This window comes from Porites lutea, chromosome 13, assembly GCF_958299795.1.
Source record: "Porites lutea chromosome 13, jaPorLute2.1, whole genome shotgun sequence".
Lineage (NCBI taxonomy): Eukaryota > Metazoa > Cnidaria > Anthozoa > Scleractinia > Poritidae > Porites > Porites lutea.
Genome location: NC_133213.1, coordinates 7846942 through 7991120, shown reverse-complemented (window position 1 = coordinate 7991120; position 144179 = coordinate 7846942). Strand labels below are relative to the sequence as shown.

The 144179-nt window shown below is 38.6% G+C and overlaps 1 protein-coding gene and 1 long non-coding RNA gene across 2 annotated transcripts in view; one reads left to right on the top strand and one right to left on the bottom strand.

Moving 5' to 3' along the window:
• Positions 1–24076: 24076 nt before the first annotated feature.
• Positions 24077–121526, top strand: LOC140923147 (uncharacterized). Its single transcript, XM_073373221.1, has 42 exons — positions 24077–24484; positions 33500–34162; positions 35697–36190; positions 37407–37650; positions 39119–42067; positions 44296–46965; positions 47086–47238; positions 52127–52459; positions 52920–53768; positions 55526–55620; positions 57204–57341; positions 59344–59452; positions 60163–60341; positions 62925–63128; positions 63381–63482; positions 65117–65405; positions 68224–68421; positions 69210–69444; positions 75254–75410; positions 76349–76540; positions 77509–77684; positions 81444–81573; positions 81705–81800; positions 83062–83215; positions 86881–87121; positions 87924–87954; positions 94416–94741; positions 97565–97665; positions 100677–100814; positions 101006–101201; positions 101571–101719; positions 102689–102883; positions 103690–103847; positions 106028–106145; positions 106284–106373; positions 107078–107173; positions 108153–108242; positions 110952–111104; positions 111900–112152; positions 112819–112988; positions 118305–119366; positions 120246–121526. The coding sequence occupies exons 2-42, from the start codon at positions 33559–33561 to the stop codon at positions 120497–120499; spliced, it is 14571 nt and encodes a 4856-aa protein (XP_073229322.1). The 5' UTR covers positions 24077–24484; positions 33500–33558; the 3' UTR covers positions 120500–121526.
• A 20743-nt stretch (positions 121527–142269) lies between these two features.
• LOC140923698 (uncharacterized) overlaps positions 142270–144179 on the bottom strand; it is a 5313-nt gene continuing 3403 nt past the window's right edge. The window contains exon 3 of the long non-coding RNA XR_012164174.1: positions 142270–143238. This is a non-coding gene — a long non-coding RNA (uncharacterized lncRNA). The remainder of the gene's footprint in view (positions 143239–144179) is intronic.

The following is a 144179-nucleotide window of genomic DNA, read 5'->3' as shown; positions in this document are numbered from 1 at the left end:
GATCATTTTTAAATAATTCAGGCAGGAAATATGAGAATGAAATGGTAACTAAGATAATAAATAATTGATTTGTATAATTATGATTTTTATCCTATCCGATGGTTTGAACGGTTATTTATTATTACGCCTAACCAAGCTTGAGATAGATGTGAAATTTTTAGGTTTAGAAGAGAACTCCATTACCAGTTGCCCCCCATTAGAGAGATTTTTATGACTATCAGCTCAATTTGATGTCATTTGTAAAAATCCACCCACGCCACACCAGTGAGATTCAGTGTCCAGTCCTCTGTCCTCGAATCCTCCATCGACTCACTTACTTCGTTAGTCTGCACAATGTTAGCACTCCCGTTTTTCATCCTACCGCAGTGGAACATTCCCAGACATATTGTTTGCAGGCAAGCACCTTACTGTTTTTTTGGAAAAAGGTGTGGGTAGTATTATGACAAAATGAATGAAGCCCCAAGAACATAAGAAGCAAACTCTCACCTTCCTCCACACTGTCCTCTCCACTTGGTAACAAACGGCCAAATCTTCCAAGTGCCCAACTGCCCCCAGCATGAATTACAGGATCAGATAAAGTTTCCCAGGATTTCTCAGTTGGAATATCTCAGAGGACGTCAGAATTCACACCTTCTCAGAGGCAGAGCTTCCACAGTCCAGCAGGGACGAGGTTGGCTAGATTTAAACATGACCTTGCCCAAGTGATGGGCTCCTAATCTTGTGCGTGTGCCACTTGGGGTCTGAAATTAAATAAGAACTTAAAAAAAAATAATGAAAAGTTAATGGCCTAAGAAAAGAACCGATAATTCTTGACGACACCACTGGTTTCCCCGAGAAATAACGCAGAAAAAAGAATAAGTGAAGGAATTCTATACTAATGATGTGTCACTACCCAGATTTGGATAGTGCTTCTGACTCGTAATGCCACAAGGAATATGTGCTTCAACCAATCAGAAGCCCTACCCAGGTCTAGGTAGTGACATGTCATCAGTATGGAACTTCTTTACTCATTCCTCATTTCAGGTCATTTTGCGGGGAAACCAGTGGTAGCGTCATGAAATCTCAGCTACTTTCAAAGCCTTAGCTAATGCAAGCCTAACAACAAATATCATTAATTAACATTAAGGCAACTAATGCAAGCTCATTAGCGTATTAAACAAAACTAGATATTTCTTGGTACTACAAACGTCTCCGTAATGTACCTATGTCGTCAGTCAACTAATGCTCTGTTTATATGAGTAACAAATGGCAATAAAAAGAATGCCGCGCAGTCAATTCCTAAAACTAACTATGGAAAATAATTAAAAAAAAGAATACAGAGAGCGAAAGCAGCACCAAGAAAATTAATTATTAAAAAAGAATATAAATCCGGCAATCAAAAGTTCCAAGTCTGCTTTGTTCTCAAAATTGCCTAGAAAAAAAAATAAAGCACAAGCAGACTAGAGATTGCCTTATAGACATTGTGTAAATGTAAACTAATGAAAAATCTAATTTTTGTTGTAATACTTAAGATCCTACCATTGGGCCTAATTTTTATACCAGCCTCACTGTTTCTTAACCCTTTAAACCCTAAGATGAAAATTTGAATTCTCATTTGTTGCCCTTATCATTTCCTACAGAAGTAGTGGGGAGAAGTTGATAAAATATCAAGCAAATTCATCTTGTGTGATCATGTCTGTAATTCTCATGACCACTCTGTCTTACAAAGCATTGATATTACAAGGAGAAATTTGATACTGATCACTGTTAGGGCTTAAAGGTTCAAGAGAATTTCCTGTTGCTTTGGAGTTTTTTTTTTAATTAATCCAAATGGACAAAATAATTTGTGCACCGATGGGACCTAACTTTGAAGTCCCAACAGAGACTAACATCAATCATCAACTAATTACTAATCAAACAAAAATGAAACCGTCCCTTCTTGATACTTGTATGCATATTCCTTACTAGAGGATCAGTAAGGAGAATTTAACAATCGGTATTGGAACTTCAATGATCAAGGTCATTGTGGTCATAAAATAATGCTTTCCTATTCCTATCCCGAAAGTGTGCTTTGTAGATTCAGCCTGCAAAATTTAGATGCCACTCCAGCTGTAGCTTTGTGGCCACTGAAAGTTAGAGATGCCTTTGGCTAAAAAGAGACTTATATTTTCCTTCAACGGAAAATCATCAAAAGTTTTATGGTATATGGTCTATTGATCTTACCCTTATAAATTTTAGCTCAAAAGAAATCTGTACTGTTACTTTTATGTCGGGAATTTAACGATGTATGCCTATGCAATACTTATTTCTCTTAGCCTTAATAGACCCTGAGTTTAGACATTGATGTTAATTAGGAGATTTAAAGGTAATATTTTGCTAATGAGCTTGCTTAATTGTAGAATGTTAATCATAGAAATAAGTTATGCCTTATACTGTATCAGTGAAATTCTGATTCTCCAAACCTCTTGATAATTCGAACCAAAACTTGTTTTCCTATCCCTGAAGTCACTGTAATTTTTTACATTTCTCCTCGGGCTTTTTCAACAAGAAAATGGCAAGAAAGCCCATAGCCCAAAACGAAGCTTAGTGTGTCTGTAACTTTTTAAACTCCAATTTTCTAAAATCTTCGATTTTACAAGAGGTTCAAAAAATCATTAGTTCCACTCTGTTAATATAGCCCAGGAAGCGCAACAATTCCTATGAAAAAGTAGAGTTCCGAGAGAAGGTGGATCTGTGGAAAGAACTATGGTGTGTGGCTTCTACTTTGACAAAAGGAATAACATTTAATTAAAGCTAAATATTCCTGCCTGTATGATTTATTTTTGCTGTGTTCTGGTTGTGACGCTTCCTATGCCTTAAAGATACAAGCAACATTGTGCTGTCAAGTGATCTAAGAAAATGAAAGTCAGTGAATGGCGAATGAAACGATAGTCTCAAACAATAAATTATTACGAGAACACTTAGTCCACCCCCACCTTTACTGGCAGCACAATGTTAACAACTGTATAAGGTGTAAAACCTCTATTAAGCCCCACCCACCCCACCCCAAACCATTTCTTCAAGACTAATTTTGTAACCTGATCCTCTTACCTGACATCCTCCACAACTTACCTGAAATGCCATTCCTCTTGCAGAAAATGCAGGAAATGATTTCCATCAAACCAATGCAAGATTGCAGGTGGGATTAAAAATAACCCTTTTTCCCTAATTTTTCTCCTTAATATTGAGATAACAAGAATCCTTTCTTCATCCCCCCTTATCCCCCCCCCCCAACCCCCCACCACCACACCACCACCACCTCAAAATCCTTTAAACCTCTTTGTAAGGTAGATGGGGGCTTAATTGAGCTTTTACAGTTTTATGTACAAAGTAATATATAAAATTAATATCCACACCCACCCGACTACTGGAACTATATCATAATATCATGATGCCTATTATTAATATTTAGCAAGATTTCCTTTCAGCAGTGAGGTACTAGGCCCAAGGGTAGTTTACGTTAAAAAAATTGGAATAGGGGCGTGCCAGCAGGTGCACCCTGAAACCCCTGGCCCATACCAGACTTAAGCATTCACCTCAATTTTGCTTTTAAAACCCTACCTTATATTAGACCAAATTGGTCTAAAAACTAATTTTTGAAAGCATTCTTCTCAGATGATTGAATGACATACTGTGTAGCAGATTTCAATAAAATTGCTAATTCTTGAGGAAAATGTCTTTTGTAGCCACTTACTACTGTTATACTACTACATGAGAAATTTCTGCAATTTAATTGGCTTAGAGCAGTGGTATTTCAGCTTAATTTGAAATACCTACATGTGAAAATTACAATTACTTTTATGGGTAGTAGTATAAACAAATAATAGCATGATTCGTATGTGATATTTGACATAAATACCATTTGCGATATTTCAAAATTGTCTCAAATTTCACTCGCCTAACGGCTCGTGAAATTATGGTTAACAATTTTGAAATATCACTCGTGTTATTTATGCCAAATATCACTACAAATCATGCTATTACCTATACAAATAAAGTTCTGTGAATCCCTTTTCTTCCCTAAAGTATAATTAAATATAATAAACCTTTGTATACTACCCAAACTACATACTACTCAAAGGAATCTTGCATTTGAATTTAATAATTATTAACATGTAAGTACATGTACATGTAGTAAAAATAAGCATCTACATTCATTTTCAAATTAATTTGTCGCCATGAATTTTTTTGGAACAAAATACTCCAATTTGAAAAAAAATAAAGACCACAAACTTACTTATTTTAGGAAAACTTTGATAAGTTGATCACGGTCCAGTTAAAAATAAAACTGGATGAAGACTTATTAATTTACATAAATAAATTATGTCATAAAATTTCAATCTCAGACTTCAAAGCAAAGTTGAGAAAATTTTGTAAGTGATGCTTATTTTGTACAAATTATGGTGGCACACACACTGTATAAATATATCATTACTATTGTAATACTGCAGATATCTTAGTATTCCCTCCAATAGTGAATTAAAGAATTCTGCTTAATAAAAAAATACCCTTATTGATTTCACTACATATTCAGCAGAAATGTGCTGAAGATACTAGCCGGTTTTTGATCAGACCAAATTAGGTTTTCTTTGTATGTGCAAAGTTCAATCGTTTGAAAACTACTGAGCCAGTATAGTTAAAAGGCAAAATATTGCAAGTGAATCTATTCACTCTTGTTAGGAATACCATGGACCTGTAAATATGCATGAGGCTCCTGTTAATTTGTTGAAATGGTCAATCTTCTTCAGTTTTTGTTTTTGTTTTTCACTGCCAAATGAAATGAATTTGTCTAATTGCTGCTGAATGGGGGTTGTGGAACAACAGCTGGGTGAAAAACCTCCCCGTACGTCCACTTGCTCCTAGGAGGAAAACCCCGGGCCAGCTGTACCCCGCATTCAATGACCTCCCGGGCTGGGTCAGAAGTATTCTTAAACCAAGTACCTGCTTTGAGGTATGGTACTGGCTGTAACTGTTAGCTATAAATAATTATGATTTTATAAATACTAAACCAAGTATTCATTGTAAGTTGAATTTGATGGTACCATCGTCTAGTTATACCAGCCTCTTCACTCTTGGCTTTTGAACTCCTGCATTGAGCTACGGATGAGTTGTGGACCGTGCAGTAATGTCACATCGGCTGTTCTTCGGCACCTAGGGAAAAATAATTCATTTTCACTCAATTGGAAACTTATTTGCGACTCAAATGATGACTTTTGGCTTGTAGGTGTTTATAGGGACAGAGACAAGCAAGGGATGTACCAATAGTATAATGTCTAAGATCTGGTCATGAGTTTAACCGATCTCACAAAATAAATGCAAATGACAACCTTATAGCATCACACGTACATCCCTAAATAAGACTACAAGACTGACTGCAATGACAAGGATGACTACGATAACAAGGGTGACTAGAATAACTGGGGTGTCTAGGATGACCAAGATAACTGGAATGACCAGGGTAACTGGCATGACTAAGATGACTAGGGTGACTAGGGTGACTTGGATGACTAGGGTTATTAAGATAAGTAGGCTAACTGGGTTGACTAGGATGACTGCCAAGATGATAAGGATGACAACAGTGAACTAGGGTTGACTGTGATTATAACGATGACTAGAATGGCTGGAATGAATGGGATGCAGGTTTGAATGACTGGATTGACTGGGATGACTAGGATTACTGTGATGACTAAGATGAAAAGGTTGACTGGGATGACTGGGGTGACTGGGATGATTAGGATGACAACAGTGAATGGGTTAACTGTGATGATAAGGATGACTAGGATGGCTGTGATGACTAGAATGGCTGGAATGACTGGGACGCAGGTTTGGATGACTGGTTTGACTAGGATGTCTAGGATTACTGGGATGACTAAGACACAAAGGTTTCCTGGGATGACTGAGATGATTAGGATGACAACAGTGAATGGGTTGACTGTGATCACAAGGATGACTACAATGGCTGGCATGACTGGAATGTAGGTTTGGATGACTGAAATGACTGGGATTACTAGGATTACGGGGATGACTAACATGACAAGGTCTTCTGAGATGACTGGAGTGACTGGGATGATTAGGATGACAACAGTGAATAGGTTAACTGCGATGATTAGGATGACTAAAATGGCTGACATGACTGGGATGCAGGTTTGGTTGACTGGAATTACTGGGATGACTAGGATTACTGGGATGATTAAGACTACAAAATTGAGTGGGATGAATAGAATGGCAACAGTGAATGGGTTGACTGTGATGATGAGGACAACTAGAATGGCTGGGATGACTGGGATAACTGGGATTACTAGGATGAAAAGGGATAAGAGTCCTTGTTGTTTGGGGTGACAGGAATGCCTGGGATGGTTTGAATAACTGGAATGACTGGGATGACTAGCATGACTAGGATGACAAAGAAGACGAGGTTGACTGGGATGACTGGGGTGACAGGAATGACTGGAGTGACTGGAATAACAGTACTATTATTAATGGGATGGCTAGCATGACTGTGATGACTGGGATGACTAGAACACTAGGGTGACTGTGATGAATGGGATGAATAGGATGACTAGGGTGGTTGGCATGACTAGGATGGTTTTGATGACTGTCATGACTGGGATGACTAGAATGGCTACGATGATTATATGGTAACCAGAATGACTAGGATTACTGGGTTGACTGGGATCACTAGCATGACTGTGATGACTGGGGTGACTAATATGACTAGGGTAACTGGGATGAGTGGGATGACTAGGGTGAATTAGGTGACTAGGGTGACTAGGATGACTAGGGTGATTAGGGTGACTAGGATGGCTAGGGTGACTAGGGTGACTAGTATGACTAGGGTGACTAGGGTGACTGGGATCGGTGGGATGACTAGGGTGACTAGGGTGACTGGGGTGACTGGGATAAGTGGGATGACTAGGGTGACTAGGATGACTAGGGTGACTGGGATGACTGGGATGACTAGGGTGACTAGGATGACTATGGTGACTGCTGGGATGAGTGGGATGACTAGGGTGACTAGGATGACTAGGATGACTAGGGAGACTAGGGTAACTGGGATGAGTGGGATGAATAGGGTAACAAGGATGGCTAGGGTGAGTAGGATGACTAGGATGCATGACTACGGTGACTGGGATGACTGGGGTGGCTAGTATGACTAGGGTGACTGGGATTAGTGGGATGACTAGGGTGAATTAGGTGACTAGGGTGACTAGGATGACTAGGGTGATTAGGGTGACTAGGATGGCTAGGGTGACTAGGGTGACTAGTATGACTAGGGTGACTGGGGTGACTGGGATAAGTGGGATGACTAGGGTGACTAGGATGACTAGGGTGACTGGGATGACTGGGATGACTAGGGTGACTAGGATGACTATGGTGACTGCTGGGATGAGTGGGATGACTAGGGTGACTAGGATGACTAGGATGACTAGGGAGACTAGGGTAACTGGGATGAGTGGGATGAATAGGGTAACAAGGATGGCTAGGGTGAGTAGGATGACTAGGATGCATGACTACGGTGACTGGGATGACTGGGGTGGCTAGTATGACTAGGGTGACTGGGATTAGTGGGATGACTAGGGTGACTAGGATGGCTAGGGTGACTAGCATGACTAGGGTGACTAGGGTGACTGGGATGAATGTGATGACTAGGGTGACAACAATACTCGTCACAAATCATTGAAACAGACACCGCTTCTCTTGAATTTTCTAGAAAATTCTTGAGATTTACTCCTCACACTTTTGTTGTCATTGTAATGTACCCTCTCCCTCCCCAATGTTGAGCTACACACATTTCGAAGCACTGAGACCACTGTAATACCCAAATCAACATTGGGTAAGGGGAAACGCACACAAGTGTTTCAAGATTTTTGACAAGGATTGTAGCTAGGGTGACTGAGAAGCCCATGATGACTAGGGTGATTTGGATAACTAGGATGCCTGGAATTACTGGGATGTAAAACTGTCCAAGGTGTGAGCCCAGGAGTCATTTAATAAGCAGGTTGAGCATGATCGTCCAGGTAGTCGTAGTCCTGGATAGGACTGTTGTTGTTGACATTGATTGACCTTTCGACAAACTGTGTGGCAGTCATCTTCAGAGTCAAAGTTTGTTGTATTGCATCAGTTGATAATATTAAAATCTGGTTATTGACCTGATTGGTAAATTAAGTCACGATGATATCGGTCATCTGTTAGTTAAGCAGAACTAATGTTATTTGGATGAATAAACTGAACAGCAGGGGTGACTGGGATGACTGTGATGAAAAGATTATTATTAGAATAACTGGGATGGTTAGGTTGAGTAGGGAAACTTGAGTGACTAAGGCAATTGGGGTGACTAGGATAACTAGGATGATGAGATAACTGAGATGGCTGGCGTGACTAGGATGACTGGGGTAATGAGATAATTGGGTGACTAGGATGACTAGGAAAGAAGGAAGGAGTCATGGAGGAGAGGACAACAGATGCGTGCGCCCTCTTTACAAGATATATATTAACATGTGTGCCCACCCAACCCATGATGTGAATGATGTGTTGTGTTGTGTGAAGGTTGACCACACCACCGGGCTCTACACCCCCTACTCTTTTCGAACAGTAGCGTGGGTTCTTTTACGTCCCACAACTACCAGATATGTTGAGTGCTGTTAGAGGGGACCTACGATTTTTCATCCTATAGAAAGTATAACCATTTGCAGATGTCATTACAAAGGCAGCACCTTCTTCTAAGTTACTTTAAAGACCCAGAGTGTTGGTCCAGCCAGGGTTCAAACCCGTGATCTCCCGCTCAGCAGACCTGCGCTCTCCCACCCTGGCTAACCAGGCAGGTAGGGTGATGAGATAACTGAGATGACTGGGGTGACTAGGATAACTTGGGTGACTAGGATGACTAGGGTGATGAGATAGTAACTGAGCTGATTGGGGTGACCAGGATGACTGGAGTGATGATATAACTGATACAACTGGGGTGACTAGGATAACTAAAGGGTTAGACCATGGTTTTTCATAAAAAAAAAATTGAAAATTTTCCGTCCTTTTATTTTTGGCAAAATCAGCAAGCAAAATGTGTTTGATGTTATTCTAGAAAGTAAAAAAGCGTTTTTAGACTATAAAAAAAAAGGTTAAAAAAGTTGAAAAATCAGGATTTTTTCACAGGACTTGGTCCATGGTTTTGGTAAAAAAAGTTGAAATTTGTCCATCGTTTATTTTAGGCTAACTATGGCAGGAAAATGCTTTTGTCGATATTCTAGAGAGGAAAAAGGATAAAATCACAAAGTTAAAAATAGTCAAAAATTTGGTATTTTTCCAAAGGGGTTAGTCCATGGTTTTGGTCAAAAATTGGAATTTTTTCCATCTTTTTATTTTAGGCTAAATAGGCCAGGAAACTATGTTTGATGATATTCTAGAAAGGAAAGAAGTGTTTTAACACTATAAAAATAAAAATATAAAAAAAATGGAAAAACTGAGATTTTTCCAAAGGGGTTAGACCATGGTTTTCGTCAAAAATTTGAAATTTTTCCATGTTTTTATTGTTGGCAAAATCAGCCAGCAAAATGTGTTTGACGATAATTGTTCTACAAAGGAAAAGAGCGTTTTTAGACTCTAAAATCAAAAAGTAAAAAAGCTTTTTTTTTAAATCACATACATGTAGTGACTATTTAGCTATACTATCATTTCATGGCATACACCGAGTTGAATTTTTATCGATGTTGTTGATACTTCAATTTCATGAGTAAAATTTGCCATGACTACACGTGAAAGATATCGTAACTACACACTTCTCATTAGCTAACAGTTGGAAGTATATTTGTTTCTTCTCATGTTGGTTTACAGGTTCATTTTATTTTACAAAATCAAAGAAACTACAAGCTATTTTAATGTTTGCCAAAATTAATGTCAATCACTAACAAATAAACTCCAATCAATCAGCATACAAGTGTACAAATGACAAGCTCAAAGAAAATTTCCTGAAAGAAACTTAAAATTACAAAGTCTAATGCCTGTTTTCTTCAGTCTTCAAGGTAATGCTACACAAAATAGTTTCTTGCTGGATGTGTCATCAATACTTTTATGCCAACAATTACTGCTTCAATGATTCTCGCTATGTGATTCTCATAGTCAGGAAACAATATGCAACTGGTAACTTACTTTTGAGTGTTAAGTAGGATGAACAGGGTGACTGGGATGACTAAAATGACTGGGATAACTAGGGTGACTATGGTGACTGGAATGACTGGGATTACAACGATGACTGGATGGCTTGGATGACTGGGATAATTTGGACAACTAAGGACGACTAGGGTTCATGACTAATATTAATGAGAATCACAAGGGTGACTGTGATTACTAGGGTGACTGAGATGACTGGGGTGGCTGGGATGACCAGGATCACAGGCATTGCAATGGTGACTTTGGTGACTAGGATGACTAGGGTGGGTGGGATAAGGTGAATGACTCCATGACTGGGATACCTGACAACTAGGATGGCAAGGGTGACTATGATGAACCTGCGATAAATAGGATAACTGGGTTAACCGGGATCCCCAGTCACAGAACAAAGTGTCTTATACCAGTTTAGAAGGTTAAAAAAACTTTTTATACCTGGAATGCCTGAAACCACCAATGGGACACTGCCATCCTCAGATGTCACTTTTGATGTTGTCCCTTTAATCATACAAATGTTTTTATATCCAACTTGTGATGGGCATGGAAATTTCCAAAACATTCCCAGATACGAGGGGTTCTATGAAATGGGCAGAAATGTAAGAGATAAATTCAAAAAAAAATTCAAAATGCCAAGTAGAAAGGAAAAATATATAATACTTTCGATACCTTTATATGGATGCGCTTTTTTGCAAAAATTAATGTTTCCTAGCATATTAAACAAATAAAGCCTTGCTTTGATCTATTACTGACAAACCACAAACCCAAACAAACACCAGAAATATTTCTAGAACAGTTTTTCTGAGACAAAAAAGACAATCAAGCATGAGAAAAACTAAACCGCAAGCAAAGATGATCAATAAGTTTGTGGTTTTCTGGCAAACTCACGTCTTGATGTGATTGATCATAAGACAACAAACATTCCCAAAACATCTCAAGCATTCATGGTTTTGTGTGCATTAGATCATAAATTAAATGTTATTTTGTGCCTTATAAATAATAAATATTATAATTTATCATTTTTATTATATTATATTTGTCAGAGTTTCATCAGCAAAATTCATTGAAGATGTTTACAAAAAGACTACAAAAGCCTGCCTGCAAAATTAGATTTCTAAAATCTGGGTCCAGTTATTATTAATAATAATAATAATAATAATAATAATAATAATAATAATTAAAATTTGAAGGCAGGTTAGCACTAACTTGGGGTTGAATTAATTTTTGAAGCTGGTTTTCTTTTTGGCATTTTCTCTGATAATTTTCTCAGTCTATTTTCCGCAGCATCCAGTCATCAAATTAGAGAATTAAGGCTTTCATAACTGAATTCAAATTTTGCACTAACCCTGGGTTATCTCAACCCAGCTTAGAACAACCCAGCCATGTTAATTATAATGTAACAGGTAACTGGTACGTGTACCAATTTTATTATTATTGACAGGATACATACCAAACCAGTTGATATGCCTAGACTGTGATTCTGTTATCCTCCTATTTATCCAGTCTCTCAAAAGAATGCAGACCATTTCTCTGACCATTTTGCCATATTTGTTGTCTTTTTTCTGCTTGAAAAATAAATATTTAACCATTTTTATTAGCACACAAACTGGTGATATGATAGTAACTTCTTGTTAAAAATCTCATCCCTCCTGGCAATTCATAATAACACCTTATGAACACAAATAAAAGCATAATAACTTTTCCTAGATGGAAAACATCGACCATTTAGAGTTAACTTGGAAAACATCCTGAACAAGACTTTAAAATAATAATATTAAATAAGGCTGAATAATAATGTGATAATGCTCCATTCAATTGCACAATAGTTTTAAACTCCCCTGATACTCATCTCTAAAACCCACTTATGGATATTCCATTATAAAATTATATCTGCTTTGAGTCTTATGACCCAATCAAATGAATGCATGTTCTTAAACCATTCCAGTCAACAAAATCTTCCCAGGAAACCCAGTAAGTCATCCTAGTCATCCCACTTATCCTAGTCACCCTAGTCACCATTAATCCAGCCATCACAGTCATCCCAGTTACCCTACAGGTAGCTATCCTAGTCTTAACCATTCTAGTTATCCAAGGTCCAAAAGTAATCCTCATCATCCTATTCACCCCACTGGTACTAGTCATACTTCCAGTCACCATCGTCACCTAGACCTGCCTTGTCATCCTAATCATCCTAGTCACCCTTTTCATCCAAGTTATCCTAGTCACCATAGTCACCTTAGACATCCTAGTATAAACCCTGGTCATCTTTGTCATCCTAGTCACCCTAGTCATCATAGTCATACTACTCATCCAAGTCATCCTCATCACCCTAGTCATCCTAATTATCTCAATCATTCTAGTCATCATAGTTATTCCAGCCATCCAAGTCACCCAGCCATACTAGTTATCCTAGTCAACCCAGTCATCCTCGTCATCTAAGTCATCTTAGTTACCCCAATCATTCAAGTGATCACACTCATTACAGACATCAGAGTCACCCCCTAATCATCATTATTATACATTGTAGTCACCATCTGTCTTCTCATTGGCTAAAAGGCCTACAGTTAATTCTGGGAAACAGCGCAACCTACAGATTATTCACTAATCTGTACCTACAGATTAGTGAATAATCTGTAGGTTGCGCGCGCAATGCATGATTTCCAAGAGCAAAAATTTGAAAATTTGTTTACCACTCAGTTGTACATTTTTAAGTGTTTGAAAAGAACTGTGATCCCTGTGATAATGCGTTTGTCGTTATTTTCTTCAAAACAATGTATAATAAAACAATTATTAGATTCGGTTTTTGTGATATCCGCAATAATCAAGGTCTCGGTTAGTGTTATCAGCCTCGGCCTTCGGCTTCGGCTGATAACACTTACCTCGACCTTGATTATTCCAGATATCACAAAAAACTCATCCAATAATTGTTTATAATCACCCTAATAATCCTAGTCTTCCTAGTAATCCCAATAATTCATTACAAGACAGTCATTCCAGCTATCACAGTCACCACAGTCATCCTAGTAATCCTAGTCACCCCAGCCATTCTAGTCACTCCAGTCCTCCTAGTCACCCTAGACATCCTAGTCACCCAACTCACCATAGTCACCCTCAAGTCACCCAAGAAACTAAAGTCACTCTAGTCAATTAAGTCACCCTATTCAACCTTGTCACCACAGTCACTTAGTCATTCTAGTCCTCATAATAAACCTAGTCAACCCAGTCATCCTAATCATCTTAGTCACCCCAGTTATCTTAGTCATCTTAGTCACTCCAGCTACCCTAGTCATACTAGTCACCCAAGCCACATTAGTCATCCTAGTCATCCTAGTCATCTTAGTCACCTCCAGTCATCCTAGTCACACTAGTCACCCAAGCCTGCCTTTAGCCACACTAGTTATCCTAGTCTCCCCAGCCATCCCAGTCACCCTAGTCACACTAGTCATCCTAGTCTTCCAAGCCATCCTGGTCAGGCCATCTGATATTACACGACGGTGTGATTTCACACAATTGACCTCAAATCGCATCGGATTGCACAATTTGAGGAAAATCACATAATCCGTAAAAAAAATGCTAAATTCAAGTAAAGTAAACAATGAATTCCAACTTAAATTAAACATTTTCCCAATCTTGATGTTATTTAAGGTGATTTACAACTAAAGAAAGCCTTGCAAGACATCCGAAACCTTCCATCGTGGTATCTGGGCAGCCATTTTGATTTCAGAGATAAGCAGTGTGGTCAGCGGTGTAACGGCATCATGTAATTAATTTTATTAAACAAGTAATTTATTAAACAAGTGTCCTTTTTCTTTTCTGGGTGAAGATAGTCAGACAAATTTGACTATTTGTTTTAAAATAGATGTTTTATTATTCCTTTACATTCAAATTGCCTGTTAAAGAACATTAAAGTGGTTTTTCTCCTTTGAAACCTGGTAAAACAATGTAAATTAGCCCTGAAAAAATCACATATTTATTGCATAATAGTCCTATCTTATCGCACAATCTACCCTGAAAATATTGCACAATCTCTGATTTTTTATCGCACCCTATCAGATGGCCTGCCTAGTAATCCTACTCATCATCAAGCCAGCCACCCTAATCATCCTGGTCATAATACTCATCCATGTCTTTCCTCATCACCCTAGTCATACTAGCCATCTTGGTCATCTTAGTCATCCTAGTCATTCTAGTCATCTTAGTCATCTTACTTATCCCAATCATTCCAGTCATCAAAGTCATTACAGCCATCACAATCATCATAGTCAACACAGTCATCCTAGTCATTTTTAACAACCTAGCCAACTAAGTGGTTCTAGTCATCCAAGTCAACCCAGTCATTATAGTCATCCTAGTCACCCAAGGTATCCTAGAAATCTAAGTCAGCCCAGTTATCCTAGTCACCCCAGTTGTCATGGTAGCTACCCTAGTTATCTAAGCCATTCTAGTTATCTTAGTTATCCAAGGCATACCAATCACAGTCATCATTCAAGTAACCCTATTGGTACTGGTCACCCATCCCATTCCAATAACCATGGTCATCTCAGTCCCTTTAACGGCATAGTCATCCTAGTCATCCTAGACACCCTAATCTTCATAGTCATCCTAGTTATCCCAATTATTTTAGTCACCACGGTCATTCTAGCCATCACATTCTTCACAGTCAACCCAGTCATCCTAAACATCCTAGCCATCCTAGTCAATCCAGTCATCCTGTCATCCTAGTCCTAGTCACCCTTATCATCCTACTCATCCTGTCATCCTTGTCACCCCAGTCATCCTCCACATCCTAGTCACCCCAGTCCTCCTACTCATCCTAGTCACCTTTGTCACCCTAGTCATCTTAGTTAACCCAGTCATCCTGTAATCCTAGTCACCCCAGTTATCCTCTCATCCGAGTCACTTTCTCATCCTAGTCATCCTGTCCTCCTAGTCATCCTATTCATAATACTCATCCTAGTCATCCTTGTCACTCCAGTCATCCTCCTCATCCTAGTCACCCTTGGAACCATAGTCATGATAGTCACCCTAGTCACCCTACTCATCCTCAACCCAGTCATCCAGTCATTCTAGTCACTCTAGTCATCCTAGTCACCCTAGTCATCCTAGTCACCCCAGTCATCCTAATCACCATGGTCATTCTAGTCATCCTAGTCACCCAAGTCATCCTGTCATCCTAGTCACCCTACTCAGACTAGTCATCCTGGTCATCCTAGCCACCCTAGTGCTCATAGTTACCCCAGTCATCAAAAGCATCGTAGTCACCACAATCATCCTAGACACCCCAGTCATCCTAGTCACCCTAGTCACCCTAGTCATTCTAGTCACCCCGGTCATCCTAGTCACCCTAGTCATCCTGTAATCCTAGTCACCCTAGTCATTCTGTCATCCTAGTCACCCTAGTCATCCTAGTCACCCTAGTAACCCTAGTCACAGTCCCCAGTCATCCTAGTCACCCAGGTCACCCTAGTCACCCCAGTCATCCTAGTCATCCTTGTCACCCTATTAAATGATCCTAGTCACACCAGTCATCCTACTCACCCTAGTCATCCTACTCACCCCAGTGATATTAGTCAACCCAGTTATTCTACTGATCCTAGTCTCCCCAGTCATCCTTGTCACCCTAGCTAGAAACCCTAGTCACCCCAGTCATCCTACTCACCCTAGTCACCCTAGTCATCCCAGTCACCCTAACCATCATAGTTATTCTAGTCTCCCCAGTCATCCTACAGTTGTTATCCTAGTCTTCCCAGTCATCCTAGTCATCCTACTCACCTCAGTCAACCCAGTCATAATATAAGATGACATCTTAGTCATAGTAGCAATAAAAATATTGTGGTCACCCCAATCATCCTAGTCATCCTGCGAGACCCATGTAATCCCTATAGTCATCTTTAGTTATCCTAGTCATTCTAGTGTTCCCAGTCATCTTAGTTCTCTTGCATTTGTTGCAGGTCAAATTATTTTGATCTTAGGTTAATTCTAATTTAACCTAGGTTGATTCTCAATTTCCTTTGTCCTCAATCCATAGTAGAGAAAGGAAATCAAGAATCAACCTAGGTTAAAAATTTTTAACCGGAGAACAAATTTGACCTGTAACAGAAATATTAATCTGCTCTTCTTTATCAGTATAGATTTTTTATTGTCAGTACTATAACTATAGTTGTTCAAAAGCTGGATTAAGCACTATCCATTGGATAAACCACTATCCAGTGGAAAAATATTAGGGAAACCAATTGCATTATTCAGTGGATAGAGATTAATTTTATCAAGTAGATAGTGCTAAACAAAATATAGAGAAACATGCCCATTGATAATTGTTGCCTGTGACAAATCGACATGTATTTGATAAGACTTCTGGCAAATTTCGCAGTATTTTAAGTGTGTCTGTGAATTTTGCAGGATTTTGCAGATTTACCTGAATTTTAGCGGCTCCACAATGGTGCAAAATATCAGAAGCCCTGTCTTTTGAACTTAATAGCAATAATCTCACAATTCCACAAATAATTTAGAAACAACAAGTCTAGGTTACCATTGCTTCAAGTTTTGGAATAGGCTACTACAAAAATACCTTAATATTGTTAAAATTGTTTTTTAATAGGTAGTACTTACTCTTCAAAGTAACAAATGTCAGCGACTTAAAAGCATCTAATCTGTTGATCCATTACACTTCAGACACACGACTGCAACAAAACAAACAAAAAAACATTACAAGAGATGTAAATTAAGAAGTCACAGCCATGTGTAAACTACAAAGAGACAAAAAAAGAAGGGGGTAGTTGAAGAAGGGAATAAGGAAACTGACTGGTCAGCTAAAGTCAATGCTTGGAGTTGAGGATTGGAGAAATTTAAAAGTCAGACTTGAATGTAGCAAGGTTTTGTCAAACATTGTCTAAAATCTGTTCTAATAACTGGGCCTTAGAAGAAACTGAGGAAACTTTCGTTTTTTTCTAACATCCGCAAATGGTTAGACGTTCTAGTCTTCTCAGATGAAGATAAAAACTGTATGCCCCAGGTAGTAACAAGCACTCCAAACAATCTGACTCTTGTTGGGCAAAAAAAAAAAGCAATTCACTGACAGACTAGATACCTCAGCCTCCAGTAGTGACCAGCCCTGATCCCAGTTGTTGAAAAGGTGGATAGTGCTATCCACTGAATAACTTTCTATCCACTGGATAGCGTAATTGGTTTCCCTAACACCTACCCACTGGATAAAAGTTTCTCCAGTGGGTGATGTTAGTGCTATCCAATGTTTGACAACCAGGGCATGGTGTTTATCATAATTTTCCAACTAAGGAATGGGTACAAAGGGGGGGGCACCTCACCTGAGACCTTAGAGTCTCTACCCCCGTTTTCATTTCTATTTGGCAGGTCTGTGCCCAGAAAAACTAGAAAATAAAGCAGAGGAGGATCGAATAGTATCCCATGATGCATTTTTCCGGAAGCATCACGCAACATCGCAGTCATAGCAGATTCCATCTTGACATAAGGTCGTTTTCTCGTCGGCTTTTTTCTCACTCGATTTCCAGTAAAAGTAAAAAAATTACATTATTTCGTTATTTGACATGATTTCTCCGATTTGCAATGGCTTAAGAGCGAAGTTTCCACTTAGAAACATTTATTTTCACGGTTTCAATTAGTCTTCCCATCACAAAGTGTTCAGTGACCCACAACCAGGTCATGAATATTCAAGATTTTTTGGAATATATGTTGAAATCTTACAAATGTGGACCTCACGCCAGCAAAATGAAGTCCTGAATATTGTACAGGCCAAGAAGTACCCAGAAGTACCCACATTTTGAAGACTTTTTTGTCGACCAAAGATGGCTGAAATTTCGAATCTTTTATCACATTTCAACGCCATGTGTCATGATATATGTGTAAAGCCTGATGAAGGCTACAATCTGTTGAACGCTTTTGAGAGCGCTTTATGCCGAAGCAATCACTTTGTATTTTCAAAGCGGTTATTGTTAAAAGGAATTTGACTATAAATATTTTAATTCGAAGAAGGAGCGGTGTATAACGGTGTGTTTCAGTGTGGAAAGAACCCAAAGAAAGGTACCACGCAGCATGCAAGCCGGCACAACGTAAACTTAAGCCTGCTCAGAATTTGAAAAAGAAACATCATGCAGAAACTTTATTTATTCAAAAGAACAGATCAGTATTCTGGCCAGGAAATTTCCTTGAAGATTGCTTGAGTCAGTACCGGGTAGACTGTGCTTCAGAGAATTGTTTGTCGCATCGATAGGTTAAATTTTATTTGTAACTGCCATTGTAAACTTCAGCTCCTTTGAGCGCGATGCTGTAATAAATTCTCCTTTGGTAATTAGCTTCACAGCGTAGCGGATGTTTTGTTGGAACCACTTTATAGATCAGTCATAGTTTTGGTTCTCCTCTGGCCTGGGTTCTCCTAGTGAACCTAGCGAAGCTTATCAATTGCGAGTCTTATAATTTGTGTTTACAGTGCGACCGAGCGCGGCACAAGTAGTTCTCGACAGATCAGTGAAATACATGTAAAACCCTTCTCAGTTAACGCAACGCTGAAATTCTCCTTTAAAGCACAGTGAATATAAGCCAACTCGATAATCTCAAAAGCAGAAGCTGCTGAACCGAAACATGTTTGGAAACCATCCACATCGAGCACTGCGATCGACGTTCCCTTCGCGCGTGCTGAAGATTACTGATCATGATGTGTCACGTACGCAGTGATAATATAACATGAATCGAGGTGCATCATGGGATACTATTCGATCGTCGTCTGAAAATAAAGGAAGGAGAGAGGAAGGAGAGCCATTAGAAGGGAACAAAAAAAACATGTGGTTCCAAAAATGATCCACACCTCCACCACAGAAGGGATTTTTCCTTAGACCCCCCACCTCTCTGGAAATTCCAGTCAAGCTTCATACATTTACTTAACCTTTTTGGACCTTTGAGAGCCCCCCACCCCCAGGGAATTCCCAGTGCCTTCTGTGGGGGGAGTATGGATATTTTCTGGAGCTACACATTGTGGTCACAGAATCCATCAGGAAATTGAGTAATTTTAATTTTCAGTGGACAAAACCTTGTACCAGAATAATTTAAACAATGTCACATTTTTTGAAACATTTTTCAAGGGCTTATAGATGTAATTAGTTACCTGTAATGACATCAAAGAAAATTTCTCATGAGAGCCTGAGAAAATAAATGTCAAATTTCACAAAATGACATCTTACACATAAAATTTGCAGAATTTTACCTGTGTTTTCACAATATTATTCTTGTGATATTTGAAATTTATTTTCTCAGGCTCCTATGAGAATTATAACATACACAACCAATGTAGCTAGAAAATTCCCCTAATCAAATTCAATAGTGTGAGCGTGCTTCATATTCCTATTGAGGACCCCGATGACATCAATAAATTATTCATAATTCCTCAAGTTGTTGTGAGCTTAGCAATCCTGAGTCTCCTGAGTGCATCCATAACTCAGCAGTACACGATAAAGCATTTACCATGTGTTTTATAGGGATTTAAGAGGAAACGTTTGAATTTGTTAACCGATAGTAAGGAAAAGCGGTGAGTGTTGATGTTGTTGTTGTTGTCATCTCTGCGAGCTGTGCAGGCTATGGCGTGAGATTATTCTTTGCAAAGTTGTTTTCTCTCAATTACAATTTTTTGGTGAATTAATAGTTTTCCGGCACCTAAATATGGATTTTACAACCATTTTAGAGAACACTTTCTCTCAGTTTCAGGATAAAAACATAAACTTAACTGTGAGGAAAAGAAATATAATCACGTAAACATTGATGCGTACTCCTTTGAGCATGCCCTACAATGATAAAATTTTAAGCTAACTGATGCATTGATCGCTTTGATAATGTTACAAAACAATTAGTTCATGCTGCAGCTGTGCGTATGTCGAGATATTGAGCACTTGGGAAGTTTGGAGAGCATTCAAGAGGCTAGAGTTGCACTCGGCTGTGCCTCGTGCAACTCTCACACCTCTTTCGTGCTCCCCAAACTTCCCGCATGCTCAATATCTCGACATAATTATGGATGCTCACACATGAACTAATTGTTAAATAGTCTTTGGGGTTATTACAGATAGCCAATTATATCTACACAACAGCAAAGAAAAGCCCAAAGATATCTGTGATAATAATAAAGACCTTATAGAATACCACAAAAATGATCTGGAAATGCAGGAACTGCCACATAAGAGAAACTAAATTTGCAAAATTTCATGGTTTCATGGGGTACCATACCCCCAGACCTCGCTAGAGGCTTGCACCTTAGGAACTTGTGTGAGTAGGTGCCTTTGGCGCTAAAAAATACTCCCTGTTTTCCTTCAAAAGGGGGCAAAAGGGGTTCCAATCTCTGTACATGTAATTGGGCACGTGACCTTAAAAAATTTAAATTATAACAAAAAACATTTTGTTTGTCCACCCCTCCCTGGCTGACCCCTCTTCATCCAAGCCATTCTGACAGTAGCCAAGTTAACATTCTTATCTAAGCTACTACTACGTAGTTTCCTTAGCTCTAAAATTGCACTTTATGCTTAAACCGTCATATCTTACCTGTACTTTGATCAAAACTCTCCATGAACGTGTGAAACATCAGTGCTTTGTCACTAAGGACTTAAGCCTTCTTGTTACAAATAAAGTACCTTCTTTTTATCACATTTAAATGATACAGAAAACAATCAGTCACTGAACTGAAAGACTAAGCTCCGTTCTGACAGAATCCGTGCTTTCATTTGAAGTTGGTTGGACAAGGGCGCCATTATCATAAGGCGCCATCTTGGTTTCCCCTTCTCCCCAAGCTCCACTCGGTAAAATTTGGGGAGGGGTGAGATGAGGCGGTGAGGAGTTGCCATTTAAGAAAAAAGCGAACAGTTTTACCAGGGGCGGATCTAGGGGGAGGGTGCAGGGGGTGCGCACCCCCCCCCCTGAGATGACTTGCGGTTTTCTAATACAACTGGTATTCTGCAAAAAAAAACTATGTGATTTATTGGTGTTGAAGTAGAGCAAGAGACGAGTGCACCCCCTCTTTACAGACATGTAAAAGCCTCCTCTTCTGTCGATTTACTGAATTTCAAGTTTCTACTTTTTTTTCTCATCCCATATATCGATGTTGCTAAATGTGCCGAACCTACTGGATAAGTTCGACTTTGGATCGACACTGGCGCAACATCTGATTAAGACCACGCACCGTGTGTCGTGCAACGTTAGACTCTTTCGAACTTGACGCAATTGCCGCACCAAACTAAAACTGCCGAACTAAATTGATTGAGACGCCGCTCTTTTACCGTACTCAATCCATCAGTTAGGTTTTGCACGTGAGTGGAACGGCGTCTGAACCGGGCCTAAGGATTTTAGAAAAAACAAGGGTTTCGTTATAATATTCTTGATAATAATGAATATTATAATATATAGATTTATCCAGGGATAAAATCGAAGCTCTCGATAATATTTCAGTATAGTTTGCTAAACAAAATATATAATCGTGTAATGCTAAGCTGCGAAGGAAACGAGAACGGTGAAAAAACAACATTAGGTCTAATTAGCAAAAAAGGAACTTTGCACGTGCAGCACACTTTTTTGTACATTTGTTTGCCGTTGTTTTGCACGACTACAACGTGAAACTTGTATTTTATTTGTATTTGTATTTTATTATTACTCCATCCTATAGAAAAAACATTAGTTGTACAATATCAGTTAGTACAAGGTTGATTAAACTACGTGTACATAATAAAAAACAGAAAATTAGAATGGAGTAGGGCACAGTATAGAAAACTAATTGTGGCCCTTGAACAAGATTGCCTTTAATCTTATATAGCTTTCTTATTCATTAAAACACAAACACGCACGCACGCACACACACACGCACACAAGTCAATATTGAACAAGATAATATTTTTAAGTGCCTTTTTGAACAGGATTTTCGATGACTTATTGCGAATAGAAAGGGGGAGATCGTTCCAATAGTATTTTCCAATGACGGTAGGCCGGGGCAGTACTTTCGAATATTAATTCTTGAGTGGGGAATGTGTAAATTGCTGAGCAGATGCACTTCGTGTAAAATAATTGAAATAATTATGTTGCTCAGATACAAGAAATAATGGAAAATTACACGGCTTATTATCAGAGACATAATCATATAAAAACAAACAATTGTAAATTTTAACAATATCACGAAATTTTAATAAACCTAGATGAACATAATAAGGAGTGATATTATAAAAATAAAGAAATAAAGTAAATGAAAATGGGAACTGCGAACTAAAATATCTTCATCTACAGGGGCAATTACAGCAAGTTTTAACCGAGGAGGTGATTGCATACCATCGGTTCATAACGCCGCTAGGGTAAACGCTTCGAAACGTTGTTTATTATCGTGTTGAGAGATTTCTTTGTTTTGTTTTGTTTGCGCCAAATTATTTGTTTAGAGTAGTTCTTGTTAACATTGTTTTATTTCCATTGTTTTTTGACTTTATAAATATTTTTAGCACTTTTTTACATTTTTACATATTTTATCACATTTTAGCGTTCACCACATTTTTATCTATTATAACTTGTTTTTAACTTATTTATGCTAATTTAGAGAACTTTTATACACTTGAAAATGACCTCGGAGAGGTCGAAACGTCGTGATTTTTTATCGCTAATATTTATCTCAAAATCGATTTCTAAGAAACTACTTATTAAGATAAATATATATTTTTTTATTTTAACCTGATGTCGTAATCCAGTTACATTTACCATTGTTTACGCGACACAGTGGTTGCCTAGCACGTGATGAGTTTACTGCACTAGCTGTATGAAATGGGCTATTTCCAGTCGTGAATTGATCAGAATAAACTTCCGCATAACTTTCGAGAATCATCTCCGCTCGTAGAACAGTGTATGGCAGATAGCATCATCAGCAATGGGCCTAAAAACGAATAAGTGGCTGACTAATTCTCGTTTGAATTACAATTTTTTGGAAAAAAAAAAATCTATGGAGCGGTTTAAAAATTATTCACTTATCTGTTGAAAGTAGACTAAAAGGCTAACAAAACCGTTAACAAGAGTGCTTTGATACATACTAATTAAATCCTTCTTTCTAGCAATCGGCCGGTCCTATCTCCATGATCTTTCACACACGTTTTTAAAAAGATTGAAGCTACTAAGAGGTGAAATTGCATGTCAAAAGCGCTTCGTTTTCTACAGATAACTCCCAAACATCAAGGTTTTCCTTTTCTTTACCGTATTTTAACGATAAAAACTTCATCCCAAAATATCGAGAACGCTCTTACAGATTCCGTTTTAACTTCACGATCATCGAAGCGACTATTAGGGGAAAAAGCTCCCGTGAACGATTTTGTAAGAACAGTTCCCAGTGAGAAATGTTGCTGTAAGGAAAATAGGTAATGGCTTCATTTTGTTGCTATGACATCTCTGATGTCACTTCTACCCCGATCATGACAAATTTTCTTAATTTAATACAACTGTGGTGGCAATTTTTCCAAATGTTTGGGTTTATGGAGTCGTAGTTGGGAGGTATGACCCTGAAAAACTGTATCGAGCCACCTTCATATGCCAGTAGGGCCTATATTGTTGCATCGTATGGCCCTCGTTTCTTTTCGACTGTTTCGCAAAAATTTGGGCAAGTTGCAAGAATTTTTCGGGCAAATGGTTAACCCCCCCCCCCCCGGCAAAAAATTGCCCGTACGCCTATGAGTCAATTTAGCGTTACTGAGCCTGCTGAACCCAACTGTTCTTCCGACTAACCTGCGGAACTGCAGAGGCCCGGAAATTCTTAGTTAATACCGTTAATCGGATGACGCTATTATTGAAAAATGTCAGTTTAGATTTCCGGGAGAAGATGTTACTAAGAGAAGGAACGGCAAAGGGGAATTAGGTGAAGAGGGAACGTGAAAAATTAATTCCGGCCGTGTCGCAGATCGTTCGTGTCCTCGATCTAAAGCTTCCTAATGGGGATTGTTGTTTTGATTTGCTTTGTCAGTCCCACGTGGGACACCCATATAAGAAAGGCTATAATTGGAGGAGTCACCATCGTACCGTGAACTTTGCGCACATCACGGAAGCAGACATCGGATTGGCTAAATATAAGGAAATGAATGTGGTTCGGTTCTCAGTCGCCGCTTGTGGCAAGGAGCATTGCGTGACGACACAAAAAACGTCTGTGTAGGAGACCAACGCAAAATGCCTCGTGGAGATTATTTGGTCCTATGGTATTGCTAGAGTTCTGCAGTGAAAGGAATTGTTACAATTTGCGTATTTGTTGTAGAGGAGTTTTTGGCCCCTGTTAAGAGCACGATTTGCTACGGTAAGTACATTTACTTGTTCAAACAAAATCCTTGACTTATTTTAACTTTTTACGAATTAAGCGAAAAACATGGGCAGCCTAATAAGCTCAAATGTGGCAAACTAAAAACATTAAAGGGTATGCATACTAGTTTTTGGTACTCGAGCGAAAAAACAAAATAGGCATCATTCTATCAGGGCGGTGACGCTGGTCGTATTTGAGTTTGCAGGAATTTTTGCCGACTGGACGGAAGCGCGTTAGTATATGTAAAAAGATTCTTATTAGAAACGTGAAGTCGGTTGTTGATCGACTCCAGCGAAAACAGATCGAATAAACGATTATGAACAGTTATGGCTTTAAGTTGTACCTTTCTGAAGCTTACCGCTGAAATCCGCCTAGCTTAATTGAAGAATCTATGCTTTACGGAAATGTTTATGCGGGAGACTGAACGTCTCAGCAGTAACATAATAAATCGAGTGTGTTCTTGGTAGAACTACTTAGAAGTCAACTGAATTTCTTAAAGTTGATTATAACCGCTGTGTTGGCGTTTTGTTCGAAACACATATGGTCTTACTACGTAAAACGAAAATTTGGGTTCTTGGAAGACATTTCTATGCTAGTGGAATATATATTCATCACTCGCCATCGCTAAGCTGGTATTTACGCGAACACATAGTAGCATCTTGTACACCAGTATGCACAGTACGTCTGGATTGATAATCTTTGGTTCGTTTAAAGACGAGGGTAACTAAAAACAAAGTATATTATTCTAGCCTTACCAAGCGCGGCAAATCTAGCAATACTGAATAAAATTGAAGAATCATTCGTAGGTCGCGGGACCCTAGAAAGTCAATTGAACTTATGGACTTCACACAAGTAAAATAAAAGTGTGTGTATACTCGTACATATGCTATTCTCAAGCCACGGCTTTCTCTCAAATGCTCTAAACTCTTGTTCCAAGCTATTTTCAGAACTGGTAAAACTCGACAAATGCATTTTGAGCAGCGTCATGGAATTTTAAAGTGATATGTTTGGTTATCCTACCGAGTAACTTCAGCCATTTCGAATAATATATTCTATGGGGGCTTTTTGATCATATTCCCAAACATCTTACATGCTGTATAAAGGTGTACGAAAACGTGAGATTTTCTGCTACTTTTTTCCGTTACCATACAATTCGAAACCGAACATTTTAGGGGTCGTTTCTTGAGAATAACAGCCAGTCCTGGGGAGTGAACTGTGGAAAACCCAAATTCCAGAAATCGCAACGAAGTTCATGTAAAAAATAGAGAAAATCCCAGATGAGTGAGTCATCATCTACAAATTTTAAGTCTTTGTCGAGCCGTATAGAAATTTCTGCCCCTGAAATAAACCAAAGTGCAGTGCTTAAACGATCTTGTCCTGAAAACCTACATTGCTCACATAGAAATGGAAAAAATGGAAATAAACGATAAACGGTAGTGTATTCATAACTCAGCTGTCACTAAAAATGACAGTTTGAGTCAGTCAAATTTCTATACAGAGACAACTTCACCCTCACCCCCACCCCCAACCCCTTCTGATCGTAAATGTACCTCTTCAGCTATTTCGAGAAAGGTTGTCGGAAAAAATGTGCCGCGACAATCCAGAAAGGTAATATGGGATATGCTCAATACACTGTTCCTGACACTGTAGCTGTCGAACCAACTATTGTTTCTTTCCTTTAGCACTCGCGAACATACGTCCATGGCCTCTCCTGCCATTCTTTCAAATTTCTTTGAAAAGCAGTGAACTCAAAACCACCCAAAATGCCTTCCGGGGTTGTCGCGTGCACTTTATCCGACAACCTTTCTTGAAATAAAATACCTGTAAATCAACCGCAAAGACGCCACCGCAAGTGCATGATTAAACAGTGGCAGTTGTAATTTAGGGACGCACTCTTCGCAAAGCTTGTACGGATAATTTAATTGGGTTATCTTCCAGTTCTGCAGCGGTATGCAGTGATATTTGGTGTATAAAGCGACTGAGGAATAGTTACGGTGAGTACTCCGGGTTTAAACAAACACTTTGCATCAAACAAGCGGCGTTCATCTAAGCATTGTAAGAAGAAACCGCTTAACATTAGGGACATTATCCTCAGTTACGGGTAAAATTTCTTGGAATCTTCTATGTGTGTATGTGATTATACCGCCTTGTACTTATCTGCAAAGGTCGTGTAAAGTTAAATAGGTAATAGCATGATTTGTAGCGATATTTTGCATAAATACCAAGAGAAATTTCGAAATTGTTATACGTAATTTCACGAGCCGTTAGGCGAGTGAAATTTGAGACAATTTTGAAATATCAGTGGTGGTATTCATGCCAAACATCACGTACAAATCATGCTATTATTTGTTTATACTACTACCCACGAAAGGTGTGTAATTTTCACATGTAGGTATTTCAAATTAAGCTAAAATACCACTGCTCTAAGCCAATCAAATTGCAGAAATTTCTCATGTAGTAGTATTACAACATTTATCATTTCCTCTTGAAATCAGGTTGTATTGTGTCAAAATTGCCATTTAACATTCAGTGTTTCATTTAGAGTCCAAGTGACTTGGAAAAGAAAAGGTATTACCCTAGCGTTATCGAGTACTGAGCTAGCTAGATTCAACTCTCTGTCCCCCTTCCAAAAATTCTCGGAAGTGGCAACTGGCTATCTATTCATTGAGTAATGTCACTTTGACATTTCGGAGAAACCGTATCGCTGGAATATTTTACCTCTTCAACACAGAGGTCACAACTGTCTCTAAAAACCTTATGTGTTACTTTTATCCGTAACTGTTTACGAGGAGAATTTCTCTTACAATAGTTTCTGGCGAAACGACTTGTCTACCTCTGACAGAACGATATAATGCTAATACTGCATTCAGGAAAACATGGTCGCACTTAATATAAACACTGCACAAGGCAAAGATGTCCCCCCTACCTGTAGCGACATCATAAAGGGTAAATCAAAAGGCCCCACATCTAAATACGGTGGGACGACGGAAGACAGAAAAACGGTTCCCGAGCTTTCATAAACTGAGTCTTTTCAGGATGGGAGCTCGTGTTAACGTCGTTGAAAGAGCTGAGAAACACAAGAATGGCTGAGCCAGACCTGATAATTAGCATAATACTATAGTGTCTGACCTTTATTTCGTCTGAAACTAATTTACGGCGTTGTAGTGCAAACTATGTACCTCCCGGGGGGATACTCCTGGGAATTCTTGGTGGGGCTGTACCGCCCGGTTCTTCAAATCCTGACCCGATTTCAGGCCAAGAAATGTAATTTTCCACACCCGTTTTCAGACTAGACCTTTAAAATCCATACACGTTTTCAGACCTTGCCTTTAGGCAGAAATTATGTTATCATTACTTAGGTTAGAGCGTAAACAAAAAAATTATTCAAATGTATTTCGAATTCGCATATTTCTCTTTCTTTCTTACTCATTTGGAATTGAAACGTTAAATGCGTTCATATACTCCGTAGTTTCCTCGATAACCATACCCGTTTTCAGACCAAAACGGCGAAAAAACCCTACCCTATGGGGCGGCACAAACCTATATGGCTTCTATAAGAGAGTACCCCCCCCCCCCGGGTATGTAGCATTAACATTGGACGAAATGCAGTCAAGAAAACGAAGTATTTACTAACATCAGTACGACCAGCCTATTATGAAATTTCGAAATTTTAATCGCTGTCTTTGAATTTTATGGATAACTTGAATAACTGAAAAGACCAAAGAGTGACAGTAACCAAATTTAATGAAGAATTATTAGCACGAAAGACGAATACCTAGAAAATCCCAGTAAGTGAAAAATGGATTTGTGTATTAACTGCAGGAGACAAGAGAAGCCCGCAAACATAACATCCAGGTTGCCACTAAGAATAAATGCAATGCATAAAACGCAATCTGATCACGCGCGTTTCATTCACGTTTGTACCTTTCTATCACTTGAATCTGCTGATAACACACGTTTTGACTTTCCATCACGTGAAACTGCGCAAAGTAACAGTGTTGGAACAAGAGCCGTTTTGACTTTCGATCGGAAGACATGAAACTATAACCTTTTGTTAAGGCTCGTTAATAAGTGACATTCTGTGAAGCAACATTAAGAAGAAAGTAAGCCCAAGTTAGAGTCTACATATTGGTTACTGCGCTTTTCAAAAACACTCGAATTCTGAATTTGACGGGCAGAAGCCAACTGCGGTTTGCGTTTATCGCTGCAGTCAATCATCTTAGCGGACCTCTTAGGAAACAGTGGTAGTCTTTACACTAGAGCCTAAGTAAGCTAAGAAATGTTTCAAGACAAGTAAATTTTAATCACTTCAAGTAAAATAAACCTTTACGGACAACCGATTATTTTTTACTTCAGGGTTGCGTTCGATTGGGAAATCCGGATTTCGGAATTGCAATCGAACGCGAAATCCGATAAGGGATTTCACCTCCGAGAAATCCGTCCTCAGGGTGAGTTCCAATTAAGAAATCCAAATCCGGATTTCATGGATTTACTTTTTACCGTTCGATTGGGAAATCCGAAAAAGGATTTGCAAAATTGTTCTTGTGTACAGCGGTCTTCTTTTTGCTAATTATGCGTGCGCTTGCAAGACCGCTGTTCTTAAGGACAGTTTTTCAAATCCTTTTGCGGCTTTCCCAATCGAACGGTAAAAATGAAAATCCAAAAACAGATATCTCAGCGTTGAAATCCGCTTTTGGATTTCGCGTTCGATTGCAGATCCGAAATCCGGATTTTAAAATCTAAATCCAGATTTTCCAATCGAACGCACCCCAGGTTAACTTAAAGCTATTTTCCAACGAGATATAACTAAGATTGATTGACATGTTTCGCCTTTCTCAAAGCTCAAGAAACAGCAAGTAAGCTAAGTCGGTCATAAGGACGGTTTTCAAGTCACTTGAAACTTTCTTAAATAGTTTCAACGTTCCGACTTTAATGAGATGGAAAGTAAAGTTACTTGAGATTTTACTTAGGCCGTCACACACGAATTTCAGCTCCTAAGTCTTACTTAACAGCCTAGTGTAAAGACAACCGATATATACTGTACATTTCTTTATGTGTTACCAACAAAATTGGTACAGTACTTAGCCTAACCCAGTTAAATTGCTACACTGGGTTGGTTTCGCTTACCCCCTGCTCACTCCCTAACTGATCAAACATGTATGATGTATGTCCAATTAACCGCAATGACGCCATTTATTCAGACAGTGAGAGCTCAAGTTACCTTTGCAAAATACGTTACACGCAATTGCAGTTCGCCGTTTAATAGAAATAATAACTCGCGTCTTTAAGATTAAGGATTTTTGGGTAAGTTCTGGTAAGTCGCAGAACTCATTGAAAACAATTTTTTGAAAATTCTCTGTACCATTTTTTTTTCTCACTCAAGCAACATAATGCGAAGGTCAGGTTTCAGTGTTGTCATGCTATACTAAAAATGAGTCCCATAAGACTTAATATAACGATCTGCAGCAGTAATTTCGATAGATTTTCTAATGGTCTCGGTGAAAACAACATGCGCAACCTACACCACTGTGCGGGGATACCATTGCGTATGTCTGATAGAATGCTTACACAAACTCCCAAATTTTTCTAAATGTTTTCACTGCGTGTCTTTAAATGGTTGTTGACAGTTTCTTTCGTTATCTTTTAAGTAATTCTGAGTGTAATTTATCACCGTAGGGCAAGAAACGAAAGAAATGAGAAAGAAATGAGTTCTTTAATTGAGGTCTTGGTAAAGGAGCACTTCTGAAATGATTGGATTCCGGCTTTGAAAACTTTCCCAGTAGATTAAATATGTGTGGCAAAGGTCCTTTTGTCATCTTGTTTACATCAACAGTTATCAACGAGATCAGTTTATTTTACATTTACATTTCCTTTTTGTTCGGTTAAAGACGAAGCGAGCTTTGAAAAAAAAAATAAAAAAGCTAATGTTATAGCGTCACTGAGTCTGCTAGACCCAGCTTGTATCTTGTTGTTGATGGAAATTTTATACCATTGCTGGGTTGTGATACTTGTTTAGACTTGGAAGTGCTTGAGTTTATGAACCTTGAACTGATAACTACTCCAGAGTCAAAACAACCAGAGCAAGAAATGCCAAGTTTCTTCCAAACCAATCCTACGTTGCAGGATTATAAAGATTGTTTTAGTGATAAATCTGGCAAGCTACCTAACAAAGTACATTTGGAAGTTGATCCTTCAGTTCCTCTAGTGGCACATCCTCCCAGAAAAATTCCAATTGCACTTCTTGAACCACCACGAGAGAAGCTCACAGAGATGGAACGTACTCCTTGGGTTTCATCTATGCTAGTGATTGACAAACGAAAAGTGAAAGAAAAGATTACTCCACTCTCGAAGAATGATGTTCGAATTTGTATTGACCCAAAGCACCTAAACAAAGCTCTTAAGAGACCACACTATCCAATGGTTACTGTAGAGGAGGTTGCCAACCGATTATCGGGTGCAAAGAGTTTCATGTCCCTTGATGCTTGCAGTGGATACTGGCAGCTCCCAGTGAATGATGAAAGCTCAAAGCTCTTAACATTTAATACCCCCTAGGGTCGATATCGATTTACAAGGCTCCCTTTTAGCATCTCTTCTGCCCCTGTAATCTACCAAATAGAGATGGACAAACTCTTTGAAGGAGTTCCTGTGGAGATTATAGTTTATGATTTCCTGATACATGGTAAAGATCAAACCGATGCTGATCAGAAATTGAGAAGAGTACTGGATAGAAGCAGAGAAGTAGGATTGAAGTTCAATTCAAAGAAAGTGGGAGTTCCTGAAGTGAGCTATGTCGAACATGTGTTCTCGGCCGAAGGATTGAAACCTGACTCTGATAAAATCCGCGCGCTCAGGGAGATTCCTCCTCCTTCTGACAAAGAAGGTGTACTTCGAATACTAGGAACTGTCAATTACCTTGACAAGTTCATTGAACACAAAGCCAATCTACAAGAGCAGATTTCACAGCTTACCCAGAAAGATGTAGCATTCGTGTGGGAGAAACCACATCAAGAGGCTTTTAATAAGCTGAAGTCTGTCATCACTAGTGCACCGGTGTTAGCATACTTTGATAACAGCAAAGAAACGGTGATAAGTGTTGATGCCAGTAGCACAGGCCTTGGTGCAAAGGAAAGGCTTTTGCTCTCTCCCATGTGAGCTCCATGAATTTTATCTAACACTTTATCTCTCAATGGTCTTGGCACTACAGTTCTGTCTGATTTAAAACACTTGCCATCCTCAACACTCAGCTCTTTTCTGAAATTCCAATATTCCCGGGCAGGTTCATCAACTTTTTCTTTCTTAGAGGGCCATCCTTTCAAAACGTACTCCATAACCACTCTTGATGTCTCATCAGCACCTGAGCTGTCCTTGAATCTCTTCAGGGTGCTGCTTTCTAATCCAAGTTCCCTAACAAGGTTAACTCCAATCACATCTTCGGGTTCACTGAATGGTTCAGTTTCACTGAGAGGTGCTCTGCTAAAACAGTCTGAAATGACCCGCTGTTTTCCGGGGACATAACACGTACATAACGCACCACAAGGTCATACTTAGTGACTTTCGGCAACATCCTCTGTAGCCTGGGAGGGGCCTAATTCAGTGGTTTCCGAAAGATTGACTCCAGCGGTTTTTGTTCTGTCTCAACAATACCTCTGCGCCCGTACACATATGTGTGAAACTTTTGCGCTCCCCATACAATCGCTAACAGCCCTCTTTCAATATTTGCATACATCTTCTCTGAGGGAGTCAATGCCTTTGAACTGAAGGCAGGGGATTATGTTTTCTGGCCTTCCATGACTGCCCAAATCAAAGACAAAGTCAGTTCCTGTGCCGTGTGTAATGTGTTCCGCAACTGACAACAAAGAGAATCATTACATCCTCATGACATTCCAGGATTACCTTGGCAAGTAGTTTGGACTGACCTGTTTGAATATGGTGGCCAAACGTACCTGTTAGTTAGTGACTTCTGTTCGAAGTACTTTGAAATGGAACTGCTTCGCCAGAACAAAGACTCACTGAATCGTGTTAGGAGGGAGATGTTGTAACATTGAAACCTGTAGGGAGCCCCCTTAGAAGCCCCTGACTGACTTACATGCGTACCCCGGAAACGGGGAACCGCGTGCGTTGTGTTTTTGACTTGCCTGGGACACGAACATGTTAGAATTGTCTTTACTAGTTGATTTTAGCTTCATTGAAAGATCTTATAACACTTCGCAAGTCGATTCGATTTTCAGGTGACTAGGAAATTGTTGACCTCTAGAAGTCTATTAGGAAACTATTACTGAATGACTGAAGACTAGATTGTGACCTGAAAAAAACGTCTATTAAAATTATTATTATTATTAATTGTAATAATAATTATTTTAATTGAAATGAAATGTTTTTAATTCGAATATTTTTTAATTAAATGAATTTTTTCTGATCAAAACTAAGTGTTTTTTTTAAACGAAAGGAATTGTAAATAGTGTTTTGACGGAATAGTTTTTTTTACGTGAATTAATTGTAAATAGGATTTTAATAGTTAGCATTATTATTATTATCATTGGTATTATTAGCATCATCATTATCATTATCATTATCATTAAAATTCTCCTTGCCACTATGGCCTCATTAAAACACAAAGAACAACCACGCTCCTTTGCTTGGCACACTGAGAGGTCTATTCAGTAAAATCACTAGCCGGTAAAATATGTGACTACCTACACTTTCACTCGACAAACCCTTCGACTCGAAAGTGGGTGGGTAGGGAGGGTCTAATAAAATTACAATACAAGCTCTATTAACCTTTTTCTTCAATAGTTTATTCAAACTTTAAATGAATGGCCTCTGACACGTGTTAGGCGGTATTAATATAGCCCTACGTTAATTGCAAACTGAAATATGATATGGCCGACTAATAACCATAGGTCTACGTCAAATAAAGCATTTTAAGCGAAGCTCAAAATCAGTCCATTGTTATTATCATTACTATTATTGTTGTTGTTTTCATTGTTGTTATTATTATTTCATTGTTCATAGGTCTGTTCAAACAGCAACTCTCTTATCTACTGGGATGTGAACAGCACAGATAAGTCAGTATGCAAGTTTCGTTGGCTGCTTTCGTGTTTGTCTGCCTCACGCTCGTAAACTGCGGCAAGGCGAACTTCCACGAAATCAACGGCAGTATCAGTAAGAACCAGACCTTGACCTATGCAGACGGACCATACCTGGTTACAAGTGACTTGGTTATTTCTCAGAATGCCTCTGTTTTCATAGAGGCCGGTACCGAATTTCTGGTAGTTCCAAATATCGGAGTTCACGTTCAAGGAACATTACTCGCCAAGGGGACAAGGTCTCAAAGAATCACTTTCCGAGCAATTTCTTGTAACGAAACCAAGTTCTGTAATAGCACTAAATTATACAACCCTGGAATAAGGCTGGTGGATGGTTCATCGTACAAAAAGGGACGTTTGGAGCTGGAGTGGAATGGACAGTGGGGAGGAGTTTGCTATGAATACTACGGCAGTAGTTGGAATTTCAAAAATACTCAGGTGGCATGCAGGCAACTTGGCTTCTTGAGAGCCAAGAGATACTATTTGCAGGCTGCTAGCAGTGGCCCCGTGTGGATAAGAAATGTAAACTGTAATGGGAATGAGCAGAGCCTTTTCCAATGTAGACACCGTGGAGCTGGAAATCATTGTAGTAAGTTATTAAGATATAGAGGGGACAAAAGGCTCGCGACGCATCGATATTTGATCTGCAGAAGAAAACGGAAAAGAGTGTATTGCCGTATATATTATATATTACCAAGAGACGAGTATATTACGCTCCTAAGCGGCAGTTCAGGGACGACTAGATATAGCCATATGATTATAGTCAAAAAGGGCCCGGGTCACGTGATGTCTCATTCAGGATACTTACCAGATTTTCATTCTGATATCTAAGCTGGGTTTGGCGCATCGAGAGAAATGGTCGGACATTTACATGTACGCATATGAATAAGCTATTGTGGCGTATCCTTGGTGGGGTAACCTGCAAGTCCATATAATCTCTCATTTAGTTAATTTGATCACGTTTATATCATTTCTCCTCGCCCTTTCCCTTCGTTTCTGAGATTTTGGAGCCCGGATAGGGGAAGGGGGAGGGGAGTGGTGGCTGGGTGGGTGGTTGGGGAGGCGTTACTGTGGATTTGAAGTGACAGGGATGATCGAAGGAGTTTTTTGGGTTGTTCCGGAAATAAAGTATAAAACCAAACTTGTTTTGCGACTGTTTCTGCTTCCAGGAAATTTTTTATGGCTCCGAAATTTGGCATGGTTTCTTTGGGGGGTTAAATTCTGGTCCAGGGATTTTTTTGTTTTGTTTTTTTGTTTGAAGCTCTAAGGGTTTTTTTGGGTTTTGATCCAGTGCCCCCATTCGATCATCCCTGTCACTTGAAGTCCGGATTACACCCCTGGGTTTTGGAACTTTCCAGGCTTAAGAAACGTGCCTTTTGACTCCTTTTCATTGAAATGACTGCAAATTTCGTTTGGTTGGATTTCAAAAACTGGATAAGATATATGCACCCGTTTTCAAAAAAGGTTTTTATATGGGGAGATCCATAGATAGATATTTACGTTTGTTTTCTTGCACGTGCGCCAGTGTGCATTTTCACTCGTTGGTGTCCATGGGCCCCCCTAATTCTCTCTAAGTTTGTTTTTGTTGCGGATGGTGAAATCACCAAATGACCTAATACAAAAATATTCAAAGGACACTCAACAATTTCGACCCTCAACACTAGACCTAACCAGCCGTGGTCTAAGCAACATCTAGAAATACCCTGAAGAATACACAATACATGAAGTTAAAGGTGTCTTTTCAAGGATTAAAGATTTAAACTGGTATGATAAAATATACCAGCCACCTGAGTTTATTTTTAATTAATCCAGATTTACTGAGTGTTTGTGGCAGATGGACATAGCAATTCTATGTCGCTCCTGTATTTAAAAATGGAATGCAGCTAGTTAAGTAGAGTACTAGACAATTTCCCTCTCACAACTTTGCTAACTTTTGCGAGAAATTTCATTAACATTTACAACCAATACCCTGGCTCATCTTCCAATCTCTAGGAAATAGCAAAATTGACAGTTTGCTTTTGTCTAGAGTGACCCATCCAATGTACAGATCAGAAATTGCATCAAGACAAAACGGATACTAGACAACGTGATGGACTTGACTGCGATTTTTTTCTCCTCTCTAGATCGTTACAAAGACATTGTAATTGAGTGTGACACGTTAATACCTTACCTAAAAGAGAGGGTTTATTGGAAAGGCATTTATTTTTCAATGTCAAACTCCACAAGAGAACAAAAGCAAAGAAGTTCATTCCTGGAAAACGTCGACATAATCAACGCCTTCGATGGCGTTAAGGCACTAAACGAGGCTCCGGTTTTGTTAAATGTCACTGTTAGAGACGGTATAACTGGAATTTTGGCAAAAGAATTGAGTCACCCGCTGAAAGTAGTGGATTCAAAGTTTTTGAGATGTGAGTCTGTGGGTATAAGTGTCACAAGCAGAGGAGCACCCGTTGTGGTCCAAAATGTAACTGTTCAAAATACAAGTTATGGGAACGGATTTGTGTACGAGTGGATACCAACAGATGCTGTGGATCTATGTCGCGTCGATCCAGAAACCGTCTCATTCCCCTTGGTTTTAAACGCATCTGGTGATACTTTACCAAATAACTGCAGCAAGGTAAGAGTAGGATATAAGGGATACGTTTCTATGGAAACCGTGATGTTACTCAGGTGGAATGAGAATGAGAATGTTGACAATTGTTGGAAGCTAGAAGCTTCTCGGGTCAAACAATAACAACATTCCACGAAGGTACCTAATTAAGAGCCACTTTCTGCGGGGACCGAGTGAGAGGTAGCACATGATGGAAAAAATGCCTATCCTCATGTTTCTTCAGAGATAGCTTATGGTGAGTCAATATATGTGTTGTAATTCTTTTTGTTGAAATATTTTTTTCTTTTCCAGAAATTTCTCAAAAACTGTAACGAGTGGCCACCGCCATAAAACATTTTGGGCTTTTATTCACTGCTAAGAAAAAGTCCGCTAAACTTTGAGGAAATCACGCCTAAAATTGTCAACAAACGAAAGTAATCATCAATTTACGCTCTTTGTTATCAAAGCCAAAATTTCACACAAATCTAAGCTTTTAGCACTATTTTAGATCTAAAAGACAGTACAGTAGACTTACCTTGTAGAGCCAGCAGTCAAAAATTGTTTTTCTGCCTATTTTCGTTTCAAATTGCCTTCTCCATAGCGTAACTTGATTACTTTCGTTTGTTGACACATGAACGCGTGATTTCCTCAAAGTTTATCATTTTTTTCCATCATGTGCCGCGATTTTTCGATTTCACGCGGTCTCCAGAAAAATTCGCTCTTAAGAGGAGAGGGCCTAAAATCTGCATTCAAGCCAAGTGGCTCATTAGGCCTGAGCTTAACCTGGTGTCTGTAGCATGAGGCGACTAGTAACATTTTTATCACCTTTTTTAAGGAACACCAGTCCATAGCAGGGCTGCCGTCACATAAAATTCGCCGGTGTCAATTTATTCACCTGGTTGAAGTAAGGCACTGTGGGGGGTAATGTGCTTTGCCCTGGGACACAACACAATCACACTAGCTCTAACTACTGCGCTAATAGGTAACAGAGAAAAAAAATACAAACTATGCTTCGCCGACACAAGTTGAGTAAAGTTGAAAAAGAGGGAGAACGAACTAGTATATAAAAAAATGTAGATGAATGTCGATGCGATGTTGGGACACCGTTTTAACAAGTTGACACAACATGTGGTGCGAAGGGCAGTCAGATGTTTGTATCATCGAATTTTATAATTTACCAAATTTTTTCAAAAGATAAATCCTTAACAGATTCTATTCAAGCGTTTTTTTTCTGTCGTTATAGACCTTTCGAGCAACAGCTGGCAAAGCCCTCTGCATACATTTTCGTGTAATTGCGGGAAGTGCTTTCGAACTCAATGTTACCGACGGAAGTACCTGGAGTAAAGACCTACTCAGCAGGATCACCAGTGATTACAATGGTAAAACGATAAAAACTGGCTCCTCGTCTGTTTTGGAACTGCATTACTCATCTAAAGGGAGTGTTGACAATCCTGCTTCCTTGGAGATCATTATCATGGATGATTATGGTAGGGTTTTGTATCTGTTAACTACGGGGGTGAAGATGTAATAGCGGTACGTAATCTTACTGGACTGACTTACAGGGGCATCCAACGGGAAATTTTGAGAAAAAGACCTAACAACAAGAAGAAAGCATAAATAAAGCTTTGTGATGCCATTTAAGCATTTTGGGAGATTGCTGGGATGAATTTATCTGTTCCCCTTTCCCAGCAAGACTGATGGAAGAGTTCCAAGCCAGCAAGGGTCATCTACAAGACCTACAACCGGCTGCAATCTTACTTACTGGAAAGTTTTCCAGCAGGCGTATGTCCAGACATTACTGCCCAGTCTGGGTGTGGTCATAGGGCAAACTTCATCCCTTACATAAAATCAAATTCCCTCAGAGACCATGAATTGTCTATTTCCCAGTAACACTTTACATATTACTCGTTCCAAATCTCCCAGCCAGCAAATTAAAATTTACCTGAAGAACAGATATTTTGAGGAGCATATCCACTGGGTGCCTCTGGACGTACAAAGGAAAAAAATCTTCGTTTCACCTTTTTTGATTTATTTTTCTTAGCTTTTTCGGTGTTGTTGATTATATTATATGGTCTGCAATGCTTCACAAGCTTCATGTTGTTGAAGGGTAGGGACGCCAAAAAGCTGTAAACACTCACATTTAGTTTTTAGAGCTAAGAATTTTACTTTAGCGAAAGTTTATTTTTAGATTAGTGAATTGTAAAATGAAAGAATTCGCAGTCACCTGACACCACTTGCTCCGTTAGCTCAATATGAAGCGTCGGTTTTCTGAGCGGAAGGTCATGAACTCTAACCCTGACCGGACAAACGCTCAGGGTCTTAAAAATCTAAAGACAATGTGATTCCTTTGTACTGGCAGCTTTAAATGAATAGAGGTTCTAGTCTTCTCAAATAAGGAGTGAAAAAACAGTTTTAATTTTTAAAAAGGAAAACAATCAGCCACTTCGAATTTCGAAGCAGCCATCTTGATCTCTGAGCCCTCATTTAGCCAGTTAAACCTTTTTTTTTTGTATTTTTTTGCTCTCTGCGACCAGGAGTGGTTGGGGAAGCCCATCTCTATAACTTTACAGCCACCAAAATTACACAGGGTAAAGGACTCATTATTTCCAACATTTAGGCATAACTTGACTGAGAGAATAACACATCTCGTTCTGGCAGTGTATATGGTGCGCAGTACTTTTTTGAACCAATTATAAAATAATTCGGGTTTGATCCTACTTTTTGTAGACACTAATAGATTTTATTTTGCCCCGTTGATGACCTAAAAAGACGGAAACAACTTTAAATTTACTAGTGGTCAACTCGCTTAGAGATCGTAAGCCCCTTTTTGTCCCTACCGCGTTTCGGCTACTGCGTTTTGACGGCGTTATCTGTGATACACAACTATAACACGGCAAAACTAAATATTGTTTTGATACGTTCTTTGTGTTAAAGAATCTTCTATTTCCATTTTAGCTCTACCTGTATCATTGTTAATATCAGGGAGCAGCTTTGTGAAAAACTCCAACGACGGAATTTTAATTAAGAAAATGATCGGCCACTCCAAAATTTCCAACACCATGGTGACGCAGAATAACCACTATGGACTTCACATAATAGAGGCACGAGGCAGAGTAAATGTCCTATCGTCTTTATTCCGGGGAAACAATAAACATGGTATATACGTGGAAACTATTTCAGGATTGATTGCACTTGAAAAAGTAAACTCCTCTAAAAACCACCAATCGGGTATGTCAATTGGCGTTGGAAGCATATTGCTATCAGTATCAGACAGCAACTTTGATAACAACGATCATAGTGGGATACGCATCACAAACCAGCTTCACTCTACCATTAATATATCTGACGGTCAATTTAAAGGGAATGCCGGTAATCATCGTAATTACGGACTTTATCTGGTGGACTTCAAGGAAGATTGCAATGTTCAATTATCAAACCTAAACATAGTTGGGAACACGGGATCAAACGGAGCTTTTTTCGAACGGTTAAGTCTTGCCAATTTAATAATAACTTCCTCTAAGTTTGATGAGAACGGTTGGCATGGACTATCAATTGCTGGTGTTTCGTGTCATAAAGGTACCTTTCGAAACATTTCTACGTCTCGGAATGCTAAGAGTGGCATCTATGTGTCTGGCGGAAATTTTAACGTATCATTAATATCTTGGACTTCAGTTTCAAACAGCCGTAACGGATTTTACTTAGAAAAACAAGCAGGAAAGGTTAACGTAAGTGGCTGTCTTGTCAATGATAACACACTAGATGGTTTAGTATTTTTCGACGGTGGGTATGTTCGGCTTTACGCTGTACTCATTCAAAAGTGTACGCTTTCAAATAACCGATACGGTGTACTTTTTAGGCTTCGCCGTTATACAGGCCTCGTGAACTACCGGGTTATTGTGGTGGACTCTACAATTGCCAACAACACTCAGGGGGGATGTGAATTTTTCTCTGGAAGTTGCAGTAACCCTCATCGCAACAGGTACCTTAAACTTTCGTTTGCAAGAAATAAAGTAATGGGAAATAAAAAATACGGCCTGCTCTTTTACGGTCCCGAACAATCCGAGGTGGAAGCAACTGTACAAAATAACACAATGAAGGAAAATACGGGATATGCCTTAAGCCTGGAGTACACAAAGTACTGTAGTGCCTCTCCACTCTTTCCAGTGCTAGTGAATGTTCAAGGAAACATTTTTACCAAGAATAAAGGAGAATATATTGTCTTCGTCAATTTCAAATCCATGACATCGAAACACCAAATGATCATCTCACAAAACAGCTTTTTTGAAAACCAGAATGTCCGCAAGTTTTCAACAAACTATGCCCGTGTCAAGACCCAGACTGTCCTAGCTATTAATAAAGGGAACGTAACAGTGAAGCGCAATGCATTTGATAATCCTATGTTTCCCCATGAGATAGCAACCCTATATATTGAACACAAGATAATGTATCAAGCTATAGAAAACTGGTGGGGCTCAAACGATGAATGCAAAGTAAAGGAAAGGATTTTTGACTACGAAGATCGAGTCGAGCTGGCCCGAATTCAATACTATCCATTTTTAATCTATCACAATTCCAGTAGTGTCATTATCCATAATACTACAAGGGCATTGTGCTTTCTACAGGGAACGAAAGTGGGTGGCATATTGAACGAGTCAATTACGATACCTAGAAACAGTGGTGCTTATCAAGTGACTGGCGATGTCACAGTTTTTTCCGATGGCACTCTAACAATCGAAGAGAATGTCACTTTGGAATTTGACTTGAAGGCAGTGTTTCTAATTTATGGAGAGATCATTATCAAAGGTACCAGCACGAATAGGGTAAGGTTTATCCCAAAGAAACCCTCTGAAAAGGCAGTAAGGCTGGCGGATGGTCCAGGTCCATGGAAAGGAAGACTTGAAATATGGTTTAATAATACGTGGATGCCGATATGCCTGAGGTGGTACCGGCACGAATATAGCATTGTATGTAGACAATTGGGATACGAGGAAGATGAATACTCAAAACGCTATCCGAGTGGCAAAGAAACTGTCTTTCTGCATAATTTCCGATGTGATACAAACGAAAATGACAATGTTGCAAACTGTGGTCGGGAAAACTGGATTTCTCGACCTCATTGCTCCGATTATGTGGCATATATTGCTTGCAAAACTCCCTACTGGACTGGAGTTCACCTAGCAATCGCCTCAAAGAAAAGCGTCATCACCAACCTCGATATTAGCTACGCAGGCTTCGATTACAGAAATGACTTAAGGATTCCTGGCATCGCCTTAAGGATTGATCTTAGTCACAACATAAGCGGCGTTGTTGTAGATAATTCCGCCTTTATCGGCGTCCAAATAATGTACCCAAATCCCTTTAAAACCTCTTACGACTTGCACAATGTCACCATATTAAACACCGAATCGGATGGAATACGCTTAGAGTCCCCACTGGTCAAGATCATGAACACTGATGTTATGAACACGAAGGGTCGTGGATTTTTGTCTGATTTTAATTGGAAGCCCCTTAACATTCACGTGTTGAATATGGCCGAAGCCAAAGTAAAAAGGTATTTACAACTGTGCACCGATAGACATATCTTTCTAGACAGTGCCAGCCCAGTATACTACTTAAGCGTAAAAATTGATTATAGCAAAGGCTGCGAGACCATTATCACAGTTCCACAGAAATACTACATCGGAATGCAACTCATCTACCAAAACCTACCCTATTACGTGTTATTCCACGTTTACAGCGGCAAGAACAAGACATCAGAAACTGTATGGGATATCCATTCGTTAACATGGCCAAGCCGTCCAGTGTGGAGGTCAAACACTAGCACAGTTCTTCTCGAAAGTTACTCCCTGTATTACCCTGACCATCGTAGTTACACGGTGCATTTAATGGTATATCTCATTAAAGGTAAGCCTCATTAAAATTAATGGGGTAAATGTTAAAAAGCATTTTAACACAAACTAAGCTTCCCCTCCACTCAATATATATTAAGTGCCACTTATTAACCGATAGTGAGGCCATAACACCGAAATCTCAGACCCGGAGGCCTTGATGTCAAGGTCAAGATCTGAGATCTCCTTGGGGTGAATTCACTCCTAGTGGTATATAACGAGTTTCAATTTCATAAATTATAAGATATATATATCTCTGAAATGCCAACCTCAATGAACATGAGTGTTTAATTTGTACTACAGCAGACAGTACTGTTTCGGCCTTCTGGGATTCATCAGTGCAGTGCTGATGCCAGGATGGAGGTTATGAAGCTAAAAAGCCACTCCAAATGATACCACAATTGTGTTATCATCTAAGCCATGTCAGAGTGCTCTAACTAGTAAACTAGTGAGCATGCGCAATGCTATGGCCCTAACTCATCCTAAGAGTGCTCCATTTCAAAATGAAAGCAAAGCTTTATATGCGAAAGAGCAATATCTAACTGCAGACAACACTGTTTCGGCCCTCTGACCCTATATATATTTATTATATATCTTGTAGATAATTTTTTATCTCAGTTGATTTTTATTTTTCCATTGTTTTGGGTATGGTAATGTATGCTAATGAATTTAAAACAAAGGAAAAATAAAAATTGACTGAAATTAAAAAAATAACTGCAACATATACATACTGAGATGTACCAACTGAAAAGGCGCGAAATGAATTTGGTTCTGGTCTAATAAGAACCCGAGAGCCAATCAAATGGCGCGTATCGCTTTTTCCACGCGTGAGGAAAAATGATACGTCCAATCAGGTGCCACGTATCATGTATTTTGACGTGTGAGCCGTAACAAGGTGATTTTTATTCAGCTAGCAGCATTTCTCATATTTAAAGTAAACTTTCGCAAGTGTTGATACTTCAAAACATGAGCGAGAGGAGGTTTGTTCATCAAGATACTTGGAGTTTCCTCTGCCGAATCATTGTTGAATACTGTTTGGCTGAAAAACACCATTCATTTTGAAATGCGTGGTTGTCAAGAGCATTGGAATTTGTGCTGGGAAGATGTAAAGCTTTGTAAGGACGCACAAGGTAACGAATATCTAGTGTACAATAAAAGAAAGACAAAAACAACGTCTGGAGTAGACGCTTCAAACTTTCGTCTAAAAGTTTCTGAAAAAAGGTTAAAGAGAGGAGTCCAACTCAGATTAAAATTCAGAAATAATATTTCGACATTCTTTGCTTGTTGTAATGTTAAATTTATGTCAAAAATTTAAGCTTATGTTTTAATCCTTGCACGAGTTTCTCACTTGGAGTCGTGTAACAGAGTTTTGTCTTGGTTTGTCATGTCAGACGATAGGCAAGAATTTAAATCTCAGTATGTATATAATAAACGCAATACCACATGGAAACTGCTTTGTACGGCATTTACGCTCTCGTTGTTTTTGTATCAGAAATATCACTCGCTCGGCGCTGCGCTCACTCTTGATTTCTGATACGTCAGCAACTCGTGCTTAAATTCCGTACGTCCTCACTTTTCATGAAGTATTCAATATATATTACATTTTTTGCTTTAATATAATATAAATACTATTTTGCCAAATTATGAACCACAGGTACCCCAAGCTCACGAGCAAGAACCTTTCTTGCATAACAGAAATATTATAAGGGTATGGAGATTCCAGCGATTGTTATTTAGGGGTTAAAAACAGCATTAAAGATACATCAAAATTCCTTGCCTTGTCGTCTTGACTGAATTTATGGTGTTTTCGTAGCCGTTCTTGGCCGTTTCATGGCGATTCCAGCGAGGTTTAGTTCTGCCGTTGTTGGTTGGTTGGAATCTCCATACAAATCCTTGTAATATTCATGATATGCAACAACGATTCTCACTCACTTTACACCATGTACTGGTTTGCCCCATGCAAGGGAATCCGGATTCCGGAATCCGGGAAATTTTGCTTGTGGAATCCGGAATCAGAGAAAATTTTGCCTTTGAATTTCGTTTTTGGAATCCGGATTACAGCTCAAGGAATTCGCAATCCCACTAATGATTAGAATCCAGAAACCATGTTCTACTCACAAATACAGGAATCAAGTACCTGGAATCCGGAATCCACAGCGTGGAATCCAGAATCCAAGACTGTCCTGGATTCCCTTACATGGGGCGATACTGGTCTTAGTGTGGCTTTGGTTTTGTTTCATTAAGGAAACAACAGAGAAGCATTGCCAGCACCAAACCTAGACATTTTAAACAGTACAAACCTGAACATTTTAAACTGTAACTTTTTAAACAACGCTCTTGGGGGAATTTTCTTGAGCAATGGACGTGACATCTTAGGAAACGTCAATATCCAAGACTCTGTGATTCGTAATTCGCAAAGGAGTGGACTTCAGACTACATTTGCAAGTGTCAAAAGACTGAGTCTCATAAACTGCTCGTTTATAAGAAATATCAATGGAATCCAACTTTCTACATTTTCTGGTATGGTGAACATTGAAAACACCACTGTGTCAAATTCGTCTAACAATGCACTGTATGCCCCATCTCGAGGAAAGAAGACGGTTTATTTAAGGAACAGTCGCATTACCTACAACAAAGGATATTCAGTTTATGTTTATGGAAACAGGCCGCAGCTTAGCTTTTATGCGATTAACAGCTTTTTTGAACAGAACCAAGACACGACCATTTATTTTGAAACCTGGTCGGCTGACGTTGAAGATGTTTACTTTAGAAACTGTACATTTCTATTAAACCAAGGACCCGCGATAAACATTAAGCATTCATCTGATATAAGTCATTGGGAATTTGTTGAAAACAAGTTCATGGAGAACGGTCAACCTTCAGTTATCAAGAAAACTCAATATAATCATCCAGATGATACACCTGAAATATACTTTAGTAGAAATGCATTTTTATACAACCACTGTGAAGACAAAGGCGTTATTGATGTTACGGGAGGAACAAAAGTATTAATAGTTGATGGAAATGTTTTCGAGGGAAACTACGGGAGATCAATTTTTCTTGAAGAGACATCATACTCGCCTTTGACGGCAAAAAATAACATCTTTTACAGCAATAAATGCTCCGAAAAAGGCGTTTTGGAAGTACGAGCGATGCATAGAGAAATCACGATAGATAACAACGTATTTGAATCAAACGAAGGCTTATTCATGGTTCTTCTTAACAGTGCCTTTCCGATAGAGTTGCAAATGGCGAACAAACACGCGAATTTTGGGAACAATACCTTTGTTAATAACACGAACGTGCCATCGAATAGCCTTGCATGTGAACTTAGTATCTCAGGACTAATTGATCACATAAACTTTTCTATACACCATAATAAATTCAACAGCTTAAGGTTTACGAAGGAGCTGTGTGTGTTCACCTTTGCTTCATCTTACTCAAGCAGGCTGGACATTTCTCTAAATTTCTGGGGCCACAATGACAGAAGTGGAATTCGGAAAAGAATCTTTGACGCAGAAAGCGATTACGAGTATGCCTGGGGTATGATCTCCCCATTCCTGAGCGATTCAGGAAACATTCTGCACGAAAAAAAACAAAGTGGTAACTTTGGTAAGGATAATAGCCTTTTAGGTGGACGACTGACATCCACCTTGCGGCTTGGTATTAGTCATAGCCCTTACAAGATTCTCTCTGATCTTACTGTCTTGCCACAGATTTCTCTAGTAATAGATCCGGGTGTAGAGATGCAGTTTCATTCTGGCGTCGGCATGCTGGTTCTTGGTTCTCTTCTCGTGAATGGGAATGAAAGTCACCCTGTTTCATTTTCTCTTTTGGAAAAAGATCAAAGTAAAATGTCAATACCCGTTCGCCTTTTTGGAGGTACTTTCCCTTGGCATGGAAAGGTGGAATTATTACATGACGGTAATTGGATTCCACTGTGCTCAAACGTATCAGCTTTGCGGGAAGAAATGAATAACGCCAAGGTTATATGCAAACAGCTGGGCTATAAGAAGCCCTTGAACATCAGTCGAAGACTTCAAGGATCTATGGATGTAATGCCGTTTAGCATAATGTCTAGTTGCCATGAAAATGAATCCGACATCAGCCAATGTTCCCTGACATTTCAAAATCGCAGCTACGATAATTGTACACATGCAATGGTTCTCACCTGTTCTGGGGGTTTACCGTGGGGAAATATTCGATTTGTGCGCGACGAAACAAGCCCATTCGACGCAGCTATATCGCAGTTACAGCACATGAAGATCAAGCATTGTGGTATGAAACATGGGAAAGACGTCGCCGCGTTGGAAATCTTTCAGTACGTTCCAAAAGTCCATTCCGTACAAGTGTTAAACTGCTCAGCGGGTGGTTCCAAGTTGTGGTTTCCCGAAAAAGAAATGTTATTCGCAAACACCTCTTTCATTAATACAGGGGGAGTGGGAGCTGCAATCCTGACAACGAAAAAGAACGTTACTTTGCAGAGAGTCAGGATTATAAACAACAAGAATGGAGTGTTCTTTGGTAACCCGAATGGACAGTGGATGGACGGACTACTGAACGGACAAGTCATGCTGTGCGCTTCAGAACAAGTTGTAGATCTTCGAGATGGCGATGTCTTTCTGTACTTTAGACAACCCTTCATTACCATTTATAACCCCACTGTCACGTGCAAGAAATTAATTCGAACAGGAAACAATTATGGATTCGCTCTTAGGCTGATAGTAGTGAAGAACGTAGATTACATCACAATACAAGACCCTCATAGAAATACGATCATAAAGTATTCCTCAAGAAGTCAAATTTCATTGTCAAAACGAAGGCTTATTCCCTGGAGCAGTATCACAATCTTTTTCAAAGGATGGTTCAGCACCAGCGAAGTCCTTTTACATCTCGAGCGGGCAGAGGACAACGGTTTGTATTATTCCGATTGTCTATCGTCAGGATTTTGCCATTTTCTTGAGCAACTTTAGAAATATTTATCACAAAATAGTAAATACTTGAATCCTTAACTCTCGTCTTGCTGTCTCACAGATTTCCCTTGTACATTTGAAGTAAGTGATTGTGGCTGGAAAAACTATCCTGGAGGTTATTTCAATGGCGTTGCTCTGGCAAGGAAGTGGTATTGGAATGACATCTATGGCATGCATGGCGCCGTTTCTGATCATACATATGGCTACAGAGGGGGTGAGAGTTACTCTACTTTTTTGTATAATTAATAACAGTTTAACTAAAGACTTCACTAAAAAAACGAGATCTGACGTAAATTATTGTTCCTTCCTTTGCATCTGTTTTTTTTTTTTAAATGAGATTGATATTCTTCGCGTCATTGCCTGCAAAGAGATAAAAGTTTGATCAATATCGATGTCGAATAGACTCTTAAGACTCTAGTAATATCAACAGTTGTCCCTTTGTTTGCTAATAAGCTTGTTATCGTTCGAGGTCAGCGGTCTTGTCAGTTAGAATAAGTCTTGGATAAAAAAGCACATGGTTTTGTTCTTTGCTTAGTTTTCTCTTCGACCGCCATTGTTCTATTCGTTCATTGTTCAATGTAGATCTCTTCGGTTCTAAGCGATACAGTTGATTCAAGTTATCCCTGCCTACTCTCTTTGATTACGACTCGTGTCTTTGCGACATTATTTACGTTGCCCGTTGCATTAACGTGAAGTTTCGCTTTCATGGCATATTACGCAATTATAACTAAAATCAACTTACATGTACTTACCTACTTACCTACTTACTCACTTAGTTACCTAGTTACTTGCTTACTTACTTACTTACTTACTTACTTACTTACGTGCTTACTTACTTACCTACTTACTTACTTACTTACTTACCTACCTACTTACTTACTTACTTACTTACTTACGTACCTACCTACCTACTTGCTTACTTACTTACTATCTTACCTACCTACTTTTTTACTTACTTAGTCACTTACGTACTTACTTACCTACCTACTTACTAATAACCATAGTAAAGAAACAGCACTAATAACCATAGTACAGAAACAGCACTTTTGAAAGTTACCAACGACATTATGATGGAAATTAATTCTCAGCATGCTGTTCTACTTGTGTTACTTGACTTAAGCGCTGCCTTTGACACTGTTGATCGTAGTGTTTTGTTGCGTAGACTTCAAACTTCATTTGGAATTTCTGGAGCACCATTAGATTGGTTTAAGTCGTACTTGTCAGCAAGAAGTCAACGTGTTTCCATTCCCGGCGCCCTCTCTGACAGTCTTCCTCTTGACTGGGGCGTTCCACAAGGGTCCTGTCTTGGTCCCTTGTTGTATGTCATTTACTCTTCAAAGCTATTTAACATCATTGAACGCCCACTCCAAATTCTCACTGTTATGCGGATGATTCACAAATATATTTCTCCTTCAAGCCCGATGACTTGTCAAGTCAACAAGATGCTATAACTGCCATGCAAAATTGCATTGACGACATTCGCTCATGGATAGAACACGACAAACTCCTTCTCAATGATGAAAAGACGCAATTTCTCGTCATCGACACCCGGCAACAGTTATCTAAAGTTAATATTTCTTCGATCACTGTGGGAAACCCTGCTATAATGAAATCGTTAGTTGTTAGGAACCTTGGCTCGTACATTGATGACAAGCTGACAATGAACTCCCACATCAACAAAGTCTGTAATGCATCATTTTACTATCTGCACAACATTAGGCGGATAAGAATACACCTATTGCGTGACTCCTAAGAGACTTTGATTCACGTGTTTGTCTCCAGCTGATTAGATTACTGTAACAGTTTACTCTATAGATTGCCACAGGTACAAATCGATAAGATACAAAGAGTTCAAAATGCCGCTGCAAGGCCTATTTTTAAGCAACCTAAGTTTTGCCATATAACACCAGTCTTATCTCAGCCTCACTGGCTTCCCATCAAGTATCGCATTGAGTTTAAGATTTTACTTATGACTTTTAAAGCTATTCACGGCATGGCGCCAGATTATATTTGCAAATTGATCAGCCGAAGGAAATCAACAGGATATTCCCTCAGATCCAGCAAAAACGTTATGCTTGAGTTTCCAAGCGGCAAGATACTCCCAACACTTGGTGGTAGAGCATTCTGTTATGCGGCCCCAAAGCTCTGGAACAACCTACCTAATGAAATATCCAGCCTTGACTCTCTGTCAAATTTTAAATGCCATGTGAAAACATATCTTTTTAAACAAGCTTTTAATTTGTAGTAGAGTATTTGTTTCGTTTATTTTATTATTTATTATCATTTTATTTCATTTTTAAATGTTTCTACCTGCTTTTAAATTTTATTCATCTTTAGTCTTTCTTTTTAATTTATTGTAAAGCGCATTTGATCATGTGATCAGTTGCGCTATATAAGTTTAAATTATTATTATTATTATTATTATTATTATTATTATTATTATTATTATTATTATTATTATTATTATCATTATTGTTCATTAAAAAGCGGCAAACTGCATTCATCCGTGACTGGAGAGACTCTGCTTCCTATAGGCTTTTGAGGAACAAAGCCCAGTGGGAAATAAGGTCGGCAAAATACGATTATTACCATCGTAAAGTAAGTGACCTTGAGCATAAGGATTCGAAAAAATGGTGGAAACAAATTAAGTTATTAACTGGCCAGGATATAAAACGGGAATGGTACCATCAATTCCTATGCGAAAACTGTCCTGATATTAAGTCTCTAGCTAATATGGTAAATGACCACTTTATTAGTTTGACATCGGACTTTGTTCCCTTTACCCCCTCTGGAGTAACCAATCAACAGGTCCCCCCCCCCCCCTGCGACCTCCTAGTGACTGTCAGGGAGGTGCATGACTCTTTATCAAGCCTAAATGTCGGGAAAGCAATTGGCCCTAATATGATACCGAACAGGGTCTTAAAGGATTTCGCACCTGAACTCGTCCCGCTTATTATGGATATTTATAACTGCTCACTCAGGGAGGGCTATGTTCCTGATCTGCTGAAGTGATCCATAATCAACCCCCTTCCCCTTTTTTCCGCCTCAAGAAATTCAATCTGACTTGAGACCTATCTCTCTGACATGTACACTTGCCAAAGTCATAGAAGGGTTTGCGCGCAGCAGGCTCGTGGCGCAAATTGCGGAAAAACTTGATCCACGCCAGTACGCAAGGGAGGGGCACTCCACCACGCCGCCTTGATTTATATCCTACAGGCGATTCACGAGGCAACTGTTCTTGCCGATTACTCGAAGGGTTTTGACCTGATTGACCATTCAATTCTTCCGAAGGGAGTTGGCGTTTTTCGATATAGACCACTGTCTTAATTAACTAGATTAGGGCCATCCTGACTGGGAGATCGCAAGCTGTAAGGATTGGAAACTCCCTGTCTGATTGGAAGTCACCCAGGGGAGGTATCCCGCAAGGGACGAAACTGGGTGTGATTTTGTTTGCTGTAATGACCAACAATCTTTTGCTTGACTGGCATTTGAGGATTAAATTCGTAGATGATACCACGGCATTAGAAATCCTGCCAAGGAACGGTATTAGCTTACTAAATATAGCTGTCAATGATATTCACAGGTTTTCTATCGAACATAATATGAAACTAAATCCGAAAAAGTGTAAGGAAATGTAAATTAACTTCATGCCAAATGATAATTTTACTACAAGACCAATTGTCCTAGGTAACAACACAGTTGAATGTGTAACAACTTATAAATTACTCGGTATTATTATCAGTAATGATTTAAAGTGGAACGAGCATATTAATTGCACATCGAAAAAAGCTTCGAAACGCCTGTATTCCCTGAGGATTCTTAAAAAAGTGCGTGTTAATAAAGAGGGAATTCTCAAAGTTTACTTAACAACAATAAGACCTATACTAGAATATGGCGTACAAATCAGGCAAGATATTCCTGAATTTCTTTCAAATAAGCTGGAGTCAACTCAAAAAAGGGCACTACATATTATCTATCCATGCCATAGTTACTTAGATGCCCTTAATACTACCAACCTTAGCAGCTTGAAAGAAAGACGAACTCAGCTCTGCTGTAAATATATTCAGAAGATGTCTCAAAAGGACCACCCCATCAACTTCCTCAAGCCGAGAACAGCAATTAGTGGTCATAGTTACAACTTGCGGGCAAGCGACAACAATAAAAATATTGTTTACGCTGATAGGAGTTATTGCCGGACCCACCTTTCAGGTTCCTTTATTTCATTCGCTAGTAAATATGTGATTTTGTAAATAGTTATTTAAGATATATTTTATTGACTTAGCAGTGTGAATTATTTGTTAATTCTTAATTTATATTCCTTTAATTCAGTAAATTCTGCAATGCGGCAAATAAACGGTATATTTATTTATTTTATTTTTACTTACCAACTTACTTACTTACTTACTTACCTACTTCCTTACTTACTTACCTACTAACCTACCTACCTACCTACCTACTTCCTTGCTTACCTACCTACTTACATACTTACTTACCTACTTACCTACATACCAGCTAGTGAGTAGTGTTTTTTGTTTGCTCCGATTAGCTAGCTCTGATCGAGGTGAATATCATGTGATAGGGAGACTTGAATGAAACTTTGCCTCCCAAAAGAGAAAAAGTCCTTGAAAACGAAATTCTAACCCTACTTGTTTAATGTCGGTTCTCGTGGGAGACTGAAGGTATTCAGTTGCTGTACCGATAATGTGGCTTTCTGAGCTTCTACTGCGTCATGTCCAGTAAGCGTTAAACTAACATTTCAGAATTTTAATGTTCTTTTTGAATTCCCGATTGACCAAGCATCGTGTTCAAAATTCAATTTCTAGCAGTAAGTTGATGCATCCGAAATATTTCATTAAAACTTAACCGTTTAGTCGTATTCTTTAAATGTCTAATTGCTTTTTTTGTGCTAGGGAATTTCGGTGTTGAATAATAATTTTTCCCTTACACTATTCTCGGTCGTATGCATAGTATTGCTTTTGGAGTTTAGAAAGCCTTTTTCGACATTTCGTCCAAAGATAAATATAAAACTATAATTTAAACTAAAGCTCAATTCTCTGTGCTCTAATGATTTTTTTTCTGTTCCCTGATCTGCCTTTTTTTAGCTAACTTTATGTCGCTTGGCTTTTACCGTTACCGTAGAGGATATGGCGCCTTTAAAAGCCCTCCGGTGTTGCAAGATCATGGCTACTGTTACTTAACTTTTTACTATATGCTGGATCATATTGGCCATGCATCGCTCACAGTTTTTACTGAGGATAACATTGGAAAAAAATTAAGTACATTATGGAACGCAGAAGCCTCAACGAACAATTGGAAAAAAAAAGTGCTGGAACTTCCAACATTGTCCAACTATTCCGTGGTTTTTCTGGGGTTCTTTGAATATTGGGGTCACTACGTGGCCATAGACGACATCACTTTCAGGCGTTGCAACCCTTGTAAGTTCCATTGTTTTTTGTTTTTTTAATTTAATTTTCTTATACACTATTCTAAACTAAAATAAATATAACTGTTAGTGTTTCTAGTTTTCCTTAAATGCATTTTGGCAAAGTTAAGAGTCTGAAACGATCGCTAATCGATTACGATATGTGACACTTCAATATGCAAGAAGTCAAGGTATTTAAGGGAGTGGTCATTAATTATTGTAGGAGGGGGAGGGCCAGTAAATTTGGCAGGAGGGCTAAGATTTTATGGCGTTCGATTTGAGGAGGGCCAAAACTATTTTGAACCATACGTAGTGGAGCATCACAAATTTTCTGACGCCTGTTTCAACAGTGAAACTTGAAAGGAAGTTCAACACAGCACAACAATCAGGCCAAAGAATTACCTTCACTTGCTTTGCAAAATAACACTAACTTTAATTAGAAAGATTGAGTATCGTTTAATTTTTCTTTACAGCAAACTCTACCATACACACAATTACCGAAAGCACTATCAGTGGAAGTTTTGATCGCGGAATCGTTTATAATGCTACTCAAACCGAAAGCCACATATTCAGACTGGAACGTTCAAGAATTACAAACAATGGCCTGAAATCCTTCATTGACGGGAGTTCTCCAGGAGCTGTTTATTTGAATGCTGCGAATCAAGTGTTTCAAATATTTAACAATTACTTTGCTGGGAACAAAAATGAAACTGTCCATTCTAGATTGGAGAATGACGTACTTGTACCCCTTCTGCCAAAGAGTCAATTTCATGCCAACACAGTTGAATTTAACAGAGGCAGATCTCTGTTCTTGGAAGGAATGTCTGGACCATTTTTGAACGTTAAAGTTACAAACAACTACTTTTCTGTGAACGTGGCAACCAACCAGGACACGATCGAGCACAGCATTTTCAAGATCTCAAATGTGACAGCACATGTTGAAGGAAACTTCTTTTACAATAACAGCGGGAAGTATGTATTGGAATACGACTACTCTCCTGCGAATGTTACTGGTCTTACTTTCGCAAACAACACTCTGTACAGGAATGTTGGCTTAGGAGTAAATTTTGGCGTGACTATTCTTTGCAACGCGGCAGCAAATATGCATAACAACATTTTAGAGAATCCCAGAAACCGCTATCAAATAAGTACATCACTAAAAGGTATACCGACTGTGGTAAATGCAACATCCAACTGGTGGGGAGCTGGCATTCTTAAACTCATTGTACCCCTCATTTTTGACAAGACTAAAGATTATAGGCTGTCGGTAAAAGTCACATATGAACCATTTGTTGAACTGCAGCCTCAGGTCGTAACTTCTGGTAAGTTGTTTTAAGGAGTGCCTCAGAAATCAGTCAAAGAAGTAATGCTAAGCAAAAAAAGGCAGAACCGCAAAAAGCCATTTGGTAATTTGTGGCAGCTTTGCAAACGTCCAATTACATGCACTATTGTTGGTGTCGCTTACAAAAATGATTTTCAGAAAAAGCACAGGTAAAAACATTCTTTGCCTTAACGAGCAAGCCAGGAAGTTCGGTCTAGGGTCATTTGACCTATTAAACGCCTCGCCAAAAACAACGGCAAAACAGAAAATTATTCTTTATCAACCCAGCAGCAGCTAGATCTACAACTACCCCTGTTGCTTGACTGAGATGGGGAAATCGAGCTGAATGGTATAAGATTTAAGCACTCTTAAAGTAATGAATTTTATACTAAGATACGGTGTGACACGAAATTTTTGTTGTAGTTTTGTCTTGCTGATCGAAAATAACGCTCTCGTAGAAACTTATGTTTGCGGGAACTAATATTTTCCATCGTGAAAATCTGGTAGTTAACATTCCTGTGCGTAAAATAATATGGAAGTAGGATACTTTAAAAGTATGATCTATCAAATATTAAAATTTTTCAAGAGAATAACTTATTTCATCCGGAGATGACGCAAGGACCTTCATGTTCCTTGAAAGATACAAAAAATACAAGTTTATTAACATTTAACTCTTTGAAACAAAAGAAATTAAGGTGTTTCGATACCGTTTTTCAAAGGCCATACCGATATTTTTCAATCGCCTTAAAAGTGGTTTCTTCCTTGTCCGATCGCTATAAAATTTTCACCAGTAATTGGCTATGGATTGAAATTTGTGAAAATGTAGTTTTAAGTAAAATCGATATTACTATGACAACAATAAACAAAAAACTTTGAAATTGATCAAAGCCGAATTTTGTGTGATCTAGACCAGCTACTGAAAATCGAACACTAGGAACTTGAAGTTTGGTGTTTGGCAAACAATCTCCGTACGAGGTAAAAAATTCTGTATGTTTGAATTCGACTAAAACGAAATATATTTCAAACTTTAAATTTTCAATAGCCGTGATAGATGATTTAATAAAAACGTTATAAATGACTCAAATTATTCTTAAGTAGCGTCAGAATGCTGCTTATTATCATATTTTGATGCTAGGAAATTTTAATTAATTTCTTTTGTTTCAAAGAGTTAAATGTTAAATATCTTAGCCTTAGGTGAGGGTCTAAAAGGGGTTGTGGCTTTTACGATTATCGGCTAAAGTCTTGGCCCTTTCACGACTATTGGTTAATTTTCTTTCAGTTATGGTTAACAAAAAAGTTGATAATTAAGGTGTTTCGATATAGTTTTTCAGGGACCATACCGATATTTTTCAATCTTTCAAAAGTGATTTTATCCTTGTCTGATCGCTGTAAAATTTTCACCAGTAATTGGCTATGGATTGAAATTTGTAAAAATGTAGTTTTAAGTAAAATCGATAATACTATGACAACAATAAACAAAAAACTTTAAAAATGGTTAAACGCCTACTTTTGCGCGATCTAGACCTGTTACTGAAAATCCTTCGCTAGGAACTTAAAGTTTGGTGTTTAGCAAATAACCTCCGTAAGAAGTAAAAAATTCGGTATGTTTGAATTCGACTAAAACGAAAATATATTTCAAACTTTAAATTTTCAATAGCCGTGGTAGATTAGAAAAACGTTATAAATGACTCAAATTATTCTTAAGTAGCGTCAGAATGCTGGTTAATATCATATTTCGATGCTTCCCTTAAATTTCAGCGTCATGCCCGCCTGGCTGGATTAAAAAAGATGAGCTGTGCTTCTTGTACAGTGGAGGTTCCTTCAGTTTCCAAGAAGCTGTAGCGCACTGTGAGGTGGGTGAATCGATTCGGTGGACAAACGGGTATATTTATTTTTACTGTTAGCAACCGATACAAAGTGCACTTTAAAACAGTCTCTGTTATCTGAAAGTGGCTTGTAAACAATACTTTGACGCTGTGTCGAAACTTGACACTGGAAAATGGGCAAATAACGTTAAACAGCAAATCCCATTCAGACCTAGACCTTTTTACACATGATACGAGTCAACATATTTCAAATTTATTTACAAGAACGTGTCCGATGTTTAATTATTACAACTGGTTTTCTGGACATTCTAGCATAAGTACATACAACTTACGTAGATCGTAAATTGTTTAAGCGTAAGAGCCAAGTCATAAGCAGACGTAGGTAATCCATAAGCCGATAATCGATAATAATCGATAGTAATCGATATCAATCATTCCGATATCAGTCGATAGAAATCGATAAAGAAAAGAAGTTGTGACTTCGATTTTAAAAACATCGATTTCCGATAGAACTCGATAATGATTTTTTATCGATTCTTATCGATTACTATCGATTCCAAGCAACGGTTATCAATTATTTTGTTAATCGGTAAATTATTTTTTCTGTGACTTCGATATCTACCGATTTCCGATATTGGTGGATTAAATCGATTAATATCGATGATATTGATTGATTTCCGACACCGATTTTTATGCATTAACTGAATCTGGTATAAGTAGGTGGAATTTGATCTCCCGGGTGAACAAGAGTATTGTTGATAGGGACTGACGTTTTGACAACCTGTGCGATAGCCATCGTCAGAGCCAAAAACTGTGATGAAGACTCTGATTGTGACTGCCGTACTGGTAAGCAAAATCGTTACGGCGACCTCTACTAATTAAGGCGACTGAAAGTAAAAAAGGTCAAAAGATGAAGCAGTGCGCATGCTTGGAAAGCACCTTTCGCTGCCGCGCCAAATTTTACACGTACAACGTAAAGACCTTTCTTGTGGCGTAGTCACTACTACGTGAGTATAAAAGTCGACTTTTTTCCTACTTTTTTTTTTTTTTTTTTTCAATGAATGGTTTTAAAACCTATCATAGATTGTTTTCAACTTTATCAAGATTCTGCTTTTCCATTAATTAAGTCCTCCTGCGTTTTCTCAGCTTAATTTTTTTTATTATTGACCGAGGTCAAATGCTGTGTTCAAGACGTATGGCAAATTTAGAATTTGAGGCTTGCACGGATCATGCAGCAGCAAAAACTCCTCAAAAACTCCCTTGATTATTCCTTGATCATAAGAGAGGAAAATAACATCTCTTGCTCACTGAAATAAAGGAGTTCGTTACGACTTCATAACAGCGACAGCTAGTGAGCGAAAAACGAAGCAGCCACTGTTTGGACGCCACTTGCTTAAAGTTGAAATTTGGCGGGCTACGGTGATGTGCTTTCCTGAAGATTCGTCATCCACGACCCTCGTAGTAGAGGTCACCTAAAATCAGTAATAACAACAAATTAACAGTCCTATTTGGACCATCATTCCACCTGGTTATGACGAACCATCAATCTTGCCCATGATTATATACCATGCTTTTGATGTTATTATAAAATGTCACCCAACTTTCTACAGAGATCAGGTGGAAGTATTATATCTATGTATATTGATGAGGACGTAAGACTAGTCAAGGAATTGAGGCGGAAAGAATCCTTAGTAATACCAACGGTTGTCCCTTCCTTGTGGACTATGAAAAGAAGGATTTTAAGAAAGGTAGGAGATACAACTTTCTTACCAAAGCAACAGTAGGCTGGTTTCCACGTCATTTAATGTTTTTGTTTTTCAGGCATTTTTAGCCTTCAACTTGATCGCCAATGTGGTAAATAAGACATAGCCTGTTATTTTTATTTTTTTTATTATTATTTTTTTAACCAGTTAATAACAGTTAAACCTTGAAAAAGAATTACAAAGTAAAACGCTCCCATGGCCACAGGTGCAACTGTCAAGGCTGTTGACATGTCCTTCGCTCTAGGCAAATTTTCAGGGGAAATATCAAAAAAGGCATAAATATTCACGGTTAACCGATTCAATTCGTTGCGTTTTAAGTCAACAACATCGATACCGTAGGACTTAACCTTCGAACGTACAGCACCTGAGGTTTTCTGTGGCTGTTTGTTTATCTCTCGCGCGCATTTTGAGACAAGTTTAGTAATGGTCAGTTACTATGGTTACGAGATATGACGTCATAAGTAGCAGTTTATTAAGCCCTTTGTTATTGAAAAAGCACGTTTTTTCAACTTCTTTCAGGAATAAAAGTAAAGCTTGTGTATAAAATGATGCAAATTAGTTATTTATGTGTTATTTTACACGTTAAGCGCAAAAATATATTAATTCTCACTCTTTTGACCTGATTTCCAATTCTTGATAAAATCCTAGTTGGTGGCCAAGATGGCGACCATGTTTGGTGACATCACAGGCCTTCAGCAGCGCCACCACCCATAAAATATACCCTTATCTTGTAGAGAAGATCAAAGGCTTATTTCACTGAAGGCAAAATCGTTTCGAAATATTGCAATATATCAAAAACTCAGGGGGGTCCATCAAATCCCCCCCCCGTACCACGGTGGGGGTATGACTTTGTGTACGTCCGAGGGTTAAGTAGAGGCTGAGCTCTCTTAGAACGCGCACGTCTTCCCTGGCAAGGAAAACTTGTATGATGGAAGCACCCACCACCGTTTTTCCTTTTTTTCTTCTTCTTTTTTCTTGAATTCTGACATCCTATATATCCTTTTTCACTCGATCTTCCACCCTACCTTCAACTAACTAACATCGCCAGGTATTGGAAACGTAAATAGCTAAAAGTAGATACGTTCGGGCTTGCTATCCATTGGAGTTCTTAATACACTTTCTATTGCCCTCCAAAGTGGCTGTAAACAAACTTACTAAAAGGTTGAACATATTAAGCGCAAGAAAAACAAATGAAAGGTTGACAATTGAAAGTCAACGATAGAACGTAGGTTGAACCTACGGTCAGCTTCAATCCCAAACATGCTTTCTTCAAGGGATGACATTCTATTTTGATATAAAATTAACGACACTTGCGTTAACAAACCCATTAAAAAGATAATAACTGCACGAAAGCCTGTCCAACACCAATGTGATGGAAGGCAGATGAACACTGGACTACAAACCTAATCTTAGCAGTGAGACTCTAGGCACGATTGAAACCTCAAACGCAAACAAACAATCAACGAAATTCCGAAAGACATGAATTTTCAGAACAGTTTTATGGTGGTAAAGGTGTCGTCAAGGTAACGTTTCCGGATCTTAGGTGCGATCGGCGTAGATGATTGACAAAATCCATATAGAGGGTTCGTATGACTGCGAAGACTGGGTTTTCTATAGCTGAGCCATCCTGTTATTCATAAATTGCTCTATTATAGTTAAGGTACAGTGTAAGTGGACATAACTTAAGGAGTCTACAATCAGTGTAGTTTCAGGAGGTTTTGACGCGTGAATTTTGCACCCTTTTAGTATTTCCTGTCTCACTTGTTAAGAAAGAAAAACGGATAGCTTTTTACACCATTAGGGAAAATTTTCAATGCATTGCTTATCTGAAAGGAGCGTAATCGACATCATGCAGGAAGCGCACCATTTACACACATGACAAATGTGGCTTAATTAAATGTGATATTAAATGTAAATTAGGAGATTACGAGCCAACAATAAGCCATATTTATTGTAGTTTGACCGTACTTGCAATTTCCTATCTTAGGGTGTATCTCAACGAGGGAATGAGGTTTGCTCTATTGTGGACAGTTTTGGAAATATAACAGATTCCGAATGTGATCGACCCCTTCCATTTGTCTGTGTTAGGCGTCCAGGTATGGTAGGCATATGATAACAGAAAGGGGTGAGGTCAGGTAGAAACCCTGACTTTTAGAAACCGGCATGTAACACTAGAGATATTTGGAATCACGTTTACGGCAAACGGCAAACATTAGATTCAAGTTGAAAAATTCTTGAATAGAAATGGGCAGATAAAAGCTGTTCAAAATAATTCTTATGGATGAAGCTGACGTAAATGTGCTAATAAAAACTGGAAGTTAGTAAGTTTAATTTCTTTCGTATTATAAGAATACTTGGTTCCTTAAGTCGCTCTAAGTTTTTTCATTTAATCTCTCTTTGAACTCCAATTGTACAGCCTCGACTTTTTTAGTTAGGAAAGACAGGTATCAACAGGCAAAGAGATCTATGTCTTTCTTTTTAGTGCGTACAATGGCATGAAATATCTTGACTCCCGTTTAATTATTATCATTATTATTATTATTATTATCATTATTATTATAAATCAAAACTTTTATTGATAACAAAGCTAACTATAAAATCCTATTTACAATTAATTTCAGTTTAAAAAAATATTTAGTGAAAGCACTATTTACATTATTCCTTTCGATTAAAAAAAAGACACTTAATTTCGATTGAAAAAAATTATTCCATTAAAAATATAACACATATTCGAAAAAAAAATTCAATTAAAAATTATTATTATTATTATTATTATTATTATTATTGTTGTTGTTATTATTATCAGTTGTCCATTGTCCAAATGGCTGTTTTCATCATGGAGAATGCGTGGGTGCGATATGTTTCTGTTATCCGGGATGGACTGGAGAAGACTGCTCTAAATTCCACTGCCATGATCTGCAGAACTGTTCCGGTAACGGCGAATGTATGGGTCCTAATGTGTGCAAGTGTTATCCGGGATATCTGGTAGGTCTGCTTCTTTTTGCAATTCGAAGGGGACTGACGGCAAATTGTTAATGCTGGAAATATCTATAAGTCGTAATGTAGATTTAAGCAAGTCTAAAAGCCGCGTTTATGTAGAGTACGAACTCCAGTTAAATGACCTTCGAAATAAGCACCTCTGACACAGAAAATTCAAACTTGAGCCAGTGATCAAATAAACGTAGATCAACTGGTCAGTGTATAACTCAAACAAGGCGTGACCTCGATGGCTATGGTACTTGAGCTAGCGATACGGCCATCAGGGAATACCCTATTTTTACAGCTGCGTACTAACTTTGATACGACGACAGCTTCGCAATATGGGCGCCATGTTTGAGTAAGTGTAGAATTTTGGTATTGCTTAGACGGACAGACCGACGTACGTACACCGTACGGGCACATGATGACAAAAAAAATATTGGAAAGAAAGATACCATCTTCTCTAATCCGTGGTGCTCTGCTAACGGCGTCTACCCGCAGAGCTCAGCTAAAAATTACTATCTCTATTCGGTACCTCTGTGGATCGGAGTGAGTCTCTTCCAAGTACAGATAAATAAAGCTATTGTAACGTTGTATTCGTTTTAGTACATTTTTTGAGGACCTCCTTTATTTGACTGTTGGAGAAAACTGTGAATCCCGGTTCTTTTGTTGTTTCAATAATGGCGAGATCAGAAAGAATGGCACATTTTCACCATAAGCCTTTATATTGTATGATGGCCTGAGATTCATATCGAAAAGAATAGAGATAAACGATTAATCAAATACATAGGAATCTAAGTGTGCGTAATTGAATTAGGCTGCTAGGAAAAAATGTTGAAAGTTGTGTAAAAACGAAACGCAACACCATAGTCTTTAGAAGAGAGACGAGCAAAGTCACAGAATGCTGCGTCCAAGTTGCATCGCATAAAGTAATAAAACTCGATTTGTTGCTAAATAAGTGTGTTGTTTTAAAATGTGCATGTTCTTTTCTGTTGAAGGCTAGTTCTCGAAATTCTGCAAACTTCTTTTAATCTTTGCATATTTCTTGCTACTTCTAACGCTGCCTCAAGTTAAAGTAAGCTATTATTACTAACCACAAGAAAAGACATCGATCAATTCAACAACCTTAACTTGTTCCCAGGGTCTCTCGTATTCACGTCTCTTTCAGGGGATGAAACGAACGGTGGGGCCAAACCACCCCCCAAAGGCCTTATTAAGGCTTAATTTACGTATCTTTTACATTTTGTTTCATTTCTCGACCAAACTTGCCAGATAGACTACGATTGTTGACCAAATGATATTAAGTTTTTGTTTGACGCAAAATGTCAAATTGTGAGGTCACAAAGGCTGACGTCACTAATATGGGTTAAATGCAGTTTATAATTTCAAAGTCAAGCTTATATCATTTGAAAGAGCTTTGGAAGGGGAATAAAACAGCGAAAACCGTTTCTGGCTACGACACGTAAAACTCGAGTTATGGGACTTCAAAGAAATTTCATTTCACCCCTCGGAACAATACTTTTCATTAAGAAACGATCCTTCTGATATTTTTTTTCACAGTTTTTTCCCAAAACAAGCTGATTTTCAGGTGACACAAACCTTTTATAGTTGGCTAAAATTCATATCACTTAAGATTTTTATTTTTTGACTCAAAAACACTTATTTAAGCAAACCAAAAAATTGATCACGTGACATTTTATGACGTCACAAAACTGTTTTCTAGGTTTTTGCGCAGTTAGCAATTTATTTTCTATTTTTTTCTTTTCCTTTTGGCTTTCGAAAGCAAAGATGTGTTATGTGTAACTTACATAGCAAGAGCGACACGACAATAAAACTCTTTAATTTAGACTTATTTTACAAGGGAGTGCCCCGTTTTTGTGCTCCGACTTATCCAAATTCAAAATGTCATATCTCAGCTTATATTTGAGATATTGAAAATTTTTTTTCAGCTTTCAACTTCCCTTGAATAGTTCTTCACAAAATAATATAAAAAATTGGGAGACTCAAAAGTTTAAAGTTTACGTATGAATGACGTCAGCAAATGTTACGTCATAATTTGACATTTGTTGTCATCCTATGAAACATTTTAATTTGCCTGATGTGTAGTATTTTCAGGCCAAGTTTGGTCGGGAAAGAGTCAATGCAAGCGAGGTTATTTTAAATTAATCGAAACTGTCACGTTTGGATAAGCCCTTTGGGGGGTGGTTTGGCCCCACCGTGTATATAGCTAGCTAGAGATGGGGGTAGAATCGAGACTGCTTATTCAAGAAAGTGTTCAATATTTCGAGACTGGTTTGTTTAATTTGGTGATATTAAGCCTGTTATATTTAGAATATGCTCTGCAATTACAGTCCCCCTTCAGAATATATACTTAGAGGACTAGTGTATCTGCAGAAACCATGTATCGCGAATTACATGTAGGTTGTAATGAGTCAAAACTGCTTACCAGAAGTGAAGATGTGTTTCTATGTTTCGTTAACACAAAAACAGCAACCTTTGAACCAATGCAAAAATAAAGAAATAAATAGACATAGAAATAGGGAAGCTGCTAAACTTTAAGTTTTTATTACTTCTGTTACATTATTACAGGGTTTTGGTTGTACGTATTCCTACTGCGGAAAGTACGAAAGCTGTACTGATTGCGTGACAGATCCATTTTGTGGGTGGTGTGACAGCCTACGTTCCTGCGTTGGGGGCTTTGCAGAAGGACCTCCAAAATTAAACTGTCCTGACTGGTTTTACTATCACTGCTACACTGTGGGAAACGAGAATCCATGTTCCAGCAACATATTTGTGAGTTCATTAACTATGTCAGGAAATATTGCTAAATCCGAGTTCATATTTTGTAAATACCAAAAGTACTAACTACTTCGTATATCTCAGTGGGTCATCACCTGTACAGGGGAAAAGGTGTTAAATAATAACTTTAAATGAAATTAAAGGACAAATAAGTCGTTTTTAACAGAAAAATAGAGTATAAGAACAGTCTACTTGACGTGCACTCTAACTGTTTTGGTCATTTTTTTTATACTTTAATTTTTACAGAGCGTGGACTGTACAAGAAAACAATGCAACTACCCAGATGGAAGAGCAACCAAAGAATCTTGTCAAAAGTGTAAAGATCTGGAAAAATGCTACAAAACTACTGTAAGAATTTGTTACGAATTGGTCAGGTTTTGAGTTTACCTGGTGTACAATATACTCCCTTCGTCCTATTCGAATTCAGCGTGGCAGGCAAAGATGGCAAAACGTAAAATGGCGTAGCGTCGGTGTTCATCATTTTCTTTGTAATTGCAGGCTGTAGATCTGACGTTTTCATGTCAAGGGTTCGTAGCCTTTAAGGCGTTAACTGTCTTTAGGTTGCGTCTACCACAGACATAATCATATTGCCAGCTTGACGCATTGTTTTTGAAGCTGTAGCTTCATATCTTATTCACTATCCTTAAGGCAATGTATGAGGAATCAGTGTATGAGTTTACGTGATTTCAATGTGCAGGGTAAAATAATGAGTCAAACCTGTGACACTTTTTTTTGGTCGAAACTTCCCGAAGCAAATATCCTCGGAGACCCAGGGGCAGTTAGAAGGCACGATGATATCTTTTTGGGCGACATACTTTTGGATTAACCCATTCTCACCCAGGAATTTTGCCGAAAAGTCGCGCCGTTTTCTGGCCACTGCTTGGATATAAAGGGCTAAATCTCACCAAAAAGCGGTTGACAGTTCGTGTACTTCGCGGCCTTCTGCATAATATCTGCTTCTTTAAGATCGATCATGTGCTGAAATCAAAATTTTGGGACTTGACTTTTACTTTTCTCTTTTCCCTCCATCCCCCTTTTTTTCGCCTTTTTTCCCTCGGCTTGATCTTTTTCTTTTGTTGGGCATTTACTAGGCTTCATTTAAGTGGGAAAGGTTTTTGGAAAAGCTTTTAGGATCGTAGGATAAGATGCAAGGAGGTGCGGGTAGGTAGTGGAACAAGAAATTTCATTGGAATTTTCGGACAACTTTACATGTTTTTTTGCTCTTTACTCCGGCCTCCTTGACTGAATCGTGCTCATTCTGGTATGGTTCGAAAGATCATTCCTCCCTTCAAAAGTTAGATGACCCTTAAAACTGACGAGGTCAAAAGCGATACAAGGGACGTGTATTCGCCCGAGCGTTTAAGGGGCGGTCAGGGGCGAATGGGTTAACTCATTGGTTAGAATAGCTGCCCAGGGACTTTTCCGTTCTCGTTGTGAACTTTCGCCCACGAAAATGCCGTCGTCCCAAGTACCTGCTCCCGTGCTTCCGAGGGTGGAAGCAAAGATGCTCGCTGGCAAACTGAAAGAAAAGTCCGTTACTTTGTGAAACACCTCCTCGCAGAAGTTGCACTAATACCCTCTCCATCTGCTTTCTTGCCTGTACCGATCGCACTGAACACTAGACGTTTTACGATCACAACTAATTACAGGTATTTCGTCTTGTGATTCACATATATCTGCCAAGCCAACTAGACATTAATACCTAGGAAAGTACTGTACTGCTGAGGTCGTCATTAAAAATTCCAAAATGATTGCTTTTCCTAAGTCATGACTGGACCTGGATCCGCTGTTTAATAACGTTTGGCGAAAACCAATAATAGGCCCTCTTCTGTGATAGGTCTTCTATCGTATAACAAGCGTACAATGGCATACCCAGTAATGGCCTGAATAACGGAGAGAATAGTCTAAACAACACCAACACTTACCGTCAACAGCGGTGAAGTCGTTGTAGCTCTGAATAAAAGTTTTCATTAAATTTACAGGGCGAAGGTCGATGCAGGGCATGGGATGAGACTCGCTGTCCAGGTGGAAAAGTTCAAGTGGACTACACAGATCCCCAGAGAGTTAACAATGTGCAGCTTGCTAAGAATGTTAAGATTGTGGAACCAAACTCAACCATTATTTATGCCTGCCCAGTGATCTTGAAAGGAGCAAAGAGGATCTCGCCCGTGTTTGTCACCCCAAAAGTCTTGAATGTTGGGGAGGGGGACATATTGTGCAGTCCTCAAGCGGGTGGGATCATGCACAAAATAGTCACAGGATACACGGATGGTATGCATTAACTTGCATTGCATTATTATCAGTCATTACTGAAGTGAGGCAGGTCATTATCTTGACCTGCCGCCAATAACATAAACCTAACATAAATCTGTTAGAATATGAAACCTGTAGCTACAGTAAAACGGTGCAAAGGTTTCCAATGTTCCCGGTTATGGATAAGCCAACTAGAGTTTATGGTAACTCAGCAACTTTAGTTGACAAGACATTTATAAATAATGCTGATAATAATGTAGCTAGTAGCAATATCTTCTACGACACAAAAGATCATTTTTCCCAAAAATGCATAATGACATCGCACTGTAAATCATTCTTCCCAAAATAGGAAATTTAAGGCCGAGACCAGAAGTCGAACTTTTCATAAGGCGAACCCAATTCTAATTTGAGCAGAAGATCATCTGTTAAGTTAGACGTCGAACTTAGGGCGCGTCCAACCAATCAAATGAATCAAACCAAAAACGCAATTTTAATAAGTATTCTCCTGAACGAGGCTGAATATACATTATCTTACAAGTTTTTAATTTATTAGTTAAGATCGTGGCATGTGAAGATCGACGTTTGTCCCGGAACCAACCTCCAGACCTTCTATCCGTCTGAAGCAAAAGGATAGAACGTGTTGGAAGATCCAAACTCATTCAGACGAACTTAACTGAGCCACGAGACGTCGAACTTTTTTTAGCTTAACTCACTAAGTTCGTCTTATGAAATGTTCGACGTTTGGCCTAGGCTTAAGATCCGTGACTACTCTGGTTTAAACGCATACGATTTCATTGACGATTTGCAGACTATTAAGTGGAATGATATTTGCAACCAGAATGATGTCAATCGATCTTTTCCTAGATCTTACAAATGCGTCTTAAGAAGTATATCTGATCGTATCAAAAATTCCTTGCTAAACAATGGCTGACCGCTGGTTTAAGAAAATCAATTAGAGTGGGTAATAACTGCTTCTATACCTCAGACTGGGACTGCTCTCAACCTAAAATAGAACATTATCTGGAAAAACTTATATATGCCAGACTTACTAAATTTGTGAGAAAAAAAGCATCATGAAATATCCTCTACGATCTGCAATATGGTTTTCGCAGTAAGCACATTACTCAGCATGCTATACTTGACATTGTAAACACTTACTCCAAAATATGGACGATGGAAAATTTTCGGGCGGTGCTTTCATCGATCTATCTAAAGAAGGCTTCTGACACTGTTAACCATGATATTTCATTAACTAAACTTAAAAATAACGGTATGAAGGGAGTAATCAACTCCTGGTTCAGATCATGCCTAAGCAACCGGAAACAAACTACGCAAGTCAGTAACGGCATGTCTAAGGCTGAGACGAACTTTTGTGGCGTGTCGCAAGGCTCATTGCTCGGACCTCTCTTATTCACACATGACCGCAATAATATCTACTAGACTCCTCTTCGCTAATTGCTTGTTATCTATTTGCTGGCAATAGAGCTACAATATCTGCAAATAATAATCTGTGAGACTCCAATCACTTGCTAATCTTGAGCTTGCCAACGTCAACGAATGGCAAAGGGCCATTTAACTCTGAACATTAAAAAAAACAACAACAAAAAGAAAAGAAAATGCCCGACATACCTAGGATTAGAATGCTTGATTCTGCGACTTACGCCTACGCAAACCTTGAAATGAAAGATTATGTTAAATATCTTGGTGTAATGTAATGATTAATTTAAATCTTTCATACGCCACTTGTACATCTCCCATAATGCGTCTTATTTGCCCCCCCCCCCCCCCCGCCCCCTTAAAAAAAAAAAATTGCGTAACCTTTGTTTTTCATTTCTCCTAGGTATTAAGCCGTCGCAAGAGAATTCGGAAACAATGCTTATGCAAAATTTTTGAAGGCAAAAAGGGGTATTATGGGAGATGTGCAAGTGGCGTATTTAAATATCACACGGAATCTATTAGTCATAAAATCAGCAAGTCAATAGGAACTATCGCTAAGATTCGACACTGTGCCCCGCGTCGTGTTTTACTTTCAGTATAAATTTCATAACTCGTTCCTTTTTTACCTTACGGCATCTGCGATTGGGGAAATTGTGCCAAGACGTTTCGAAGAAAGATTCATCTTAATTCCACTAAAAAGGGGCCTTAAGTCTAATGATTACCTTTGTTTGTTGAATCGACTTGGCTTTCCTTGCCCAGCCAATTTTTTCAGAGATTGTTCCTATCTATTGTATGATATCAGTAGAGAGACAGTACCCGTTAGCATACTCAATCAATTTACTAAAACAAAACAAGTCTGATCCATAACTACAGAAAAAGATCTATATATCTCTAACTAATCTCTTTATGTAACGTTCTCAAGGACCCATAAAATGTCTGCCTCTTTCAATAGAATCAGTCCTCACATTTGAAACTCAGTATTCCTTATTCAATTAAAACGGTCACAGGCAAGCGATCGCTCTTTTTGGAAACAGACAGAGATTTTACTGCTGAGTCTCTTGCCATCAGAAGACAATTACTTTGAAGTCCCCTTCTTATAAAGTTGTTTTATACATTACGTTAGTCTCTCTTCTTACTTTGTTTAATGTTGTGTTATTCAAATTGTATTGTAGCGTACTCGTTGTCGTTTAGTCCATGTACTAGAACCTTGTAATGTAAATAATTATGTCTTTCCTTCCCCCGCCTCGATTAGTTCCTAGGATAGTTGCGGGTGGGAAAATAATGTTACTTACTTTTTTATAATTGAGTTTCAATAAATTGAATTATTTTTTGTGAAGCTAATAAAAACAATTAAGGTTTATATTCTTTGTCAATTGATGTTTTTCATATCTTAAAAAAGGCCCTTTCAAGATAATGCTGGGCGCCCCTGCAGGATTAGATGACGTAATTAATTATGCAGACTTCAAGAAAGAGACATTGGTGGAGCCTCTAGATGACCCAGCAACCCTGGAAGACTCGCCAGACGAACAGGAAATAGAGGGTCTTCTTTCCGGCAACATTACAGTTAATGGCAGCCGCATTGCAATCCTGCAAGATGGTAAGAAAATAAGCTATTGCCTGTCTCTTTTCTCTGTTGAGCTTTGTTTTTTCCTTTCCGCAGGCTCACTGTTAGCTACTGTCATTTTGGTGAAGACTTAATTATTACTCTATAGGATTAAAGTTTTTCCTTGAAAAACCAGTAGTGTCATATATTGGTCTCAAAGCGACCGATGAAAATCCACATTGTATGTCTCACAGTGCAACTCAATATATCCCACTACATAATTCGGAAGTTGACTGAACCCCAAATAATCCTGACATACGAATGCCATTAATAGTCATAAATCGCTATATGAGTATCAGACCGGCTCCTTTAGTGACTGATTCATGCGTTGTTTGAATGGTCAATTTGATCATACACGTTCAGTTTTATTGTATATATCAGCCTTTTCCGTTTTTTACTACTTACTACTTTTTTAATCATGAAAAATTTTATTACTGCACATAGGTTTATACCAGCTGTTTTTCTGTTTGTTTTTTTTTTTAACTCAGCTGATCTATGTTTCGGAGTATAAATAAAGTATTTCTTCTTCTTCTTCTTCTTCTTCTTCTTCTTCTTCTTCTTCTTCTTCTTCTTCTTCTTCTTCTTCTTCTTCTTCTTCTTCTTCTTCTTCTTCTTCTTCTTCTTTTTCTTCTTCTTCTTCTTCCTATTATTATTATTATTATTATTATTATTATTATTATTTTCCATTCATAAACTACTTCTTTGCTTTGTTGGTTAGTAATTTAACCGATTTGTGAACCGATCTTTAATTTCTTTTTCGTTTTTAATTCGGTTGCTTGTAGTAGTATACAAATGTCTTGGACACACCTACGACGTTGGTGGAGTTTCTGTATACTCCTACTACTTGGTGATTGAAAATAACCAAACGATACCCAGGGCGGGCGATATCGTGGTATCAAATTCAAGTGATGGATTTATTGAGACTGTTGTTGCCGCTCATAACACCAGTGCTGACGCACTTTATTTAGAGACAAAACTGCAGCGGTGCCACGAAAATTCACAATGGAATAGTACAGGGTATGTATTAGTTTGCTTTATTTCTTTTTAATTTAAGTACTTAAGATAAGTGTAAGACAGCCATTTATACTTTTTATACATCACATCCTGATGTAAACAGCGCTATGAGGCGGTGTTTTTATAGTAAGCTTACATACCGCGGACAGAATGCGCTTTTTCACAATTTTGCAGGACAAATTGTGCTCATTCAATAATCAGGACGATCGAAGCACACGCTTCCTTTGAAAAACAGATTGCAGAATTGACCACATCAGTATAAAACGTTTCCATGATAAGAATTCCATAATGTCGAGACTGTTCAGTCAAAATAATCTGCTTCTATGTGGTATGCAGGGCAATAATGTGCTTTCATTGGAAATTTTGTAAAATTTCCGAAATCACCTATACATTTATTCGGTTCTTACTTTAGACAAGCGCCAAATTTGCAGTGCAAGTTGGCGTTGTTTGAATAACATAATAAAGAATTTATTGAGTGTCTTTAAAAGCGTTTGATATAGGCGGCATTTTGAGTACTCCTGCAAGCGATGTTCATGTTCGACTGAAAACAACCTACAAAGCGATTTTAAAAAAATTGCAAGGGACACTACTTACAATCAATAAAAGAAATAAGATTCCGTGCAACAATTGCAGGGACAACAATTTTCATTCATAAAGACAAGTATTGAGATTAAAGTGCCCCTGAAAAATCCTGAATCATGTAAGCTTCAGCATGTAAACAACGCAGATTTTTGTTATAAGCCGGCTTTCCAGTGTTTGCTATTTTTCGCGATGAAGTCGAGGCAAGAAAATAGCTCAAAGCTTTCTTTTTAAGGCCAAAGTTATAACTAGATATTAATCGGAACGCTTTCTTTCTATTTTCGGTCAGAAATTGTCTGAAGGCTTTTTAAAGTTCAATGAGCTCGTCAAACCTGATACTAGGTCAGATCCGTTGTCTCAAATCTTACAAACGTGCTTAGCCGCGTAAACTGCGCTCGACTTCATGAAACCAGAAAAAAACTAAACAAAACAACAACAAAACATCAAAAAAATAACTACTCAGGCTTACCAGTCGAGATGCAGCTCAAGAAAGCTATCAAGTAAGGCCAGAATCGCTTGAGACTTTTCAACCCTCTTACGCATCAAGCGAGGTGAACACGGTGCCATCCGAAATCGGATTTCCAATGACTTTCACAAGCAGCGCATTTCTCAACCGATAACCCAATAAACAAACCAGCCTTGAAAAACAGAAGAATCTTGAAAGCATCCAGTGAAAAAAGACAGTTAAAAACATCACAAGATGACACTAAACTCTGTCAGCTTCAGCTATCAGTAAACAAGTTTCTAGATGCTGCATAAATGTTCCGCATGAACTTGCCTGTCTAATTTTGACCATTCAGAGCATAAAAATTACACGTAGAGCGTGACCAACGCGTGACCATGGTGAGTCAAAAGTAACTGCCTTCCATACCTATAAAAACTGGCTCAATTTGCGCGTCCGAGGTCAGTTTGAAATCAAAATGTTGTAAGTACAGCTCATAAGCACAACTTGTTTCCTGTCATCTCAAAAAGAAATGAACTTGAGCCAGTGATCATTTGAAAACTAGTAGCTTGTCAGCAGATAACCTCAAAAAATACTCGACCTCGATGGGCCGATACATGAGCCCGAGGTACGGCCAGGTTGTTACTGGTCAGCGGATACCCTGTTTTGACAGCTGTTTATTGATCACAACATGGATGTGCATTATCAGGTTGCACCTGGGCTCCCGAAATACTATCTATAGCTAGAAAGTGTGTGATTAAACGTTGGTTTCCTCGTGGTGCGGACGGACAGAGGTGGTCGGTGTACAGTCACGTGATTACCAAATTTTCTAGGATGGATAGATTTTCTTAGCTATAGGGCTCCGCCCACACGCGCGCGCGAAGCGCGGGCGTGGAGCTCCGCCATTAAAAGGTGGGTGGTTTTGTGTAAGTTACTTTCAAAATATCAAAATTACGTTAAAGGCTAAACTTGCCAAAAATGCTGAAGTTAACAAATCGACAACAAATTTCCATGGTCTATACTCTTATCGATCATAAAAATGACGTAAAAATGTTCAAAACTCAAGTGAAACCACGAGGCGCAGGCGAGTGGTTTCACTGCCAAGTTTTAATATTTTGACGTCATGTCTATGGTCGATAAGAGCATAGACCATGGAAAATTGTTGTTGATTTTTTTTTCCAATAACAGTGAGAGTTTTTACGTCCATATTCGTTGAAGTCCCGGGAAATCACGCGTACTAGAAAGAGAAGAATTAATTGCGCCATCATCACGTCATTTCCACACGATCGGTATTCTTATCGACCACAGCGCTCTACCAATCAGCGCACCAGAAATCTCCGTGTTATGGTAAAATATCATTTTCAAGATTTTTCTCATTAAGATCACATTAGCGGGCAGGCTCTTTTTTTGAGGACAGCGCACCACTTTTCACTCAAAAGTCGTACTTGTTAGAGACGAATAATTAGAACCTGGCCTTATTCAACCCATAAATATATATATTTAGCCACAGCTAAAAGCGAAGCTCCCATTGATAAATTTATAACTTAAATCAAACAATAATTTTGTATTCCACAAATCAGTTAACTTAAGGGCACATTCATGTGACTTTTGAGGGAAAAGCTAAGTGATTTTGGAGTGAAACAAATTTTGTATCGAGTTGATATAGCCTTATATGTAGACCCAAAAAATAGTCTTCGGTCACATTTAAGAGCAATGATGGCTCTTGATCACAGTAGATAAGGCGTGGAAAACAAATCCGACCGAATTTTTTGCATTCGACAAGTTACAAATTCTTGCCAATATATCTGGGTCCGTGCAAACCAATCTTTTTAATTTTTTTGTACACCACATCTGAGGAGAAAGAGTACTATGAGGCGCTGTTTTTACCATACAGACCTCGTACAAAATGCAGTATTTCACAATATTGGAAGACAAATTGCATTCATTCAACATTCAGGACCATCGAAGCACGCGTGGACTTTTAATTAACGAAACCGTTCAAAAAATTTCCAAAATCACCTATACGGCCAGCCGATTCTAACTTTTGACAAGCGCCAAATCTGCGAAGAAATTTCAAAAGAGTTACGCTTCAACGTGGTAAAGAATTCATTGAGTTTATTTTTTATTAACGGTTTTATAACGATATGTAATCTTAAAAAGCGTTTGATACGCTTGGCATTTTGAGTACTCCTGCAAGAGATGTTTATGAACGGCTGAAAACAAACGGCAAAGCGATGAAAGTTACACTTTTGAGACTACCAAATATCAATAAAGAAAAATAATTCGATAGAACACTTACAGAGACAACAATTTTCATTCACGAAAACAAATGGGTATTTAAGTGTGTCTAAGAATCCTCAAGTCTTTACTAGTAAGCTAAAAGTTTATGTTTTAAGCCGCCGGTTTCCCGGTGTTGGCTGTTTTCAAAAATGAACTCACGACAAGAAAATCGTTCAAAGCTTTCTTTCTACAGCCAAAATTATAACTAAATATTCTTCGGAAAGTTTTTTCTTTCTATTTACGGTGAATTAATATCGACTAAAGGCTTTTTAAAGTTCTGAAAGCTTAAGCTTATATCAAACCTCATACGAGGTCAGATCAGTGTCTCAGTCAAATCTTAATACAAACGTGCATAAACTAGCTTCATAAACTGCGCCGCTGGTCTTCATGAAATTAGATTTAAATACAATAATTACTTAGGCTTACCATGTTTCGAGATGCAGTTCCTGAAAGCTATCAAATAAGGCAAGGATCGCTTGAGCCTTTATAATTCTCGTACGCATCCAGCAAGGTGAAAAACAAAAACGATGCCATCCGAAATCGGATTATCGGCTTTGACAAGCGACGCATTTCTCAACCAAAAACCCAATAAATAACCCAGCCATGAATAAGAGAACACTCTTGATAGCAGCTGTATTTCATTTTGTACATCCAGTGGAAAAAGATAGTTAAAAACATCACAAGTTGACTCAAAACTCTGTCAGCTTCAACTGTCAAAGTAAACAACTTTCAAGATGCTGCATAAATTTTACGCATGAAGACACCTGTCAAATTTTAACCAATCAGAGCATAAAAATTGGACGTGGAGCGTGACCAACACGTGATCATGGTAAGAAAAGGTCTTCCCCGCCTGTATTTTAAAAAACTGGCTGAATTTTTGCGTCTGAGGTCAGTTTGAAATCAAAATCGTAATAGTGCGGGGCGATACTGACATAAACACAACATATTTGTTGTGAATTTAAAACAAAAATAAACGTGAGCCTGCAATCATTTAAATGGGTCGACACCTGAGCCCGCGATACGGTCAGGTGAAAGTGGTCAGCGGATACCCTGTTTTGACAACTGTCAATTGATGACAACATTGATCTGCAATCAGCTTTCTCCTGGGCTCCCAGAGTAGCTAGAAAGTGTGAGAGTAAACATTGGTATGCCTGTGGTGCGGACGGACGGTCGGTCGGTCGGTCGGTCACGTGATTACCAAATTTTTGTGGGATGGGTAGATTTCCTTAGCTATGGGGCTCCGCCCACGCGCGCGTGGAGCTCCGCTATTATTTCCCCTAAACAATAATGCATAAATTTTACGCATGAAGACACCTGTCAAATTTTAACCAATCAGAGCATAAAAATTGGACGTGGAGCGTGACCAACACGTGATCATGGTAAGAAAAGGTCTTCCCCGCCTGTATTTTAAAAAACTGGCTGAATTTTTGCGTCTGAGGTCAGTTTGAAATCAAAATCGTAATAGTGCGGGGCGATACTGACATAAACACAACATATTTGTTGTGAATTTAAAACAAAAATAAACGTGAGCCTGCAATCATTTAAATGGGTCGACACCTGAGCCCGCGATACGGTCAGGTGAAAGTGGTCAGCGGATACCCTGTTTTGACAACTGTCAATTGATGACAACATTGATCTGCAATCAGCTTTCTCCTGGGCTCCCAGAGTAGCTAGAAAGTGTGAGAGTAAACATTGGTATGCCTGTGGTGCGGACGGACGGTCGGTCGGTCGGTCGGTCACGTGATTACCAAATTTTTGTGGGATGGGTAGATTTCCTTAGCTATGGGGCTCCGCCCACGCGCGCGTGGAGCTCCGCTATTATTTCCCCTAAACAATAATGGCGGATCCAGGGGAGGGGCCCGGGAAAAATTCTTTTTGGAGACCGCCCCCTTATCTCAAGGTCTGTATCCGGCAATGTACAATAAGTTATCCTGACGACTCTATCACAGCAGAACTGCTTTTAATTAACCGTCGACGCGTTTAAAGGGAGGACGTGTATGTATACTACCAGATAGATCCGGCATACTATGATCGACTTAGAGTCTACAACCAAACCGTCTTTAGGGTGCTTGTTTTTGATAACTTTACGGTCATTGTCCTTTTTTAAATTAATTGTCTTTATTTATTTATTTACTTTTTTGGAGGCAGCCAAATGGTCAGGAAGCTGGACTGACAAACATTCCTAGGTCAAATCCCGCTTGGACCACTAACTGAAGTAGCTGATTCGCAATCTCGGGTTTAACTTATCCGACTAGGCTTGTAAATTGCCGATAGATTTTTTTGCAGAGGCTAGAGTATGCAATTTGGCTTTATTTAACCTTGTTGTTATTCAATTTTTTGAATATTTGTCAGTTCATTTCTTGCCCTTAAAAATAGAAGCCTATTTGCATAAGAATTTGGTTTGTACTAACTGCTATGAGAGTATACTCTGTGCTTATCATTCACTTTCGAGGGTAAATAAATTTCAATGTCTTACATTTCTTCTGGTCTTATATTCCTTTGAACACCTAGATTAAGAGAAAGCACGCGAGTTCTTTCCAAGTCGGCATATTGTAATGGAGGAGACAGCAACTTAGGACTGATAGTAATACCAAAAGACGCTGCTGCTCAAAGGTTTGCTGTAAATGATTCAATAGTAGGAAGACCAAGCAATCGCTTTATTGCCAAGGTATTCCTTTGCATCTTACAGTGATTTTTTGATTTTTATTGTTTATTTTTATTTTTTCCGGTGGTTACCAATTTAAACAGAATTTTTACGTTCCCTTCAGTGATCAGAACGTCTAAGGCTTGCTCCAGGCTTGGGCGAAAATAAGTTCTCTTCTTTGCGTCGTCCACGGATCTGAACGCCTAGAACACGATTTAACCCTTTTGTGCCTCTTATTCGAAACTTTTGTTGTTTACACATATATCCTCTTGGTAAGGGACTCATTTCTCGAAAGTCCAGGTACCTTATCAGGCCTAAATTAAAGCCATAAATGAAAATCGATCGAAACGAGGGATTCTTGGCGGAATTTGCATTGAAAGTACCGTGGTGTATCCCGAGAGGACCGTAATTGATGGTTTGTCCTCCCTCCCTGGGCGTCCTTGAAAGCCGTGAGTCCGCGGACGCATTGTTATAGTAACACAATTTTTTTTTTTTTTTTCACTCATTTCCACGATAAGCTTTCTGAAGCCCATGGATAAGGGTCCAGGAAAGGTTGGACCATGTTGTCTCCGCCCTGAAATATGTAACAAGACCACTAACTTCTTTCTGTTTTTATATCGTAATTTCCAAAAGACCGTTTTTAACAGTAATTACAACAGCTTGGTAATAAAAATGTGAAAAACACAACCTTTGAAAATGGCAGACTTTGTAAGAATTACACAAATGAAACGGTTACCCAGTACTTTTTAGCGTTTCTCGAGCTTTAGAAACTTCTAGGCAATATTTGCTCCTTCGGACAGTTATTAACATTACTTATATACTAATACCTATATATTTCGTATGTAGGCTCCTTTTTCAGAATGATTTACGTCTTACTATTCTGTGCGATTCTATAAAAGAACTTGAAAAATGACTGAGGAAGCTATATTAATTGGAATATGTATCTTTATTCATCCTCGCAGGTTATAAAGGTGACCTCGAGCGGGAACCTTTTCCTGGTGGAGGTTATTTCTGCTAGTTTGAATGAAAACGGAACAATCAGCACGGTAGTGGAAGTAGACAAACTTCAAAATTTCCATAGGCGGAAAAGACGTTCAACGGATAGATACCAGCTGTCGTTGGACGTTTTCAACACTGGTGAAATAAAGCACGCGGTAAAGAAATCCGTAACCTGATATCAGGCTCTATTTTCGTTTCGCTGTTTAAATAATATTCCGGCGGGCAAGGCGAAACGAAAACAGTCCAATTTTAGCACGACCACGAAAGAGAGAATGTATGAGAACTGCTAAAATTGGGCCGGGTCTCAGGTTAAGAAATCCGAGCTATTTATAATGTATAGATTTCATAACCAGGGCTAAAATCAGACCTTGTATTAAATGCCGCTTAAAACGATTAACATCTCGCATTCGGGTTTACATAGTTGAATGGACAGACCGATAGCTAAAAAATCTTGCATGGGTGCACGGATGACTTCCTTATCCAGCCGCTTAGCTCCACGTTCGCCCTTCGGCTCTCAAATGTAATAAAGGGGATTTTCTATTTCCTGTTAACCATTTTTCTGTTAACCTACAAAACAACCTGAAATGGCATAGGAAAGAAAAAAAAACTTTGGAGGAAGAAGGGGAGGGGGAGGTGCGAAGTGGAGCGTTTGTTTTTCTTTCTCGTCTTTTCTAGTTGATCCTAATAGTGCTTTTACGCTAATATAGGTCATCAGCCTCCAAAAACTGCACCAAAGTAAGCTTTTGTCGGCATTACACAGCTCGAAGTCTCCAGGATGCCAGCTTTGTGTTTTGTGTATTCCCATTAACCGTATTTCACTTTATTCCCCAATTCTAATGGTTTTTACGGGAAAATGAGGCCATGAGATTGACATCAAAATTATAATTTCAATTAATTACATAAAAATGAGAGGTTTTTTTAAAAGAATTTCGATCTATTATTTTTAGAAAACATTTTAAACTTCGATGTTTCTACAATAATGGCGGGAAATTCGAAAATAAAAGCACCATATTATCGCAACTAATCAAGCATTTTATAGCTAGAAGGAGGACCTGGCTCTAAAATAGCTCAGATTTATTACAACTTAATTTTACTTAGCTCTTCAATGGTTCCTTTCGAACAGATTATGTCCAGTGCATTAGCGACAGTTGAAGCACGTCTGACAGCATCCCTTACGCTGACCGCTTTTGTGGCTATTGAAAAGAGCTTTGGGGGAAAACTCAAAGAGGCCACTATTGGCTTAAAGTTAGAGGGGAATGTGGATTCTGCTCTGGAAATCAAGATCAACAAAAAACTGAGGTTTGATGTGTTTTCTTTAGGTTTTACTCTTATTTAGTTACCGTATTTATTTGATTTGACGCGGCCGTCGAATAAACGCCGCACCTAATCGAAAGAATGCGGCGTCTATTCGAGGATAGTAAGAAAAAACTCGGTACAACTTCGTAATCTTCACCATCCAGACAATTAGGATTCTATCACAGCAAAATAAGAGGGATAATGTAACCCATCAAACTACATAATATTTACAAACGTTATCAGGCCGTAACTGTTGTCAGTGATTTAAGAAAAGTGATTTCGAAGTAAACGCCGCCCTCGAATAAAAGCCGCTTTGGAAACGCTGAAAATTTAATAAACGCCTCTGCTTTTAATCGAATAAATACGGTTTTAAGAATTTGCTCTCGAAAAAGTCAAAATGCAGGGAGGAATGAAGAGATAACACCAGAAAACACAATGCTTGCTTGCTTGCTTACTTGCTTGCTTGCTTATTTCGAGCGAACTCGAAACACAATGCAAATTGCTAATTTATAACCTTTTCTAAACTAGCGCAAAGTTATTGCTTCGCTTGTTCATTGGCTACTGAAGGAGTTTCATTCGCTAAAAAAATGACAGGTTTGAGTTACCACACTGCCTTGTATACATTAGGAAGTCACTTGTTTTCCAAAGTTCGAGAGAGATTGCAGTCAGGATTCCTAACAGCATATTCGAGCAGAAATAGGCTTTTGCATTAGCTGATCACGTGATCAACTTTCTGTAAACACGAAAACAGTTCCCTTTTGACAAGTTTTGTTAGCACGAGCTGAAAGCGCATATTAAAATTGGGTAACCTCAAAAGTAGCGATTGCAACGGCCGCCGAAATTTCGAAGGATTTGTATGGGAAAAACAACTCTTGCCAACCAGTCACCCTTGAATGGTTTTCCATACGAATCGTTACAATATTTCGAAATTTTCAAACTGTCGTGAAATATTTCCTTAAGCATTACTTGGCTCAAAAATCTCCTTTTTATTCATGACAGGCAATTTGAGCCCTTAAATGCGTGAGGGAAAAAGATTTAACGAGAGATTCAAAATTTCGCGCTTTTTTCGCTATCGGAAAAAGGATCTAAAAAACACTTTTGATTACGTCAAAGAACGCTACTGTAATTAAGACCCTGTTTACATGGAGTGGGGGACCCCGGTCTAGTGGGGTAAGTTTCTTTTGTTTTGTGTCCCCCAGAGCGTGAAAACAAAAGAAACTGACCCCACTAGACCGGGGTCCCCCACTCCATGTAAACAGGCCCTAAATGTGTTTATTCTGAGTAAACTTGACTTACAGAGCGGTTATCTTGCACGTGCCATTTTACCTTTCAAATTTTGTATTTAAGCTTATGGTTCAATCAATTCCTAACACTCTTTGTTTGAGCTAACATTCTCGACACCTAATTGCCTTTGTTGTTGTTGTTGTTGTTGTTGTTTTGGCTTTTAATTAAGCATTGTCTATTATATATTTTGCAACAGACACTTGTTTCTTGACTTGATAATGACGTTAATTGTTAGGCAAAACCTCGTCGTCTTATTAACTGTTTGTTTTTTTTTAACTTTTTTGATATGAGGAACATTTTAACGTAATATTCTAGATGCAGATGTTTAACGGTTATCTGTCTTTTTATTGATGAATTAAAATACCTAATCAGCGCGCGACAAATCACTCAGTTATTGTAATAATAATATACACGAAAAAATTACTCAATTCTGATTGGCTGAGAAAGGAGTGCAGCTCTTCTGAAACACGAGTGCAAATTACAAATGCTTTCTGATTGGCTGAAAACACAAAAGAAACCAACAAGAATTAATCAGATTAGAGCTGTTTTAACAACAAAAATTTATGGCTATGGTTTTCAGCAGACGACGACGAGATTTAATTTTGTAAGCAAAACAACAATAGAAAAGTTAAAAAAAATATATTTTAAAAACGCGAACACAGTAAAAAGTACGCCTTTCTGGCTAAGTGTATTGAAAATGCGTGGCTAAGAGAAAAATACTGTCAACAAAATCGAGGAAAATGAGCCAGAGAAACTAAAAAACAAGCTACTTATAAGAGTCTACGCTAAAGTAAAAAATAAAGAACAAAAACGGTTGCAACCACACGCAAACCATGACAGCTACACTCTTCAGACATTTAAATGAACGAGGATATAATTCCATGATAACAACAGAGATTTCAAGTCACGTACGTTATTTGTTGCTCTCTTTGAGTCTTTTGTGGAGCGAAGACCTCTATTAAAACATCCATGCGATGGTCTGTATTTTTTTTTCTACCTCAGTAGCAAACGAAACCGAAAATTAAAACATCTGGTCCAAACCAAACCAATGAACGAAAATACCGTAACTCACATAATGACAGTAGCCGTAGCTGGTACTAGCCTCAAAGAAATTGAGAAAAAAGTTTACGAATCATTGTGCAAGAAAAACAACAGTCAGGAAGCTGAAGAAAGTAAAGATTGTAAGTTCAGAACATATCGTCAATGTCACAGGCCACAGAGGTATAAATTTCCTTAACGACTACGATGAAGCCGACGAAGAAGACCTACGATGACTCTTGCAGTAGGCCAAATGAAACGATGAAAACTCCAGCGCTGAGAAAAAGCAAATATTATATTAATACTGGCAGTTTCCGACATCACAACAACTGTCGCTCCACTCACCCATCGATACCAGCGTCGAAAGAAAACAAATTGCCTCCTTCATTTTCGGGTTTTAAATCTCAAAAATTTCTCCATGAATCCGAATCCAGCTATGATGGGGTCTCAGGAACAGACAATGATGTACAGTCGTTAAAAACCTTAGCAAGTGTCTTTCATCTTTGCCTGCTCGAAGCGTTCTCCTGATTTCAAAACGGCAGTATACTTCTTGGAAACCCTTCTTGTAAAAGCCGAGCTGTGATAATCGAGGATGAATTTAAAAACACTTCATTTGCTGATTATTGTAAAGCAAGTTATCTTTAGCAGGCTGGTGACCATATAAAAAAATCCTTGCACATTTCCAAGTTCTTAGATAAACGATTTTGAAAGCGTTGGTTTTGAAAAAGTTTGAACTTGACAAAGGTAGTAGTCTGTTTCAGCTAATCAGTTGAATGAACTAAATACGCGCACGCTGTCAAAATTTGTTGTTGTAGTTATGTTTTTCGTGTATATTATTAATAAGTAATCACATGATTTTTCTCGTGCAATTTGGAATAAATAAGCACTTGTGAATTTTTCAAAGACCACAAAGTGCACTCGCCCTACGGGCTCGTGCACTATTGTTGGTCTTTGAAAAATTTACTCGTGCTTATTTATTCCAAATTGCACTCGAAATCATGTGATTACCTCTACAAATATAGAGACTTAAACGAGAAGTTATAAACATTTTCGCGATTAAGGAATCCTGTATTCTCTGACATGACAAGAAGGCTTTGGCGCCCAACGATTACAAGGCTAATTAAGCTAGATTCTAAATAAACGACAACACTCCCCTGTCCCCTTCCCCCAAAAAACCTAGAGGCGCCTCTCAGCCAAGACGGAATATTTACGGAAGAAATTGTTGGACTGTGGGGAGACATTTACTTACTCCTGACACTAAATCTAACCGAGCTTATTCCAGAAGCATATAAATAATGTTCTTTTCAATTAGTCAGACATTTCTCTGACGGATCAAAATTTCTCCCCAGTGAATGTTCCATTCCAGTTATTTGCCCTAAGGCAGCACATATGAAGCTGTTTGGTTCACAAAGCTGTTACTCATATTTATTGCTTCTTCAGCCATACCGGAAGACTTGGACGAAAGTTTAAAAAGCAGCTTGGGAGAACTAAATACATTCGTTTTGGAGTGATACCAGTCCCTGCTGTTTTATTCCTGGAAATAACAGCTCACGGAACAGCTGAAGTATCCGTAAGTTTATACGGAGACAGACTGTAATTGATGCCTTTTGACTAAGGGACCCAGGATATTTCTTTCTTTTTCTTTTTTCTTCTTTTAACTGGACCCTTAGGACATCCTAAATTAATTCGTTTTACTTTTAGGGAAGTCTACACCATTCGGTATCAGCCAATGCAAGAATTGTACTGGGAGGTGAATGCCGCTGGAGTACAAAGAGCTGTCATATAAGTCACCGAAAGGTCAGGATTATCATATAATGCTTAGTGAAAAAGTCAGGATCACCAATCTATGCCGAAAAAGAAATAGTTAAAATGAACACAAAGATACTAAATAAATATTCACTTAGAAACGTAACTGAAAGACTAACTAAACGTAAAAATTTGGCCTAGCTGATTATCCTAAGTTGTAGCTAAGGTTTCTAACAAAGTGAAGTGGAATTACTTGCTTCCATCACCCTCCGATCTTTGATTAGTTGAAACTAAATGCAGTGAATCACATCTATATTTTCCTACGGATAATCAATTTCGTTAAAAAAAGAAAAAGACAAAGAAAGCTTGCTTTTATAAAGCTATTCTTGCATCAGTAGCGAGGTACGAAGAACTGCAAAGCTCGCCGATGATGAGCAGCGAAGTACTGTAATTCTGTCTGTATAAGGAGGAACTCCAAAATTCGCTTAGAATTATTACTAAAAGGTTTCACTACTTTTTCTCAATGTAAGTTTAAAACTGAATTTAGAGTATTCCGCGTGAATAAAAAAAGGAAAAAAAATGGCTGCTAAAGTTTGAGACTTGCTTAAAAGTATCGCTCAGTACTCCTTTTTAGTTTTGTTTATTTTTATATATTATCGTCTCCTTGTCTTTTTCGAGATCTCTAATTGTTTTTTAATGGAAAAAAGACTCCTCCTTACTTATCTGTAACAATTTTATTGTTAAAAAAGCAAAAAAAAAACAATACTGTACTGATAATATTAATGTATATGATTATATATATTTTTAATGACCAGAGAGGAGCGATGCAAACACTGTCGGGTTGAAAACTTGTGCTTTGATTGGACGATTTGTTATTGTTTTTGTTTCTGTTCTTTGTTGCTGTTTTTTTTGTTTGTTTTGATTTGTTTTTTTTTTCTCCGGCGCATAAAATTAAAAGCACCGTTCACAATTTGGATTGGAAGAAAGATTGTTGTCACGGGAAAATCATCTCTCGCCGATTTGATAGGCTATAACGCGTTTGAGTACAAAAGTTTAGAACATGTTTTTTAAGTGAATATTTCTCCCTGTGTATATCATAAATTAAAGTAATTACTCATCATTGACTTAAAAGGTCAAACTATGTTTTGAGATATAGTAACAAAACACTGAAAATTAATTCAAATAATTTATCTTTAAGTTCTAGCAACATTTTTCTGTCACGCTACTATCCTGTGATCGTAGCCTTCATGTGATAACATTGTTATATGTGATTGTGATCTTTCATGGGTATGTGGAATATTGATCCCCACAGATCGGACTAAGTACGGATTGGAATAAGCCGAATCCCAAGCTCAAGACTGGAGCACAGTTAGTTATAACAGTAACGCCTACAATTTCTATCGAAATGCCAGTAGCAACCATCAAGAAAACCAAATCATCGAACACAAATGTATTCAAGAGGTTCGGTAAGAGCGTTTAACTTGTTTCTGATTGGTATCTGCGAACAGCTAGGGTCTTTTGCTAGTGATACAATAGGAGAGGTTATCGTTATTAATTGTAGTTTTAAGTTGGTTGGGAAAGGGGGAATTCATTTATTGGTGAACAAGGCTTGAGGAACTTTCAAAGAGGACAAAGCCAAGTCCGCAGAGAGCTGTCCGTTTATAGCGGAGCTCCACGCGCGCGCGAAGCGCGCGCGTGGGCGGAGCCCCATTGCTAAGTAAATCTACCCATCCCAGAAAATTTGGTAATCGCGTGACCGTACACCGACCGCCCGTCCGTCCGCACCACAGGACAACCAATGTTTACTCTCACACCTTTAGCTAGTTTGGGAGCCCAAGAGAAAACTAATTGCACAGGCTGCACATCAATGTTGTGATCAATTGACAGCTATCAAAACAGGGCATCCGCTGACCAGTATCACCTAACCGCACCGCGGGCTCAAGTGTCGACCCATCGAGGTCGAGAATTTTTTAAGTTATCCGCTGACAAATTACCAGTTTCAAATGATCGCAGGCTCAAGTTTATTTTTTTCAAGGATTCATATCAAATATGTTGTGTTTATCTCACTATGGCCCTGCACTATTACGATTTTGATTTCAAACTGACCTCGGAAGCCAAAATTAATCCAGTTTTTTTTAAAGTACGGGCGGGGAAGACCTTATCTTACCATGGTCACGCGTTGGTCACGCTCTACGTCCAATTTTTATACTCTGATTGGTTCAAAATTTGACAGGTGAGTTCATGCGGAAAAATTATGCAGCATCTTGAAAGTAGTTTACTTTGACAGCTGAAGCTGACAGAGTTTTGTGTCAACTTGTGATGTTTTTAACTGTCTTTTTCCTCTGGCTGTACAAAATGAAATACAGCTGCTATCAAGAGTCTTCTGTTCAGGCTTTGCTTCTGTTATTCATGGCTGGTTTGTTTACTGGGTTTTGGTTGAGAAATGCGTCGCTTGTCAAAATTCGGTAATTCGATTTCGGATGGCATCGTTTTCGTTTTTCACCTTGCTTAATGCGTAAGAGGATTTAAAAGTCTCAAGCAACTGTGGCCTCCCTTGATAGCTTTCAGGAACTGAATCTCGAATGGTAAGCCTAAGTATTTATTGTATTTGATGTTGTATTTCATGAAGTCTTGCACAGTTCACGCTGACAGTTTATGCGGCAAGTTTATGCACGTTTGTAGGATTTGAGTCAATGATCTAATGTAGTATCAGGTTTGATATAAGCTTACAGAACTTTAAGAAGCCTTTAGATATATTTGCTCACCACAAATAGAAAGAAAACGTTCCGAAGAATATTTAGTTATAAATTTGGCCGTAGAAAGAAAACTTTGAGCGATTTTCTTGCTTCGAGGAGTTCACCTTCGAAAACAGTAAACACCGCGCCGGGAAACCGGCTAAAACATAAACTTAAGCTTTACACTTAAAGACTCAGGATTTTTAGAGACTCTTTAATACTTGTCTTCGTGAATGAAAATTGTTGTCTCTGTAAATGTTTTGCGGAATTATATCTCTTTTTTTGATTGTTAGTAGTCTCTCTTGCAATTTTAATTGCTTGTCCGTGCCGTTTGTTTTCATCGTTCATGACCATCGCTTGCAGGAGTACTCAAAAATGTCGCGCGTATCAAACGCTTTATAAGATTACACATCGTTATAACTGAAACCATTAAATACCAAAACAAATAATAATAAATTCGCTATTATGTTGAAGCGTAACTCTGTTAAAGTTCATTCAAACACTCGACCACACTGACAGCTCGCTCTATAGAAAAGAGAACCAGCTGGCCGTATGGGTGATTTTGGACATTTTCTGAAATTTTTGAACGGTTTGGCTCGTCCTGAATATTGACTGAGTGCAATTTGTCTTGAAAAATTGTGAAATACCGCATTCTGTCCGAGCTCTGTATGATAAATAGTACTGTTTCACCTCAAATGTGGTGATAAAAATTATAAAAGGTTGGTTTAAACACCCCCAGATTTGTTGGCAAGAATTTGTAAAGTAAACCTGTCGAACGCGAAAAAATTTGGCGTGATTTGTTTTCCAAGAATTTGTTTTCGAGGCCTAATCTACTGTGATCTTGAATGTGATCGAAGATGTTTGCTATTTTTTGGGTGTACGTATAAGGTTATCAATTCGATGTAAGATGTTTCACTCTAAAATAACTTAGCCTTTCCCTCAAAAGTCATATGAATGTGCCGTTAAGTTAAATGATTTGTGGATTAAAAGTTTATTGTTTGATTTTAAATTATAAATTTATTAAAATTGGAGCTTCGCTTTTAGCCCTGGCTAAATCTATATATTACAGTTCTCCTAAGGAAAGGTCCATTCTCTCTCTCCCTGCTATATATCCTGGTGTTAAACAGGCACTCAAGGCCGTTCAAAAGAAAGGCTATCTCTTTCCCACACGAGCAATAGCTAAATCATAGGAAAATGTGATGGTCCTTATTTATTTCAAAATTCCAGAGCAGTTTGTTTCTTTCAGTCTCGCAAGGCTTTGTTTCCTCTAGTTCTCTCGTACATTTAAGTGAATTACGTCAGCAAAATATGCAACAGAACTATTTGCAAGTCCAAGAAAACCTACCACAATATGGTCGACCCTTTAAACGTTTTTACCATACCTTTTGCATGCCGGGGGTACATTCTGGTTGTCAAGCATCATCTTCCCTCTATTTGTTTGTAGGCCTGATATTGTACCGGCCATTGATCGGCAATGGGTCTCCATAATGAGCTTTCCCCCCCGCCCACACCCCTTGAAACCTTTAAAAAAGCGTACATTTAAGGCAATCAAAAACAGGAAAATAAATATACGTTATTCACCGGCTGGGAGGTCCGTATTAATAAGGACCGACCTAGGCCGGTGAATAACATTATTATTTTGTTTCCTACTGAGATTTAAAAATTTCAGGAAAATTTTTCTTCAGCCTCCAACCAATGTGTGTTGTAGTAGGATGCGTTCGTGTTAATAAAGCGCGCGAAGCCAAAACAAAACATTACTCAACATGATTTTTGTCTTGAAATTTATATTATCACAATTAAGCTCTCCTTAGAATAAAGAAAGGTTTTTGTATCTCGGTAGATAATTCATAAAACTAGCGAGGCAAAATTCAATGAAAAACGGCGGCATCTAGATTCAGACGGCAAAAAATGGAAAACAAAACTACAAACAGAGCAAAAATGTCGAAAAAAGGGTGGAAAAAGCAAAATTGCAGTACTTCCGGCGTAAGTTATAAAGCTAGTGAAGCGACATCACGAGCCGCCGGTTTTTCTCTACTTTAGCGGTTTTCCTGACTGACTTGCTTGATTCTCTCTTCAAATTTTTTGTCTGAATAATAAAATTCACTTTTCCCTAGCTAATGCTAATAATAGCGCAAGTTTTGAAAGGAAAATGGTTTCAAAATCACGGTTTTTGCTCAATCACAAACAACAAACAAACTTGTGAATGAAGCTGGCAAGATCGAAAAAAAAACCGCTCTCGGAACCAATCAGATTGCAGGATTTGGAGGATTCCACCCTCTCGCAAGCTTAGAAGAAAATAAGTATTTTTCATGAAAAACGATAGTATTAATCCGCATCATCTACCCCCGGGATTAGAGCCTGCGCCTTGCTAACACAGTAAATTCTGTTGTCTCTAGTGGAAAATGCTGTGGACTTCGTGAACGTTGTGGACCTCTCTGTCCGGATATTTGCAAGCGTACCACTTCAAGGAGGAATTTCAATAACTTATCCATCCAGTCAATGCCAAGGAAGAAAACCTGCTCAAATCCAAGGCCTTTTTGGTATTCCTCGCGTTGATTTTGGTGTTTCAGTTTCATTTGTTGGAAAAGAATTGACATTAACAAAACGCCTGGGATTTTCTTTAATGAGACGCCCGAGGTAGGCAAAGATCAAGTAGACGAGCAAAACATATATCAATCTCAAAATTTATAACAATGTACGTTATATGCAAAATCATCATCATCAAGAGTGATAAAAAATAAGCTTTGGAAAGTTCCCTAGCCATTAAAACACTTAGATCAAACAAAACGTTCTTCGATTGATTTGATATTTTTACTCGTAGATGGGAGGTGAGTTGGTGTATAGATGCAACTTCCCACATTATATTTTTATTACGTAATATAATTATTGCGTAAGTGGCTGCCTTAATGGTCATTCTGAGCTTGAGGTCGAGACTTTTTGGGGGACGCAATTAGGTTTTTGATTGGCTATAACTAGGCTGGACAGGAAACTGGGTCAAACTTCTTTTGCCAGCGTTTGTGTAGTTATCTCCGATTATTAGTAACTTTATCAAAAACTCGAATATTTTATTTAAAAAGTAACAAGTAGCTCCCATTAAAAAATAATGATCATCATCATCATCATTTTGTGATAATGATGATGAATCACGACGTATAAGGATTGGTACAAAAAAGTGTCGTGCACTCAAATAAATTTTAGGAAAAGTCGAAAAAGTTTATGGGCAATTAAGTTTAGTGCGGTAAACTCTGTATCCCGTTTCTAGTAAACTTTCTTTACTTTGTTTGTTCGTACGTTTGTTTGTTGTCGTTCAGTCTATTTCCGTTATTTTCAATCCATCTCAAAGTTTCTTCCAGTTGTTTTATTTTTCCCTTGTTAATGTTCCCATGACAAGCAAAAAATATGTTTTTAATCGGCTTTATCATTTACTTTGGAATTTCAGTACCTGCATCTGCCCAGTTGGAATAGTGAGGGTGAGTACAGAGTTAATAACAAATTAAAGCATTTTTGTGCAGCAACTCTGACAAACGTGAGGCCTGACACAAAATGCAAAAAGACGCTTCATGCAGCAGGGCTTCAAATAACGGCCGGTCAACAGACAATGACCGGTCAAAAAAAGGCTTTGTCCGGTCAAATCCTTGGATGACGGGACATTTAGTACGATCTCTTACGCTTCTAATGTAATTCAGACCTTCACTTTTTTTAAATACGATTGGTCAAGATTGGCCATTATTGACATTCGTGAAGGAAAAAAAGTAGGGGGAAAGCAGGAGAGAGAAAAAGGCGACCAGATGAAGAACTTTTATAACGTAAACCCTTACATAACACAGGGCCTCTGATACTTCGGCGCGGAAAAAAGTCAAATTTGGTGGGATTTTCCGAGAAAAAGTCGTGGGAAAAACGATCGATTTCGCGAATGTTGCCTTTTTAAACCGGCTATTTTGTGCTCAAAACACCCGCTTGCTTTGCGATCTCGTTTGGACTTGGTATTGACTCGAACAAGATTTTTTTTTTTATCAGAGATCATCATTTGCTCTTTTAACAACAATAAGCTTAGAAATGCGCCAATGGCAAAGCTTTTTATATCATGCACTGGACACTGGCCAGTGCCCAGTTTTTCGCAATAATAATCTAAGAACACCTGGTAGTTTTGGGTCTTTTTCTCGTTGCAGAGGCGAAGTTTCAAGATAAATTTGCAAGTTTATGGTAAAAACGGCCCCATTAGCCGAGATAAGTCTCAAATATATCAAACTGGCATGTATTTGGAAAGATTTCTACCGAATTTCGCGGCTCTGCAACCGCGCGAAATTTCAGACGCCCTGCGCGGTGGAGCGGTAACAGTGGCTTTTCATTCTCCGGGAGTTGCGAGTTACGGTAAAAACTTATCGCTTTGTCCTCTATATATGGGATGTAATGAAATCCAATGAGAAGGTAATTTATCAACCTACTTCCCTGCCAAGTTTCGTCACATTCTATGCATTCTACTTCTGTGCACGTGTAAGGCCTAAGACTCTCGGCTTTGAGAGGTACGGAGGGAAAAACCCTAGCAACCGACCATTGTGAGAAGGGACTAACTATGCCCAAACCAACCGCGGTTCGCTTTGCTTGCATATGAAAACTCTCTTCTCAACCCCAAACCCCAACCCAAGGCTGTTCTGACTAAGTAGAAAATTAGTTTTGCAAGTCATCTTTTGTCATTTCAGAAAAGCTGAGCATGACTAAGGCGATCCATTAACCTCTCCATTTACATCAAGGCTGGCTTTTAAACGGTAGTATTAAGATGCAAACGCAATTCCTCACCGGATATGACCCAAAACAATGGCTTAGTCAGTCTTCAACAGCTAGGATAAGAGGGCAACTAAGAATTTGTTTATGTTTTGGCTGTAGATGACATTTCAACTCACTTTGACTCACTTTGACTCTGAAGGTGACTACCGCACATGTTGTCGAAACGTCAGTCATTGTTAACAACAGTCCTACTCAGGACTACGTTCACCTGGACGATCATGTTCATTCTACTTATAAATGCCATTGTTATTAACACGAGGATGTCCTCTTTAGCGATAAATGGTAATATAAGCATAAGGTGACATATACAGGCGACAAACCATAAACGTTGAAGGTTTCTAATGTTGACGACCACACCAGTGAGTGAAAAAAGAAAGCAAATATTTCCATTGAGGTTTAGCAAAAGTTGTTATGAATGAAGTTACATAAAGCTTAAGTTAATTAGATTTGAGGAATTCTTTGCAATGCTTCGATCAAGGTTCATTTCTCAGGTAAACTGCTATTATCTATCAGGAGCTCTACTCTTTGGCTTGGCTTAATTCTATTAATATAAACTGGAGTATGTTTATTGGATTTTCTGCATTTTAACTGGCTCATCGGAGCAGGCTCGTCAGCTCAATATTGTTATTATTATTGTTAATATTATTATTACAAGTGATATCGGTGAAAGTAAATTATAATTATTTTACACTATATAAAGCTTCGAGTTTAAACCTTAAAATAATTTGATCAAAAGGGTTAGCTTTTTCGTCTTTCTTCTGTGCCGCACATTTATACGACGAAGTCACGGTTGGAGGTTGTCCGCTATAGTGAAAAGCGATTCCATTTGCTTTTATTGATATGGATGGATAAAAATTGATCGCTCTTTTTGATATATAAATCATGTCAACGAGAGAGTAAAATCAACTATTACAGCTGATTCTCAAGTCGCGGCACAAGCCGATTAATAATTAAATGGATTTACAAAGAAAGATACGAATTGCTCGTACTGAAAAGAAAACAACAACTTAATAACAGCCTGCAAACCACTAAGCTGAAACTTATGTCATCTTAGGCCCCTTTCAAACGTGAAATTTCTTATGAGTGGCGAACATCTATTTAAGTCGATGAAAGTAATTAAATAAGGCAGTTGATTCAGACGTCGGATATGATGGTGCCGAATTTAACTCCGTTCGTTATAAATATTCCCAGTCTCTAGGAAATTTTTTTATCCAATATGGATAAGGGTTTCTATAATTAATTCATTATATCCGGCACATGTGAAATGCGACTTCTAAATTAAATGTTGAACCAAAGTCGAATTTTCAACTGTTACAGTCGCAGCCCGATAAAGTCGTACTTAATTTGAAATTGTCGAATTTAGTTGATTCAGACGTCCCGTCTCAAAGCAGTTATCTCTCAAATTAAATTAGGCACATGTGAAAATCGACGATTGAGCTGGGTAATGATAACAGTGTCCAGTATTACTAAAACCGGTAGATTCGCTATGATACATACCACATTTTTTATGTTCCTTTAAACTTTGTTTTCAATTTACCACATTATGTTACTAGCTATATGAACCAAACGCTGACAATTTAACAGACTACGAGATTAATAGAGGTATATATTCCTTCTCTATGGTGATTGACAGTTTTCAGGGATGACGTTTTCGTTTTTTTTTTTAAATTTCCGTGTAGAATTAAATCACTGATCGAAGCTAGACGTAAAGCTCACAACAAACCCATGAATACTCTTTCAGGCTTGGTCCCTGATTCAGAGGAACGTTTAAGAAATTTATGAACTATAGGACTGTTGGTCACTATTATATTTTGGTAATTCGCAAATTTATTGATTTTGTGTCGCTTTTCAGACATATTGTGTGGTTTTCTTTTCTGTTAAACAATTTTCCTCTGCAGAGTTTGGAATATGCAACATACAGCTGCGTATAGCTGATAAGAACCGCCGAAGAGTTGAACTATCAAGCAGTGTTTTGCTGCAAACCTTAGCAAAGTTAAGGCCGCTTCAAGGTACAGACCTTTCAGTAGCTAGTAGTTGTGATTTGTTTATTAGGATCGTCTTGAATTTTAACTTTGAATTCAAGGTATTGACTGATCGTAAAACAAAGTGAAATGTTATGAGGTGTGGATGTTTATTCAGGTGTGATATGTGCAGCCAAAACTCATATTTATAAGGCTGTCTTGGATATACTTACTTTCGATAGATTTGACTCTTTCTCCAGTAATTGTTATCAGTATCATAACTTCTATAACCTTCTGCTGTCCTCGCCCGGCGAAAACAATCTAACCTATGAATCGATCGAGCGCGTTGTGGTTAATGAAGATCTAACACGGTTGCGTTTTACTTTCCTCCGTAATTTCAGTACCAAAAGACAAATACGATGTGCAAGAACATTATTTTTTTCAATCTTTTAATCATTTCCTCTGCCGGTTCACATCTTGCTTCTACTGAAATATTTACTATGGGAAAAATACTACAATTATCCGCTGACGACCAGGCAGGGTGACCCCCCGCTTCCATTCACATTCAAAACGCTTTGATCACGTGACTGATGGCCTCATGTCTCCATTTTGGTCATGAAAAAAATTATCAGGTAGATCATTACTTTCCCGCAACTTTTCACTGTCTTGTGATAAAAAGTTGACTCTCTACAGCCCTCGGCATAGTCTTCCGACTTTTTCGCTCATGTTCATTACCCCCATAAATTTTAAATGCCGGACGTCAACTGGTTATTTTAAATGCCCCACACAACCAAAGCCTCAAATATGCTATTTGTTTTTAACTCGTTAATGAAATCTTGTCACAACAACAACAAAAACTCTAATTCGGAAATAGTCATATGACTGATGACTTCATTACATTAGATGTGACATGGGAAGACATGGGAAATGTTGTCTTGTTGTGTTCTGACAGTCTTCTTCGTAATACATACAATTGTCAAAGTTATAAAGCTTTTTCAAAAATTTCCACAAAGGATTCTGGGAGGCTTTTTAAATGATGATTATAATTTACTTTAATTTACAATTATCATTATTACTTTTTTATTTATTTTTTTCTGGCGGACACGGGTAAAATAGATCTCTTTCATAATGGCGGCATATTAATATAATCTGTTATATGTATGATAATTAGCCTTTTTGACCTCGTTTGAAACTAAGAATTCTTTTGTATTTTGCACATGCTAACGAGGTCGGAACGGCTAATTATCATCCATATAAAAGAATATATTAATAAACCACCATTTTGAAAGACGTCTATGGTGACTAACGAAAAAAGTCACTTCTGTCGTGAACCACATTAAATAGAGATTACTTGATGGGAAGGGCGCTTGTACGGGATTTTCGCACGAGTTGGTTCTGTATCTGATCAGAAATCAACGAGCGAGCGCAGCGAGCGAGTGAAATTTCTGATACAAACAACGAGTTCAAAAATCCCGTACAAGCGCCCTGCCCATGAAGTAATCTATTAATTTCATACATACTAAGTGAACATTTCTTCCCTTTATTAGAAAAACGACTCTTTATTTAGAAAAAATGACCAGCGAATTTAAGAAACAGGGGCCAGCTCAAACCAAATGCCCTCAAAAATGCATGATTCTTTGGGCTCTACAAATGTTGTGAGTTAGAATATTGAAAACAAATTGATCAACAATAAAATGCAATTTGTTGACTCAAGACCGTCTAAGATGATTAAATCATTAAATGACCCCTAAAACACTGAATAGTACTATCAATAGAAAAGCTTTGACAAAAATTGTCACTGGAGTGGTACAGCAGGCGGGCTGTACTCATGTGATGAGTCGAGAACTCGCTTGATGCGTCTGTAGCTCCGTGCTACAGTAGAAACAGAGCATTTCGAGGTATTTGGTGACTTATTCAGCGTGTTTATTGTAATAATAAAGTGTCCTTTATGAAAAACGGCTCCACTAAATGCGCCTGAGGCGGGAATAACTGAACTGTTCGTGAAGGAGGATTCCGCAGTTGTCACTGTTTGGGAAGTTTTAATTGTCGCTCAAAATCAACGACATATTTTTCTGCTGCTCTTTTGACAAAGTGCTGTAATTTTTAACGCTCTGCAAATTTCGGTGACCAGTGAGCTGCGTGATGTGTGTTGGAGGAACATTGTTATCGTCCAGTTTTTGCATCATTTGCTTTCGCGCGCTATGGTTAGTTAGTCGTCGCTCGAAGTCAGCTTTTCCTGCCATTGTTTTCATGAACGAGGTAAGTTTATTAACTCCCATCGGACTCGCCTTGAACTAGCATTTACTGGAGTCTTTGCTGTGATTTATGCCGAGGTAGTACGGTGCTTCGACGCTCTGCATTGAGCTAGGTCTCAGAGCAGAATTTGTAGACAAAAACGTTCCGGGTGGGCCGCCGTCCGGCTTAGCGAAAGCTTTAGGTTTAACTGGTCTAACTTTCAACGCTTCTTGTTTTGGTTTGACGCTCACAATATTCTAAATATTCAGTCCGTCGGAATCCCTCAGAAGTTTCACATCTGACCAGCACATTTGAGACATTTGACGATGTTCATCACAGCCTCTCAATCCAAAATGGATTGAATTCATCAGCCAGACCGTGTTGATTAAGCCTCGGCACTCGAGATTCCCAGTATGTTACTCTCGTAAAGAACGCTTACTTCGTCATCGCTGATAGCCTCGGCTACTAGAAGTTTGCAACGAGCATCCATGCAGTACCTCCCTTGTTTGCTCAAACTCTCGATCCTCGACAATGCTCTTTGAATACTACACATTTTTCAAGTGACGATTGAAGCTCGCTACTTGTGTGTTCAGGTTTTCTAAAGCGTCTTTTTGTGCCCTGACATCTTCATTCAAGGTATTTTAAAACTTCGTCGCCATCTTGACACTGAGACGTACGGAAGGGTTGCCATGGCAATTTTGTAATTTCACATGTGAAATTACAAATTAACGCTGAAATTTCGCGCCAATATTAAGGAGTAATTCGTCATCTATGATATTATCATTATAATAATAATAATTCTTCTCCGGCTTAAAGGAAATCAAATGCTGATAACCAACTTGGAAGTATGCTCTTCATTGGTTATTTATCATTCGATATCCAGCGCTCCCTCATAGACTAATAACGAAAGATTATCGTAACGTTGCTTTTGTCTTTGTTTTATTTCGTAGAAATGTGTGGGACCCACAGTAAGTGGACCGTCTCCAGGCACACCGTCTCCGGGTAGACCACCTCCGATAAGACCACCTCCGGGTAGACCACCTCCGGGTAGACCACCACCGGGTAGACCCCCTCCGGGAAGACCACCTCCGGGTAGACCACCTCCGGGTAGACCATCGCCAGGCACACCGTCTCCGGGTACACCACCTCCGGGTACACCAACTCCGGGTAGCTCATCTCCAAGTACACCATCACCACCAGTATGGCCCACGGATCCGATTGCGACCCCAAGCCCGGATCCTGAGCCAGAAGAAAACCAGAATAGGAGCAAAAAAAAGTACTCTCCTTTGACTTTTTTTGGTAATTTGTGTCTAACAGTCTTCAATAATCCTCTTCTTTAGTTTAGACTTATCGTGCGTTTTTAATGTAGTATTTTCCTATTGTATAGTGAAGGTAGAATTAATAGCGCAGCTCCACGCGCACACGAAGCGCGCGCGAGCGGAGCCCCGATGCCTAAGAAAATTTGGTAATCTATCTATCCGAAAAATTCTGGTAATCGTGTGACCCTACGCCCGTCCGCCCGTCCGTCCGCACCAGAGGGAAACCAACGTGAAATGTCAAATTTTCTAGCTAGTGTAAGAGCCCGTAACCTGTTTTTAACCTGAGAGTAGACATCCATATTATGGTCAATTGATAGGTCTTAAAACATGGTATCTGCTGACCAGTGTCACATGAACGATCGCGGGCTCAGATGCCAACTCGTCCAGTTCACGCGTTTTTTTTTGAAGTTTTCCACTGACCAGTTGTTAGCATTTAATTGATCGCGGACTCAAGTTTATGTTTTTCAGTCATATGGTTTTCCCGTAAAGTTAGGTATACATTTGTGGTATTTTCAATAGTTCAAAGTCCATTGTCTGCAGTAAATTTAAAATGCGTAAGCGGGAGCTTCGCTTTTAGCTCTGGCTAAATCTATTTAGTATATACACACTCAGTGATCTTGGTGATTCCAGCAATCTGATTGGTTCGCTATCTCGGACTATTCAACAATATTCACCTCCTAGCGAGTGGATAATGTGTGAGCTCGGTGTTTTTCCCATCTTTTTAGAGAATGATCTTTTAAAAGTCGACAAAATCCTAGGGCTGACTTCTTTTAAGGCAAAAAAATACTTGGAAGGATTCAATACGGCGTTTTTCAATTTACTGTAGCTGAGTTTTGTGCTCGATGGATTGTTTACAACTCCCGTGTATTCGCGTAGAAGAAGCCGTTTCGTTAACTCAGCGTTTTCTAACAAGAAAATTTTCGCTCAGAAATCGAAGCTTATTTATGAAAAACAAATTTAAAAGGAAATGTTTGCAGAAATTCTACGTTTCAAGTGAACAGGAAAAAGAATGATACAGGAAGACGACGTCTTACCTCGAGTAACCGAGCCGCCATTTTTGTGAGCACTTTATGCGAAGAACGACACAATAAACCCTTTTGGCTTTAAACTTGGCGAGTCATCAGAAAACAACAAAGCTCTACTTTTCTTCTCAGGTAAGGAAACAATTCAAACTTTTAGCGGTTCCATTTAAGCCATTACGCTGTCGGTTTGCGAAATGATAAACTTGTGAATTGCCATGTTTGCAAATTCTGCAAAGATCTATTTTTAAACTTACGCGTGATTTGATCTGTCAATCAAATCGTACTTTTGAATGGTTTCCTCTCTGATTTTGTTGAGATCACTTCGTGTGTATATACTAAAACAATTATTCTTTTCAATCTCGGTGAATAGTGGCTTTGGAAATATTTACCTCGCCGCTTTCGCGGCTCGGTAAATATTTGGCCACTATTCAACTCGATTTCAAAGAATAATTGTTAATTAGTACATAATAAAACAGTGGATAGTGTTTTTCTCGCGCTCTGGTTGGCTATTCTACCTCCGGATATCCAGTATTAGTATTTACCAAATCAGTGGATAGCAATTTTCGCGCGTTCTGATTGGCTTCTGTAACTCGGAATATCCTTGGATATTCACTGTTCTGGGACAGTATTCAAAATGGCTTCTCGTTTCGCGACAGTTTCGCGAGATAAAATTTTAGTGGTAAATGAAGCAGCTGCATCAGCAAACAGCAAGAAATAGACGAAATTTTGCATGTCTGTGTTTACAGGTCGGTGGAAAAAAATTTCTTGCTGAAGTTGCAACAAAATCATAAAAAATGATCTCCGAAACACTGTCAACTAAGTAACGTCTTTTATTACAAAAAATTCTTTTTTTAATTGATTTTTATCCAACTGATTTGGTTAATACTAAAAACAACTATCCCACTCAGGGTCGTTTCATAGCGCTAGATATATAAATATCTCCGTCCGCGCTTCGCATCTCGGTATAATATGCAATACCACTATTCACCTCCCCTTCGGGGGATAGTTGAAAACTATTCACTGATTCACCTCCAGTCCCTCGGAGCGAGCGACGCCAAACTCGCGTAAAGTTACGAGCAAAATGGCTTCCCAGGTTGCTGCCGTAACAAACAAAGAAATTTCACAAATAATTAAACAAGCTGTTCCGAAATACACGAAGAAGGTGACGAAGTTCGGTTTGGAAGTTTTAACAGGTAAAGCTTTGTCTTTTTGACTTGAATTTGTTGATGAAACCTGTGAAAAGGTTTTTTGTTTCCAAATGCAAATTAAGCTTTAGTCTTGCGTTACTTTATTTAGCTGACATGTTCATAAATAAGCTTAAAACTAAATTTAACAGTCTTTTTTACAGAATGATTTTAGATACAAAAAGAATTTATAACTCCTTTCGAAGAAATTTCCCCGCAATAGCTAAACAAATGCCTTCAAAAGTTTTATTTGTCGGCGAGAAAACGCGACGGCCGCGGCCGTTCGGTCATTGCGCGCCAGAATTGCAATCGCTGGCAACGGTAAATGAGTGAAAAATCATCATTTTTGAGCTCAATGATCTCACTGTTTTAGTATATACTAAAACTATCATTCACTCAGTGTCCACTGAGGACACCACTAGCCACCTCCACTTCGCTGAATAATTGTTATATGTTATTCATTGCTGTTAGCTTTTGGAGTAAGTAAAATTACTTAAATTAAAAAGTGTAACAGTTACTGCAGAATAAGAATATCACTAACAAAAACAAATTTTCATTGTGTTTAAATTTCCAGTAGTGGTAAAATCCCTGGACCAGAATGCGGACGAGAACATGTCTGTGCTGGGAACAGAACAGGGCCCAACTGTACGCAACCTGACATGTGGCCTAATCAAAGTACGTAGAGAAAAATCCAAGTATTAGATCTCATACTTTTATAACTTTTTAACCTTCATGTTTCGCAACGCTTTAGTTGATATCAGCCTCATTTAGTGACATGTTTGCCCAATTTCGAAAAGAGAAAAGTCAAAGAAACTGCTCTGGTTGATCATCATACAGGCAGACAATCCGAGAAATCAATCGGAATTAATCCTTTGGCAACCGCCAGCTACAATCATGGACAAAAGTCTTGGGACACTTTTGCATTTGTGGGGATTGTTTTCAATTCACACATGACCGACCAACCCCCTTTCCCCCCCCCCCCCCCCCCCGCTACAGACAACGTTGTACCTGTGTATCCAGAATTTTTTTCCTAGTTTTAACATTGTGTAGGGTGCGCGAAGAGAGAATTTCAATAAAATTTCGAAAAGGATGCACTGTATTTTTTATTAGGGTAACGAGAAATTACAGAAAACAATACACTGTGGGAGCGTATATTTGGTTGTCGATTTACAAGGCGTGTGTGAAGTTTTTTTATGTGTATTTAATAGGAATGAGTGAGTAGTTCAATAGCGTTGTCTATCTTAGGGTTTGGTAGAGATGCGTGGAGTGGAAGGCGTGGAGTTATATTGTGCGTGAATTGGTACGCTATATAATGGCTGTAGTTTTTTTAATCAGTGAAAATCGTTTCTCGTAGAATTTACTATGAAGTAACAAAAAAAATTATTTTAGGAGGTAAAAGTGAGTTTAGATGTTGCAGTGAGGTAGTTGTGGAAGGGCTAATTTGGTTATGAAGGGATAACGTAGTTACAGTGTGTTGAAATGAAGTGGTGGTTGTGAAAAGTCTTATCAATAGTCGAAAACATACTTGTACTTAGTTTAAACGTTGTTAGGTTTTCTGTTTGGGATTGTTTTTCGCTTATTTTGGATAATATTTGTACATGGATAAAGCAAACGTTTCATGTAATATAGAGAAGCGGGTATGAAGATGTTGCCAAGAAGGAGGGCAGGGGGGGGGGGGGGGGTGGGTGGGATAGCTGGCTTTGCAGTGATCCCGGCACCTTAGTTAAACGCAACAAAAATCAACTTTGCCATTAAATGTCAACCGAGCCAGCCCGGTTAGCTGGAATCCCAGTATTGTGATGCCGGAATCTGGGGTGGCAATTTTCCAAGTAATCACGCTAGCCGTATGGCCCGGCAAATGAACCAAGCGAGAAACAGGACAGCGGGTGACACACTATTCATGCGCATTGCTTCTCCGCCTCATGTGATCAGTTCCTTACTGTGAGTTGTATTGTCACGCAGTTTGCACCTGAAAGCTTTGGAATTTTCCGCTTTCGTGGTTCGTGTATGAGAGAACACGACTTAATCTAATTAACCCAAGAGCTTTGAATAGATCGCGGTTTGCACGTAAAAATGTTGGACTCTGCCCCTTTTACTGTTCGACCGTGAAAGAATGCAACTTGTTTACGAGGTCATTTTGCTCAGTAAGATTTTAAGAAATCACGTCCTTTCCGAAAATATGCAATGAAATTATGCATCATTCAGTGTTACCCTTAATTAACTCATGCACGAGATCATGGAATTTTGCGTGACATCTTCTTTGGCGCTCGACAACCGAGAGCAAAAATATTGTCTAACTCTTGGCCGTAAGCCAAACTATTCACACCGTGTGCTGCGAGGACGATTATTTTCTAAAGGGAAAATTTAAACTATTTAACAGTTTGTCCACTCAATGTACCTTGTTTTTCCAAAACGTTTGTTTTCTATTATCGATTTGTTTGCCGTGCGTTATCTGTGGGTCGTATGTAACGAAGATAAATGATGTGTTGTGACACACCGCGCGGCACACATTCCCGTCGCTTGACTTGTTTACGCTCGCACTTATTGCATGCCTATTGCAACTTTGAATCAAAACAAGGGAACTCGATTACTCTATTTGGGCAAAGCTCAAATAATTATGAATACTGCATCACTGGCCCAAGGACTTTTGTCCAGGATTAAAATTAGTAGCGAAAAAAACCGCATGTTTAATCAAATCCTCCTTGTTGAGCTGGTTTTCATCTAGTTAGCATAAGCATTGCTCAAAATGAGACTTGGAACTCAAGGGGCATATTTTCCTGCTAATTGGATGCAATTAATCTACATTCACATGCTAAGGGCTATTGCGATCTTTCTCTTTAACAGTAAGACTGAAAGTTAAATGGATTTAGATAGGAAAATGTGCGTCGTTCCATATGGAACGAAAACGACCAATGAGCGAGCATCACAGGGTTAAGAGCAAAAAGTAATCAAGAAACAACAAAACATTTTTAACGGATACTGTAAAAAAAGTAAAATAAAATAAGAAAGCACATAGTAAGTTGTCACTTGTCCTCTGTCAACAATGTTAGACTGATGGTCAAGAAAGGGATTGCCTCATTTTAGTCAATCCATCCCAGGGCAGTACCTAACAGTGGTCAAGCATTAAAATTTGTAAAGCTATGCTAAGTAATTCAAATCTAGGATTGTCAGTTTCACCGTTCAAGTTGAATATTAATATTACCCGTACGCTGTTGGCTCACTTAATTTTTTGAAATACGGCTCTTAATTTTATATGAAATATTTTATATTAAAGAAAATTAAAGTTGCCTGAGCCGATTGACCTTGATGATAAATGAATGCTCGTCACCTTTATCAATTAGACTGTCATAACTAACTTATAGGGCACAAATCTAACAGACCGTGGCCTGTTTGCCATTTAATCAATTTAACCTTCTAAGAATTGTAGTACTGCAATTTATAAAGCAATTAGTCGCATCAGAATAAATATCCACATACCCTGCCACTTGCAATTGTGCTTTTATAGAGTTTTGATTCTGTGACGGGCGGGGTAAGGTTGGTTCGAGTGATCGTCACAGAGGTAGTTCGTTTGTCTGGGAATTCAATGCATGGTCGATGCTACGGGTTTGTGTATGTGCTTTTTCTACTCTTTTCTGTTTTTGTTATGTCAAACTGACAACTTATTAAGTAACGTTTATCATTTTTAGATTGCTCCGGTAATGGAAAACCTGCCATTGCTCCAAACTGCAGCGCCAAATGTGAGTGTTTTGGAGGATGGGAGGGTCAATACTGTGAAAGAATATCTGCAAGAGGTGGCGGCGACCCACACTTGGAAACATTAGATGGCAAGTACATCCTTTGTTTTACAATAACTGAGCGAATCCTCGCGCGCTGATTGGTCGAGAGCTATGGTCTATGAAAGTGTAGACCATGGAAAATTGTGGACGATTTGTCAATTATTACAGCGCTCTCTCAAGTTTGGGCGACACATTCTTACATGTAAATATTATAGTTAATTGCATTTCGTCTTCTTTAGGTGTAAATTTCGACTTTTTTGGTATTGGGGAATTCTGGGGCTGTAAAAGCCTACGTAATGACTTTGGACTCCAGTATCGTTTCTTCTACTACGAGCGAGCCTCGCTAATAGGAGGAGTTGCACTAAAAGCTGGCCGCAGCCTATTAACAGTCATGACGATCAAAACCAACAGACCTCGTGATTCTCCCATCGTTAGGTATGTTACTAACATAATCAAATGGTATACTCGTGAAATTAGGGAATAATTTCACTTGCGTTTTGTCCAAAACCTAATAATTTCCTGACCCTGAAGGCTCGGGAAATTATTAGGAATTGGGGAAAAGGCGCGTGAAATTATTCCCTAATTTCACTCGTCACCAGTTGATTACACATACTCACACAAACGAGATGACTGTTAAGTATTGATAGAGTATTTTGTTTTGCTTTGTTTTGCCTTGTTTTTCGTTTGTTTATTTGTTTTACAGCAATATTCTAGAAGATTCAATGTCCGATGAAATATTTTTCAGCACTAAAAACTTTGCAAGCTGCTAATGTCACTGTATGGTGATTCCTTGTTGTTAAACAGAGTGGATGGAATCCTGATAAATGTCACGGATAACTCATCACAACCTATTGAGATAAACAACGGCTCCGTTTTGCTTGATCGTCAAGTACGTTTCACATTTGAAGAAGAAGAGAACAGCGTTGTTCTCATCTCCCTGGAATACGAGTCAGGCAAGTATTCTCGGGAATCATTTCCTAACTTCAGACTTCCATTTAAAAATGTATTGATGAGAGTTGAATCGAGGATGTCATGTTGAAATCGTTAGCATGCCGTGGAACATACTGTTCAACCTAATTGTTTGAAACAAAGGCTTTCTAAACCGTTTACTTTGTGTATCGGGGCGATATGTTTTTGTTGACTGGATGTTTAATGCAACCAGCTACATCATCAAATCATTATGGTAATTTGATCCCAATTATACCCGTAAGAAATTCCGTCCTTGGGAGGTCCGTGATGCAACCAAGGAATAGGGAGCTTATAGGCATGCAACCACCACGGCGACGGCAGCGCTCGAAAAGGTCACTGAAAAAGTGAGATCGTGCTGTTTCAAACTTCATCGCCATAATTCCACCTCATTCAAATTGTCAAATATTGGCCAGTTGTCCTAGAGTGGAATTCATAAGGGCCGTATCGAAGCTCAAAAAGTTAAAAGAAAGCGAAAATCTTCGTCTCGTGTTTACGTCCCTCGTAAAACGTAGAAAAAGAAAGTTTAACGTCCTAGTCGTGTGCATAGTGACGGCAAATTAAAGATATGTAGCAAAAAGCGTGATGCCCATGGAGAATGGTTGTTTTGCCTAATAAATCCATTGCCTTTTTTGGCGCTCTTCTTTGCCGTCACCGTCATCGTCACAAATCGTTGAAACAGACACGTTTGTGTTGAATTTTCTCGAAAATTTCTTACATTCACTCTTCGCACTTTTGTTCTTTTGTGCCCCTCTCCTTCCCCAATGTTGAGCCACGCGTATTTTGGAGCACTCTGAGACCGTGACTGTAATACCCAAATCAACATTGGAGAAGGGGAAACGCACACAACTAGGGGTGTTTCAAGATTTTTGACGAGTATTGCGCGAGCTAGGCGTTCAATTAAACCCCAAATTTCTCGCTCAGTTTTTATTGTACACCTCAATTATTTTTTTTAGGTGTCACGGTTACCATTGATGTTAAACACAGCCGCACTATGAGAAGGCAATATTTGAATGTTCTATACGCTCCAACTGTTGCGTACAAAGGACATACCGAGGGGCTGTGTGGCTTTATGGACAACAATGCCACAAATGACTTCATGGGACCGAATGGCGAAGCTTATGAGAGAGCAGTGCAGTTTGCAGAGTCATGTACGAGATGATAAGTTTGAATTGACAAGTTTGTGCCACATGAATGATTCTTTAGTGTGATAGTTTGAAACTAGAAAGTAATTAAAAATGAAGCCTGCTGTCTTGTGGAAAAACATGGCTCTGTAGTTTCGCCTAACTGGTTACCGTGGATCAGAAACGCTCAACGTAAAAACGAGCGACCAAAAGGTTAAGAAATCAAAATAATAATGATAATAATAAAATCTTGAAAATATTTCGGAATAAAATTTATGTGAATTCAGTCTGATCCTTATCGCTATCTATGTTGTCAGAGGGTAACAGTGAATTGTTAGCCGCGAACGTTGACCGACGACTTCCGTTACAGCGAGGTTTTTTTTAGAATTTCCAGCTTTAAATTTTACAGCTATATAACAAATCACTTGAAGACTCTGGTCTCTCGTGAGATTCTCGGGAAACAAAATTAACTGCTTCCCTCGGGACAATTCGTTATTTCAATAACGAATTGTCCCGAGGAAGACTATAATAAACACTTAAAAGTGTTTATTATAGTCTTCCTTCGATGATACGATACAAAAAACCTTACAAAGTTTACTAGTCTACCAAAAAGTAGACAACATGGTAGATCTTTCGTTTTATGAGCTCATTTTTGCAGTGTACCGGCATTATTATTTAAAGCCTTAATAAAGGCAATTTGTATCTGCTCCCTACGCGTATTGCTCTTAAACTCCAGAACTAGTCTCGCACTTGTCATGTGAGGAAAATACAGTTATTTAAATTATCATGTACTTTATTCTCCATATCAATTGGCTCCTTCATTTGGTGACTAGGGAGAATCACGGATTGTCATAATGGATCTGGGACTCGGGATTCTTGGTCATGGAGTTCATCGAATTTTTATCACGAAGACACCATGGACCTTTCGTATACTGACACGTCATTTCATCCCATTTACTCATTACAAGGAATTTCACAGTCTGTCTTGGAGGTAACAGTCGAGATGAAACAGAAAACGTTATTTAAATATTATTATCTGTTGTTATGAATTATGAATTATGTTATGAATTATATTATTCTGTTGTTATGATTATGAAAGGCTACGTCCTTCAATCTATGCAAACGTGATGACGTTTTTGAGCCGCCTTATTTTCAGTTTTTTTACGTTGTACTTACTTTTATTTATTGACTTGTTACTTTATTATTTGCTTATTTTTCATTTGTCTACAAGTATTAATATCCTTTTTCTCCGAAACTAAGCAGGCAGTGAGTTTTTTCGACGTACTGTTTTGTTGTTGTCTTGTTGTTGTTCATTCTTTTTTGTGGTGTTGTTTTTGTTATGGTTTGTTTATTTGTTGTTTTGGGCTAAGCCGCTTACACCCCTTCTTTCCCAAATGGTCCCTTATTTCGTTAAAAAGGCTGCTGGAGAGGGTTGCGCTTACTTGGGCCAATTAAAGATTCGTATAGGTGCCCCAAAGATTCGTAAATCTCGGTCATATTTAAGAGAAATCAAATTGAAAATTGACACCCTTTTAAGGAGAAAAATGACATTCCATCAAATAGAAAGCGGATAATAGAAAATGTTTGGAGCAGACTGTTTTCATTTCTTTGCACGGACTCCGGGGCCGTAACGCGATGAGCCTACACTGAAACTAGAAAGATCTGTTTCAACCCCAAAGTGCCAATTCAGCCCTGCAGGCCAAAGTCCGATTGAGCCCCTCCTGGAGCCATTTGAGCACAATTTAAGCCGAAACAACCCCATCAAATGCCTATCCCAGCCAACGCTGGGACCCATTTCAACCCTTGGGTCCAAATCAGTCCTGTGTAATTGGTCTGCATTGGTCCTGATTAAGGGAGCTAAATTAGAGTCAAAAATAGGACTGTATTTTACTCACCGAAACGGCCCCATTTTGGGGGCTATAACAGATCTTTCTGATTTACAGTGTAGTTAACCTAGTTGAATCGTTCTGTTAGTCAAGATAGTACACAACTATCCCCCGAAGGGAAGCTAGGTGTAGCACTGTTCATCGACCCTGAGGGGGATAGTAGTTTTAGTATTTACCAAATCAGTTGGGTAAAACTGAAAAAAAGCAACTTTTAGTAAATTAAAAACGTCACTTAGTAGGAACTTTGTTTACAATTTACAAACATTTCGAGGATTTTGCCAAGTGCATTTTACGATTTTGTTGCAAATTCAGAATGAACAAAATAATTTTCTACCTACCAGTAGGCAATGACAAGCCAAAGTCCGTCGCTTTCTTGGTATTTGTTCGCACGACTGCTTAAGGTGCCCAGTTTTGCGCGATCTGTCCTCCTTTTTAAATAATGTCCATCCCGGAGTTTTTTTAAAGTCAATGCATAAGAATCGAAATCTATGAAATTGTTTGCAATCAAATGGTTTTTATCGATTTGTAACGGAAGACGGTGAAAATCTATCTAGGGAAATCTTTTAGCCTGAATTTCAGATATGGCTTCGACTCGAATTAAGGGAGGTCTGAAATTAAGGCTAGGAAATGTTTATCTAAGGTTGCATTTCTCGTGTTATACTACTGCATGAGAAATTTCTGCAATTTGATTGGCTTAGAGCAGTGGTATTTCAGCTTAATTTGAAATACCTACATGTGAAAATTACAAACCTTTCGCAGGTAGTAGTATAAACAAACAATAGCATGATTTGAACGTGATATTTCGCTTAAATACCACTTGTGATATTTCAAAATTGTCTCATATTTCTCTCGCTTAACGGCTCGTGAAATTATGTATAACAATTTCGAAATATCATTCTTGGTATTTACGCCAAATACCACTACAAATCATACTATTTCCTATACAAATAAAGGGTTTTGGAGAGAAAGTTGTGTGTGTAATAATTTACACATTTCTCATTTTTATGTACTTTCTAACTTACAGAACTTGGCCTCCAGTATAGTGCATAGCCTTAGAATCTCTGCACCGGCGTCCTTTATAGTTAGTTACCGTACTAAAGGGTCACAGTGCCAAAAAGGATACCCTTTAGAGGGGGCTGAGCACCTCGAAAGCCACGTCCTATCCCGTGGCACAAGTCTGTATAGCTTTAGTAGTTGAGTTCCCCCTCTCCTCCTCTACCCCCCATGAGACATGAGACATGAGATGGCCTGTTAGTACTGAGAAGTGCGTATTTTTCTTAAATAGTTGGCAACAAGTTTGTGTAAGTCTATCGGCATTTCTGATAGCAATTTACAAAGCTGCATTTACGATGTTGCAATAACTAATGACACAACATTCACGGACCAAGAGAATTTCAAAGAAGGTAAGCTTGACATCAGATTATCTGTTTGATTTACAAAACTCGGCAGTTGTCAAATCATAATCGGAAAATGTGTCTAAACAGAAGAAAATCATTAAAATAACAAAAATACAAGGACACTTTCTGCCTCCTTATTTTCAGGTTGTCCAGACAAATGCTCAGGAAAAGGCCGCTGTGTGAATGGAACATGTCGCTGCATCAATGGATGGACCGGAGAAAGCTGTAACAAAGGTATTTTAAGACGTATTGATAAATTAAAGTGCACCCTCTAAGCATTAAACGTTTAAGCGAAAGACGACTCGTATTCTGTTAGATGGCGTCGTTTTCCCCTCAAACCGGTGGAGCCACGAGGTGATAATTACTGGCCATACATTCATGCATGTTGGGAAGCAGTTTGAACACATTAAAACTGGAGCGATTTTAGATATCTATTTCTGAGCCCACTCTGCCAGTCATCATAGCCCGTGGGTTGACATCAGGCCTAGAAACACCACCAAAACAACTCCGAATTCTGCGGGCTTAATAACCAGTTTTAATTTTCTTTTTTTTAATTTAAAGTTTATGCAAACCCGCGGGAAAAGACGTGAACGGAATGGGGAGAGGGAAGACCAGAAACGTCGTCATTTGTCCTTTTTGCTTCTCGCGCATCGTGCCTTTGTTGCTCACGCGGTTCGCCTTGCCTGTGGATGTCCTTTCCCTTTCCCAGGATAAAGGAAAGGAATGCTCCTATTACAGACAAGTCCTTATTTCTTCGGTCAGTTATAAAGTACTTCGCACCTTAACCCTCGGAAGTACAAAGGGCGGGGGGATAATTTACCAAGAAGATTTTATGTGGACGTTTGTCCATTTCAGTAGCTGCTCTTGGGGTTTGCATGTACTTTCGTTCGAGGATTAAGCATGTTATGTTAATAATATTCTGTTGTCAACGTCTGTAGGTTCTTGTCAAAATTGTTCAACCATCCATGGGAACTGCGTAAAAGGATTTTGTGTATGTGAATTGGGCTGGGAAGGACAAAGCTGTGAGTTGAAAGGTTAGAGCATTCATACATGTAAAAAGTCCTGTACTTGGAAAACCTTCCCCCTGTCTCAATTTACAACATGCATTATTTGCGAGGTATAATCAAAAGTTAAAACAAGCGAACAATGGGTACCATTTTAGCCATACTGTGCAAAGCGTACTTTTGCATTGAACAACTTATAAGTATTTTTAACTCCTTTCACTTCAAAAAAAGCTAGGCAAGGGCCTTTTATGAGAAATCACCACCACATCACAAAGAGTGACTTTCGAGCATAGAACTTGACGATTATTTGACAAAGTCGGACCAACGTTTTTACAACTTAACTCAAGCACAATACTAGTTATTCCAAAATATTACTTTTCTTTTATATTATGATAATTACCCCAATCTACCTTGATTACATCGACGGAATGGAAAGAACTTTAACTTACCTTGATGCGAGGCAATGAGGGCCAATGATCGCCTTAAAAGTATAACTAAATTTGTCGCCATTTAGAATTAGGTGTGAATAGATTTCAATGTAAGCCGACCTTTCTCTCATGACCATCCCTTTTGACCTTCGTAAATGTCTCTTGTGGTCTTCTACATAGCGGTTATTTCCGCATTTAAACTCAACGACCAGTTATATGGTTACTCCTGAATTAAATTGCCAAAAATTATGTGCTGGATACTCCATTTTGACCGCTCTCAATTGTCCATAACATGGATGTCTAATATCAAGACGAACACAATTTGTAATGCCTGTGTGAGACATTTGACATCGGTCAACGTAAATGGGTGGACGTGCATTTTTTGTCAACAAAAATTTCCCGCATCCAGAGATAACCAAATTTTCTTACCCATGGTGCTCCGCTGCGCGTGAGAGAGCTCCCCTAACAACTTAGTAAATAATTCATCGAACAGATAAAGAAATTTTAATAGGTGTTTAAATAACTTAAAATAGTTTTTCTAGAATGGGGTAGGATGAAATTAATGTGATTTTCTTATTTAGCTACTTGTCACAACGTTAACAACTGCACAAGTCCTGTCCACGGCGCTTGCAAGAAGACGGATATTTGTCAGTGCAATCAAGGATACGTCGGTAAGTACAGTAATACGTCGATATGACAGTCATAGTATTATAACAGCAGTTCCAGAGCTTTATGTAATCTTAATGGTAGTCATTATTGTAGCCATAAATCATACTTATAATCATCCTGATTTGTAATCTAAATCATAACAATTTTAAGGATTAAGTATCACTGATTATATTTAGCAATTATTGAATGGGGCTGAGTTGAGAAATTATGCAATTAAAAAATCGGACTGTAAAGAGTTTAAACCGCCCAAAATTGCAGACGAAGCCCTTTCAATTTTTAGCATTCTTTAGGTTGGATCCCATAATTTTGGCATAGATTGGTCACGTGGCGCCGAGCTGCAAAGGACTTTTTATTAAAAGGATTAAAGACTTCTTGAATATTTTTAAATTCCAAAGTCTCCTAGCCTCCTAGCCTCCCGACCCGCGCAGGCGTTCTTAGGGCAGTCGTCACGCGGCAGTAACGCGTGATGAACCCCTAAGAACGTCTGCGTGGGAGGCTAGAAGTCTCCCAGCCACTTTGATTATCATCAGCAACAATATTGACGTTTGACTTGATGTGTTATATGAAAAGGGAAAAGGTTAAGAATCGCTCATAGGATAGGCTTTCTTAAGGTGGCTCGACTGGATTTTTCGAGGTGGATACCTCCCAAGTTTGAGCATTAACTACGTCGGCATGAGTAAAGATATGGGAAAAAAGTTACCACAACTGTATTATATAAAGATGAAAATTTCTTATGATCTGGGTTTATTGCAATCGGAGTCGCCATGGCAACGTAATGACGCCATTACGTTTTTCATTTATCGTTGTGTTTCTCTGTACCAGGAGTTTTTTGAAGAAATCGCTTAAGGGAGTATGTACCTACCATAATTACCTCCATTATGGCAAAGTTTAAAGAAATTCTGTGGGAGCGTTTTCGAAATACTTTGAAATGCAGTTTTAAGAATCATCAAAGCAGTGAAACAGCATGCTATCCACACAATTGGCTAATATTTTAAGAAAATGATAAGCTTTGGAATCGCGGCCTCATCTCAAGTGGTTTGATTCCATTGAAAACTGCATACAAAAAAAGAGGGGAATTGCTCTGGGCGATCACGAGTAAGAAGAGTTTTATTAACTTACATTCAGCTGCTTTTGATACAGTTTTTGGACGTAATTTGGTCCATGCCTAAAAATTTCGCATTTTTCCAAAAACCGCTCGATAAATTTTTGTATAAATTCGACAATCCCGAGATGAATCGTCAAAAAATATTCCCTGCAAGTTTCAAGAACATTGAAAACAGGGAAGGCTTTTAAATAGGGCCTCAAACATAACCAATCCCCCCCCCCCCAGGATTTTGTGTTTACAAGTGAGCGTCCTAATTATTCACCGGCAGTGTTTTCAAGTTTCATATGCACGTGCACAACTAGCAATAGATATAAATTTGCATAAAAAAGAACTCTCGATTACTTTCCGAAGAAATTTCCGGAATATGCTAATAACTGGCTTGTCGTCACAGATAGCAGTGAGAGCCGAAACGGTGAACGTCACGGCTCATCGTGTAGGATGCAATACTTAATTATCCTACTCGGGTTATAACATCACAGAAACTCTCACAAAGAGTTGCTCTGATGTTATAATGTATCACTAATCTCTTTACCCAGTAATTAGCATATCCCGGAGATTTAACCGAGGGTCCTTTTTGATGCAATTTCTATCTCTTTGCTAAGTGTGCACGTGTATATGAAACTTGAAAACAATGCCAGTGAATAATGAGGACGCTCGCTTGTAAACACAAAATCTGGGGGGAAAATTGGCTATATTTGAGGCCCTATTTAAAAGCCTTCCCTGTTTTCAATGTTCTTAAAACTTGCAGGGAATATTTCTCGACGATTGATCTCGGAATTGTCGAATTTATAAAAAAAATTTATCGAGCGGTTTTTGGAAAAATGCGAAATTTTTAGGCATGGACCAAATTACGTCCAAAAACTATCAAAAGCAGCTGAATGCAAGTTAAAAAAATCCTTCTTACTCGCGATCGCCCAGAGCAATTCCCCTCTCTTTTTGTATGCAGTTTTCAATGGAATCAAACCACTATGAGAAGAAGCCGCGTTCCCAAAGCTTATTATTTTCTTAAAATATTAGCGAATTGTGCGGCTAGCATGCTATTTCACTGCTTTGATGATTCTTAAAACTGCATTTCAAAATATTTCGAAAACGCTCTCATAGAATTTCTTTAAACTTTACCATGATGGAGGCAATTATGGCAGGTACATACTCCCTTAAGCGATTTCTTCAAAAAAACTCCTGGTATAGAGAAACACAAAGATAAATGAAAAACGTAATGGCGTCATTACGTTGCCATGGCGACTCCGATTGCAATAAAACCCAGATCATAAGAAATTTTCATCTTTATATAATACAGTTGTGGTAACTTTTTTTCCATATCTCTATTCATGCCGACGTAGTTAATGCTCAAACTTGGGAGGTATCCCCTTAAAAAAATCCAGTCGAGCCACCTTAAGTTGATTTTGAAGGAGACGAGAGAAGTCCGCTTGACAATGTTGGTATGTTGGAAAATTATTGAAGTATTTTAGTCTACTATTGCAAAATAACTGAGGTTGCTATGGAAACGTAACAGCACACTCATATTTTAATGTTTTTGAGTTGATGGAGTCTCAAATATTTAGTACATTACGGGAAATTAACTGATACCGATGTTTTATGTCCTAAGGTGTTGGTTGCAGCATTGTGCCTACTTGTCACAATGTGTCAAATTGTTCAGGGAACGGGCTCTGTATCGATTTTGGTGCCTGTCATTGTTATAAAGGTTGGACAGGAAGTAATTGCACTGAATACTCGTGTGAACGGTTCGATTATTGTTCAGGTAAAGTTTGTATTCTGGATTTACTTCTTTAGATGGGATGTAATTTGTTTAAAATTATTATGGAGGCGTCTCATATGACTCGTTATAAGATTGAAGGACATTTAAAACCTAAGAACCTGTATGAAGGTTCAGTAGAAGGTCAGTTGAAGGCCAGCAAGGATATAAAAAAACTGGTTCATGAAACAACGTTTTTCAATGGTTCTCAGAATAAATGAGCTTCTTTTTGTTTAAAACGCGTAGCATTCAAGCATAATTAAGCAGTTTTAATTTCTCTCTAATTTAATTTTAGCAAATTGGAAACGTTCTGGTAAGATATTAATTTTTTTTGACGTATATGACACCTTTTCTTTGCAGTATTTTGCTTGGCTTGAGTTTGTAATTTTTTTCGTTTTCAAACAGTCAAAGTGGATCAGAAAAGAATTGATCTGTCAAAGTGCACCTGTTACCCTGGGTCCGGTTCCTCGAAAGATGGTTACGTTTAACACAGGATTAAGCCAAATTTTAAGCAAGTATGCAACTCGAGCTTACAAAATACTGTAAACAGCTGACTGTTGGGCCTTTACTCTGAGATATGGTAATGATAACACAAAATGCTACTTGGAATTTTCTATTGTTTTAAAGCTCAAGAAAAATGAAAATTGCGACGGCTATACACACATATGCTGCAAATGAATCCACCCTTCGTTTCTCCTTTTTGTTATTATTATTATTATTATTATTATTATTATTATTATTATTATTATTATTATTATTATTATTTATTCCCCTTGAGTAATGTGTGGTTGTTTCTCAAAGAGCGTGGTCGCTGCGTGGCACTAGACACTTGCGCCTGTGATTTTGGCTGGACTGGCGCAAGCTGTGCTCTTCCTGATTGTTCAGCTGTGGATCAGTGCTCCGGGAAAGGAGAGTGTGTTTCCAGCAACCAATGCCGATGTTACCCAGGATTCGTGGGGGCAAGTTGCAGTAAAGTGGCTGACTGTAGTATATTTGCAAACTGTAGCGGACACGGTACTTGCCTTTCCATGACGTCAGGGAACGCATCATGTAGGTATGGAAGTCGAGTAATGTTGTTGTTGTTTATTTATTTATTTATTGCTTTTATTTTGTTTCTTTGTTTGTTTTTCTGGAGCAAAATTTACTAGTTTCGGATGCAAAATGTGCTAAGTTTCGATTAAAAAAATACAAGAGAAATTGTCGTATTAACCTTCAATTGTTAAATTTGGCCTACAACCAGGCTTATTAAGTGTGATAATGAGCAGAGTTTCACTATTTGATCACGATGTTTTACCCGGTATGTCTAAATCCACAAGAAGATTTTGTTTCCTTTTCTTTGACTGTCTGTGTATTGGCAAGCATTACCATTTACACATGCAACTGAAGAATTATCAGTGAGCTTGCGCAACAGGATGGCAGAAAGAAGAGGACAGCAAAACGTGTGACGAACGTGACAGGCCTCTAACTTGCGTGTTTTGTCGCGATCTTCCATTAACATTACTAAGATCAGTTTAAAAAGGTGAAGTTTGGCGGAAAATTTTTTCAAATATGATTATTGACACGCTTACCACACAGGTTTTGCCGTCTTCTTTCCTCTCCCGTCCTGTTCCTCAAATTCAGGCAAGAAAACGTGTTCTTCCTTAGCATACCAAAGAAAACAAAGAAACCACTAAGAGTCACATGTGTCTAATATCTGGCTTTTATGAATTGTCTTTCACAGTTGTTATCCGGGATTCACTGGAGATAACTGCAGTCAACCTACCTGTACGTCACTTAACAATTGTTCTGGTCACGGTGTGTGTATAGAGGCCGAGCTCTGTAAATGTGAACAGGGATACAATGGCATAGACTGTAGTAACTACTCCTGTGAAACTCTAAATTTTTGCTCTGGTATGTTACGTAAGATGTTTGTACTAATTTTTTTGTTAATATGGCGAGCTTTCGCTGCTTACATCGAGGTCACATGATATCTAACAATAAAAGACATAAAACTGTTTCCCGCCAAAAGTCTCTGAGAGGGAAATAATGCAAAAGCTGTGACGTCACAGGCAGAGATTTACATGGCACTGTTACCCGTGAATGTTGATTGCCCGGTAAGATTTACCTTACGTTCATTAATTTGTACACGCAGAAGATAGTCCTGTATGAGATGACCTAATTATCATATTATTAACATCATCATTATCGTTATTATTGTCATCATTACTGATTAAACTGAGCACCCTTTCCCTAAATTACCTGTTCAGTCATGGTTGGGCCACCTTTGCATTGTGGTTTCCCTCTTTTGCTTTTTATAATCGATTGCTCCTATTTATGAAAGGCAAACATGTTCCGATACGTCCTCAACTATTATCGTGTCAGCAAGGTAATCCACTTCGTGCACTGTTTTACACAGTCAGCTTTTTCGTTTTTTCGTGGCAGAGGGCACACCAGTCGGCTATTGACATGCACAACTATACCCCAGAGGCTAAACCCTGAACTATCATAAAATACCTAGGACAACTCGCGGCCGGAGCGGGGTTTGAACCCGCGGACTTCCAAGTTTTCAGTCCCACGCCTTGACCACTCTGTTAGTAGTATACTATGTTGAAACTTAACCGTTTTGGTGGATTCCCTTTGGATTCCCTCGCAAAAAGTGGATTCCCTTTATTAATATGTATAAGTGTCTTCCTGCATACTAATTTTTTGACTTCCATATATAATGAAGTGGATAGGTTTACTAATGAGCGTCACTCTACTACAATAGGAACAATAGGCTTGCCTCGGCTTGCCCGTTAAGTAACTTGAACCCGGTTTTCAGACCGTCTATTAAAAGGAAAATAGGAATAAGAGAAGCGATCACCTAGCAACGCGAGAAACGGCTTCCTATATCTTATTAAGCGCTAAGACTCAGATATACATAAACAAAACACATACAGAAAGTGGAGTTGAAAAGTCTTTATTTCAATTAAGTTTACGTCTTCTTATTTAGCGCTAAAACTCGGATATATAAACAAAACATACACCAATTGGAGCTGAAAACTCTTTATTTCAAGTTTGTCTGACATTTTCTCCTTTCTATCTCCAGAAAATGAAAGTCATGTCATTTTCACGCACGGTTAATCAGGTAATTATGCGAGTTGGCAAGCCTAAAGTTGAATACAAATTAGCTCTACGGGAAAGACCCAAGGGAGAGAATCTTGACGTATTATTATAAAACAAATAACTTAACAAGGATCAATTAAAACACGCGACTCATAATTGCTAGCAATAAAAACACAAAAGAGATACCGTTTTAAAAAACTTTATTAAAAAACAATGACAAAAAGAGTCAAATACATAGGAATGGAAATTAATTAATCTCATCTTCGCCCATGGAGTACTTGTAAGGTTTGAATTTCTTATGCCGACGTTTCTTCAGCTGTTTGCCATGAGATTTATGATCATCCAAATAATTTAAGAAATTGAATCTGACGCCTTTTGCGCTTCGGGCCTTGTTGTGATGGGTTTTCTACTGTGGGAGGAGGGGTCAGGAAAGCAGGATTTAAGGGTGGTGGAGGGGTGAGGCTTTCTTTGTCAGGTTTTTGAGAGATAGCCGCTTGTGTTAATTCAGGTGTTACATTAAAGGGGTTGAGGGGAGTGGAGAATGCTGTCGTTGCTGTCGAAGAATCTTGTGTCCTTGATGTTAAGTCTGAAACAGTACTGATTATTTCTTCCGGTCGTGTTCTTGTACTTAATTGTTCTTTAAAAGCCAGGTATCTGTTTTGCAACTGAACGTATCGCTTAGCTTTTTCATCGTCCCGAAGATCGTTTCGAGAAAGCACGTCATCCATGTTGCCCTGTATTTCTTGCATAGCTGGAAGAAGTGGGACAAGCGAAAGAGTTTGCTGCTTCAGATATTTTAGGAGCTCTTGAGGAATATTTTCTTGAAACCCTGCCTGGTTAAAGCCTTCTTCACTGGGCAGGACGTTTGTTCGCAACCGACAATTATCTTGGGTAGTAGTTTTCAGATCAATCAGAAGATAACCAAAAGGTCTTTTTACAGCCTCTTCGTACTGATTTAAAAAGAAATCCGTCTGCACGGGATACATTTGCTTCGCTAGAGTCAAGATTTGCAATTTGTCTCGTGGGTTCTTGAATAACACAAGATAATGGCTGTTTAGGCTTATGCTGCGGCTACCTTTCCCCTGATGAAATAGATTCTGCACGATATAAATCACGCTCAGATTGCGATGATGAGAACCACGAGTAAAGAGGTTCACAATTCGCTTGTCTTTACTGGCGTCAACCATCAAACACGATCAAATTCCGTTTGTTCACATCGAAAAAGGAATCCTTCTCCAAAGCCGTAGGAATTCCTTTGACGAATTCAATGTTTGGCATGGCGACTAACATTTGTGTATACGCAGGCTGCCATTGTGAATAACACCAAACGATCCGCTCCGGGGGAGGGTAAATGGTCTCTGAAGCTTGTTGCAATAGCGATCGAACCCAGACCGTTTTTCCGGACCCGGTCATTCCGGCAATCATGGAGGTGAAAGGATGCTCGAAGCGAAACCGCTGACATTTCTGTGAAAATATTGGAGCTGTTTGAAATGGGGTGAGACCAGCATTGCGGTGTTTAGACATCACGTGCCTTTGCATACTATCTTTTCTACTAAAGGATTTTTCGCAGACAGAACAGAACCAACTCATGTCAACTCCTCAGGAGCAAAATGTAGACTGAGAAAGAGGTAGAATGTTGAGCATTTATATAGGTTTTTAGGCCACAAGATTCTACTGTTTTCCTCCCCCAAGACCACCACTACCACCACCACCACATTTCTATTGTTTTCTTTCCACCACCACCACCACCACCACCACCGCCACCACATTTCTATTGTTTTCCGTCCGCCCCCACCACCACCCCCACCACATTTCTGTTGTTTTCCCTTCACCAGGTTCTATAAAAGACTACCAACTGCCATTCTTAGTTCATTTTGTAGCATGTCTCGTGTAGTGAACAACAATCGTGGTTTTCTTCAGCTGTTAGCTGCTTGCCCCGCTTATCAGCGCCAGTTTCTTTTACAGGCATCTACACCACAGCAACTTCATGCACTAGTCCAAGTCTTATACAACTTACTCATGGGACACATTCCTATCTCCGAAGAAAATAAGCGGGTATTGCTGCCATATAAGGATGCTTTACTTAACCTGGCCAGTCCAAATGCCCTTTCAAAACAAAGAAGCGAGTCCTTGTTCAAGAGGGTAGTTGTTTTATTGAAGATGTATTAGCCCCTGTCGTTTCAAGCTTAGGATTTCTAATGCTATAAAAGAGGTGACACATCGCTAGGTTGATCATTCGAAGCTAAGTCTGTCACGGGTGCTCATCAAAAATGAAGAGAAAGATAGATTTGGTTGAAGAAGAAGAAGAAGAAGAAGAAGATCACGAGAGTGAACATGAAGAAAGCGAAAGTTTTGGTAATGAAAGCGAGGATGAAGAACCAAGACTGAAAGAAGAACCGAGAATAAAAGATGTTTTGAGTCATCTTTCCCGAGCAGTGCCGGAAAAGCGTGCTTCTGATTTGCTGCATAGTATGGCTGCGTCCAAAGATATTCTTTTCTGGACCCCCAGCGGACAATTACTTCAAATTAAACGCACTATTCCCGTCACAAACATCGCTGAGCTAGTTGAGTATGTGTTACTCCCTCATAACAATGAGGTTACCAAGCCTCGTGCGCTGAATACGTTTCTAGATGGACTTGCAGAGTTAGGAATCGATAAAGGTTTAATCAAGAACAAAAAGTTGTTAAGTGATTTAATAGAAAAGGAAAAAGGCTACCAAAATGTAGAAAATACTTCCGATAACGAGAGTAATAATGAGGAGAGTTCATCGGATATTGAAAATCAGGAGGAGGAGGAGGAAGTGGCTTCTGAGAATGGCGTTGAAGCGGAAGACACCCAAGAGAGCGACAACGACACTGACAACGACAGTCAGGAGATAGAAAGTAGTAACCCTGAAACGTCCACCACCTTTCACTCCAAAAGTCCCTGTGAACACTGCGAAAACTCTAATGTGTACGGGACATTGATCATGAAATGTCCTAAATGCCTTTGGCACGATTACTACAAGATTTGTCCTATATGCGAGGGGAGACATTACATGAAAGAGGGCTTTCTTCGGTGTCACGATTGCGGAGCAGTAACACACAAAAACGCGAAGACGTTGGAGACTAATTTCTATTCCCCTTCTACAGAGGAGAACGAAGATGAAGATTAATTAATTTCCATTCCTGTGTATTTGACTCTTTTTGCCATTGTTTTTTAATAAAGTTTTTTAAAACGGTATCTCTCTTGTGTTTTTATTGCTAGCAATTATGAGTTGCGTGTTTTAATTGATCCTTGTTAAGTTATTTGTTTTATAATAATACGTCAAGATTCTCTCCCTTGGGTCTTTCCCGTAGAGCTAATTTGTATTCAACTTTAGGCTTGCCAACTCGCATAATTACCTGATTAACCGTGCTTGAAAATGACAAGACTTTCATTTCCTCGAGATAGAAAGGAGAAAATGTCAGACAAACTTGAAATAAAGAGTTTTCAGCTCCAATTGGTGTATGTTTTGTTTATATATCCGAGTTTTAGCGCTAAATAAGAAGACGTAAACTTTATTGAAATAAAGACTTTTCAACTCCACTTTCTGTATGTGTTTTGTTTATGTATATCTGAGTTTTAGCGCTTAATAAGATATAGGAAGCCGTTTCTCGCGTTGCTAGGTGATCGCTTCTCCTATTCCTATTTTCCTTTTAATAGACGGTCTGAAAACCGGGTTCAAGGTCCTTAACGGGCAAGCCGAGGCAAGTCTATTGTTCCTATTGTAGTAGAGTGACGCTCATTAGTAAACCTATCCACTTCATTATATATGGAAGTCAAAAAATTAGTATGCAGGAAGACACTTATACATATTAATAAAGGGAATCCACTTTTTGCGAGGGAATCCAAAGGGAATCCACCAAACGGTTAAGTTTCAACATAGTCCACTACTTCTGTTACGCGGCCGCCGCTGGTGTTACTTGATGCCGCAAGACATGACTTTTAGTTACATATCTTAGCTTATAACGACAGTAATTATAATTGTCGCCCATTTAGACTTCTAGCTCGTAATTAAAATCGAGGAGAGCTGAGCAGTCGCCTTTGTTACCCCAGTGTATGTGTATACTAGACCTAAGCAATTATAACTATTTTTCTAGGTAACGGTCAGTGTATTGGATATGATGTGTGCAACTGCAACTCTTCGTGGTCAGGTCCAGCATGCAGCATCCCTGATTGTAGTGGAGTTAAGAACTGTTCTGGACAAGGACAATGTTTTCTTGTGAACAAGTGCGCCTGTTATCCAGCTTTCGATGGCGAGTACTGCGATCAAAAGGCGAAAACAAACATCAACCCACCCACCTTTAATCAAGAGCTTTATAACGCGACCATTAAAGAAAACGCTCCCCCTGGAACACTGATTTTGCACATACATGCTAATGACACTGATGACGGCAGAAATGGAGAGATATTTTATTGGCTTCTTGGCGAAAGAAGCGTTGAGAACCTTGTTGCTGTTGACGGAGCAAGTGGAAAAGTTTTTAATCTGTTACCGTTTGATTTAGAGATGGGGCACCCCCATATATTCAATATGACGCTTTTGGCTTCGGACAATGACTTCCCGCAGAAATGGAGCATGACCATTGTACAGCTAACGGTAACGGACGAAAATGATAATTGTCCGATATTTGTCGAGCCATCAGGAAATCTTCGGCTTGATGTCGTTGGCATAAAACCGGGAAGTATTCTTACTAAAGTTTCGGCCACAGACCTGGACAGTGGCGTGAACGGCGACATATCGTACAGCCTATCAAATAATGATACCTTCAACATTGATTCGATAACTGGTGTGATCATGGTAACTTCTAATCCAACGAGGGAAGAATATTACCTCTTAGTTGGTGCAGCTGATAAGGGTGAAATATCCTGCTTGACGGAAATACAGTTGACAGTAAGGGTTATCAATTCAGCTACAACGACACCGCCAACCAAACCATATCGCTCTTCCATCCAAAAATCACGAACCTCGTCTATTTCATCTGAGGTAGCCAATACCTACAGTACCTCTGAGGTCTCGTCAGTGAAGAGTACAGGTGATTACAGTACCTCTGAGGTCTCGTCAGTGAAGGACACGGGTGATTACAGTACCTCTGAGGTCTCGTCAGTGAAGCACACGAGTAATCATGACAGTACCTCTGAGGTCTCATCAGTGAAGCACACGGGTAATTATGATTTTTAGCACTTTAAATTCAGATAGCTAGCTGGAACTCGTCATTCTTCAAAACACCTCACTGCAGCAGAATATTTCATATTATTTCCAGCCCACCATGACAGAGAATTTGTGACTCTGGGACACCTACAAAAAAATTTTACTTTTTACTGACTGTGGAAAGAAGAAGAAGAAAAAGAATTCATCTTGCTCTTTTAATGCTTGCAGGTTTCTAACATGTTGTGAGAAAAACGTGAGCGGAATTAGAGCAAAAAGAAAAAAGCCTAGATATTGGCTTAACTTGTTGGCATATATAGTTTCTAAGGCTGTATATATAATATACGCAAACAGGTCTTGGGGTATATAGATTCGTCGGGGTAGTAAAGGGCTTTTTCAGGGTCTCAATGGTGTGGAGACATTTACGGTTAATTAACAGTTGATATTTTCTCTTTTCCACGGCCAACAGTTAATTTATCTGCGTTACTGTTAAAAGACTTCTGAAAAAGAAAAATCAATAACTTTCAAAAGTCTCCATCGTTAAGGCTTCCAAGAAACTCTGTGGAATAAAAAAAAGATAGAGAAAAAAGGATGAAATAGCTCCATCAGGAAAGAGATAAGACACGCAAAGTAATAACAAGCAATATTGACACTCTCTACATGACAACTGTTTTTGGTAGAATTTTTTTCACGGTGAACATAACTTTACCACTAACGGTTAAATATTTCCGTTTTTTACGCCTAACGACTTAAAGTTTTCGATCGTTTTACGGTTGACGGTTACTCCTATCGAAACCCTGCTTTGATGGTGGAAATCAGTATGTAACAGCCTAAATAAGAACTAGGCTCTTATGATAACGTTTCACATCATGCCTCTTCCATCTTCTCTATACAGGCACCGAACCGACACCTGGTTTATCGACCATACCAAGGGAAGCCGCATTGGTTCCCCAGAAAGGTCCAAATTATGTTGTCATCGGCGTGTCTGCTTCTGGAGGGTTGCTTGTTTTAGTGATCGTGGCACTTTTATTGAAGAAGTTTGTTTGTAATAACAGTCGTCCCGTAGCCGTCCGATTTTCGGGAAGTGGTCGAGTGAAACCAAGCTTCCAGCCTGATTTCGAGATGTCCTATTTTTCTAGGAAGATTTAAGCTGAAAAAAAAACATGCAAGAACTGTTTCAGCGTATGTACTGCTCGAAAAACAACTATTAGAACCAGATGTATTTGTGTGATTTTAAGGTTAGTTGACGTTTGTCATAAAACTACTAGCGCAGCAGTAAGGAAAAGGACTGACACCGTAGCTTGTAAAACTGCTTGAAACAGTTGATCAAAACAAGTTTGTTGTTAATTAGCGTACATTGCAGTGAAAATGATGCCTGCTAAATCGCTAAATCGAACAATCGCAGCGTGTGTTAACTGTGAGATACGATAACACATTTACTTGCGTGAACAAAACAAGGTATTACAGGAGCCAAGTAAAGAAAGACTTTTGCAGGTTTGTATGGAAGTCATTATGACAGTTAACTCTCTCTTGGTAAAAAAGAACATTGCCTCAGCCATTTCGTTTTTCTTTTTAGACGTACACATTTCATGCTGAAAACGTTAAGGCTTTTACTAAGTAAAATGTTAGTGTTTGTTAAGTGTGTTGCATAAGAACAAGAGTGTGTTGCATAAAACCTTATTTACGATACCCGTCATCTTTGCACGCGCTTAAGGACTGATGGATGGGAGGGGGGGGGGGGGACAAACAAGTGACAAAAATTGCTAAGTAGGAAATTGCGGTCGATTTTGTTTATTCTAGACAAAGGCAGATTTGGAACTTTTCATCTTAAAGACGATATATTATGGCAAGTTATGGGTGGAAGTGGTCATTGTCAGATGGTTACTTCTTTGGATCAAGATGTGACCGTAGATGTCCTCACAGCAAAATCTTGTCAAAACTGGAACTGTACTTTTCGCATGATTATTAAATCGTCGTCTCTTTTTGATAGAATAAACAAAGACGATCGCGACTACTCATACTGGCAAATTTTATCGCTTGTTTGCCCCCTGAAAAACCACGTGACAGTGTTTTTTATCCCGTCAATCTTAAAGCGGCTGCAAAGATGGCAGGTATCATGAATAAGGTCTATTGTATTCAAAACTTGATTAATAAATTATGAAAAAAGTACAAAGAATTTCACGCTCAGTGACTTTCTTTACAGTTAATATGATTGACTACGACTGAGTTATATGCTCCAATGGTTCTTGACCATAGTGATAATATTTTAAAAAAGGCTCGGAAAATGAGCAGAACTTCGGAAAAGTTTGAATCCGCTTAACTTCATATAGTCTAAACCACTCGGCCACTGCGTTTAGTGAACCTTTGGGTCCCAAATAAATAATGCAGTCATAACATCACATTTTCTAGAGTAAAGAGTACTATATTACTCTAAAACGTGATCAAGTTTACATTTGCCCTTCTTTTACTGGTCATTATATCTACAAAAAATACGATTCATCTTAGTTTCATCCCATTTAAAATTATTTTGCACAGTTTTCATCTGCTCATTTCCTAGAACATGATACGTTTTTTGCATCAAATGGAAACTCGGAAAAAAATCCCAGCGCCAGATGGGATTGGAACCCACGACCTTCCATGATCTAGTCGGATGCTCTAACCGCTGAGCTACTGGAGACTCGATGGCGAGCAAGGGACCCCATAAGGGTCACGCATGGTATATGTCTGCGACTCCCCTGTCTAACCTACTGAGTTTTTCACCCCCACTCCCAGAGTCTATGCGAGTTGTAAGATGGGATTTTGAGTTATAGGTCGAGACCTCTAGTTATAAGTCCAGTTGATCTCGCGTTAGAAGTGAGAGATCTCTCGTTATAAGACTAGATTTCGTGTTATAAGACGAGATCTCGTGTTATAGTTCGGGTTCTCGTCTTATAAGTGGAGATTTCGTCTTATAACAAGAGATCTCTTGTTAAAAGTCGAGATCTCGCTTTATAACTCGAGATCTCGCCTTATAACTCGAGATTTTGACTTATAACTAGAGATCTCGTTTTATAGATAGGGATCTTAGATCTCGCATTATAAGTCGAAATCTTGCATTATAACTCGAGATCTCGAGTTATAAGTCGGGATGGGAAATTCTCGACTTATGAGAATAATAATACTGTGCATAACCCTTATGGACCACCGTACTATGTTCTAGTTCTACAAAAGACTCCTTTCCTAATTTTGAGAAATTGTAATCAGACCCAGTCACTACGAGCAGGGAGCCTTTAAATAGTTGCAACTTAAATTTGAACAGAACTTCTGCAGGCGAAACAACTGTCCGAATAAAAAGGGAAAACACCAGCATTTGATGATAATTATCTGGCGATGCCTTAAGCAGAGGACTAAGGTCAAAACCTTGCAGGCGACATAGACGCCCTTAAATTCCCTGGTTTTGCACTGCGCATTAACTTAATAATTCTAAACGAAACAGGATTTACTCTCTAAAGGTTTTTCACTTCCTACTTTAATTTATCGACGGTACTATTTATATCGTACTCGTCGATGATTTGTTTAGTACGCGCGCAGGGGTCCAGAGGAGATGTGTTTGTCGTTAGAACATCTAAACCCGTCGAAAACCTCGGAAAAAATGGGTTATGTTGATCGAGTTACAGTTTCGTTACACATTCTATTGACCGCAAACCAAGAGACTGAGGGCTCGCAAGATCGGCTTACAGTATAAAACACGGAAAGGGAGGAAACAAATTTGGGGCCAATTTTCGAATCCCTGAAACTCAAATGGAATTGAATGAAATCGCCTGATTTTACTAACCTGATCTAGAATTCTTATGTATTTACCAAATACTGTAGGAAAACGGCATAAAAAAACGTTCAAATTCATTTTCGGCGACCGAAATTTACGGCTTCGAGATAGCGCTTTCGTTCGCTGTGCACCGCAACAGATGGTGACGGAAATGACGTAGTAAAGTAAATGTACTCAAGATCAGAGCAATAAAAGGGGATGGTAAGCCTACACGACTTTTACCTCATGCTAAAATGCTGCTCGTTCCAATAAAGTTTTTTTCCTCTGCTGGGTAGATTGTGCTCTAGAACGTTCTACATTTTCACTGAGCAAATGTGATTCTAGCCGCATGTTTCACTCTGAGAGGTCATGACACACATATCGATTTACTGTGGTTATTGTTTCTGGTCGCAGGATTTGCCCTCTGCAAGCGCATTTTCTTTGAGCTCTTTTGAAGCGTGAAGCTTTTTATTACGGCTGAATAAGGGTTCCAATTTTCTCCAAAGTGCCGACTGGATCTGAACAACTAAGCGATTTTCTTTAGTCCGTGAAGGTAACGTTTTTCTGCAATGCTGTATCACGCTGGGCCCAGCTGGTTAGTTTTGTTTGGAGAATGTTAAATTATTACGGATAGTGATTTACAGGTCGTGTGTACTCTTGCAATAAAACGTGACACTGAGTAGAGCGGACGTACAAGGCAACTGTAATATCATCACGACTGCGCCATTCTTCGGTGGTCCCAACAGTGTTACCTCTTGCGTCTTTGGCTGTGCGTTTTGCGACTACTGAGAAAAAATTGCACAAGCTAAACCTGCTTAAGACATCGAAGAATGTTGACATGTACAACAAATGTCCAGTCTTGAAAGATCTTCACTTCAAAACTCTGTTGCCTTTGCATAGATCTCTGAGATCTTTAAAACTCCCTCCGCAGCTGATGTTTTGATTCTCGAGTTGCTATTGCGTTTCCGGTCTCATTCACTTCCGTCACCGAGTGATGCGGTTCTCAGCGAACGAAATCACGTGGTACAAGTTTCCTCCCTTGTCCATTATTTTACTCGGCACTTCGTGCCTCGGTCGCCCTTCGGGCGACGGCCTTCGGTCACCCTTCGGGCGACGTTCCGTGCGCCAGCGAGGATATGGCTTGCGGTTATTGATTTTCAAAATGGCGAACAACAAAGCTGATCTGGGTCAGATAATAAGGGAAGAAATCGTTTACAGTAGATTCATAAAAATCCCATTGGGCTAATTAATCGTGCTAAGCGACAGGTATAGACATTTGTCAAGGTGAGACTTTAAATAAGTAATTCATTTATTCACACGAAACTCCTCTGGACCCTGTAGTACGCGTGTTAGCGACGACCGGAAATACGTCTGCGATCGCAGGCTATACCACAGGGTCCAAAGGAGTTTCGTATTTTATACTGTAAGCCGATCTTGCGAGCCCTCAGTCTCTTGGTTTGCGGTCAATAGAATGTGTAACGAAATTGTAACGCGATCAAAATAACCCATTTTTTCCGAGGTTTTCGACGGGTTTAGATGTTCTAACGACAAACACATCTCCTCTGGACCCTGTGGCTATACGCATGTAGAATTACACGAAAATTCAAGAGAGTAATTACATCATTGCCAGAGATAAAAAACCAATCTCGACCCAGAGCTCTTCTGCACATGTAAGCACTGGGGTCGAGAATGAAAGATTCTTCTTTTTTTTTCCGACTACTGAAGTGTTCACTTGTTCCAAAGTAATCAACGCTTTCTTGCGTTAGACTGTTCGTGGACCGACCGTCCCGGAAAAGCTCCAAATTTAATCTTTCCTAAGTTTTCTTCGCAAAACATGCGTGGTTTCGGTCACGCAACGATTCTTATTGCCAGTTTCCACGGTCGCCGCTAGGAACGCCTGGGACCACAACCGTCGTTTTGTGTACTAAATACGAGAAAAATATAACGGCTTGCAGATAATAAGTCTCGCTTGCTTACGCAAGTGAGACTAATCAGGTGTTTAGGAGGTGCAGAGACCTCAAAATCGGCTATTAAATTTTAGATGGAAAACAGCTGTTTTTATCAAATCAGGTGTTTAGGAAGTGGAGAGACCTCCAAATCGACAATTTTAGGTAGTAAACAACTGTTTTATCAAATCAGGTATTTAGGAGGTTCAGAAAAATTTCTTTAAAAAGGACCTTGGTTTTGCCGTTTGATGTTGTTGTTTTCACAAAAGGAGGCTTTTTAACCCTCGTACGTACATGCAAATTCATACCCGTAGTACAAGATAGGTGGATGGACCCCCCCTCCCCCCCCCCCCCCTTGGAGTTTTTGATATGTTACAGTATTTCGAAACGATTTTACCTTCAGTGGAAAGCCTTTGATCTTCTTAACAAGATGAGTATATCATATAGGTGGTGGCGCTGCTGGGGACCTGTGACGTCACTAACAATAATCGCCATTTTGGATTTTACCAAGAATCATCAGGTGCTGAAGTTTTGTCCTCTAAGAGAAAACTCAGAAAAACTTTAAGGGGGTGTGGCCTTCCCCCCCCCCACCCCCACCCCCTTGTCCGTCCGAGGGTAAAATGATAAAAATGCCAGTCCAGCTTTCCAACTGGCATTTTTCCAAATGATTCTTGTCAAATATAAAAAAAAATCTTTAGGGCCTACTTTTCTGTTCAAAAATATTAATACTAGGCATTGTCGTTTGATGATGTTGTTTTCTCAAAAGGAGGGTTTTTAGACGATAAAAATGTCATTTTATGATAGTCGAAAAATTTGCATTTTTCCCAAGAGGTTAACCCATAACTTCGGTCAAGCATTCCAGATATCTCGGCGAGAGTACTATTCTTTAAAAGTAGCCTGGGACCAGGCTCCGCACCGGGGGAAAAAATGTAAAAAATGGGGTCAAATAGGAAAAATATCGGCGAGCGAAGCAATCCGAGCGGTATCGCTCGCCGAATTTTTTTTTTCGCCAACGTCGATTTTTTTCTCCTTTCTCCCACAATGTGGAGTCTGGCCCCAGGCTATTTAAAAGAGACCTCGGTTTTGTCGTTTGATGATGTTGTTTTCTCAAAAGAAGGTTTTTCGGACGATAAAAATGTCATTTTACTATAGTCGAAAAAATTGCATTTTTTCAAAGGTGTTTACCCATGATTGTGGTCAAAAATTCGAAATATCTTTGCAGCATACGTTTTTGTAAAGGAAACCTTTTTTGTCGTTTGATGATGTTGTTTTTACAAAAGGAGACTTTTTTAGAAAGGGGTTAACCCAGGATTCTGTTCAAAATTTCCCAATATCTTTCAAGTCTACTTTTCTGTAAAAGAGACCTTGGTTTTGTCGTTTGATGATGTTCTTTTCTCAAAAGAAGACTTTTTAGACGATAAAAATGTCATTTTACTATAGTCGAAAAATTTGCTTTTTTTTAAATGGATTAACCTATGATTCTCGTCAAAAATTCCAAATATCTTTCGAGCCTAAAGGTACCCTGCGAGCAGTAGTTTCTCCAGGCCAGACGCTACGCTACGAAGGGTAGCGTCCGACCTGGAGAAACCACTCTTCGCAGGGTATGTTAAAGGAAACCATGGTGAGAAAAAAAATAAAGGTCTTTTACCTCCATTGACCCCACTAATTCACAATTTTAAATGAAGCTAAAAAAAGAGAGAAAAAAGAAAAACACCTGAGAATGACCCAGCGCCGTACCTATTTCCAACCGTTTGTTTCGCATCCTAATCTGCAATCCATGTGTTTCACTGCCAGTTTAAAATCCCTCTTAAATTTTATCCTACTTATTTCTGTTTTTTTTTTTTTTTTTTTTTTTTTAAGATCGGAGCGATAAAGTCGCAGAAAAGTAGAAACTCTAAGTTTTTTTTAGCAGCAAACACATGCACCTACCGGGGCCCTATATTTCAGCAAAGAGCAAGGAGACCGCGCATTGTGGACGATTTGGGACCCTGGGAACTAAAAAGCACAAAATCAAATCAAAGATGGCGCGCGGAAGGCAATGCTGAAGGCGTGGTTGGTTTTTATCTCGTTTTTCATCTATTTTGCAAGGTTAGTAGCGATTATAGGTGGATCAAACAGTAAGAACTGTAGAAGGTATCGTTTTAAGAAATTTTAGAAATGCCTGTGGTAATGGTTTACGTTAAATTTGGTGAGATCCTGACTCTCACCAGCCTGTAACCTTATGTGCAACTCTTTCAATAATTCAATCTCTCCTCTTCTTAAAGTCTGAAAGCTTTGATTTTAAGGGCAAATCGTTGCGTATCCAATGGTGTTTAAAGGCTTTATTTTCAAATTTAATTTATAAAATTCTTATACTTGTAATCAAAAGTGTTATATATGTAGCAAATATTTTATTCGTGTGCTTGGTAGCCAGGCCTCTGTCCGGGGGTGAATTGTTGGGATTTTTAGGGAAGCGGTCGATGAAAAGAACAACAACAGGAATTTTACTGATTTTTCTGTTCTTTGAAACGGTTTTTGATTTTTTCAACTGGGTCAATTTGTATGAGATACTGGTAGGTGAAATTTCCTGCCCATGGCTAATTGTAGGAACTCTGTCTATGATAAAAAATCTAAAGCAAAGAGCTGCTTCATTGGGCCTCTTCTCCAGCTATTAGAGGGACACAACTAAGCAGTGCCTCCCCCCCCAAAGCCCCCCCAAAATGCTGCCCTTGGAGAAGAACCCCTTCTTACTTTTTAAATGGATATCTACCAAGCGGTGTCTAGACCCCCCTCCCACCCCCTCCAAAGGAACCTGTCCTTTAATTGTTTAATAGTCAAAATATAATTTCAAAAACAATTGGGTTGAAGCACATTCAAACTTGCCATGGTTTTTTCCAGTGTAACAAAGAGAGGCAGCTTTGTTTTTATGTTTTTTATCCTTTGGGTGCTTTGGGCTCTTTTGGTGCCCAAGGGGGCAGGGCAGGGAGATGGTGCAGTCCAAGTAAGAGGCTAAAGCTAACAAAGAGCCCTGAAAGGAGTCACAAAATTTATCCAATATCTTATAATGCTCCAAACAAATCTTTAAACATGTAAAAAGTAGCGAGACAAAGTTCTGACATTTCGGAGACATTACCACACCATTATCAAGGAATAGAAGTAAAATGATTTTACTTCTATTTCTTGTTTTGATCTTTTCATGAAAGACAACTACATGTAAAAAACTTTACAGCACCCATAGTGTACAGTTCTTTCCAACAAGTAGCACATGTGTAAGACTTAAAAATTGTTCATTTTCAAATTCATTTAGGAGTTACTTTGTATTATTGACTGATAGCATTAAGCACTTTAAGATTACTTCTTTCTAGTGGCTTAATTTAAATAATTACATGCACAGTTAAAATTAAAATCTTAAAATAAGAGCTTTTTCTGACAATTGTCAATTCATTTGATCTGCTTTGAATGAGCTGTCACCACAATTTGTTGGTATACAATGTGAAGTTTTACTTTTAATCGTGAGTATACATGTAGTTCTGCTATTTACATGATTATGTACCATTTCAGTGGACTGATTTATTGACTAATTGATTGTTTCCTTAAGTGGTCCTTATACATGTATAGCTGATTATTGCTTACTAACTGACTGACAACTTCAGGACTGATTGACTGACAAACTGACAGACTTACTTGCTGACTAACTGACAAAATGGCTGACTGACTGTTGACTGTATGACTGATTACCTGACTTGTAGTTGACTGGTGAACTGACTTATTAGCTGACTTAAGCTTGTTGACTGAGTGACTGACTACCTCACTTCCTGAATGAATAACCTGCTGACCTGGTGACTGACTTACCTATTGGCTAACTGACTGATTTGCTGACTATAACTGACTGACTCAGTGACTGGATAAATGGCTGAATTTTTGACTGATGACTGATTTACGCACTTACTACCTGACTGATAGACTGACGGTCCAATTGTCTTGCTAACTGACTGACTGATTATAAAAACTGACAAACTGATCACTACTGATTGACTGACTCATGGACTAACTGGCTTATTGATGGACTGACTGATTGGCTGACTGAGGCTGATGTGTTGACTAACTGACTAAATTGCCAAAGTAACTGACTTACTGACTGACTGACTGACTGACTGACTCATTGATTAATATGCTGAGTAACTGATTTATGGACCTACTGGCTGAAAAACTGGCTGCCTTTCTAACTGACTGACTGACATTATTACATATAACTGTCTCATAGACTTACTGAATGGCTGACCTACTGTTGACTGCCTGACTGACCAAATAGCTGACTTACAGTTGATAACCAACCAAGAGACTGACTTATTGATGGACTCACTCATTTGCTGAGTGACTGGCTGACTAGCTGTCTTGCTGACTGACTGACTCATTGACTAGAATATTGATTAACTGGTTGACTTGATGAGTGGTTGACTACCTGACTTGGCAACTCACTGACTTATTGACTGAATAAAATACAGTAGCTCACATTTTGACTGACTGTCCCTTTGACTGATTGTGTCGCTGACTGAATGGCTGACACTGCCTTATTGGCTAACTAACTGAGTGGTGACTGATTGACTAATGAAATGACTTATTGAATGACTGACAGACCGGCTGCCTGGCTGATTATACCGACTGACTGACTGACTGGGTAACTTTATACTTACTAGCTGAATTACTGAATGATGGCTGGCTTACTTACATGTACTTGCTGATTGACCAACTGAGTGATGGGCTGACTACTGATTGACTGGCTGACTTGCTTACGTGAACTTGCTGAATGACTAACTGAATGACCCACTGACTGACTGATTCCAGACTGGCTGACTTGCCTACATGTATGTGTCCTTGCTAACTGACTGATCGCAGTTGACTGATTGACTGGCTGACTTGCTTAAGTGAACTTGCTGAATGACCAACTGACTGATCGGTTGACTGACTTGCTTATGTGAACTTGCTGAATGACTAACTGACTGACCCCCTAACTGACTGATTGACTTGCTGACTTGCCTAAATGTACTTGCTAACTGACTGATCGGCTGACTGACTGATTGACTGGCTGACTTGCTGGCTGAATTACAGACTTACTTGCTTAAAAACTTACTGACCAGTTGAATGGCTGACTGACTGACTGACTGATTGACTGACTGACTGTGTGACAGATAGACTGATTAACTGACAGTCAGAGAACTGATTGCCTGATTGGCTGGCTCATTGCTTGACTTATTGGCTCAATGGGCTGGTTGACATACTGGAGAAGTGGAAAATGAATATATATATGATTAAGAGAAATTTTAGGTTTCATAAAATTAGAGTCATTTGATAAGAAGTTGCCATTGAAATATTGATTGACTGACTGACTAGTGACTAGTAAGTGAAACTTTAGACTGGGCAAGTGAAAAATAATATGCTTCTTCATTTACAAATAATTATGCTGAACTATATTTACTAGCCCCCTTTCTAAAACACTTTATCATTAGTTTGATAAGAATAAAGTTTGAAAGAATGCAAATGCATTTTTTTTGGTGAAGTTTTTACTGTTGTTGTTGTCTTTGTGAATGTATGCTTTTAAAAAGCTCCCTATTGACTTGACTGGCTGGCTGATGTGCTAATGTTTATGCTAGCTAGGAAAAGAATCAAGATTACTGATTGCTAATGAATAGTCATTTTTCATTTCAGATCAGATGTGTCCAGTAGATGTCCTAAGACTTCAACAGCCAGGATTTTGAGCTATATACTTCAGTACTGTAAGTGCTATACATTGCTTTGTAATCCAGCTATTGAGTGAACCACAAAGACTGAACTTGTGCAGTTTGTTTAAAGTGTGATTGACATACAGACTCATAAGTTTTTAGTGGCTATACCTGGCATATAATTAAACACAAAATTTTAAACTTTTTCAAAATTAATATCTCTGTAAAATGAAATCTTTGATACATTTCTAATTATAATTATTATCATAGTGAAAGAACATACTACTTGAGTGCCTTAAGATTCAATAAAAAAATTTCAATCTCCAAGTAAGAAATATTATATTATAAAATTGCTTTTTAATAAATTGCTGGCTGACTATCTCACCGCCTGAATGAGTGACCTGCTGACCTGCTGACCTGCTGACTGACTTATACTGTACCTATTGGCTAACTGACAGACTATCTCATTGCCTGAATGAGTGACCTGCTGACCTGCTGACTGACTTACACTGTACCTATTGGCTAACTGACTGACTTGCTGACCTGCTGACTATTTGACTCAATGACTGAGTAAATGACTGAATTTTTGACTGACAACTGATTTACTTACTTGCAGGTACATGTATACTACCTCACTGATAGACTGACTGTTTAACTTTCTTCCTAACTGTCTGACTGATTATAATAACTGACTTACTCAAGGTGACTGACTGACTCATTGACTGACAAAATGTGACTCTCATCAGGATTTCTTCACATCTGCAGAAATTCCCTCCGCTCATCAGTGCTTTAATGTGCATGCACCCCTTACCCTTATCTTACAAATTTACTAGTAAAGTTTCACTTTTGTATGACAGATAGACTGATTGGCTGGCTCATTGTCTGACTAATTTACTGGTTGTTTGGAATAATGGAGAAATAGAAAATGAATATATATGAATAAGGTTAGGTTTCATAAAATCAGAGTCATTTGATCATGACTTGCCATTAAAATATTGATTGAAATTCACACAAGACTTGAATACATTTTTTTAATTTGTACATTTATGCTCCTCAGTTTTAAATTAATTTTTGTTTTTCAAAATAGAAGGGTATATGGCCTCTAAAAACCTGAAGAAGCTAATTATGGCTAGGAATTCCTCTCAGATACAAGAAAAGATTCAAATTCATTTTGAAATTAATTTTGTACAAATGGCACTTCATCCTAAAGTAGTACATGATGTAGACACCACTGGGATTTTGACATAATTAGTGACAAACATGTGATCTGCTTTGAGCGAGCTGTCAACACAATGTTGGTGTAATGCCAAGTTCTGCTTTTTTTATACCATTTGATTGGACTGATTTATTGACTGATTGACGTTTTCCTTAAGTGGTCCTTAGCTGATCGACTAACTGACTAAATGAGTCACTAACTGACTGACTAATTGGCTGACTATCTGATCAATTTCCTGACTGACTGTCTAACTGATTGACTTGCTTTTAAAATAATTACTGACTGTATGATAGACTAGGCTGATTAACTAACGGTCACAGACTGATTGATTAATTGATCGGCTGGCTCGTCGCCTGACTAATTGGCTTACTGGCTGGTTGACATTAGCCTCCCGCAGACGTCCTGTGGGGTTCGTTCGTCACACATTCATGGGGAGAAATGAATGCGTGACAAACGAACCCCAAAGGACGTCTGCGAGGAGGCTAGGTTGACATAGTTGAGATTCATGCTAAGAAAAGAAATTAATTTTAATGTCCTCTATGATGTTAATCAGAATTACTGATTGCTGATGAAATGACTAATTTTTCATTTCAGGTGAGATGTGTCCATGCAGCTGATGTGACAAGACTTTAACAGCCACTGGATTTAGAGGTTATCTTCAGTGCCGTAAATGCTGTATATATTGCTTTGTAATCCAGCTCTTGAGTGAACCAGATAAACAAAACTTCTGTTACAGCTTGTTCAAAGTAAGATTGAGGTGCAGATTCATTAGCTTTTAGGGGCCATACCTAATTAAAACCAAAATTCAAAACTGTTTGGAATTGATTAATTTTTTAAATGAGAGATACACTAGTGAAGGAAAAAACACTACACTCTACTTTCAGAGTGACTTGAATTTTTTTTTCATTTCAATATTTGGCAAGCTGTTTCTTGTTTACAACTAAGAATGCAGAGATTCAGCAAAATTTTAAGACTCAAAGGGAGAGTATAAAACATTTTTGTTTTTAATGAATTTTTTGAAGTCAAATGAATGTTTGCTTTGAACTCTTATCTTAGTCATGTAAAACCAGCCAAAGTGTACATTTCTTTCCAAGTAGTACTGAGCTCTTGTGTACACATGTATAAGTCTGAGATATACTTAAAAAAGTGTTTATGGCTCAAAATACTTTCAAATAAAATTATACAAGTGTACAATCGTCACTGTAAGACAATTATAATGAGTGGCATTGACATTCTATAAATATTTTTTTGAAAAATGAATAAATGAATGAGATGAATTTCAGGTTTCATAAATTCAGGGTCATTTGATTATGAGTTGCCATTGAAATATTGTTCACTAAAAATTGGCCCCTTGTCTGAAATTCACACTACAAATTTAAATCATTGAATGTTTTTTAACTAGTAGCTTCTACATTTATGCTGATTGCATTTGTATATTGTTTCAAAAATATATTGTTCATACTTCAAAATGCTTTTAGGTTCAAATTTTCACATGCAGTTAAAATCAAATTTTAAAACTGAAAACTGGTAATTTGTCCTACATGTAATTTAGTGGGCATGATTTGCTTTGAACAGGCTGTGCCACAGTTGTACTTAAAAGCCACGTTCTGCTTTTAATCATAAGCATAATTCTGCAATCTACATGATACCGTTTGAGTGGACTGATTTATTGACTGATTGACTATCCTTAAGTGAGCCTCAGCTGATTGACCAACTGACTAAATGAGTGACTAACTAATTGGTTGACTGTCTGACTGATTTCCTCACTGATAAACTGACCCATTGATTGGCTGTCTGATCAACAGACTGTCTGATTATATTACTGACTAACTGACTGATAACTTCAGGACTGATTGACTGACAAACTGACTGACTTACTTTCCGACTGACTGACTGACTGACTGACTGACTCATTGACTGACAAAATGGCTAAATGGCTGTTGACTTTGTGGGTGATTAACTGCCTTTATGACTGGCCAACTGACTTATTAGCTGACTTGCTGACTGAGTGACTGACTATCTTACTGCCTGAATGAATGACCTGCTGACCGACTTACCCATTGGCCAACTGTCTGACTTGCTGAATAACTATAAACTCAATTACTGGACTAACTGTATGACAATCTGGCTGATCACTTAGCTTTTTGACTGGCTGAGTGATGGGACAACTGTCTTGACTGACTGTATGACAAGCTGGCTGACCATTTGTTGGCAAACTGGTGGAAGGACAACTGTCTGGACTAACTGTATGATAAGCTAGCTGATCAGTTGTTGACTGGCTGAGTCATAGGACAACTGTATTGACTTACTGAATTGGAAGCTTGCTGATTATTTGTTGACCAGCTGAGTTATAACATAACAGGCTGGACTGACTGTATGGCAAGGTAGCTGATCACTTGTTTACCAACTGAGTGATAGGACAACTGTCTGGACCGACTGTATGACGAGCTGGCTGATCACTTGTTGACCAGCTGAGTGATGAGATAACTGTCTTGAATAACTGTTGAACAAGGTAGCTGATCACTTGTTGACCAGTTAAGTGAAAAGATAATTGTTTTGACTGACTGTTTGACAAGCTAAGGTAGCCGATCACTTGTTAACCAGCAGAGTGATTAGATAACTCTCTTGACGGACTGTTTAACAAGCTAGCTGATCACTTGTTGACCAGCTGAGTTATAAGATAACTGCCTTGACTGACACTTTGACAAACTGGTTGATCACTTGTTCACCAGCTGGGTAATTTGATGACTGTTTTAACTGACTTTTTTGAAAGTTGGTTGGTTGCTCACTTTTTGAACTGTCCACTGACTGTCCACCGTGTGGTTTTAGTAGATTGCTGAACTGTGCATATCATATTTCATTTCATAAAGGGTGTATTTTAAATCTCTCCTGCATAATCCCGTCTGGGTTGACAAAAAAAAGATGTTTCAAAATGGAAAGACATCTGGAACAAGATAATGCATTCCATATTAGTGACTTAGCACTTTGCTTGGCTGCTTATAATACATGTATTATCATAATGCGACTATTAATTCACCATGGTGAATATAAAGCCATTCTGGTGCCATGTCATCACTATGGAATGTTTAAAGTCTTTTCCCAGGCGTTTCTTTCAGAGTGTGGGGGGAGGCGGGGGGGGGGGGGGGGGGGTGTTGTCAATTCAATCTTAAGTGCCTCTAAAAAAAAAGCTTGTAACACTGAAATTTGACACCTGAGCGATATGTTTTCTTTTGTCGGGGGAAACAGTTTTTTTTCTCCTGAAATTTAAGGCTGCCAGCAATATCCCATCCTTTTTGTTGATTTTCTTTGGATCCCAGGGAGGGCAATGAACAGCAAAAGGGGCACTTCGCTCGTCACAGATTGGTCTCTTAAACAAAAGAAAAGCTACAACGAGAAGAGTCCTAATAATATCTTGGCAATATTTTGGTAAAACGAAATGTTATCAACAGCAAGAGGAATCAAGAAATTGTTGTAAAAACTGTCTGGGTACTTCCTTTCAATGATGATAAAACAATTAATGTTAAGGGCATTGAAGAAATATCCACTAATATCGCCATTTGAATGATATGTAAATCAAATACAAGATGAAAGTCATAAAAGAGAGATTTGTTGCATTGTTAGGAAAATTTCACGTGGTTGCAAAAAAATGTAGGAAAATTTCAGTGTTAGAAGGAAACCCCATGGAGAGATTTAAAGATGCCCAATCGACCTCTTCAGTTCCAAGGATGATCAGTGTATCATTTCTCCTTACTTTTTCAACGCATTGTAAAGTAATGAAAGATAACGCAAGTTTAAGACCTAGATAATCATCGAAATTCTCACAGCTAGTGTTTTGGAAATGCGAAGGGGAAGTGAGGAGAATTGACACTTTCAGCTTAGGACTGAAACTCCACAGTAACCTCAAGGTCTTGACAACGCTTTGTAAGGCAATTTTGGTTTGGCCTTAGTAAACGGCTCGGTTAGGCTGCTTGTAAATCAGTTCTAAAACTTTGTTTTTAATGCGCGTATTAGTTTGTTTTACTGACAAACGTGCCTTATTACCATGCTGTCCAAATGTCACACAGCGAAGCGTTGTCGAAACTATGAAATTAATGAAAGCAGGACTTGGTTTATTTTGTTACTTTGACGAAGGCTCGGACACAGTGGAATATTTGGCGTAGTAAAAGTTAATTACTTCGTGTTTCTAGCGATGAGACTGTTACGTGCTATGTTTAAAGAAGTAAAATGCCAATTTCTAAAACACTACGCGAAACAATCTCTTAGTAGGAAACCGATGTAAATCTAAGACTGAGTTATACTAGCTACATAAGCACAACTAGTACAAGTTTAGTGAGGTCATCAGCGACAGATGGAACACAACAAAGAAAACTGATTCTTATGTTCTCCTCATTGCGAATAAACGCGATTTGTGCTTTAATTCCTTGTCAGGAAACAAAGAATAGTGCGTTCGTTTTTTCCATGTTTGCGCTCATGTTGTTGAGGTCTTCACTAAAAGTTATATTTCTGTTTATGTTGCTAGTAGAATCAGTCTTAACTGCGCGCAATATTTCACTGTGTCCGAGTCTTTTATCTGGTTCACTCAAGTAGTTGGATTACAAAGTAAACAGCACAGGTACTGAAGATAAGAGTATTTTATTAAAGCTTGTCTCTGTTGTCCATTTATTTTAAAAATAAAAAAACATAAAAAAAAAGTAATCTAGCCTCCCCCGTCCCTGCCGGGCTGCTTTCACTCTGCTCAGAGTCAGTGTTCATTCGTCTGTCCTCATTTAATATTCCAACTTTAAAATCCTGGTCTGTTTTACCTGATCCCTTCATTCAAGCTGGAGGCAGTTGGACACTTAGAAAATTCAGCCGTTTGTTCCCAAGTAGGGTGGACAGCGTGAAGGAAAGTGAGAGTTTGCTCCTCATGTTCTCAGGGTCTCATTCATTTACGTCACAATACCACACCGGCCAAAAATAATTCTCAGTGAAAAATACAATTTGTTTTAGTTGAAGACGCGTATCTACAAAGTCAATACATCATGAAAATATCCAGAGACTCGGACAAGAAAAAAGAGGGTGCTACAGAGTCAAACTCACTTTTCAGTGGGTCTCCGTCAGAAACGGAGGCAGAGAATTGAACAAAGAATCGCGCTGGTCTGACTGACCTTCATTTCACAAACTTCATCAAAGAGCACAAGTCAATAATAATCTCTCCTCTGCGAAGCAACTGATGCTGGATTTCTCTCGCCCTATTTTAATGTTTAGTGTTTAATGTTTAGGTGTCAATGAAATGAAATTTGCTGCCGAAAATAAAATTTCATTCTCGCGCCGTCTATCATTTATCCTAAAATACCGAAGTGCCGCGATTGTTTCGTTTAAAATTCGATATCTAAAATTTCCCTGCCCTATTATGAATTAGGATACCGTTATTTAAAATCAGTGCCGAATAGATTTTGCCTTCAAATTTCGCCAAAGGGATTAGATCTAGAGCGACTTTGTAAATAAATGTTTCATTTAAGTTAAATTTTGGATCCTTTTACTTCCAATGAAAATAACGGACAAATTTTCGCATTTCGAAGCGAAAAGGAAGTTACCGGGAAAATATATTTTTTTATCCTATAAAGTAAAATTAAATGTTAGCTGGAAAAACTTGGATTTGATTTTAAGTCCTAATTTATGCAGCTAGCCACGATGTTTATCCGCATAATAATGAAAATTTGCCGGAATAATAATTTGGGTCAATTTCCCTAGAGATGTTACAGTTGTCGTGACCGGAATGGATACTTTACATCAGGTTTCCCACAAAAAACTGGAACTAGCCAAATGCGTTGTTTAAATGAACAATAAATAAGATGAATCTTCCAGTCCTTTATGGGAAAGCCGATTTAATGTATCAATTGAAGTCACTGCCGAGAAATTAGCTAAAAAATTTAAAGAAGACACTAAGCGAAATCTATGTTTACGGTAAAAGTTGTTTATATATTTATGCCTACAACCGAACCTTAAGCATGAAGGTCAAATTAACTTGATTTATCACACAAGCCAAGGAAATCTATTCTATGTCCCTTTAAAAAAAGGAAATAGAGAAGACTTTCACAGCAGTCTGATTAATCAAGTTAATTTAATCGGCCAATAATTTGCTCCTAAATTTAAATACGGTTAGTTATCTAGGTTTCCGAAGGCTTAAATAATATCGAAGAGGAGTTGGTCTTCAACATCAACAGCCAAGTTTGTTTGAAAGTTGTTTTCAGTTGACACAAAAACAACAGACAAATAAACAACAGATGTTGATGTAATATGACCTTAGTTTTGATCAGTTTTAGATAATTCAGGTAGGAAATATGAGAATGAAATGATAATTACGATAATAATTGAATCCTAAATTAAAATGGTTTAGTTATCTTTGCTTTCCGAAGGTTTAAATAATATCAAACAAAACTTAGTCTTTAACATCAACAGCCACGTTTGTTTGACTGTTGTTTCCAGTTGACACAAAAACAACAGACAAAAAAACAACAGATGTTGATGTAGTAAAACCTTAGTCGTGATCATTTTTAGATAATTCAGGCAGGAAATATGAGAATGAAATGGTAATTAAGATAATAAATAATTGATTTGCATATGATTTTTATCCTATCCGATGGTTTGAATGGTTATTTATTATTAGGCCTAACCAAGCTTGAGATAGATGTGAAATTTTTAGGTTTAGAAGAGAACTCCATTACCAGTTGCCCCCCATTAGAGAGATTTTTATGACTGTCAGCTCAATTTGATGTCATTTGTAAAAATCCACCCACGCCACACCAGTGAGATTCAGTGTCCGGTCCTCTGTCCTCGAATCCTCCATCGACTCACTTACTTCGTTAGTCTGCACAATGTTAGCACTCCCGTTTTTCATCCTACCGCAGTGGAACATTCCCAGACATATTGTTTGCAGGCAAGCACCTTACTGTTTTTTTGGAAAAAGGTGTGGGTAGTATTATGACATAATGAATGAAGCCCCAAGAACATAAGAAGCAAACTCTCACCTTCCTCCATGCTGTCCTCCCCACTTGGGAACAAACGGCCAAATCTTCCAAGCGCCCAACTGCCCTCAGCATGAATTACAGGATCAGATAAAGTTTCCCAGGATTTCTCAGTTGGAATATCTCAGAGGACGTCAGAATTCACACCTTCTCAGAGGCAGAGCTTCCACAGCCCAGCAGGGACGAGGTTGGCTAGATTTAAACATGACCTTGCCCAAGTGATGGGCTCCTAATCTTGTGCGTGTGCCACTTGGGGTCTGAAATTAAATAAGAACTTAAAAAAATAATAATGAAAAGTTAATGGCCTAAGAAAAGAACCGATAATTCTTGACGACACCACTGGTTTCCCCGAGAAATGACGCAGAAAAAAGAATAAGTGAAGGAATTCTATACTAATGATGTGTCACTACCCAGATTTGGATAGTGCTTCTGACTCGTAATGCCACAAGGAATATGTGCTTCAACCAATCAGAAGCCCTACCCAGGTCTAGGTAGTGACATGTCATCAGTATGGAACTTCTTTACTCATTCCTCATTTCAGGTCGTTTCGCGGGGAAACCAGTGGTAGCGTCATGAAATCTCAGCTACTTTCAAAGCCTTAGCTAATGCAAGCCTAACAACAAATATCATTAATTAACATTAAGGCAACTAATGCAAGCTCATTAGCGTATTAAACAAAACTAGATATTTCTTGGTACTAAAAACGTCTCCGTAATGTACCTATGTCGTCAGTCAACTAATGCTCTGTTTATATGTGTAACAAATGGAAATAAAAAGAATGCCACGGAGTCAATTCCTAAAACTAACTATGGAAAATAATAAAAAAAAGAATACAGAGAGTGAAAGCAGCACCAAGAAAATTAATTATTAAAAAGAATATAAATGCAATCAAAAGTTCCCAGTCTGCTTTGTTCTCAAAATTGCCTAGAAAAAAATAAAGCACAAGCAGACTAGAGATTGCCTTATAGACATTGTGTAAATGTAAACTAATGAAAAATCTAATTTGTGTTATAATACTTAAGATCCTACCATTGGGCCTAATTTTTATACCAGCCTCACTGTTTCTTAACCCTTTAAACCCTAAGATGAAAATTTGAATTCTCATTTGTTGCCCTTATCATTTCCTACAGAAGTAGTGGGGAGAAGTTGATAAAATATCAAGCAAATTCATCTTGTGTGATCATGTCTGTAATTCTCATGACCACTCTGTCTTACAAAGCATTGATATTACAAGGAGAAATTTGATACTGATCACTCTTAGGGCTTAAAGGTTCAAGAGAATTTCCTGTTGCTTTGGAGTTCTTTTTTAAAATTAATCCGAATGGACAAAATAATTTGTGCACCGATGGGACCTACTAACTTTGAAGTCCCAACAGAGACCAACATCAGTCATCAACTAATTACTAATCAAACAAAAATGAAACAATACCTTCTTGATGCTTGTATACATACTCCTTACTAGAGGATCAGTAAGGAGAATTTGGCAGTTGGTATTAGAACTTCAATGATCAAGGTCATTGTGGTTATAAAATAATGCTTTCCTATTCCTATCCAAACTGTGCTTTGTAAATTGAGCCTGCAAAATTTAGATGCCATTCCAGCTGTAGCTGAAAGTTAGAGAGGCCTTTGGCTGAAAAAAAAAACTTACATTTTTTCTCTTAGCCTTAATAGACCCTGAGTTTAGACATTAATGTTAGTTAGGAGATTTAAAGGTAATATTTTGCTAATGAGCTTGCTTAATTGTAGAGTGTTAATTATAGAAATAAGTTATAACTTATACTGTATCAGTGGAATTCTGATTCTCCAAACCTCTTGATAATTCGAACCAAAACTTGTTTTCCTATCCCCGAAGTCACTGTAATTTTTTTACATTTCTCCTTGGCCTTTCTCAACAAGAAAATGACAAGAAAGCCCAAAGCCCAAAACGAAGCTTAGTGTCTCTGTAACTCTTTGAACTCCAATTTTCTAAAATCTTCGATTTTATAAGAGGTTCAAAAAATCATTAGTTCCACTCTCTTAATATAGCCTAGGAAGCGCAACAATTCCCATGAAAAAGTAGAGTTCCCAGAGAAGGTGTACCTGTGGAAAGAACTATAGTGTGTGGCTTCTACTTTGACAAAAGGAATAACATTTAAGTGAAGCTAAATATTCCTGCCTGTATGATTTATTTTTGCTGTGATCTGGTTGTGACGCTTCCCATGCCTTAAAGATACAAGCAACATTGTGCTGTCAAGTGATCTAAGAAAATGAAAGTCAGTGAATGGACAATGAAATGATAATCCCAGGCAATAAATTATTACGAGAACACTTAGTCCACCCCCACCTTTACTGGCAGCACAATGTTAACAACTGGATAAGATGTAAAACCTTGATTAAGCCCCACCCACCCCACCCCCCAAACCATTTCTTAAAGACTAATTTTGTAACCTGATCCTCTTACATGACATACTCCACAACTTACCTGTAAGGCCATTTCTCTCGCAGAAAATGCAGGAAATGACTTCCATCATACCAATGCAAGATTGCAGGTGGCATTAAAATAACACTTTTCCCCTAATTTTTCTCCTCAATGTTGAGATAATAAGAATCCTTTCTTCATCCCCCTAATTCTGCCCCCCCCCCCCCCCCACACACACACACACACACACCACCACCACCACCTCCACCTCAAAATCCTTTAAACCTCTCTATAAGGTAGATGGGGCTTAATTGAGCTTTTACAGTTTTATGAACAAAATAATATATAAAATAATAAATAAATAAATATCCACACCCACCCAACTACTGGAACTATATCATAACATCATGACAGCTATTATTAATATTTAGCAAGATTTCCTTTGAGCAGTGAAGTACTAAGCCCAAGGGTAGTTAACGTTAAAAAATTTTGGAGTAGGGATGTACCGGCAGGTGCACCCTGAAACCCCTAGCCCATACCAGACTTAAGCGTTCAGCTCAGTTTTGCTTAACCCTACAGTATACTAGACCAAATTGTTCTAAAAGCTAACTTTTGAAAACATTCTTCTCAGATGATTGAATGATATACTGTGTAGCAGATTTTGATAAAGTTGCTAATTCCTGAGGAAAATGTCTTTTATAACTACTTACTACTGACACAAAGTTCTATGAATCCCTTTTGGGATACTACTCAAACAACATACTACTCAAAGGAATCTTGCATTTGAACTTAATATTAATAATATGTAAGTATATGTAGTACAAATGAGCGTCTACATTCATTTTCAAATTAATTTGTCGCCATGAAATTTTTTGGAACAAAATACTCCAATTTGAAAAAAATAAAGACCACTTACTTACTTATTTTAGGAAAACTTTGATAAGTTGATCCCAGTCCAGTTAAAAATTAAACTGGATGAAGACTTATTTACATGAATAAATTATGTCATAAAATTTCAATCTCAGACTTAAAAGCAAAGTTGAGAAAATTTTGTAAGTGACGCTTATTTTGTACAAATATGGTGGCACACACACTGTATAATTATATCATTACTATTGCAATACTGCAGATACCTTAGTATTCCCTCCAACAGTGAATTAAAATATTCTGCCTAATAAAAAAATGCCCTTATTGATTTCACTACATATTCGGCAGAAATGTGCTGAAGATACTAGCCGATTTTTGATCAGACCAAATTAGGTTTTCTTTGTATGTGCAAAGCTCAGTTCAGTCGTTTGAAAACCACTGGTATAGTTAAAAGGAAAAATATTGCAAGTGAATTTATTCACTCTTGTTAGGAATACCATGGATCTGTAAATATGCATGAGGCTCCTAAATTTTGTTGAAACGGTCAATCCTTTTCAGTTTTTGTTTTTGTTTTTGATTTTAACTGCCAAATTAAATGAATTTGTCTAATTGCTGCTGAATGGGGGTTGTGGAACAACAGCTGGGTGAAAAACCTCCCCGTACGTCCACTTGCTCCTAGGAGGAAAACCCCGGGCCAGCTGTACCCCGCATTCAATGACCTCCCGGGCTGGGTCAGAACTATTCTTAAACAAAGTACCTGCTTTGAGGTATGATACTGGCTGTAACTGTTAGCATTGAAAATTATGATTCTATAAAATTAATACTAAACCAGGTATTCATTGTAAGTTGACTTTGATGGTACCATCGTCTAGTTATACCAGCCTCTTCACTCTTGGCTTTTGAACTCCTGCATTGAGCTACTGATGAGTTGTGGACCATGCAGTAATGCCAGATTGGTTGTTCTTCTGTACCTAAGGAAAAAGAATTCATTTTCACTCAATTGGAAACTTATTTGTGACTCAAATGATGACTTTTGGCTTGTAGGTATTTATAGGGAGAGATATTAAAGCAGGGGATGTACCAATAGTATAATGTCTATAAAGATCTGGTCATGAATTCAACCATCTCCCAAAATTAATGTAAATGACGACCTTATAGCATCACATGTACATTCCTAAATAAGACTACAAGACTGACTGCAATGACAAGGATGACTAAGATAACAAGGGTGACTAGAATAACTGGGGTGTCTAGGATGACTAAGATAACTAGAATGACCAGGGCAACTGAAATGACTAAGATGACAAGGGTGACCAGGGTGACTTGGATGACTAGGGTTATTAAGATAAGCAGGGTAACTGGGTTGACTAGGATGGCTGCCAGGATGACAACAGTGAACTAGGGTTGACTGTGACGATAACGATGACAAAAATGGCTGGGATGACTGGGATGCAGGCTTGGGTCACTGGATTGACTGGCATGACTAGGATTACTGTGATGACGAAGACGACAAGGTTGACTGGGATGACTGGGGGTGACTGGGATGATTAGGATGACAACAGTGACTGGGTTGACCTTGATGATATTAAGGATGACTAGGATGGCTGTGATGACTAGGATGGCTGGAATGACTGGGATGCAGGTTTGGATGACTGGTTTGACCAGGATGACTAGGATTACTGGGATGACTAAGAAACAAAGGTTTCCTGGGATGACTGGGATGATTAGGATGACAACAGTGAATGGGTTGACTGTGATCACAAGGACGACTAGAATGGCTGGGATGACTGGAATGCAGGTTTGGATGACTGGAATGACTAGGATAACTGGGATGACTAAGACAACAAGGTTGACTGGGATGACTGGAGTGACTGGGATGATTGGGATGTGATGATTAGGATGACTAAAATGG

What these genes read in the sequence shown, in the direction of transcription:
- LOC140923147 (XM_073373221.1), top strand. Translation starts at nt 33,559, where the DNA reads ATGCAAGTTTCGTTGGCTGCTTTCGTGTTTGTCTGCCTCACGCTCGTA. An exon ending in AGTCACAGGATACACGGATG is followed by an intron (nt 65,406 to 68,223) that starts GTATGCATTAAC and finishes ATCTTAAAAAAG; the next exon opens with GCCCTTTCAAGATAATGCTG. An exon ending in AACTCTAAATTTTTGCTCTG is followed by an intron (nt 112,989 to 118,304) that starts GTATGTTACGTA and finishes CTATTTTTCTAG; the next exon opens with GTAACGGTCAGTGTATTGGA.